The following is a 144,179-nucleotide window of genomic DNA, read 5'->3' as shown; positions in this document are numbered from 1 at the left end:
TGGCTGATTCCAGCTCTCTTGCCAGAATGAATTACTCAACATGTGCTGCAGTTTGTTTCACCATTGTTAGGTTCCATGCACAGTAACAAATTGACTTTTTTGTGTCTCATCACAATAGAAGCCCTTTTTTCCTTCTCCTCCCTTCCCCCCCACACAAATATTTTGATTTCAAAACTAAGACTGGCTGCTGAAGGATGATTTCTGTGAGTCAGATCCAGTTTATTTTTAAGCCAGGGACAGGCGGCAAAAGAAGCCGTTTATAATAAGCAATTACAAAGCCAGCATTCAAAACAGACCTATGAGCCGGTGAATAGTCCCTCAAAGACAGCTGCAAGCTCACTAACATATCCCAGTGTTCAGGGAACATAAAGAAATGAGATTCGGAGTTGTGAGAAAGGGCTGGGCAATCTATTGGAAATCTGTTCCAACAAAGTATCCACTTTCAGCCGTATAGAGAGCCTTTCTGTGCAGCCCTTCTATTTACTCTTTGTCTTCCTCTGGAGAGATCAGTTCCTGGAGGATGGATCCCTTTGGTGTGTCATACAATCTCCCTCTTTCCCTCCCCCACCTCCATTACCCAACCAAAAGCTGTACCCTCCCCCCTTCATAAATGGGCAGACAGAGCGGACAGTGCCTTGAATTTGCACTACTGCTTTTTCCCTTCCCAGCCTGGAACAGGTGGGGAGCTTCCAAGAGAGAAGGGAGAGAAGCACGTGAAATAGCAGGGAAGAGTTTTGCTTCGTTCCTGCTCCTTTCGGCAGGGAGAATGTGGCTTTCCTAGCACTGCTCGGAGGAAGCTGCTTCCCCCCTGTAAAAGGGTTTGTCCTGGGATACCCCCCCATTTCTTCTCTACTTTTGTTTTATACAAACCCATGCAGAAGGGGAGAGGGAATGTGCTGTAAACTGCAGATTAGCTTCTTCCTGCCTGGGGATATGCTGATCTTCCATGCACCAAGAGCCCTGCTGTCTTTTCAGGGTGGCATTTACACCACACCCAGGCCTGCAGGGGGGCGGGAGGGAGTTAGCAGGAAGCTGCATCACACCCGGAGGAGCCCTGGAGGGAGGTGATTGGGGTGGCAGCAACACTCTCTCCACATGCTGCTCTGTGTGCACTCCCCCGCCCCCCCCCCATGCTGACTACAAGCTGAGGTGGCAGGGGGAGGGGTTATGACCATGCTTTCCCACTCCCAGGCCTCCTTTTTGGTGACTCCCTCCCAGGAAGGTGGAGGTGTGTGTGTGTGTGTGGGGGGGGGGGGGGATGGAGATCAAAGCGTCCAGATGCTTCACAGGGTTGCTATTGCAGGAAGCTCCTGCTAGGCCCACAGGGAGCTGCTTGCATAGCTGAGCAAGGCCCATCAGGGATCCCTGCCTCAGCCGGACTGGAGCTTTCATTTCAGATCAAGGGAAAGTCTCTGGGGAGAGCACAGCGTGTGCATCTCTTCAGGCGCACGCTGCATGAGAATGGCAGTAGGCTGGGCTTGGGAATGCTCTGCATTTAAAGATGCTGGGCCACAGAACCGAAGTCTATTCATTAACAGGCCTCTCATCTGTTGTCCTGCTTTTTCCCTTGCTCCCTGCCATGGTACCCCCATTCTTAGGGAGTGTCCCACAGGTACAGGGTGGGTGACTGGAGGAAGAGCTGCTCTCCTAGCCGCTCAGGGTGTCGTGAACTGGCACAGCATGTGCGTCTGGAACTCCTCTGGTGGCCTGAAGGCAACTGGGAGTAGGTGTAGCTCTGTGGCACCCGCACTGAATGCAGTAGAGCCAAAAACGCTGCTGCCCTCCCAAGCTAGTGTATCTCACATGCGCACAGCTGCTCTGGCTGGCACAGAGGGCTGTAAATTCCACGCCCCTCCTCTAGAAGGGGCAAGCCCATACTTATAGCTTGGATAGCATCTTGCAGTCCTGTTGGCTGAAACATACCGAGATGTTTTTGTTCCATTTCATTTTTTAGCGTTAGACTGAGTGTTAAGAAATTCACGTGAACTTAAGATGATCCCCTACCAGGCAAGTTACAGCTGGCAGGGATGTGTGTCTTGGGTAGCACTCCTGTGTTTGTAATTTTTACTTTTCTGTGACTGACTTGTACCAAGCAGACGTGGACTGGGTCCAAGCATGCCCTTGTTATGTTGAAATGACAATAGGTTCCTCACATCATTTTAGAAACCCTGATCCATTCCATGGGGGATAATTGCTGAGGCAAAATATGGAGTAATATATTTTATATGGTTATAAAATTGTATTTTCTATGGTTCCCAAGGAAGATCCATTACTGCGCTAGAAAAGAAGTATAGGGTATTTTTTCTTAGTAATTGGCCTTTTAAGAATACGTTTAATAACAAGCGAATGATAATACAGGTCACAGGAAGTGGGAAAGCAATATATGAGGACTAGGAGGCAACATCCGTTTCATAGGGCAGCCATACTCACGTGCCTTGAAAAGGCAAAAAGATGACACCAGTTGAAAATATCAAATATATAAGCTGCAGAATCATGATGTGGATTCATCAGTTAGGGTATGTCTACTCCTCCTGCAATGAAGTGTAATGGTAGTTCGAATTAGGAGCTTTAATTTGAACTACCTAGCCTGTGCCGCGTGTAGCAGCAGGCAGGTACAGGCAGTCCCCGACTTACGCGGATCCGACTTATGTCGGATCCGCACTTACGAACGGGGCTTTCTCGCCCCGGAGGTCAAGGTGGCAGATTGCTACCTGCGAGCTCCGGGGCGAGAAAGCCCCGTTCGTAAGCTGCTCCGGTGCCCCTGGTCTGCTGGAGACCGTCTCCAGCAGACCAGGGGCACCGGGCGGGTTCCCGCGCTTCTGAGGCTTTGCCAGAGCAAAGCCTCAGAAGCACGGGGAACCGCCGCTGCTGCCGCTTCAGTCCGGGTGTCTGTGGTCTGCTGGGGACCGTCCCCAGCAGACCACAGGCACTGGGACTGAAGCTGCAGCCGCGGCGGGGTCCTGCGCCTCTGAGGCTTTGCCAGAGCAAAGCCTCAGAGGCGCGGCACCCCGCTGCCGCTCTGCTCCCCGTGTCCCTGGTCTGCTGGGGGTGGGCGCAGCTAGTGTGCCCCCCCCCAGCAGACCAGGCTTTTGTTTTGGACCCTGGGGCAGAGCAGCTGGGGCGCTGCCGATTGGTCCTGCAGCGCCGCTCTGGGCACTACTGGACCAACCCGGCAGCACCCCAGCTGCTCTGCCCCAGGTCCTGATTCAGCCGCTGCTGGTCAGTTTCAGCAGCGGCTGAATCAGGACGCCTGGGGCAGAGCAGCTGGGGTGCTGCTGGGTTGGTCCAGTAGCACCGAGGAGCGGCGCTACTGGAGCAATCCAGCAGCACCCCAGCTGCTCTGCCCCAGGTGTCCCCAAGTCAGCTTCTGCTGAAACTGACCAGCGCTGACTACAGGAAGCCCGAGGCAGAGTTGCTCTGCCCCGGGCTTCCTGGAATCAGCTGCTGATCAGTTTCAGCAGCAGCTGACTTGGGGACGCCTGGGGTTCTTAAGTTGATTCTGTATGTAAGTCAGAACTGGCGGTCAGTTTCAGCAGCGGCTGAATCTGGACGCCAGTTCCGACTTACATACAGATTCAACTTAAGAACAAACCTACAGTCCCTATCTTGTATGTAACCCGGGGACTGCCTGTAGTTCAAACTATGGGGCATTTAAAAATGGCGACGCCCGGGAACATGCAAATAAAGCCCGGGATATTTAAATCCTGGGCTTCATTTGCAAGTTCGAATGAATACATTAGCCACCGTAGTTTGAACCTGAACTATTATGAGGTTCTCAGAAGTTCCCTACCTCTCAAACTCCATCTTCCAATCTCTAATAGGGTATGTCTACACTAGCCACCCTAGTGTAGACATACCCTTAGAGATTGGAAGATGGGGTTTAAGAGGTAGGGAACTTCTGAGAACCTCCAAATAGTTCAGAAAGTAGTTTGAGGCCACTGACTTTCCCACCCGTTGTTAAAATCAGTTTTATTTTCCACTGGGGTAGGTGATTCAACTGAGGAGAACAGGTTTTTCAGGTTAATGAGAAACTAGTGTGGTGTTATAGGGATAGACTAAAACAACCGAAAGCAAGGTTGTTGGCACAATGCTGCTATTATGTATTTGATCTGATTGAAATTTTTAGAACAACTTTTTCTCTAAAACAATGGCCTTTTTTGAATAGCACCACAGTGTTTCTTCCACTCTTTCATTAAATTGGAAAATGAAAAGTTCAGTCTTGTTTTAGTAGTCTTTAATTTATTGTTGCTCCTCTTTTGCCTTCTCCCCTCCACCTTTTTAGTGACAAGAAGAAAGGGGAAATAAAATGAAAAGTAAAAGTGAATAGTGTTGCAAAAAATCAAAAACAAAATTATTCTTTTTTTAAACACGTGGAACAAACAATTCCTCAAACTCTTCCATAACATGTCTTTTTTCCTCATATTTTAATCATCTCTGCGTTCATGGTGCTGCTGCATTTTTTTTAGTTGATTCCCCTCCCCCCCCTTATAATGCCAGCAGTTTTCAATCACTTTTTCGTTCCATTCTCTCCTCCGTTTACAGCCTAATTTTTCATGGTATATTTTCCTTTTCTTAGTCAGTTCCCCAAGTGGAATGTGGCCCTTCTCTTTCCCTTTGAATAGTCAAGTCTGAATTAAACCCATTCCATTTGATAGTTTGAAGTTGGCAAAGCAAGCTTATTCATCCTGCGATTGCTCCTTACCATAAAAAAATCAAGACATAAGGGGATGGGGCTGTTATGACTGGTAACACTGAATTATAGCATTGGATACTATTGAAGAATTTGTTGCTCAAAGAGTAGTTCAAGATCAGAGGATAATCAAATATTAGCCAGTTATCTACCAGAAAGGGAAAGACTCATATATAGTAACCATTAGCATTTCATCAAAAATGCCCCACTCAAACATCACATGGCTTTAAACTACTTTTCCCTCTAAATTGACTTGTTCTTTTGTCCTTGTCCAAGATCTACAAAACAAGCCAAGTCTGAGCAAAATTGACTCTGCTAGTTAGGAGTATTGACTCAATGAAACATGAGAAATGGGTTGGAGGATTTTGCTCAAACTTTCAAAAACAATTCTCTACTGGTTTGGTAAAGTGGAAAATATTTCAGCTTCAAATAAATATCTGAGCACTTGAGGGGAAAGGAGGAAGGAAGACTCAGATTGGAAGCTGGTGTCACAACCATGACTTGGTTATCAGATCAGATATCAAGCCAGGGGTTGGAGTCAGATTCTTAGCTCAACTCCCAATTCTGAGTTGACATGAGGCAGGAAGCAAGAAAGCCAGGCAAGAAATCAAAGTCCAATGTGCCATCCAGACAGGAATTCATGTGGTTGCACGGACAATTTTTTGCGCCTCTTTCTTACTTAAATAGCACAGCCCATCCAGCTGGCAGGGTGCTCTTCTGGTGAGGACGCCTATGAGTGGAGATTGGTGGGGGTAGGATTCCATTAGCCACTCCAAAAAACATATCTACGCTATAAAATTGAGTCAACCTAGTTTGTCGCTGTACAACTGCTGCAGTAGTAAGTAGTTACATCTTCTGTGCATGTCTATGCTTTGTGCCCTGCGTTGCTGGTGCGCATCTTCACCAGGAGCACTTCCTCCCATTCAACAGTCTGTGTGGGGCATTGTGGGACAGCCTCTGAAAGCCAGCAGCAGTTCAGGTACGCAATGACATGGTGTCCACCTAACTACATCAACATTGACTTTGCCTCTTCTGAAAGTGGAGTAATTCAGTTGGTGTAGCAGGCGAGTTAAGTAGTGTATTCCTTTTCAGTTGGGTCAAGGTAAGCTTCTGTAGGTCAGCCTAATTCTGTAGTGTAGCAGCCCACTCTTTACTATTGAGACACCTGGTGGCAGCCGGAAGTCAAAGGTTGCCTAGGAATCCATAGAGTAGGGTTAGAGATCCCTGGATCCTCTCAGATAGACTGCTGGGCTATGTCTACACTCGCGGCTTCTTGCGCAAGAAATATGCAAATGAGGCTAAGCATGCAATATCGCCGAGCCTCATTTGCATACCTAATGAGCTGCCATTTTTGCAGAAGAGGCTCTTGCGCCAGAAGGAGCTGTCTACCCGGCCCCTTCTTGCACAAGAAATACCCTCTTGCGCAATGCCATTATTCCTGAAAATAATCAGCATAGCGGCATTGTGCAAAGGGTTTTTCTTGCGCAAGAAGGGGCAGTGAAGACAGCTCCCTCTGGCACAAGAGCCTCTTCTGCAAAAATGGCAGCTCATTAGGTATGCAAATGAGGCTCGGTGACATTCCACGCTTACCTCATTTGCATATTTCTCGCGCAAGAAGCTGCGAGTGTAGACATAGCCTGGAGTTTTGAGGTAATACAAGGATAGCAGCCACCACCTTTAAATACAACGCAACAACAATTCTGGAGTCAAAGTAAAGAATTCAATATCTAATTAAAATTAGAAAGGAATTTTAGGTAGGGAGAATGTAATAATGCACACAAGAATTTGGACAGTCTTTCTAGAGTGGCACTTCTATTGCAAACATGATAAGGGATGTATAATTACTTTGTGGCCTGTTAGGACTTTGGGGTGTAATAGTGTTGTATTGAATCAAGAGGTCCTGAGGCACTTTGTGAAACATCCACAACAACTGAGTAATGTCATGCACAAATGCTGTGCTAGCAGCTGCAATCTTCACTTGGAAATCAGAATTAAAGAGTAGTAGCTCCCCAGATGTTTTATGACACAGGTGCTCCTTGTGATATTGCAAAATGCTTAAAGCAATGGCTAGCCAATGTTTCACCGGCACAAACAGAGGTGACAAGTAAATGAACATCACATTACTGCAGCTGGTGTTTAGGGTTGTAATGGAGTGACCAGATCAGAGAAAGCTCAGATTAAGATTCCAAAGATGTTTATAGGTCTGGAAGTTAATTTGGAATAAAACTGCCAAGGGTGTTCCCCACTTTGGCATTCAGAGTACGGAAGACAGGGGCCCACAAGAGACCTTAAAAACACCTTGCCTCTATAGGCTTCTGCTTAAAAACTCCCCAAGCTCACAGATTCCCTGGCCTGGGAAGATAAGCTGCCACCACCAAGTGAAACCCCTTTCATCTTGAACCGAGGAAGAAAGCACTTGGACTTCTTCCAGAGGGGTACCTCCATGCTCTTTTACCACAAGAGAACTTGGGGTGTGGGGAGAGAAAACAAACTGAAATCTCTGATAGCTGACATCTCAGTCTTACACATGCAGGTACAGACCTCCTATTACCTTCCAGGACACAAGAACCAAATCATTGCCTTAAAGGTGCTTTTATTAACAAAACAAAGCTATGCTTAATAAAGCATACAGGCAGTCCCCGGGTTACGTACAAGATAGGGACTGTAGGTTTGTTCTTAAGTTGAATCTGTATGTAAGTCGGAACTGGCGTCAGCCGCTGCTGAAACTGATCAGTTTCAACAGCGGTTGAATCTGGACGCCAGTTATGACTTACATACGGATTCAACTTAAGAAACCCAGGCGTCCCCAAGTCAGCTGCTGCTGAAACTGATCAGCGGCTGATTCCAGGAAGCCCGGGGCAGAGCAACTCTGCCTCGGGCTTCCTGTAGTCAGCCCCTGGTCAGTTTCAGCAGCGGCTGACTTGGGGACGCCTGGGGCAGAGCAGCAGGGGTGCTGCTGGGTTGCTCCAGTAGTGCCGCTCCTCGGCTCCCCCCCAGCAGACCAGGGAGACGTGGAGCAGCTTTTCTCACCCCGGAGGACGGGGGCGGCGGGACTGCAGCACATCTGGGCGTCCCGCCGCTCCAGTCCTCCAGGGCGAGAAAAGCCCCGTTCGTAACTGCGAATCCGACATAAGTCGGATCCGCGTAACTCGGGGACTGCCTGTACTTGGTTGCTAGGTGTGTTAAAGCAACTAAGAACAGATTAAAACATCAAGAATTATATCCTTGGGATTCAGCTTAATACAGTGTGGCTACGTCTAGACTTGCATGATTTTCCGCAAATGCTTTTAACGAAAAAGTTTTCCATTAAAAGCATTTGCGGAAAAGAGCGTCTAGATTGGCACGGATACTTTTCCGCAAAAGCACTTTTTGCGGAAAAGCGTTTGTGCCAATCTAGATGCGCTTTTCCGCAAAAAAGCCCCGATCGCCATTTTCGTTATCGGGGCTTTTTTGCGCAAAACAAATCTGAGCTGTCTACACTGGCCCTTTTGCACAAAAGGTTTTGCGCAAATGGACTTTTGCCCGAACGGGAGCAGCATAGTATTTCCGCAAGAAGCACTGATTTCTTACATTATATTGTCAGTGTTCTTGCAGAAATTCAAGCGGCCAGTGTAGACGGGTGGCAAGTTTTTCCGCAAAATCAGCTACTTTTGTGGAAAAACTTGTCAGTCTAGACACAGCCTGTATGAGGTGGATGTGGGTGGAGGCACATAGATTTAAGACTATTCACTGTTTTTTACACAGAGAACAACAAAACAAAGAAAATAACCTGATCAGGTCTAAATAGGGAATGAAATGTCTATTAACTTACGGATTCGTGCTGTAATAAGATGAAGACCTAAAACAAAAGTCCATGTAGCACAGACCTGGTTTGAGGCCTAGCTAACAATGGACAACACTTGGCTAATATAAAGCAAAGCTAAGCTGTGAGCAAGAGGCAGGCCCCTGCTCTCAGAACGTGGCAGGAACAGGGCTGAGAGTGTAAAACACTAATTGGTAATTGGCCCAGGTGCAGAACAGTAATTGGTACTAGGTGCCAACCATAAAACAGTAATTGGTATTGGTCGTAAGTTGAAAGCATATGGTACCAGCAGCTCATTAAAAAGACCTTGGTACCCACACTTGCCACAGATACAGACTCAGGTTTAGGAAGGGTCTACAATGACAGCATGATGGATAGAGATGATTTAATCAAACCATGAGGTACAGGGTGACGGATGGTATCTCAGTAGTGTCAAGGCGTGGTAACCTGACAACATCAGAGGGTGGTAAGCTGACCCATCAGGAGCAATGTGTAACTTGTTTGTACCTGTATGTAAAGTGGTGTCTTGACGGGTGGGGGAGGGGGAGGAGGGACAGTCTTTGTCTGACCGAGAAGGCCGTGGGGGTCTCCCGCTGAGTCAGTCCATTGTTCGGGGTACATATGCGCAGAGGTTCAACAGTGTCTACTGACAACTCTTGCTGTACTTTGCTTAACAATAAACCTGGCTGGGTGCCTTCAATCCTTATCTGATTTGTGGTCTTTGGGGGCTCTCTTGGGGGTCTGCTGTGGTGACTAAGTGCGTAAATCAACACAGCACACATCACTGAGCACACATGCAAGCAGCCTTCTGGTTATCATCATCAATGGAGCCGGAGACCTGTCAGGACACCACAACGGTAAAGCCTGACTAACTACATTGCTGACCCTACAACATATGCTTTATTTCCATGCCCAGTAGTCATTGTAGGTATGGTAGTTCTGCCTGGTTCAATTCATTTTGTTCCTCCAACTCCTGGCTTAAAACCTCACACAAAGAGCAGCAGCAGGTTACTGTTCCATTCCATGGAATCTCTTCTATTTCAAATTTCAACGCCTTCTCCCTTTTCCCATTGGGTCTCCTGGCTCCTGGCCAACACCCCCTCGCTACCTGGCTGTGTCTACATTGGCACCCTTTTCCGGAAAAGGGATGCTAATGAGACACTTCGGAATTGCAAATGCCGCGGGGATTTAAATTTTCCCCGTGGCATTTGCATGAACATGGCTGCCGCTTTTTTCCAGCTCGGGGCTTTGCCGGAAAAAAGCGCCAGTCTAGATAGGGATCTTGCGGAAAATAAACCCTTTTCCGGAAGATCCCTTATTCCTGATTTTAAGTAGGAATAAGGGATCTTCCGGAAAAGATCCCTGTCTAGACTGGCGCTTTTTTCCGGCAAAGCCCCGAGCGGGAAAAAAGCGGTAGCCATGTTCATGCAAATGCCACGGGGAAAATTTAAATCCCCTCGGCATTTGCAATTCCGACTGGTCTCATTAGCATCCCTTTTCCAGAAAAGGGTGCCAATGTAGACACAGCCCCTGAGTTTAGCCTTTCGTTACCGAATGGTGGCCAGCACAGTGGAGCCAAAAGTGGCTATGTATTGACATGTGAGATGAGACATCATGGAAACATGATAAATGAGTACATTCTAAATACACCATGGCTACGTCTACACGGGCATGAATTTCCGAAAATGCTTTTAACGGAAAAGTTTTCCGTTAAAAGCATTTTCGGAAAAGCACGTCTAGATTGGCAGGATGCTTTTCCGCAAAAGCACTTTTTGCGGAAAAGCATCCGTGGCCGATCTAGACGCAGGTTTCCGCAAAAAAGCCCCAATCACCATTTTCGCAATCGGGGCATTTTTGCGGAAAACAGTACTAAGCTGTCTACACTGGCCCTTTTGTGCAAAAGTCTTTCGGAAAAAGACTTTTGCCCGAATGGGAGCAGCATAGTTTTTCCGGAAAAGCACTGATGATTTTACATGAGATCGTCAGTGCTTTTCCGGAAATTCAAGTGGCCAGCGTAGACGGCTGGCAAGTTTTTCTGGAAAAGCTGCTGATTTTCTGGAAAAACTGGCCAGTCTAGACACAGCTCATGGCTGATGCTCCTCTCTTGTACAACAAAGTAATTTCTTTGAAGCTAGTAGAGCTTTGAATGAAAGTAGACCTGAATCTGCTCTCATAGTAAGCTCCATTGGGAATGCTGCTACAGGTTGAACCTCTCTAGTCTGGCACCCTCAGGACCTGCTGCTGCTGAACCAGAGAATTTGCCTGACCGCAGGAGGTCAATACGGTCTAGCAGCATTCCCACCACTTCCACTACTTCTTGGGCTCTTAGAAGACATTTAGGGGTAAGTCAGAGCTAACTAGCAGCACAGAACACTCCAACCACCGCCAGTCTGGCTGGTGAGCCTTGCCCACATGCTCAGGGTTTAGCTGATCGCCATATTTGGGGTCGGGAAGGAATTTTCCTCCAGGGTAGATTGGCAGAGGCCCTGGAGGTTTTTCGCCTTCCTCTGTAGTATGGGGCACCGATCACAGCTGGAGGATTCTCTGCAACTTGGGGCCTTCAAAGTATTTGAAGGCTTCAATATCTGAGATATCGGTGAGAGGATTATTCTAAGAGGGGTGGGTGAGATTCTGTGGCCTGCACTGTGCAGGGGGTCAGACTAGATGATCATAATGGTTCCTTCTGACCTTAAAGTCTATGAGTCTATGAGTCAGTCCTGGCTCTCAAACTTTATGGGATTGTGGGAAACATGGCCACACTCATAATAAGAGGACAGCCAGATAACTAAAATCATACTGGACCATCCATGGATGATGCCGGGCCAGGGAGTGCTGGACTAGAGAGATTCAGCCTGTAGTAGCAATTTGTACTAGGCATGGGTGTAGCACTGCTGCAGACCAGTAGTGCTATATGGCAGAAGGAAACACTGAACTCCACATTAGAAAGAAGAAGGAAGGGACCAAGATCTGGCTGGCAGTGCTCTTTAAATGGTAAAGCACAGACTTCATTGCCACAGAGGCAAACAGTTCAAATCCTGAACCGTAATCCAGCTGAACACATTTAACTGGGGGGTAAGAGGCAAGTGATTGTAGTGGCTAAGGAGATGCTGAAGCCTTGATATTGACTGCACAGAGGCAGCAAAAGGAGTATTATGGCTAATTTTAACATAAATCTGTGCCTTTGGCATCTGAATGAAATGTAAAGCCAAAGATCAAATTGCATAGGGAAAGCATGCACAGATTAAAAGCAGAGGACCGAGGACAGAGCCCTGTGAAATACCCAAGACAACTGATTCACAAGCAAAGATGAAGCTGTTGAGACATATGAACTGTTTGTGATAGGCCTGCAAAGGGAAAAAAAAAAGTTCCACTCAAGCTAACAGATGTCATCAGTCATTTGAGGAGAATCAAATGTTCAGATATGTCAAAAGCACCTGTGAAGGATGACAAGAACGACAAATGTGGAAGGCTGCTTGCTAGCAGGAGTTAGAAAGAGGCTGTTGACAATCTGAACTAGGGCACTCCCGGGGATTTTGCAGTGCTCGACCACTAGTCCTGTAACCAGACTGTTAAATGATTGTAGAAAAAAAAATTGTTAGCACTGGTAGGCCCCTGCCAAGATTGGGGTCCCAACATGCTGTGCACACAGAATGAAAGCTAGTGCTTGTCCCAAAGATCTTGCCATCAAAAGAAACATGATTAATAGGTGGGGAAACTGAGGCACAAAGAGGCAAGTGGCTTTTTGCAAGGTTATACAGCACATCCGTGCCACAGGCAGGAACGGAACCCAGCCTCCTGCATACCAGGCAGCCTGCCTCCCAACCAGACGGGGTTAGTCAGAAAGGTGAGATACTAGTCTCATTCATGGCTGTTGTAAGCAGGTAAATCTCTACTGGTTTCAATGGAGCTGTCTCCACTAAAACCAGGTGCAACTGAATTTCCAGCAGGGCAGAAACCTGAAAATACTGTAACTCTCTTCAAAAGTTTCAGCACATTGCAGCCTAAGAAGGATCAGCTAATGGTGAATAAATGTCATGTAACCATCTGCATTTTCAGATAATTCTTTGGTAGCTTGTGTGTTGTCTTTTCACACCTTCATTCGTTTTGGTTTCTTTGAGCATTCTCTTAAGTCAGTGCCCCTCTGGCATGTTTACCATAAAGAGATCAAATTCCAAAGGAATCTGATGGCATCTCTTAAGTAATGAACTCACTGCTCAGGGTGTAAAATGAACTAGCCTCACTTGAGTGAAATGAATCACCTGCATTTCTAATCAGTTTGCAGCCTGACCCTGGACCAGGATTACTCCACAGTAAGATCTTCTTTGTGATTAAAGAATGGGTGAAATCAGGTTGAGCTTCCCTTCTAAAATTTAAGGCCGGGCTCTTAAATTCAATTTACCTTAGGGCCAGTACTCAAATCCTCCTCCAAGGCCAGTGGGCACCATTCCCCCAGAGGGCTGTGGGGTCTCTGTGTAATTTCTCCTCTGCACATCCCTTGGCCCTGCCTGTCACTCCTTCAGGCAATTAAAAACCTGCTAGGAGGAGAAGGGGGCTTCCTTTTGGCAGCTCCATGCAGCTGCCAGCACATCCCAGTGGCCACGGGGCAGTTGAGAGCTCCTGCTGCAGAACACTAAAAGATTATTACAAATCTGCAGCTCCCAAGAAATGTTAGGATGGTCTTTATGCTCCATGTGTTGGTCACTCAGAACTTCATAGCAACAGCAAGCGATAATACGATCCAAATGTTCCTGTTCCAAAAGGTCTCCGGCTGCCCACACAATCTTCCAGGGATTACAGGGAGAGGAGACCTGAATTTCTAATGTAACAAATAAATACACATGATGAGGTAACTTTAGTTTTTGTTTTTATTAAAGGGCCCTCTTTAGCTCCTCCTTGTATCTCTTAAACCCCCCCGACTCTTTCAGGACTTCTTTATACATCACAAAAAGGGGACAATTTTTATTTTAATTTCCTGTTCCCTTCACCTTTAACATACAGGGATTCAAAGGAAGAGCAGGTACCTGACTCTAACCATCAGTGAGGTGCTGACTGCTGCAATGCTAGGTTCCCCACTGGTGTGTTTTTCTGACCAGAAACTGGGTGAACTTTAAAAGAGTCAGCCTCCCTCTCTCTGAATTTAACAGCCATAAAAAGGCAAACAAGGGCTTGCCAGCAGTTGTCTCTACAGTAGTCAGATCAGCTTAATCCATTTCATGCTGGGAGATGGCATTTGCATTAGTGCTAAGGTCCAGCATGCTGCTGCCACATAGCAGGGTGCAAAAAGAGTTAATCAGATGCTGGTTGCAAATTCCTATTTTCATTCAGATCAGAAAAATTAAAATAATCCAGATTAATAGTACATATATAGTCTGAGACCTACTGCTTAAATCTTTCAGATGTACCCAGATGTATGCTATGGATAAACTAAACCTGGATTAAACAGGCCTCCCACTGATGTGAAAACGAGAGTATTGGTGCAAGTTAGGACAGAGCAAATCCCAGAAAACAATATAGTGCTCACGCACACACACACACACACACACACACACAGAGTAATGGCCTGATGAAGGTAAAGAATTGAAAGTAAAGTAAATGGGACTAGTAAAGTTCTTTGTTTTGTCATTCATGCAAACTATAACCCTGAATGCTTTACAGAGCTAAATAAGATAAAGCACACAAATCCTAAATACTACAGTTCACTTGCTTAGTGCCTTTTTAGCAAAGACTTCAAAGTGTTTTACAAACATTTATTAATCAACTCTCAACCCCAAATGGTGGATGTTGTTATCCCTATTTTACAGGTACAAAAATTAAATCATGAAGGTTAAGTGACTTGACCAAGGTTACACAGCAAATCAGTGCTATGGCTGGGAACAGAACATAGGGTCTTCCCTCAACCAGTTATTAGACTTCCTCTTGTGACAGCTGACTTTATACACCTGGGCCCTACAGTCAGCCTTCCTCTCTGCCTTTAGAGCTGGGGGAAAATTGGACTTTCCAGTACTAGGAAATTCTAGTATTTTGACACTTGTTTCCAATCTGAATTGTGATAAAAAACTGTATTTGACTTTATGGACCGGAATGGACCAACAAATTTAGTTTCAGAAACATCAAAATGGTTTGGATTAACATTGAATTGCATTCACCTGAGCCACCCCCTGCCTGATACGTCTTGCAGTTCAGCTGTTTTGTGCCTCCCTTTTTTATTCTGCAATCTGCCCTCTCCGGCTGGACCATCCTTCCCATGGTGGACCATAGTCATGGGACATCTGTGATGCGGATGACAGGGCACAGATGTTGCTGCAGCATGAAGAAGGCTGTTGGCTCAACTATGAGCAATTAAACACTTTCTGTTGGGATATGACGTGCACCTTAGAGCTAATCAATGGGCTATCAATGTAAGGATGTAAGTGGAAGGCCAAGGAACAGGAAGTAATGGCAGCTGACAGGATGAGCTTGATCTGAGGAGTGAAGGCTGCAAGGAAGCCTCCCTTTGCTGTAAGCCTGGTACATTGTAAGAAAAAGAATACATAGGCACCTTGGCAAAAGACACCAGCTGGTGTGGGGTTGTGACCACGAGATGTGAGACTACATGAAATGGCCAGGTAGTGAAATACAAGAGCAAGAGAAATGCTCAGGCAATGCACCACAGTGGTTCAGCTCCTGGAACAGGTAGTCCAGTGAAGGTGTGCAACCCGCAGAGAATAACGGGTGCATGAGGCAACTCATGTAATAAAAGTCTGTTCTACCTCCCATGGTTACAATCTCAGCATATGATGGGGATGGGGGAAACAAAAACCAAACAGGTGGCTATAAATAAAGAATACTTCTATGCAGAGAGCAAGGTAACAGTGAAAGAACTGTTTATGTAACCATCGCTTGGGCAGATTTGAACCTGGGATCTCTGGAGCCTAGTGGCAGAGTCTCTACAGCTGGAGGTATAAGGCCAGCTAGTGCTCAGCTTAGGTCCGTGGTCACCAACCGGTCGCTCGCGAGCGACTGGTCGATCTCGACGCCTCGACCAGTCGCTCGCGAGGCGTCCTGTCAGCCCCGCCCCCATTTCCCTCCCGCCCCCCAGAAGCCCCACTACTTACCTCCAGAGAAGACGGAGGTAGTGTCGGCTTCCGGCGCGCTGGGGTTTGGCGCGGGGAGGGGGTTGGCGCCGGGACAAGCGCCCGCGGGGCTTCCCTGCGCGGTTGGCTCCCTGGGCGGGCACACGCGCGAGGCTTTCCTGCACGGGGGGTGGGGTTTGGCCCCTGGGCAGGCGCCCGCGCGTGCGAGGCTTTCCTGCACGGGGGGTTGGCCCCAGGGCAGGTGAGCGCGCGCGGGGCTTCCCTGCGCGGGTGGGAGGGTCGGCTCCCTGGGCAGGCGCACGCGATGCTTTCCTGCACGGGGGTGGGGTTTGGCCCCTGGGCAGGCGCGCGTGCAGGACTTCCCGGGGGGGGTCGGCCCCGGGGCAGGCACGCGCTGGTTTCCGGGGGGGGGGAAATGCTGGGAGGAGGAAGATGCAGGGGACTCTCTGCCTCCACTGGCACCCCACTCCCCTGTCCCCACTCCCCTGTCCCCTACTACAGAATGCTGTTCTCTGTCCCCACTCCCCAAACTCTGTCCCCAGCTACAGAACTGTCCCCACTCCCCTGTCCCCACTCCCCGAATTCTGTCCCCATTCGCGTCCCCACTCCCCGAATTCTGTCCCCATTCGCGTCCCCACTCCCCAAATTCTGTCCCCATTCGCATCCCCACTCCCCGAATTCTGTCCCCACTGGCACTCTGTCCTGTGCTGCAGAATCCTGTCCTCTGCCCTCCCAGCACCCTGTTCCCTCTCCCCTGCCCCCAGCCACAGTACTCCATCCCCACAAACTGTATAAGGGGATAGCAAGTGATGGACAGGAGGAGAATAGAGAGGGCGGGGCTTCAAGGAAGGGGCGGGGCTTCAAGGAAGGGGAGGGGCTTCAAGGAAGGGGCGGGGCGGTAGATCTTCGCCTGTTCTGAGATTTAAAAAGTGATCTTGGGTGTAAAAAGGTTGGAGACCACTGGCTTAGGTTGTAGAGCTCCCTTGTTCTTATCTCTTGCTGTAAGTGATCTAAGTGCCACTACATGGGACAGTGTACCATACTAGGACTGTGTCTAGACTACACCTCTCTGTCAACAGAGAGATGTAGGTTAGGCATGTTGAAATTGCTAATGAAGCAGGGATTTAAATATCCCACGCTTCATTAGCATAAACATGGCCACCTCTTTTTTTCGAAATGGAGCTTTTTCGAAAAGAAAACAGCAGTCTAGATGCGGATCTGTTGAAAACAAACCCTTTTTCGACAGATCCTGTAAACCTCATTTTTGGAGGAATACAGGATCTGTCAAGAAAGGATTTATTTTCGACAGATCCACATCTAGACTGCTGGGTTTTTTCGAAAAAGCTCTGTTTAGAAAAAAAGCGGCAGCCATGTTTATGCTAATGGAGCACGGGATATTTAAATCCCTGCTTCATTATCAATTTCGACGTGCCTAATCTACATCTCTCTGTCGACAGAGGGATGCAGTCTAGATGTAGCCTCTGTGCGTGGGTTACATTTGCATAATAAGCAACGTTATCAGCCTAATCATTGTCCAGTGGACTTGGGTCAGCAAGCCCTCTGGACGTGGATCTTCGGACCTTGCCGGGGTGTGTGTGTGTGTGTGGTCAGAGACCAAGTCCCACCGTGACTCCATTCCAAGCCTTCTGATCCTGCTGTGTGGACACGGGTCAATCCACAGATCAGTCACAAGGGCTGCATAGTGCAGAACGGATGTTAGCAGAGCGGTGAGACACAGATCCAGGTTTACAGCGTAGCGTGGATGCTCAAACATGGGCTTGGAAGCAACAGAGTCCCCAATCCTGTGTCCCACAGACAGGCCCCAGGGACCAGAGATTCAAGGAGCTTCCGGGTACCACCCAAGCCCCAGGCCCATGTGAGTGCTAGAGTGCTGCTCTGAGGGCCGAAGGAGGGGCATGCCGTGGTCTGGCCGGTGCTAAAGGCTGACTGCCCTCAGCCCTGCCCCTTCCTCCCTTGGTTCCACTTCTTCCGGGGTCACAGAGCCAGCCTCTCCCCGGTGGCTATCGGCCCCACTGCCCACAGACTTAGGTTTACAGTGCAGAATAGATTTATGTCCAAGGATTGTGGGCAAGAAAATGGATAGACAAAATGAGGGAGGAAGGCTGGCAATAGAGCATTTGGATTCACCAGTAGATGCCAGCGCACGGCACAATGGAGCAAAATCTTTTTTTTTTTTTGTACTTACTTAGCAACCAGATGCAGCTGATGACCAGGATCTTTTATTCCTTTGTATCACCATAGAGCCCGGGAGCAGACATGGACCCGAACCCCGTTACAGTAGGTACTGTCCCAAACAGCCTACACACAAACTGTGTCTTTAAGGAAGGGAGGAAAGGAGCAAATGCAAGTAAAGACATGCATGCTCAGGTGGGGGAATCTGCACCACTCTGGGTCATGAAGCGCGATCACATTGTCATTGTCCCCACCCCATCAGAGCCGTTTGCTTGGTTCTTTCTCTCCCTTCGCCTACGCAGCTGAGTGGCCTAGGCAGAGCAACATCCTCTGGTATCCCATTAACTCTGTGTCCCCTCTCCCAGCAGGGTCTGCCTCATGCGGGAACTTCATCCTCCCTTTGTTCTTTTCTCCCTGGAGTCCTGTGGTGTGGCTCCCCATCCACCAGCATTTTGTCTCCCATTCGCATTCCTGAGGCATGTCTGAACTTGTCCCTCCTGGGCCTCCTTTTTCTGGGAGTCTGCCTGTATAAGAAATCTGCCCTTTCCCACTTCAGTGGCGTCCAAGAAGATTTCACGAGGATACAAACACATAGACCATGACAACTCATGTGGTCAGATGTGTTCCCCAGGCACTACTGCAGGCCAGTATAAACAGGAGCAGGGCTACAGCATGACAAATAGAAGGAAGCATTTAGCTGTATAGCTAATAACAAAGGGCTAGAGACAGATCAAGATTAAATTGGAAAAAGAGACAGAGGGGGAAGAATGGAAGAAGGCCGATCCAGATGGTTGGGTCTGCAGAAGAATGATATTCATGCAGCACTAGTGACTGACTTGAGCCTTGTTTACATGGGAAGCTTTTACCAGTTTTACTGTGGTAGTTATGTAGGTAAAACTCTAGTTCTACTAATATAACCCCCTTATGGATGTTGATCCAGGGCAATCGTGACTTTTTTGGCATAGCTTGAACCTCTTCCCAAAAGTCATAAAGCTAAACCAAACTAAAGGCACTCAGCCTTGGTCTGTGTTAAAAACGTAGGTCAGCCTAGCTATAGAGTGGTGGCACGTCATGGTCTCCCGCCTCCTGCACTTCCGTAGTAGCCCGAACAGACTCCACCAGCCAGTAGAACTGAGGGAGTTTATTGCTTCTCCAGGATACAGCACAGCACAGATGTAATCTGGTTACAGGAACTGTGGCTAGGAGGCCTTAGTGCTTCCCCTTGAGATGGGGGGTAGCTGGGCCCTACAATCCCAGCCCCCTCCCTAGCTCCTTCTCCCCTGCTTCCCAGACAGAAACTAAAGACCGTCCCTTCCAGCCCTGGCCCCAGCCAGGGGTGGCATTCCACCTTCCTTTGTTCCTCTCCCTGTCCCATCAGCTACTCAGCTGGGCCATGGTACAGACAGCAGCCAGTGGGGGTCACCCACAGCCTAAGCCTAGCAACCAGCAAGGTACCCACACTATGTCACATAGCACTCAGGGGTATGAAAACTGACCCCTCTTCCCAGCCGTAGTTAAACCTACTTAGCCCGGGTAGAGATATCGCAAGGCCGAAGGAAGCATTCTTCTGTTACCCTAGCTACGGCGCCTTCACCGGCAGGAGAAACCCACCTGTCATCACACACTGACGCCATTGCAGCATTGCAAGTGGGGTCAAGCAAACCCTGATTCTACCCTTCTTCCATGTGTTCCCTCCTCACCACGCACCCTCCCCCATTTGGGGAACAGCAGAGAGCCATCAGAAAGAGGTGGGCTAAACTGGACAATCTGTTCCAGGATAGTGCTTCTGTGCTTTCCCTTGGTGCCTGCTTCCTCCATGAGGAAATAGGGCAAAGCCAGTTTTCATTCTCTTCAACACTTCGGGTGTGTCTAGACTACAGGGTTTTGTCGACAAAAGTCCACTTTTGTCGACAAAACTAAACCTGCGTCTACACTACCGCTGAGTTCTGTCGACATAACGTCGACAGAACTCAGCAGCTTTGTCGATGCTGGTAAACCTCATTTTACGAGGAATAACACCTTTTGTCAACAGAGTTCTGTCGACAGAAGGCATTATTGCATCTACACTGTCCTTTGCGTCCACACTGTTATGTCGACAAAGCAGCTTGCTTTGTCGACAGAACTCAATGTAGTCTAGACGCTCTTTGTCGACAGAAGCTTTGTCGACAGTATCTGTCGACAAAGCTTCTGTTGACAAAACCCTGTAGTCTAGACGTACCCTTCCAGGCCTGGGCAGTGGTTGAAGGTATGGCAGAGGGAGGCACGCCCCAGCCTGGAGCATGTGGAGGAAGGACGATGCACAACCTCACCCTTCCCCACCCGTAGCATGGGGAGGGCGGGTGCTCTGGGGCAGCAACACTCCGCCCCCACTCCGCCTACAGTTCTGGGGGTGGAGTGTGGGCGTGGCCAGGCTGACGGTTTGGGAAAGCAATGCCTTCTCCTGCTTAGCATACCTGCTGCCCATGCTCCCAGGCATCTCTTCAGTGACCAGGTCAGCCTGGAGAGGCAGGATGTGGAAAAGAAGGGAAATAGATTTGGTCATTTGTGCCCATCATAGTTTCTATTCTTACAAACTTCCTGTTTTCTAGAGTAAAAAATGATCTGAGAAAAGGCTGAGTAAACAAGGACAATCTCTGCCTATGAGGTCAAACTGTGTGAAGAGCAGGAATTTGAAAGTTGTAACAATACCAAGCCCCCCAGCAACCCACAATGGTAGTTCGGTTTTTAGGATGATACTTAGGGAGGATTTCCTCTTCTTACCCTCCATTCCATGGCTACTAATTAAATGATAGTCCCCGCTTCTCCTCCCATACCTACTGCTTCCAAACTGCTGGGTCATTATAAATTACTGGGTGCTTCTTCAATGTGTTCTTACTGACATTTCAGGAGGGATCTCTGCTTGGTTTTTTCCCATCTGGGATAGACTGGAACCATTTCAGGTCAACAATGTGCCAATTAATAAGTCCTCAAAGTAAAGAGGACATCAACACAATAGAGCATAATTGTGTATTGTGCTAAGAATTCATGATTTTTTTTAAACCTACACCCTCTTTAGAGTTTGTTCTTGCTCTCACTGAAGTCTGTGACAGTACTCCCATTGTCTTCTACAAGGACAGGATCAGAACCTTTATTTTATATGTTTTCTAGTTATAAAACATCCTAAGCAATTGTCAATGGTAACAGCCTAGACAGTGGGTGTTTTGTTAAAGTTATTACCATTGTGTGGGGGAGACTGATGCTATTTTAAGGGCTGATATACATATAGGCTGCGTCTAGACTGGCAAGTTTTTGCGCAAAAACTTGCCAGCTGTCTACACTGGTCACTTGATTTTGGGCAAAACCACTGACGTTCTACTGTCCGAAATCAGTGCTTCTTACGCAAATGCTTTGACATTCCCGTTCGGGCAAAAGCTCTTTTCCGGAAATGTTTTTGCACAAGAGGGCCAGTGTAGACAGCTAAAAACTGTTTTGCGCAAAAAAGCCCCGATGGCAAAAATGGCGATCGGGACTTTCTTGTGCAAAACCGCGTCTAGATTGGCACGGACGCTCTTTTCGGCAAAAAGTGCTTTTGTGGAAAAGCGTTCATGCCAATCTAGACGCTCTTTTCCACAAATGTTTTTAACGGAAAAACTTTTCCGTTAAAAGCATTTGCGGAAAATCATGCCAGTCTATACGTAGCCATATTGTTGATAGGGGAAAAATTGTGTTTTCCCTTTCCACATATAATATCCTTCAGATGATATAATATGATTTGCATAGGAAATAAACCCATGAGCTCAACCACAAAAAACTATATTTAGGAAAGAATAAAGGTTTTTCCTAAATCAACAACAGAACAGAACTGTAATTCAAAATTAAAGCTGAAAATCCAGATGGACACTTTGGCCTTACGTTGCTGTTGTATTAGTTCCCTCCTCTTCCCAACCTCCTCCATCCCACTCTTCCTCCCTGTGCCAGGGGGCGAATTCAGGACAGAATAGATGCCTAGTTTTTTTTCAGTGCTGAAAGTCTGTGCTTTTGTGTGTTTTAAATGAAAGCTGAAATGCCAATACAGCTTAAATGCTATTTAAAAATACATGTATCATAGTTAAATGGCACATTTGCAGGGATGTTTTTGATGATTCAGGAAGGGATGTTTTGCCTGTGGAAGGCTGGTACAAACCAATCAGATTAGCTCGCCCATTTTTAAAGGTTGGCTTTGATTATGTGAAGGGGCAGAAATATATCCCTTGACATATAAATACATTCAGAATAATGTTGTGCATGTGTAAGTTTTCCTGAGTGTGTATCCACTGAATTCAGTTAATTTTATTAACAAGACAAGCTAGGTGATGTAATACCTTTCATTGGACTGCTTCTATTGATGAAAGAGATAAGTTTTCGAGCTACACAGAGCATTTCAGACCAGAATGTCTCCTGGGACCAATACAGCTAGAATACCATTGCAAAAAACAATGACACATTTTATTGGCACCATAAGGGAAATAAGTGACAGTCAAATTAAATACTATACAGAATCATCAAGTATGTACCATGTTTCTAAACCATGGCCAAAGTTGTCTGGCTAAAGTTAGCTAGCTCCTTATCTCTGGACCCCTAAAGAAGGTCCTGATTCTCCAAGCAAGTCTGTGTGGGTGAGGGCCTGCAGACTGTGGAGCCCCATTGAAATCAGTTAAAGGAAGAAGGATGGTCCCCAGGATTGGGATGCTCATCTAGAACTTGGGAGACACAAGTACAAGTCATTGCAGACTCCCTGTGTGATGGGGGGGTCAAGCCGCTTCCCAGTGCTGCTGCAAAATGCAGATAACACTTCCCTCCAGACAGGAATGTGATGAGGATAACTACCGTAAGGACCTCAGACACTACAGTAATAGCATCCTTGTGTTAGAGATAGAATGGGGCTTCAAGGGGGGGGGGTCAAAAAGTCACTTACAGGTTATTGGCATAACCTCTGAAACATGCGCCCCTCCAATGGAGAGGGGAGCAAAGCTGTGACGGAAATATGACTGGTGCTGTAGGAGGTAGAAAGAGATTTAGATGGGAGTTTGCTCGTCTTTGTGTAGCTACCCTCACCCTCTTTAATTCATCCCTGAAGGTAATAAAAAGTGGGCAAAACACAGTGGAGAAGCAGCGCACATGCAGATTTGTGGCTAAGCACCCAGAAAGTTAATTCTGCTTGAGGGAGCCGTGACTACCGAATGCCTCCCTGTGACTCCCCCTGTAGAGACACAGAGCAGCATGGCTGCTGGGCCCGTCACGCCACCATGACGGGGGGTGGGGGTGGGGGAGTAGAGGAATTGCTCCATTCATCTGGGCAGGAGCCATCCAGTTGGGGGGCAGCTTACTTATGGATCCCAAATCCTCCAATGTCTGTTTTAGCCCCACCCACTTGACACCTTCTAGTCCTGCCAATGGAGCCATGGGTTTCTGCATATTAATATATTTCCTTCTGAGTACTTTTTGCTGGAAGGAAGCATGTGGACTAGTATTACTCAGGCTGGGATTGAAATGACACGCCAGTGAAGAGGCATTTTTTGCATTTATCTAGTAGCTCTCAATTGCTTTTGATGGAAGGAGTATGTGTTGCTGTTAGTGAGGTAAAACCAGGAGCACAATACATGGTTTTAGATATCGATCAGTAGGAGGAACGGAACTGTCCTAGTTTTACTCTCCTCTGCTGTTGGAAATGTCCTTGTGTGTACGTACTACTTGCTTACAGAATTGCTGAAGGGTTTTTTTCCCAGGGTTTTGCTCCATTATATATATTCTTGAATTAGAGGTGATCTTGTTCCAACATAGTGACTAGTTTGACTTGTACGGTCACACAGCATCAATGATAATGGTTTTTGACTCGGTCAAAAATGTCAGTTGGTTTTCACAGATTTTTTTTTAAACGAGGTGTGATTTTTTTTTTGTAGCTGATGCAGTTTTTGCAGAAAAACTGAAACCAAATATGATTTTTTAAAAATGAAAATGTTGGGATGGGGAGGGGGTTGGTTTAAAATGTTCAGTTTTCCAGGAGAGAGGGGGAAAGAGAGAGAGAGAGAGAGAAAGAGAGGGGCATGTTTGTATTTGATTGGGAAAACTGGGAAATGGATTTGTTTGGGTGTAGGTGGAAGGCCCTTTTCAACCAGCTTGAAGTGGCTTGTATTTATCTAGTGGTTTCTTTATATAGTGGGGTCCATAGAAGTTTTTCTGTTTGCTTGTTTTTTGCAGTGCTTATATGTAGCTGATCTGATACTTCATGATGCATTCATTATGAGGTTCAAGAGTGTATAATTTAGGATGGTGTCTATTTTGTATGTTCTTTCCGTGTGTCTTTACATTTCCCAGATTTTACCATTCTATATTGCTACTTTTTGTTCCTTTTCACTGGGATTATGTTCTTTCCAAGTCTCTTCAATTAGTTCCACTAGCATCAGATTTTATGAAGGAAAAAATAACTTTTTTCTGCTATAGCCTCAGTCAAAGTTATGTGCCCTGTTTCTTTAAATTGGTATCAGGAAACCAGACCACAGAAGGACTGGGAAAAAGCTCTAGCTTGAGGCAAAGAGGGAAGAAAAAGGAAACCAAATAGCTTTGGGGGGGCGAATACAGTTGTCCTTATTTTCATAACTTTCCTGGTTCAGTATTAGAAGAAATTAAGAAAGGAACTACATTGTCACATGACCAATAATTTATGCTTCTGTAGTATGTTGTGGTATGCGTAACACAGAATGGCCTCCAAACAGATTTCAGGCAGTATTTTCAAATGGAGATTTCCTTCATTTTCTTGCTGTTTTATGGCAATTCCAAACCATAGTTCTTACCATTTTTGTCTTGTTCAGTAGAATATTATTTTCCTGAGAGCAGAGCTACACAGTGACACACACACACACACACACATGCACATTGTGTGAGTATAGGGTATATGATATGTAGTGTGCATGTTGTGTACCACTGTCTAGATGCAGGCATAGTGTACTTATTTGTGCCCTCTCTGTGTGGGTTCATGCCTGTGTGTGTGCATGCACTTCTGTATATATTTGTGTAGACTATGTATAGACTGTGTTTATGCCTCATTGTGTGTCTTTATATGTACCTGTCTGTGCCTTTATGGAGAATACCTGTAGAATTCAACAGGAATTAAACCAAAAGAGATACTTCATTGGATTTTACAGAAACTACTTTGAAAAGCCACATGATTTAATAAAGTCTCAAAGGGGTAGCAGTGTATAACTTTTAAAACGAGTAGTCCTTTGGCACCTTCAATACTAGCGCTCTCTCTCTCTTTCTCTTTATATATATATAATCATGAGCTTTCATGGACAAAACCCTTCAGATGAGATGATCTTCTGAAGAAGTGGATTTTGCCCACAAAAGCCCATGAAAATATATACATATTTTTGTGAGTCTCTAAGGGTACGTCTATATCTCAGGGCTAAAGCAGAAATAAACTACACAACTTGAGCTATGTCAATTATGAAGCTTAAGTCGAAATAGCTTATTTTGGCTTTGGGCGCTGTCTACACAGCAGGAAGTCCGAGAAAAGGAACTCTTCCTCCAACTTCCCTTATTCCTTGTAAAAATGTTACAGGAATCTGAGTAAGAAGTCCTCCAGCTCAACATTATTTTATTATGTTGAAATAACTGCTTGTAGTGAGATGTGGACTATGTTATTCCCAAATAACTCTGCTGCGTAGGCGTACCCTAAGGTGCTACAGGACTATTTTTAGGATTTAATAAAGACATTTCTGGAGTCTCCAACCATTCTTCAGAGCTCCATAGCACGGTTACCATTCTCTCAGCTTTTATAGGAGTTTTTCATAAGAGTAGTAGTACATGCGTTTGTGTCTGTGTTCATATGTTGGGTGTGTCGTGTCTGTATACTTGTGGATCTCTTGATGTATGCATAGTGTGTGTGTGTGGGCGTGTGCGTGCCTATCAATGTTTGGGGGGAGGGTGTCTTTGTGGACTGTTACATACAAATGCCTGCAAGTGTGTGTCTGTATACAGGCTGCAAGTGTGAGTTTGTATATAGGGGTGGGTGAGCCAGATTTGTAAAGGTATTAAAGTGCCTTGTTGCCTCTTTAGGCACCTAAATACCTCACACAGTCTGGCTCTGCATGCTTACAAAGGCATGTTTCTCTCTGCCTCCTGCACACACCATTTTCTGGGACTCGGCTCTGGAGCGGGTGTGCTTTCTGTTCATCTCTGTGTCTCTGGATCCCCCCATGTGTCTCTGTGGGTGCACACGCCTGCCTCTGTGGTGTAGGGTGTGGTGTCTGGTGTGTGCCTGGCGGGGGTGCGTGTCTCTATGACCGCGGGGGTGAAATCCCAGCCTTCCAGACCCTGGCCCTAATTTGTTTCCATCTCCTTGTTTGGAGGCAGCTTAGCCAGCAGGGCGCAAGGCAGGCTCCAGCCCAGCCCCTGATTGGGTCTCCTCCCTGTCACAGAGACCCAGGCTGGAGATAATAATAATTAAAAAAAAAAAAAAAAAAAAAAAAAAAAAAAAAAAAACCACACACAGCAAGAAAGAACCCACCACCCCCTCCTCCCAGGCCTCCCTCCCATTGGCTGCCCGTCCCTTTGTGTGCCAGGCAGCTGCAGCCCCAGCTCCACATTTGAATGTATATAGGGGATTCGAAGGGACCATTTCCATGGGCCATCTGTCTCCCAGCCAGCAGCAGCCTCGGCCGTCAGCAGCGCCGCTACCCCTGCCACCTCCCGCGAGGAGCCGCACAACAAAGGGAGCGCAGCCGCCGGCAGGATGGTTTTAGTGCACGTCGGCTATCTTGTTCTTCCAGTGTTTGGCTCTGTACGAAACAGAGGTATCGCTTTATCCTTCGGGGCTTATTCTCGGGGCGGCGGGGGCACGATCCTTTGGTTGATCTGCAGGGTAGCGTCCCCTCTCCCCCCCCCCCCCTCCCTGCCCAGCTACCCTTGTCTCTGTTGTTTGCGGATCAGACGGGGCGGGGAGGAACGAAAGCCCGAAAGGATCCGAGCGGTGGGACGATTTCAGATTTTTCTCCCATGGATTCTGAGAGCCTCCTTCCTTTCACTCGGATCCCCTCCCCCACCTGATAAAAATCGAGATCTCCGGGGAAAAGCCAAGCCTGGCTCTGCCTCTGTGCCCAGGTGGGGTCGGGAGCGAAATAATTTTTTTTTTTTAAATTTTGTGCATTCAGGTGGTAGGAGTTTTATGTTGGGTGTGGGGCGTGTGCTCTGTTTAACCACTGATCTGTGCTTCTATTATTATTTATTTACAAGCTGAGGTCTCTTCATAGCTTATCTCTTCCCTCCCCCGCTCTCTTGTGAGCCGAGAGCATGTTCACCCTTTTTTAATCTCCCCCCCCCCTTTTTTTTTGTCCCTTGCTGTTTCTTCTGTAATGGACTAAAATAGCCTTGGAATGAGCGGGCCGTTTTTTAAGGGGCCTTTTATTTATTTTTCTTGTTGGACTTTCACCCTTCCACTCCCCCTTTGCCCCTTTCCTGCAATGTGTCCTCCTCTCTTTTGGGATTCTAATTGTAACCTTGATTATGGAGAGCAGCATATCAATCCACAGCAGACCTCAGCTCCATGGTGCACTTTTTGCTCAGAGATATTTTTTTTCAGAAAAGCAGCATGATTTGGGTTTTTTTAAACAGATATTTTAATATGGGATGTGTATGGCCATCGCATATTTTTTCCACCTTCCCATCCACCCACCCCACATTCTGCTACAGACAATGAACTTAAACCTTTTCCCCACCCCCTTTCTCCTTCATTCCTTCCATTTTCTTTCTATCAAAATCAGGATGCATTAAAAACCATTAATATTTCTAAATCAGCCTTTCTGTCTCCTTGCATTTCTTCCCATGGAAATGTACTCCCAGCCTGACCTCCCAGCCCCTTTTGGCCTATTGTTGGTTTAGACCCTATAGCTTTATTTCCATATAAAATGCATTTCCTCTTAAAGATGATGCACTGCTGTAATTCCCATTGAGATCTTGATCACGGGGGAGGGGGACCCAGTAAAAGATGGGTTAAAATCGAGCACAATTAGACTCCTCGGAGCAGAATCTGATCTGAGTTTACATTGCTCTAAATCCAGAGTAAGTCCACTGACTTCAGTGCACGGATGGCTTCAGATGCATTGATTTATCCTCAGTGTCACTAAGATCAGAATCTGGTCTTTCTTTCCTGCTGTTGCCCAACCGCTTTAAAATTTATTTCCCTTTACAGTATGTGTTCATATAACCCAGGTTGAACATAGTGGCATTGTTAACTGCAGTCTCTATTGTGATGATGGGATGATGACATTTTGCATTTATCAAATCTTTATTTTTTTTCTTCATTGTGTAGCACAGTGAATGGTCAACTTGCTGCTGTGTGCTGTAGCCCTCTGCCTCTGCATTTAGCTGTATTGTGACACCCCTCTCTTAACCATTTCCTGTATCCATCTGAGGAAAGCATTGATATTTAAGCTGCAGTATCCCCTCTCTATGGGCTGTCTGTCAATTTCCAAAAAGGCTTAGATTGATGAGACTCCACTGTAACACTCTCATCTGTGCAATTATTCTTATTTGAGAATGTCTACGATTTTTTTTTACTAGGAATACATTAAAATAATTAAGACTGATGTTAAGCCCCAAAGTATAATTATCCCGATTAAATCATTATCATCATTAATTACACTGATTTTTTTAATACCATTACAGGATGCAATTTAATGTTTTCAATTTCAAATTAGTTTTAGTGAGGGGGAGGGATTTTCTGCTTTTCTCCCCCAAATTTACATTTCATTTTGAGCTCTTTCATTTTACTTAAATCTGAACATATCCACAGAGAAACTGTAAAGGGGCTGATAATACATGAGCCATAAAAAGGAGCCATAAAAGACCCTTGTGATAGAGGATACTAATGCTTAAACCTGAAGTCCTAAACCACAGTTTTCTTGTAAAACTATTAGACAGACTGTAAGCTTAAATCTGCTCTTTTTAATTTCATTGTAGTAGTGTAGAAAATAGGCCATTTCAGAATAGCTGTAGATAATAACAGCCATTTTTGTATCTTCATCTTGTTTAGCTAAGTACATTGCACTGTAAATTCCTGTTAAGTGGATTCATTTTGCTTTAGTTGGTGGATGCAGTATCTTATGAGTTTTTCCCCCCCCCCAGTTATTTAGACAACCATTAGTTTTCCATCTAGAATGTGCTTATGACAAATTACAGTCAATCATAAGTAAAAACAATAATAAAATCTGCAGTTAAATTTGCCTTAATTTTAAAAAAGACTTTGAAAAATAGCTGCAGAATAAGATCTGTGAATAAGTGGGGACACTAAAGCATATGAATGTCTGAATATTCCTCCACCTTGAGTGTTAACAAGGATTATTCGAAGACTTTGTCATACAAAGGGGTACTGCATCTTTGTACATTATATATCACACATACTCTTGGCCAAAATTACACCACTTTCAACAGCTGGCCTCCATCTGTTTCTTTGAAAGCTGAAACATCCAGTATATACAATTGCCTGTTATAGAAATGATCTAAACACTTTATTTAGTGTGTGTAAATTGGACATAAACCTCTGATCAATTAACACTACTCCAAAGAAGCATATTAAATGGCAATTTTAATGAAATTATTTTTTTTTAAAAGAGACTACTGGCAAAATGGTTTTCCATTAAACAGGGATAACATTTTCTGCTGTGCTAAATTACTTCCTGTTCTTATTTTGTGGGTAATTTTCTGTATCAAATATCCTTTGGTTGTGTATCTTCACCTTTTTTCTTGTACTAAAACTAAAGCATGGTCTGTATTTTTTTACATTACCTAGTTTCTGATGTAAATCTCTCTGTAGAGACATACCCTGCTGAAATGTAATGTGCTGTAGCCTATACATCTGCTCATTGTATGCTGCTTTTGTTCTGTTGCCCCTCCATAGCATGGTGGGCCTTGCCTTTTTGTATTGTGTGCATGACATTGTTACACACAATTCCACTAATACTAATATACAATCTCTCAATAAAGAAACTAGTTTTCCTATATTAACCTAGTGTGCTTTTTCTATTGCTGTTTTCCCATTTATTGTTGTATCCTGCTGTTTAGATTTTTTCCTTGCTTTCCCCATTGTAAGATTTGAGTGGATGAATTTTTCAATACTACAGATATGGGAGTCTATAATATTTCTATCCCATATCTATATTCAGCATTAGTCTGTGTATATCTGATGCACAGATACACATCCTATATTATCACTCTACCTATGTATAGTCCTATTTTATTTCAGAAGGGGAAAAAAAATAACTGTATGAACACACCCACACTCATTAATTATCACAAGTGATTATGCTATTTACTGCATTTTTATTACAAGGTTACACACTGGTGATGATATTAGTCCAGTAATGAGAGGTGCAATGCCAAGATGGATGAAGGGAAAAGACATTTTATATGTGGCTGGCTTTATTAGCAAGAAGTAAATGAATTTGAAAAAAAAATCCCCCCTCCTTTTTATAACCCTGCCCTTTTGAATATGACTGTCTTACCCACCATCTGGTAGGAGAGGAGTCTTTAGTGCCTAGATACTGTGATGACTGGCACACTATAAATACCTTAGACAGCTGGAGAACTAAAGTAGTAAATGTGTCCAAGATGCTAAGGTTGTAACTACACTTCCTGCTTTAAGTATAGTGTGAAAACTTGAGGTCCACTCTCTTGAATATCTGATTTGACTAACAAGTTAAATATTTACTTAGAAACTAAAGTAAATAAACATGTGCTTTGCAATATAGGTAAGCTCACAGAAAATTTTGAATTAGCTCACACTTAAGTCAGTAGGGGAGTTTATTGCAGAGGTAATGAAATAATAATACAGATCACCCATCTTTGGTATCTCACCAGAGCCCATTAAGAGAACTATTTTCCAGATGTGCAAGAGAGCATTATTACATAATTTAAAATTGATTACATTGTAGTACTCAGGTGCCCCTACAATGGACAAAATAAAGTCAGGGCTTCCAAAAACATTTTTTTTCACTCACTGCATTTCAAAAGAAGATGGAGAAATGCTGGTTTGAGTTATTTGTCTGTAAAATAGAGCAAAACCTCAGTAGTTGACAGTTACACCCATCATTTCAGAGCAAGACAAGTAATCTTACATTTGCCCCATAGAAAGTCATGTTAGAAACAAATGAAATCAAGGGATTAAAGCAATCCATGTTACCTAAACAGTTGTCATTTGAAGAAACTCATCATTTTGCAAGGCAGTGCCTCTTCACTTTTTCCTAGCTATATCCTGAGTTTTTTTTTCCTTCTCCATGTTCCTTTTCCATGCACCTTAGTAATTGTTTGGCCATCATGTCCCTCCTGTATGACCACACACAATATATTTCTCTGCTTCCCCCTTTTGGATGTACTGTATGCTTTGGCCCTTTGGTCTCTGCTTGAGCCTATTCCAGATTTGAAAGCTTAGCTGTTTGCTGTGACACGTAAATGTACACATATGTAAGTAGGGAAGATGTGCTTTTTTTTTTTCCTTCTAAGCTTGCATGAAGAGAGACATGCATGCCTGTTGGAGCTGGTCATTCTGTTACATGATTTTCCCCCCAGTACAATTACATTTTGTTTATAGTTTCAGATAGTTTAAAAAAAAAACCCCCCACAAAAGCAACCAACCAACAAATCAAACCCATCTCCCCAAATCCTACATTTCCAATCCTTGCTAAACAGAAATATTCAAGCAGCTGTCCCTTTGTTACAGCTAGCGGTTTCATCATTACAAACCACAAGTTCCTATTTTTCAAATTAGGCTAATATAGATCAAAATTGTTTGATCATTACCTTTTGAGAATAGTTTAGTAATCTAATAATACTGAAAGCTGCTGGGTTAATGGGAACTCATGCTAAGCACTTCATCAGCTGCATCATGTTTTGACCTATCTTGTTAGAAACACATTCTTAGGAGAGAGAATATTTCTGCCCTCTTCTCCCAACACTTTGCTAGTAAACAGTCACAAGGCTTCCATAGTTCATAATTCATCTAATGCATCCACTGTTTAATAATTTATACCTTTGACACAATAATTCAGAAGAGACACCTGGACACGAGACAGCCATATTTTTTATTTCAGTAACACGGACTGGGAAAGTTGGAGACAAATAATGGGTCAGGGCTGCTGTGTGTGTGAAGGGACACACAATGGTTCATTAAAAGTGTATTTTTCTCTCAGATGCCACTATGCAGTAATGGGCTGCTTTAAATAACATCTTTCTATAAGAGGGGGAATGATTATCCGGACCATGGACATAACTGGGATGGATTCGTATGCATCATAAGGTGTTTTTACACTGCGCTGGCAGCTTTAAAAGGATCCTAAATAATTTATTCTCACTTTAAGCCCCTTTATGCTGCAAGAGAAGTTTAAAAAAGACTCAGGTCCATCTGACCCCCCTCTCCTGAACCAAGCTGAGGTGCTTGTCTTACTATAATCTGTCTGGGTCGGGTTTTTTCTTTGTGGGGGGAGGGAGCGGGTTGATTTGTTTCAGAAATAAACATACGGGGCCAAAATCTACTCTCCTTTACTGTGGCATAAATCTGGAATCGCTCCTGCAAAGCTTAATGGATTCAAACTGGATTTACTCTAAGAGCAGAATTGGGCCCATGTTAAATGCCATGTTTAAAAACTAATGATCCTACCTCCAAGAGAAACCAGAGAATAAATGAATTTGTGAGAGGCATGTGGTAAAAGCCGATCCCTGGCCTAATGAAGCATGAGTCGAGTGGTTTGGGTTCACTCCTGCCAGGTGCTGCTGAGTCTCTCCTAGAGGCTGCTGAGCTTCCTGTCTCATGTGGATTTCAAAGAGAGCTGTGTATCCTCACAACCTCTGAAAACCAGGACTCTTTGATTTAGGTTCCTAACTGGATGTACCTGCCAAATTGGTTTTAGGCACTGAATTTCATGCTGATAGGCTTAGTGACTATAACATTTAAAACCCCACAGACAGATCCAGATTATATCAGTAAATACAATTGCTTAATAAATACCAGTTTTTGTAATGTTAACAAAGCCCAATGCATTGCACCAGACATGTTTCACTTAGCTGCATCATCTGCATATGTGCCTAAGAATCTCTCAAGGCATGTCTACACAGCAGGGCTAAAGTCGAATTAAGCTATGCAACTTCAGCTACGTTAATTGCATAGCTTAAGTTGAAATAGCTTAATTTGGCTGTTGGAGCTGTCTACACAGCAGGTAGTCGAAGGAGGAACACTCTTCCTTCGACTTCCCTTGCTCCTTGGCTACATCTAGATTGCATCCCTGTTTCGTAAAAGGGATGCAAATTAGACGTATTGCAATTGCTAATGAAGTGGGGATTTAAATCTCCCCTGCTTCATTTGCATAAACATGGCTGCTGCTTTTTTTCAGCTCGGAGCTTTGCCGGAAAAAAGCGCCAGTCTAGACGGGGATCTTTCGGAAAATAAAGCCTTTTCCGAAAGAGCCCTTATCCCTCTTAAAATAAGGGTTAAGGGATCTTTCTGAAAAGGCTTTATTTTCCGAAAGATCTGCGTCTAGACTGGCGCTTTTTTCTGGCAAAGCTCCGTGCCAAAAAAAAGCGTCAGCCATTTTTATGCTAATGAAGCGGGGGAGATTTAAATCCCCGCTTCATTAGCAATTGCAATACGTCTAATTTGCATCCCTTTTACGAAAAAGGGATGCAATCTAGACGTAGCCCTTGTGAAATGAGGGTTACAGGAGTCAGAGTAAGAAGTCCTCCAGCTTGATGTAATTTTGAAATAAAGGCTTGTAGTGTAGACACGCACTATGTTATTTCAAAATAATGTCAGTATCCTCAGTGCCACCTGGCCCCTGTCAGACTGCATGTGATGTTACTCTGGTTAGCTGCATGCTAGCTGCTACAGCAATCATTTATCTCCACAGCAAATGAAGGCCTGAGTCCTCAATCACATGAACAGCATCATCAGATTTTTGTCCATTTCAGCAATTTTTTGGGTGCTGAACATAGGGGAAAACGTAAGACACAAGGAATCAGTGGGAGCATATGGCCCCTTCTCTTAAACTCCCGTGTACCTCACATGAAAACATTCACTGTAATGCCACGAAGAACATGCAAAACATTTAGGGCCAGCTCCTCCCACCTTCCTTGTCATGGAAAGAGTGGAAAGGCCCACTCCTTTAGCTAAACGTTGCAATAGTACGACTTACGACTGTGAGTCAGCCCGCCACAATTGTCCCCCACTTCTGCACCAGCCCCTCCAGGCCAACTCTGTGTGTGTTTAGAGCTCTGTGATTTTGGGGGATGTGGAGAGCTGGAGCGAGAGGATCTGTATCGTGCCACTCTCTCCACAATCAGCTTTTTCCTAAGTCCGCTGTAATGCAGCTTCTGCTACTTTATCTTAAGCAGACTCTCATTCCATGCTGTCAGCACCTCGTCCCCAAGGACTTTTGGCTTAGTCACAGTCAGGGACTCAATGGAACATAGCTCCTGAGGGAGTTTGAAGGGGGCCCAAGGATGGGCAGAGAGGGATGAGGCCTCCGTTTACATGCCCTGTCTCTCTGTGGATGACCTGGATCTCAGATTGTCCATAGGCTGAGGAGGACCACACCTCCTGAACACACTGCCTGAAAGATGCTGAGTTTCCCACCTCATTTTGACTTTCCCAACATTTGTCTGTGTGTGTGTGTGAGGGAAAGAACGAGGTGTAAGTGTAGTGAAGAGATCATACTGCTGTCTGGATGTCTGACAGGCCTCGGTCCATTTACATGTGTACTCCAGGGATGGCCCCCAACCAGGCACATCAGCTGAGTTCATGTTGTATTATTCATACAAACAAGGTAGCCATTTAACAGCATCTGCTCCATGGCCTATAGCAAAAAATAAATGTACCTGATGCTGAGGAGACCTGCCCCAGCAAACTCACCTTACAACTCTAGATCTTCAAACTGCAGTCCATGGCAGGAAGGGCTGCTTAATATCTTCTCAAACCATTCCTGCTAACTAAACGCATCCCAATTCTAGTAAAGTCTTTGCTCTGGTCAGGCCCGGCCCTGGGGCAAGATGAGCAAGGCAAATGCCTTGGGCCCATGCTTTTCGGGGCCCCGCGCTACTAAGTATTCACCATCCACTGGCTGGGCCCAGGGCTTTGCTCCAAGCGTCCTGCCTTGGGCCCCGCAAACCCTTTGGCCAGGCCTGGCTCTGGTTTCAAGTCACCCTGGTTAAAACAACTTCTCCCCAACTCCAGTCACGCAGGACTTCATCTGTCCTCAGCGATGTGTGTCCTAGGGGTAGCTGTGTGTGTCTATCTGAGGGATGAATTAGGTTTATGTAATTTCAGTGTGTGTGGCGGAGAATGGCACCTACGTAACTCAGAGGCAGAAAAAACTTCACTTATGTCCACACTGCAATCGTGTTCTTTTGAAAAAACAAAACAAAAGACCAGAGGGGTTTTTCCGACATTGGTAAACCTCTTTCTACGAGGAAGAAGCCTTTTGGTGAAAGCTCTTTTGGAAAACGGTGTGAGTGGACGGGGAAGAGGGAGTTCTTTCGAAAGAAGAGGAAAGAGGAAAAAGCACAGGTGCCTTGGTGGCCGCTCCATCCATAGTAATCACAGCTGAAATGCGAGATAGTGTCCATTCAGTGTGGACGCTATCTTTCAAAAGAGCAGATCGCTTTTTTGATGTGCTTTTGCAGTGTAGACACTCTCTTTTGAAAGAAGTTTTTTTGGATAAATTCTTCCGGAAAAGCTTCTTCTGAAAGAAGCCTGTATACTACATGTGGCCTGAGAAGGGAGAGCAAAGTCTGCTCTATAGTCTTAGCTAAAAGGCAGCTGGCATTTAGCTTTTGGATAGACGCTCACGCTCTAAGCTCTAGACATCTTAGGCACAATCCCACCTGCCAATGACCTGGGTCTGTTGGGTTTACAAATGGGGGCCCATCCAGGATGAATTGCTTGGAGGTCTTTGAAGCTCAGGACGCTTCCTTAGCCAAGGGAAGTATGTAAGACAGGCACCGAGACCCCTGCAAAGTCTGCTTTACAGCCTTGGGAACAGGCAGCTGGCTTTTAGATCATGCCCTGCCAAAGACTGGAGTTTGTGGGCATTACACCTGCAAAACTGGGATGAGTATCTGACCCAGAGTCTTGCTGTCAGGCAGGAAGAAATAAGCCAAAGCTTGCTTTGTGTGATTGCTAAGAGAATCATCTGCTTTGCCATATCTACAACTAAGGATTGCCGCATTTCCTCCCAAAGGCCAACTGTTTCTGAAATTGCATCAAATGGGGCTCTGCAGGGAAAGTGCCAACCCTGGGGTCTGCAGATGTGTTTCCAAAAAATGGATGAGAAACTAAACTGACCTTTGGATGCCAAGTCTGATGCTGCTGGGTAACTGTCTTGACTCCGGTGAAGTTACTTTGGGAGGAAGAGCAGAATCAGGCCCTATTGGCTGATTCCAGTGGTCTGTACTCAGTCCTCCATAGTTCGGTTAAACCCCTATGATAGCCAATGAACCCAATTCCTCTCTTTGCTGTGCTGCTTTGTGCTGCAGTGTGGGTGTGACAGACCCCTAAAGCGTAGGGGGTTAACTGATGTTAGGATGATCCCCACTATAGGCTGAGCTGGTGACTAGAAGGGAAGAGGTCTGGCTGTTCTTAGCAAGCTTCTGAAACTCACACAGGGCAGCTGCTAAGCCAGCTCTGATTTGGGGGAGTGCAAAGGTAGCTGAAAGGCCCCTCTCCAATCCGCCCAGCTGCCCATGGTGTGCCGCATGCTCCTAGGCGGCTGCTGCAGACCGAGGTCACTGTCAGTGGGAATTTGGCACCTGTACCGATGACAACTTTGGGCTTGATATAATAAACATAATGGAGTGGCAGTAGGTGATGTCTGATGATAAGGATGTTGCTTAATTTAGATTTATCTTATGCTCACTTAGACCATTTGCTGTGACTTTAGTAATCACAATGCAATTACAGGCTGGATCTCCCTTGGGACCTGATCAGTCCTGAAGGAGGGAGTTGGCTGGACGTGGGGAGATCAGCGCCCTGGCAGGACTCCTGGCCACTGGTCCCCCTGCTGCCAGACTCCAGTTGCTGGGGCTTTCCGGTCCAGGAACCTCCATGGTTCTGCCAGACCACGGATGTTGCCAGACCAGAGTCCCAGTTTAGAGAGGTTCAACTTGTCCTGAGATTCTTGACATTTGCAATACTCTCCAAGCATTAGTCCTGCTATTACCAGTCTTCTCGGGGTTGGGCTATGCGGAGGAAGCAGTGCATGAACAAAGGCTACATGGACTAGATTCTGATCTCAGTTATCCCCTGTGACTTCCTACTATGAATGGTGCTACACTGGGCTTAGACTGACTGCCCAGTCCAGCATCCTTCCCTAAGCTATTGGAGTTCTTTTCTTTTCTCCTCATGCCCACCATGAAAGGTGGATCACTGTCTTTAGTTAGCACTCATCTAGACTGTAATGGGCTCCAACTGCTTATCATTCTCATGCCCTTTTTGGCAATATGTCAAGTCTGAGTTAATTGCCATTTCCTGGGGAGATTTTGCTTGCATGCTAAGAGCCAGTTTATTAAGCAAGGTTTTCCAAAACTGCTAAGAATACATTTTATCAAGTCACTGTGCACTGTTTAATAAGGGCCATAATTCAAGGAGCCATCCCATAAACATGTTAAAGGAGAGTGATTGGTGTTCCTAATAACCATCTGGGTTGTTGAAACTGCCCTAGAATTATCCCTTCTCAGCTGCCTAAAGGCTTCCAGGCTGCTTCCTTAATAATATGGCATGTGTATCAATCTAGATATAGTGTTAGTGAAAGGTGCCAAACAAGCAGTTCTGAAGGATGCTGCAGGACATGTACTGCACAGGTTGTTGCAGCAAAGTGGGCTAACCTGTTAATGTGGAGGAATGACCTCTAAAGACCGAAGGTGTAATTTAGGGTATGTCTACACGGGAAAAAAATGACCCTTGGCAGTGCGACTAAGGCCTCATCTACACTACGCTTCCCCCAAGTCGATATAATATACACAACTTCAGCTATGTGAATAGCGTAGCTGAACTCGACATACTGACTGCAGAATCTTCCATGTAGTAAGGTCTGTGGCTGATGCTTTCCTGTCGACTATGCCTACTCTACTTGTCCTGGTGGAGGACTGGAGTCAATGGGAAAGCACTCGCTGGTTGATTTATCGCATCTAAGCAGATGTGATAAACTGACCACGGGTGGATCAATCACTGCAGCATTGATCCATTGTGTAGTGAAGAGGCTGGTACTATGGGGCTCAAAATAACAGTATAGACATTGGGGCTTAGGGAAACTTGGTGAAGGGGGTGGGCTTCAAAATCCACTTGAACATCAAGGGTGCATCTACACTGCACCATAGGCCGAAATAAGATATGCAATTTGAGCTACGCAAATTGTGTATCTTATTTTGATGTTATTTTGAAATAGCTTATTTCGAAATTTGGTGCCGCCTATACAGCACTTATTTCAAAATAAATCACTATTCCAAAACGTCCCTTACTCCTCGTAGAATGAAGTTTATAGGGACGTTGGAATAGTGAGCCTGTTATATTTCGAAATCATGGGCGTGCTCAAAAGACGCAGAATAGCTATTTCGGGATACCTCCTGTCCCCTGAAATAGCACTGTAGTGTAGATGTAGCCCTTCACTGCTATTTTGAGCCCTGTAGCACAAGTCAGAATCAGTTGACCCAGGCTCTGAGCCTAGCTGCCCTGGTAGTTTTGTGTTGTTTTGAAGTCTAGATATTTCTGAGTCCCCATCCCATCTCTGACCTTTGTGCTACGACTGCCATTTGTCAGGGTGGATTTTATGCTGTGGAGGCAAGGAACTGGAATGAAATCAACTAACTCATTTCCCATAGGCCATCAGATGATAGTAACAACTTTTGATTAGTAATGACCTGGGCTAGATTCTAAGTCTCTAACAGGTGACCTGGAGGAGAAAGACTCTGTACCTCATTACCAATTCCATGAGCCATCCGGCTCCCGACAGAGCTGTATTTTCTTTTATTCCAAACAGATCAGTTCAAAGCGTTCCCGAAAGGATTATGAAATTCACTCTGCAGTTCATGCTGTTCAGATCTTAAAGTATTGCCTTCTCAACTGCTGTGTTCAAGCGCTCTCAAGAGAAATCTTGCTATGGATGGGGAGAATGCACAATTCTGCCCTCCGATACTTTTTTCAGACATGTTACCGTGTCATTCTGACTCCCTCTACTCAACCAAGCTATTAGGGAATACTACATTTAAACATTCATCACAGAGCGGCATGCATTTATAGTCAGTCCATCTGGGCTTGTGGGCTTTGGTACTAGGCTTTGACTATTAAAATAATTGCAAGTCGAAGGTTCCTTTTTTTTCCCTGGGGGACTTCTAAAATGAACAGATACTATGCTTTGCCAGCAGAGAAAAATAAATCCCTCTCGCACTTGGAAAGCCTCATTTGGGAAGTCTAAGTAGGAGAATACACTAGAAATATGTGAACAGCACGCCCTGATGCATGAAGTGCTGTAACCTAGTCTGTCTGGGGATCTGCCACAGAATCTCACAGTCTGATCACTCCAGAAACATTAAAGTTCACGGCTTCATTCACCATCACCCTAAACTTTGCTGCTTAAATAAGCAAGCCCCTTTGCAATTAAAAAAATTAATTGTGTGATCAATTGCTCTGATAAACAATAATAGAATACCATTTATTCAAATATTTTTGGATGTATTTTACATTTCAAATATATTGATTTTAATTACCAAACAGAATGCAAAATGTACAATGCTCCCTTTATATTTATGATTGATTACAAATGTTTGTACTGAAAAATATATATTTTCCATTCACCTAATACAAATACTGTACTGCAATCTTTTTACCATGAAAGTTTAACTTACAAATCTAGAATTATGTATAAAACCCCCTGCATTAAAAATAAAACACTGTAAAACTTTGGCGCCTACAAAGTCTACTCAGTCCTATTTCTTGTTCAACCAATTGCTCAAACAAGTTTATTTACATTTGCTGGAGATAATGTTGCCTGTTTCTTGTTCACAGTGTCACCTGAAAGTGAGAACATGCACATGGCACTGTTATATATGGCAACACAAGATATTTACATGCCAGATGCACTAAAGAATTATGTGTCTCATCATGCTTCAACCACCATTCTAGAGGGCATGTGTCCCATACTTATGGAGGATTCTGCTCAAAGCAGTGTGGACCACACATGTTCATTTTCATCATCAGACTCATATGCTACCAGCAGAAGACTGATTTCCTTTTTTTTTTTTTTTGGGGTGGTTCACCTTCTGTAGTTTCCACATCAGAGTGTTGCTCTTTTAAGACTTCTGAAAGCATGTTTCACACTTCATCCCTCTCAGGTTTTGGAAGGCACTCCAGATTCTTAAACCTTGGATTGAGTGCTCTAATTATCTTCAGAAATTTCACACTGGCATGTTGTGTTTTGTCAAATCTGCAGCAAAAATGTTCTTAAAACAAATGTGTCCCAAGTCATAATCCCAGACTCCTTTAACATGTACTATATGGCAGAATGCAGGTGAAACAGAGAGGGAGACATCCAATTCTACCCATGAGGAATTCAGTCACAAATTTAATTATCACAATTTTTTTAATGAGCATCATCAGCATGGAAGGATGTCACCTGGAATGGTGGTGAAAGCAGGAAGGGGTATCTGGCACGTAAATACTTTGCAATGCCAGCTACAGAAGTCCCAGGCGAACGCCTGTTTCCACTTTCTCATGACATTGAATATAAAAAACGAGCAACATTATGTCCTGAAAATGTAAACAAACTTGTTTGTCTTTGTGATTGGTTAAACAAAAAGTAGGACTGAGTGGACTTGTAGGCTCTACATTTTTGCATTGTCTTGCTTTTTAGTGGAGTATGTAACCAAAAAAATCTACATTTGTACGTTGCATTTTCACATTAAAGAGATTGCACTTCAATACTTGTTCGAGATGAAATGAAAAATGAGTTTTTATTTATCATTTCTACAGTGCAAATATTTGTAATTAAAAACAATGTGAAGTGAGCAGTGTACACTTTGTATTCTGTATTCTTTGTATTCTGTGAAATCAGTATATTTGAAAATGTACAAAAAGACCCAAAATATTTAAACAACTTCAATTGAGATTCTCTTGTTTAGAAGTGTGATTAAAACTGTGATTAATCACGATTCATTTTTCTGAGTTAATGGCATGAGTTAACTGTGGTTAATCAACAGCCTGAATAATGTTTGTTGGGTAGCAAAAGTTAGTTCAATGCTGAGATGTATTGATGAGCATGCCTAAGGAAGCCCTCAGTGTAGCCACACAACGGCTACGTCTAGACTACATCCCTTTTTCGGAAAAGGGATGTAAATTAGATGTATCGCAATTGCTAATGAAGAGGGGATTTAAATCTCCCCCGCTTCATTAGCATAAACATGGCTGCCGCTTTAATTCGGCACAGAGCTTTGCTGGAAAAAAGCGCCAGTCTAGATGCGGATCTTGTGGAAAATAAAGCCTTTTCTGAAAGGGATAAGGGATCTTTCAGAAAAGGCTTTATTTTCCGCAAGATCCGCATCTAGACTGGCACTTTTTTCCGGCAAAGCTCAGTGCCGAATAAAAGCGGCAGCCATTTTTATGCTAATGAAGCGGGGGAGATTTAAATCCCCACTTCATTAGCAATTGCGATACGTCTAATTTACATCCCTTTTCCGAAAAAGGGATGTAGTCTAGACGTCGCCAACATGTATAGCACAAGAGTCCCCCTTTTCTACCAATGGACTTTACTCTGATCTGTCAGGGCAAGAGGGGAGTTCTGTTTCAAGATCCGTCCAGTCCTTTGCTTTTCTGCAGAGACTGGCCAACAGAAAGACATATAAAGACGGTGTACAACTGAACCAGAGCCACCTGTTCACTTTCTGGAGGGCACCCAACAGCTATCTAGAGAAATGACTCTCGTGACTGACTTAAGCTGGCTTTAAACCAGCAACCTAGAAGTGAAAAGCTCTGAATGTCTTTGCCAGCCACTCCTGATTGCTTTATTAGTGTTGATCTATGCTTCATTAGTCAGAACTTTCTCTGTATTCTGATGCTTTTCTAATTTAATTTTAAAATAATTTCTTTATCTTCTCTGGAAGGCAAAACATTTCCACTATTTTCTTAGAGGCTTCAGCTTATATGCCAATAACATCGTGTTCTCTCCATAGTACTCCAGTGAGCCTGGGAAGCTGCAGACCATATGGGGTTCCGGAAGTTTACAATATGATTTACTGTCAGTCCCCTCCCCCCTAATTGCAGCCCTCAGAGACTACAAGTCCCAGAATGCCCATCTCCAAATCAATCCCAGTGGAGATTGCTTCTACCAAGATGGAGCACTCTGGAGTTTTGCAGGCATCCAAAACTATGCTGAGAATGAGCGCAGCTGCCACCCAGCTCCATTTCTACAAGTTCAGGGCCATCTGCAGTTTCTTAGCAAGTTGCAAAGGAATCCTTGTGCTGGGTTAGGGTTGGATGTCGCTGATGTAATATTCTTACAAGACATGCTCTTTTGCAGAAGGGCCCTGAGCACCTTCTGTCTGTCTGCTAAATGTCCCCAGCCAAGGCCCCGGTGTGAATCAAGAATATTAAATCAAACATTTGGGCATGTCCTGGGATTTTGCTAATGCTCTCAGTGGAAGTGACCTCCCTTGCCAGCTAGTAGCACCACAAGTAAGAGCCACAGCATTGCCAGCTCTTTTGCTTTTAGTGGAAGTCTCACAATATTTGCTGTTTTCCAGAGTACCCTGCTCCTGGGGCCAGGTGATCTGGTGAGAATCTCAGCTTTTATTTCAATAAAAAGTTATTTCTAGCCTTCAGGGCAGTGGAGACAACCTTGAATCCGTGACCCAACGGTTCCCTAAAGCCTCAAAAACTGGAAGGCAAATAAAAAAAATTACGGTTGATCATTTTATATATATTTTTTAAATCTCAGAATTTGAGCGGGGAGGGAGAAGACTGGCTTATGAATGTGTGTGGTTGGCCATACTGAGGCCAGGTTCAAATGCATGGATAAGGCAGAAGGGTCTAGCAGTGAGTTTTCCCCTCTTCCTGGGACAGCTTGCATGAAACATGGTTCCAAGCAGCCTCTCGCTTTGTGTGTGCTTAATTACTTGCTCTCCGCTCTCTCCTATGCAGGGAGGCCGACAAGTGTGTGGGATGGAGGGGAGGGGCGGCTCCGTGCTTCTGGAAGGGATGGGGTCTTGGGCGGAAGGGGCAGAGCTGGGAACAGCCAGTCCTCAGCACTGCCTACGGTTTTCTGTTGCTGCCTCCCCCCTCCCTGAGCTCCCAGCCAGCCCTGAGAGCTGCCCAGAGCATGCCGTGTGGTGCTCTAGTGGTGATTTAAAGGGCCCAGGGTTCTAGCCATCGCTACTCCAGTGGTGGCCAGAGCTCTGCCCCCTTTGATTGCCCATTGGTGGGTCTGTTCCCATGGAAGACCCCCAGCTTGATTCCTGCTCTCTGTAGTCTGCTCCTAAGAGGGAGGGAGAGCACTTGGGTCCTTCCCCTCCAGAACAAACAGACACACAACAAACTCTTCTGAGCCTGGTCGCCGTTAGCTACAGAGAATCTTTATCACAGACTCCCCTTCCGCTGTAGGTGCGGAGTGTAACCAGCCAGGCTGCACACACAGCCGGAGTTTCCAGAATTGGAGTTACGCTGGTGATAGGTAGAAACAATCCTCACGCCCCAGAAGCATCTAGGCCCAGATCTACCAAGGGACCCAGCCCTCCTCCCCGGGGAATCCACAGACTCTGAGATAGGCACTCACGCTCCCTATACCCCACACGGGGAGAGACAGACAGGTCCTGAAAATGGCATTCACAAAGCCAGCACATTAGGTGAGGCGTTGGCTAAGCTACCTAAGATCAGGGGTGGATCTCCAGCCATCCCCTCTTGCAGAGGTAGGCACTCCTGTCTGGGATCTGCACTCTCTCCCGAAGTCAGGCACCTAAGCTGTTGCTTGCAAGAACAGCATTGGCACACCCCTAATCAGAGCCACCCCTACGGGGTGCAGGGCCTGGGTCAACTCTCCCCCACAGGCCCTGCCCCCGCTCCGTCCCCATCATGCCCCTGTTCCGCCTCTTCGCCCACTGTCCTGCACTACTCAAACTCAGGGATAACTGGGGAGCAGTGCCAGTGGCCAGTGGCCTGGTCTGCTTCACCCTGCCGCCTCTCAGCCCACTGCACCTTGCTTCTCTGTGGTGGCAGGAAGCAGAGCACCCTGGAGCTGGGCTCTCTGCTTCTGGCTGCCATGGAGAAGCCGAGCACAGCAAGCTGGGAGAGGGACGGGGGCGGAGAAGGTTGCCGGGCTGCTCCTGATCCTGCCACTGTAGTGAGTGTGGGGAGAGGCTTGGTGATGCAGCTGCCGCAGGGCACCCCAATGCATGGGATCTGGGGCAGCCTCTTCAAACCATGCCTATAAACGGGACAGCTCTGCCCCTAACTGTCAAGGGAGGCTGGGGAGAAAAAAGGACCTCTAAAATAAGTTAGCTCAGGGCACTCACCCAGAGAGTGAGCAGTATTAGGGCCTGCCTGCAGAGCAGGGCTTTGAACATAGGTTTCCCACTTTTCAGCAGAATACTCTAACCACTGCACTGCACTGCCACTTCCCTGCTGCAAGAGGCAATACCCTTAGGTGCATCTGTCTGATCCTGGGTGAGGTGCTGCAGTGGTCATATGACCTTTTTCCCAGCATGCCTTTCTGGGTGCTAGCCCTTTAAACTTTTCAGACACAGACAGCTGCAGCTCTAGTATGGCCATTTTGTTGCCTGCTAAGGATCTCTCTTGCTTCAGCTGGTAAGCTTCCCTCCTTCCTGTCATGGTCTCCCTTCCTCACATGTTTACTATGTAGGACTTGGTCTTCTCCTGCGGTAATCGTTAATTCTGTAGAGCTAACTGTATTGTGGTAGGGTTCCAATATACCAAGAACGCTTTGCCACCTGCCTAAAAGCACTTTTACTTTGGATTTAAAAAAACCAGGAGCATGAAAATATGAAAGTGAAGACTCTTAAGAGAGAGCACAGTGTGTGTGTCTCTGGTTTTGGGCTGCAGTAATGCTGAGGCCAGGCTGGATTTGAGGGGCAGTGTATGGAAAACAAAGCACAACTGTTTAAAATGGCATTGTTGTGCTTTGGGAAGGGTTTTTGCATTTCGTGCACCATTTCCTAGTTCACTCTGGGCAGTCCCAGTGGCCCGCCCAATTTCTGCAATTTGGGCTTGGCTTTTCCCTGCAAACTTGTGCAGCCATTTGCACCTGTGGCAAATGAGTGCGCTATGCTACTACAGGGGAATGTGAGTAGAGAACTCCCGTTCGGTAATGTTTTATGCCACGTGGCACAGGTGTAAATCAGCACAGAAGCTGAAAGATAATGGAGAATCAAGCCATTTCTGTTCAGAATCATATAATTATAGGCTGTCCTGGGAGGAATAGCTGAGTGGTTTGAGCACTAGCCTGCTAAACCTGGGGATGTGGGCACAATCCTTGAGGGGGCCATTTAGGGATCTGTGGCAAATCTATCAGGGTCAGGGGTGGCCCTAGACTAGCTGCCAGTAACTGGTGCTCTAGGCAAACCATGCAATCGGTGCCCCCACCTCCAAACCCCTCAATGATATTGCGCCACCATTTGGTGCCCCATTTAACTTGGCGCCCTAGGCAACCGCCTAGTTTGCCTATATGGACAGACCGCCCCAGACTCAGGGATGGTACTTGGTCCTGCCGTGAGGGCAGGGGATTGGACTTGATGACCTCTCAAGGTTCCTTCCAGTTCTATGAGATAGGTGTATCTCCGTATATTTAATTAATCCTAGGGCTGGAAGAGACCTCAGGAAGTCATTGAGTCCCGCCCCCTGCCCAAAGCAGGACCAACCCCAACTCAATTATCCCAGCCAGGCCTTTGTCAAGCTGGGACTTAAAAATCTCTAGGGATGGAGAGTCCATCACCACCTCCCATTCCAGTGCTTCACCATCCTCCTAATGAAATAGTTTTTCCTAATATCCAGACTTGATCCTTCTCAAATATTCAAGGGCTGAACCTTCTGGGATTTTTTAGACTGTGTCTACACTGACACAATTTCGTGCAAAAGTGGCCGCTCTTGCGCAAAAACTTGCTGCCTGTCTACACTGGCCGTGTATTCTTGCGCAAGTAAACTGACGTTCTAATGTATAAAATCAGTGCTTCTTGCGCCAGAACTCTGATGCTCCCGCTCAGGAATAGCCCTCTTGCACAAGAGCTCTTCCAGAAGAGGCCAGTGTAGACAGGCAACATGAATTTCTTGCGCAAGAAAGCCCTATGGTTAAAATGGCCATCAGAGCTTTCTTGCGCAAGAGAGCGTCTACACTGGCATGGATGCTCTTGCGCAAAAGCACATCTCTTGCGCAAAAGCACGTGCCAGTGCAGATGCTCTCTTCTGGAAGAGTTTTTGCAGAAGAACTCTTCTGCAAAAGAGTTTTTGCGTGAGAACACACCAGTGTAGACGTAGCCCCAGGGTGTTAAGTGGCTGCATGGATTCCATGCTAGTTTTAAATCTGTCCTGTATGTTATAGAAGGTACAAATTCATACAGACTCAAGTGTGGGTCATGGAATGGACAGCATGGCTTGTGTTGGGCACACAGTCAGGCTACATCTACGCTGCAGGCTTTGGTCTTGCACAAGAGAGCGTCCACACCGCCATGTGCTTTTGCGCAAGAGCACCCATGGCAGTGTGGACGCTTTCTTGCTCAAGAAAGCTCTGATGGCCGTTTTAGCCATAGAGGTTTCTTGTGCAAGAAATCCCTGTTGCCTGTCCACACTGCCTTCTTGTGAAAGAGCTCTTGCGCAAGAGGGCTTATTCCTTGTGGGGAGAAGAATAACTCTTTGCACAAGAAGCCCTGGTTTCCGACACTTTACTGTAAATGTACTTGCGCAAGAACACACATGCAGTGTAGACACTCTGCAAGTTTTTGCGCAAGAAGGACCGTTCTTGTGCAAAAAGCCTGCAGTGTAGACGTAGCCTCAGGGTATGTCTTCTACACGGCCAAGAAAAAACCCAGCACGCTGAATCTCACAGCTCGGGTCAGTTGACTTGGGCTTGCAGGGCGCGGGCTGGGTGGCAAAAATAGCAGTGTGGCTGGTCCCACGCAACCTGGAGCCGAGGCTCTGAAACTGTGCAAAGGGGCTGGAGCCTGTGTTGGGAATGTTTACACTGCTGTTTTGAGCCCTGTGAGCCAGAGTCAAGTGACCTGGGCTCCGAAACTGGGTGCTGCAAGGTTTTCTCTGCAGCATAGGCACAACCCCAGTAACCTGTGCCAGTTCTAGATGAGGTTCCAAATTTCATCAGCATAATGACCGGAAAGGACTAGGCATGTGAATGGTTAAAAGGTTAACCAGTAAGCCTCAGACTTAATGGGTGAGGCTTACTGGTTATGGTTAACTGGTGGGGGCTGGAGTGGCCCCCTGGGGCCCACTGTGGGCGTGGGGCACTCCAGGCCAGGTAAGACAGTACTTATTTATGGGGGGGATGCTCTAGCCTGGCTGTGGTGAGCGGGGGGGGGGGGGGGGGGCTGGACCAGGCCCCCTGTCTGCCCCCATTTAATTGGTTATCTAGTTAAACATAACATTTAACTGGTTAACTAATTAAATGAGATTTTACATCCCTAGAAAGGAGAAGAGTGTGTCTTGTGCATGTATTAGTTAAGCAAAGGCACGGCCAATGGGCCAGCTGTGAAACAGCCCAGAGGTCATGAAAATACAGAGGACAGGAAATGCAAAGTCATGTGGTACAAGTGTCACTGCAGAGGAGGTTTTTGTCAGTCATCTGGGAGAAAACATAAAATCGCTGCCAATAAAGTTTGCAGTTGAGACAAAGGTTGGCCAGCAAGTGAGTAATGAAGAGGACGAGTGGATCAAGCTGTTACACCACTCAAGCTTGCAGTGTGACACTCCTCAACCCCATCTCCAGCCCTGCAGAGTCGCTGCCCAGCCATGCCCCGCAGAGTATGACACCAGTTGAGCTAGATGTAATCAAACAACCTGCGCTTTAATACAAAAGTGAGAGAGCTAGGACCAAGAATGAGGGTTTCACTTCCAGACTGGGAACTGGGGGAGGGGGGAGTGTGTCATGAGAGGCAGGGGCTCTGATGGTGACTCAGGAGTCCAGTAAACATGAGCTCCCAGTGCAATTGTGGTGAAAAGTGACAATGTGATCCTTGGATGTGTAAAGGGGAATATTGAGCAGGATTGGGGACGTGGCGTTCCCTACGGATGTGGCGCTGGTGAGGCAGTTATTGGAATACTGTCTCTAGTTCCAGTCCCATGTTTTAAAACGAACGTTGAAAAAACAGCAGGTTTAGAGAAGGTTACAAGAATTTTTCAGTGGCAGGAAAACACACGTTGTAGTGGGAGGCTTACGGAACTCAATCTGTTCAGCTTATTGAAAAGAAGGTCAAGGGGTGATTTGATCAATGGTCTGTAAGTACCTACTCAGGAGGATGGTTTCTGATACCATCACTCTCTTCAATCTATCAGAGAAAGGCAGAACAAGATCCAGTAGATGAGAGCTGAAGCTAGAAAAATTCCAACTGGAAACAAGGTGCAAAATGTTAACAGTGAGGGTAATTAAGCATTGGGACAGCTTCCCAAGCTGTGGACTTGATTCTTTATCAATTGGAGTCTTTTAATCAATAGCAGATGTCTTTCTAACAGGCGTTCTTTAGTTCCACCACAAATTAACGGCTTGATGCAGGAATTGCTGGAAGAATTCTATGGCCTATGTGATGTGGGAAGTCAGATCAAATGAACATAATGGTTCCTTCTGCCTTAATATGTATGGAAATTGTTTTAGGAAAGAACAACAAAGCTAGTGTACAAGGACATGTATTTGAGAAGCACCCAAATAGGGGAGAAAGAGGAGTTGCTGACAGCATAGATCCACCCTGTGACTAAGCCAGGACATGACCACTGCCAGTTGAACATTAACGATCAGTACTGGTTTGAGGGCAGTGTTCCCTCTAAGCTGTGCACTCATATGGTTGCTCAGGAAAGATTTAGATGCCACACGGCTGATTCACAAAATGCTCACAGCTAGATTTTTTTTGTATCTATTGGTACACATTCACACATGCCTTGGTGCACAAAAGCAATTATTCTGCACATGGGTGGAAAAATCCTCACTTGGATAGAAAAGATTAGTGGGAACATTAGTTGAGGAATCTGAAGGGTACCCTGCTAGTCAGTTAGTATAAAGCAGCACTTAGTGGTCAGCGCATGGGACTGACAGCCAGGAACAACTGATTTTCTGTATTACTTCTGCCGCTGACTTGCTGTGTGACCTTGGGCAAATCACTCGAGCCCAATATTAAAAAAAAAATCTTGGCACTGGAAAAAGTTCAGAAAAGGACAACAAAAATGATTAGGGATACAGAACAGCTGCCATATGAGGAGAGATTAATAAGACTGGGACTTTTCAGCTCAGAAAAGAGGAGACTAAAGGGGAATGATAGATATTTATAAAATCATGACTGGGGTGGTGAAAATGAATGAAGAAAAGTTATTTACTTGTTCACATAACAAAGCACTAGGGATCACCAAATGAAATTAATAGGTAAGCCGGCTTAAAACAAACAAAAGGCAGTATTTATTCACACAACACACAGTCAAGCTGTGGAACTACTTGCCAGAGGATATTGTGTAGGCTGGGACTTTAACAGGGTTCAAAAAAGGTGTATCCAAAAAGATACATTCATGGATGATAGATCTACCAATGGCTATTAGCCAGGATGGACAGGAATGGTGTCCCTAGCCTCTGTTTGTTAGAAGCTGGGAATGGGTGATAGAGGAGGGATCACTTGATGATTACCTGTTCTGTTCATTCCCTCTGTGGCACCTGGCATTGGTCACTGTTGGAAGACAGGATAATGGGCTAGATGGGCCAGCATGGCCATTCTTATGTTCTTATTCAAAATACCAATGCTAAAATTTGCATGGAGCTTTGTGCATGCAGAGGGCTTTGGGTGTGTGTGATTCAGTGTTATATTCACACACCTCAATACCTGTGCATACCAATCTCAGACTTGTGTACTCTTATTGTTCGAAAACTGGACATGCACAAAAGTGTGTGGGGACTTTAACATGGGCACTTTTGAAAATGTTGGGCCTTAACCTCTCTGCCCATTTCTACTTGTGTAAAATGGGGGTGGCTATGGGAATTCCCTAATTCTCATGCAGCACTTGCAAGAGCAGCCAAATGCTGTTGCTGTTTTTGTCATGCTTTCTAGAGTGGTTCACCATGATGAGTGCCAGTCTCAGGGCAGGCTGTGATAAAGTAGGACAGGTACCCCAACTGGGTGGCATGTTCTACCTCTAGATTTCACCAACCCAGTAACAAATGTAAGATCCAGAAGCACACTAACAGTCTTACCATGGAGTCAGAAACAGTCCCCTTGGGCATGTGGCCACAGGGGCAGATGACCGTTTTGCGGGGCCCAGGGCAGCATAATCTTGTGGGGCCCCCCTTTGCCCCGGCGCATGCGTGGGGCTTTTTGAAGCGCAGGGCCCGGGGCGGCCACCCCGCTCACCCTGCCGTATATCCGCCCCTGTGTGGCCAGCCAGGCAAGCTGGACTTAGTGATAGTTGGTTGCCATAAATCAAAGACCACAAAAAATTCAGGTGGCTCCTGGTCCCAAGAAACTAGTCCCTTACCTCAGGTCAATTTGTACCTTAGATCTCATACCAAAGACAGTGCTTGTACCCAGGCCTGTAGTAAAGGGTTTATTAATCAAGGGTACATCTACACTGTGGCGCTATTTCGAGATACTTCCAGTATCCCAAAATGGTGTTTTCCGTGTCTTAACAGCATGCCCATTATTTCGAAATATCTTAAATATCTTTCAAAATAACGGGCTTGCTGTTCTGATGTCCTGGTAAACCTTGTTCCATGAGGATTAAGGATTAATAGACAATTTCAAATTAAGCTTGAAATAAACTACATCATTTGTGTAGCTCAAAGTGTATATGTACCCCAAGAAAAAGCAATAAGAGAGTTATTTAGAGGTTAAAGCAGGTAACATATATACACAAATAAGTTATAGTCTATGATTCTGAAAGGTGAAAGAATTGTAAGCAATGAATGTCTTTTAGGGCTAACCCAGGTTGACCCTAAGGATCTCTGCTTCTGTTTCCTCGCTCCAGCCCTCTGAGAGACCAAATAGCAAAAGAGAGAGAGCAATTTTTCTCATGTTTCTGTTTTATCCCCTTTTTCCAGCATTTAAGCTGATGGGATGGACATTCTTTCACATAACACCAGTGTTCCCTGTAAACTGATTGCTTGGGTGGCCACCCAGGAGAGATTCAAATGCTGCCCAGCTAATTAGCAGAGCGCCCACAGCTGGCAGCGTGTGTTTCTACTGGTAGTTCAGAGTAGGGATGTAAAGGAGTAGTCAACTATACTATTAACCAATAAGCCTAGGTTGACTTCTCTCATTCCCCCCACCCCTTGTTGCCCCTGTAAAAGCCAGTTCCCCTTCTGCTGGCTTGGTGGTGCCCCAGGGACCCCCTGGGGACGGAGGCTGCTCCGTGAGAGACTTGGACCCTCTGTAGACACTCCACACTGCCAGCTCTGTTTCGGAAGCAGCAGCACGGGGCAGCAGACAGCCGGTCCATGAGGGGAGCTGGTTTTTAAACTGGCTCCCCTCGCAGGCTGGCTCCTGCCTGGCACCCCACGCTGCTGCCTCGGATAGAGAGGCAGCAGAACGGGATGGTAGGGGGCTCCCCGGGAGTGGGTTCAGGAGCACACTAGTTGCCAGCACTGCACGCAGGGACTGTAGAATAGTTGACTAACCACTGAGAATTCATGCAGTTACTTGACTATTCTATTACCTGTTATCTAACATTCCTAGTTCAGAGCTGACATTTTTACAGTAATAAAGCAAATCACACATATCCCCTTATAGCACAGGATACAGACATTACAAGCGAAATTAATGCAACTTACTGGCATTCTGTAGAATGGCAATACTAAGCACATTCTTACAGATTTGACTCCTGTCTTGAACAACTCTAACATCAAGGTGAGCTGATCTGGTTTCCAGCTATGAGTTTGTCAGTGTTCATCTGACACCCGCAGTTTTGGCAAGAGCTGTCACAATTGTATTAACCAGTGTCATGGCAACCAACACATGTAAGTGTTGTGCATGACGTGGTCTGTGTAGACCCCTCTGGTGTGCTTTTGAAACAGGGTCTCATCGGACCATTAAGGTCTAGATGGATCAATTAATGCGCAGCATATAAATGCACTTTAGAAGTCCCACCCCAGAAAAGCACATTACCCCATTGCATAGACAAGTCCAAATACTTGATTTTAGACCTGCTGACCTTGTTGTTACCATACAAAAAGAGCTGAACAGACTGCCCATGCTCCAAAACATAGGCAAAGCTGAACTCGGAGAGACAGAGACCTTTGAGACCATAGAGAGATGGATGATCCAGCGGTTAGGATTCTAGCTAGATACTGGGCCCTGTCACGTGGTCTCTCTGTTCCTTGTGTGAAAACTGAGGAGAGTTGTGCTTTACCTCACAGGGATCTTGTGAGAATTATTATACTAAGGATTGTGCAGTGCTTTAGCATTGTGGTAATGGGGCCCATATAAGTCCTATAGATGGGTAGTTTGTATTTATTTAGAAATGGTCCTGACTAGCTTTAAAAATCTGATCTGGATTAAAATTGCAGCTGTTGCCAGGTTTTCTCTAGCCTCACTGAGGTAAGTTCTCCCCAGTGTTATGTCCTGGCCATTCCTGTTGTTTCTGACAAAAGGCTGTATTCTGACTTCTCTTATAGCACCCATCCAGAGCCACTCCACTGAAGTCAAGATCAATGGAGTTATTCTGGATTTCTATCCACGTCACTAGGAACAGAATTTGGGTCTGCCTCATTTCTTCTTCCACCGGCAGTGCTGATTAAGGAGCTATTTTTGGCAGTCAAAACAACAGTCCATTAAAGAACTGGGCCTACCTTGCAAAGCAGAGTCCCAAGCAGACTGGCCGGATTTGCAAAATGACATGTACATCTTGTGCACACACATTGTATAGTGAGGGCCTTATCTGCTCAGGAAGAATTTAAAGTTATTTAGCTGTTCGGAAGGTCCCCCATGAAAGGGAGAGTGGGAGGCAAAATGAGAGCATTTTTGTTGATAAGAACTGGCAGCCCTGGAGGAATCAAGTTCATTAGACTCTCATATGGAGAGGCCATTTGACTATTCACTCAAATGCTTGGCTGATTTGATAAAGCTGAGGCATCTGTTTTGGTTGGGATAGATTTTGATAAACAGCTTCCTTGTGTATCTAATCTAATGCACAAGCGCTTTCTAACAGCTTCCTAAAGGAAATCTAGGGTTCCATTGAGCTCCTCTACGCGAATAGCCTTGACCCTTGCAACTGGGGTTTTCCTGATCTTTGAGAGGCAAAATGCCACCAAGCATGGATTACTATTTTCTAACCAAATCCACCGACAAATTTTGTTGCTGCTCTCGGTGACCTCTTTGTTAGCAGATCATGATTTCCTTTGTGGGCCATTAACTTCAGTAAAGCAGTGAGCAGTTGCTAGTTTCCCTCGGAGGGCCCAGGGGAAACCACCGAGGTGTGTCAATATTAGTTTCAGTGCAAACAGCAAAGTGGTTTAGGTTTTTGGGTTTTTTTTTAATTGTTTTGTTTTCATTTGGGACTGAATGAGAAGGCAAGTAAATAAATTCTGATAGAAAAAAGTTGAGCCATAGACACACCATCTGAGAGTTAGCGTATTCTTTTTATTTTCAAGGGTCCTACATCTGTACTTCCGCCTTTGTACCCACCATTGCTTGCAGGTAAAATTTCGTTCAAACTAGGGATGTGAAATCCCATTTCATTGGTTAACTGGTTAAACATTACATTTGGAGGGAGGGACAGCTTAGTGGTTTGAGCCTGCTAAACCCAGGGTTGTGAGTTCAATCCGTGCTGAGGCCATTTAGGAATTTGGGGCAAATATTTGTCAGGGATGGTACTTGGTCCTGCTGTGAGGGCAGGGGACTGGACTCAATGACCTTTCAAGGTCCCTTCCAGTTCTAGGAGATAGGCAATCTCCATTAATTTAATTTATTTAATCGGTTAACCAATTGAACAGGGGGATGGCCAGGCGCAGAAGCGTCCCCTCCTTCCTGCACAGATGAGGGCAGCTACGAGGCTGGAACAGGCAGGGAGAGGGGCTGCTTTAGCCCCTACCAGTTAACCATAAGTAGTAAACCTAGTTCAAATATGTGAAGGCACGGCTAATGGCATTTAGACCTGTTTTGTGGGTACAGGAAGGTATTTAAGGGATTTTGCCTGAGCTCATCACAAAGGCACAAGGGAAAGGAAAAGGGCAAGGATTTGGGAAAAAATGACAGTTCTTAAGCTCCACAGAACAGAAGGCTTTGCTTTTTGCTGGCACCTGTATTAAAGCCAGGCATTGCAGAAAAGGCAGGGTGACCTAGGCAGGAGGAGGGGTCATGACTTCATGTCTTCACTGCAGAGCTAGCCCAGGTGATATGCTCTGAGGTTTGAGAATTCAGGGGAGCAGCCACATTGCAAGCCCCTCCTCTAGCTAGTGTCTTCATTGGTGCTGTCGCCCCCGGGTGTTGCTAGGACTGTAGGCTCACATCCCATGGTTCTTGGTGCTGCAGTAAAGTGAGCTGCTCTATGAAGTGTGGGAGAAGAACTTGTCTACCCTTCTGGGTACAAGAGGGGAATTGTGGGAAGGTGCCAGAGGACGTTCAGCGCTTGAGTGACTTAGCCTGCATCCTAACGAGCAGGCTACTGGCCCAAGTAAAAGTACAGTGTAGGTGACTGGTGCCTCTCGGGGGATGGGAGAGCAAGGGTTACAGGGAGGGCCACCTAGAGAACAAGGAGGGGGCATGAGGAGGCACCCCATTTAGCAATTAAAATTTTTTGGGGACACAGGTGGGCCATGCACTTCCTGAGTAATACCACGAATCACCTGTGAGTACAGGGGCTGTCACTCACCCCCCTAATAGGCTCAGGTAGCCTGGGATAAAAGCACCACGTAACTCCGGTTAGAGGTTTTGTGTATGGACTGGAGAGGTGTTGGGAGTAGCACCCAAATGGGAGCCCAAGATTATCTTTGCAGTGAAGACAGACCCTGGGAACTCCAGGTAGTGTGAGGCCTGCTTATTTGCACACACTTTTTACATTTATTTGATTGCTAGCTCAAAATGGAGCGAGAGGAGGCTTGTTTTAAAAGGCCTGTCTTGTGGGAAAGCGGAAGATTTACTATCAGCTAAAGAAACAACTATTGGGAAGGGGAGGTGAGAGTGGGAGAAAAGAAAGAGCACTTACAACTGGCATTGCAGCCCAAGGCACGTGCTTCTAGTTAGTACTAAATTTAACTTGCATAAGCTTTAGGCATGTACCGTGAGGCCGCACATCCACTCCCTCCTGTTTCCTTTTCTCCAGCAATGTGAGAGGGCAGTGGAAAAAAGTAAAATGCGAGCCGCCTTCCATGGCTAGAGGGGGAAGATGGTGTTTTGATTGGGTCATTGGACTTGGGAGGATGGAGACCTGCGATTCTGTTCCTGACTCTGCTTGTGGCTTGATGTGTCCCCTTGGGTGAGTCACTTCCTCTTGCTTCAGTTTCCCCGGCTGCAAGATGAAATAACACTTAGCGCAGCTGCCCCGCTGGAAAGGTGGCAGTTGCTTAAAAATTGTTACCTAAGTTTTTCCTCGGCTTCTGCATACCCATGACAGGGACTGCCTAGGATACTGAAAATCCTGAGGTCTCTGAAGTAAGTTATTACAGGCAATCACTGCATGTACTTTCAGGGGTGGCAGGTTTGCAGACATTTTGGTGGATCCCAGCGCTTGGCACTGAGACCTCGCCTCCCCCCCTCGGCCGCAGGACTACACATCCTGGCAGCTGCGGGGAGTGGCTGGAAGCCGCTCTAATCCTATTGCACTGCAGGTGGTGGTGGCAGGACTCCCTGGGGCATTTTAAATCGCTGGGGGTGGCAGGCAGAGCAGGGAGTTATGTTGGGGGAGTACGTGGGGTGGCAGAGGGACCACGAGACCCAGGGAAGAGGGAGCACAGATAGCGAGTTTTGGTGGAGCCCAGTCCTGGGCCAGGAATATTCCTGGTGTCCGGGCACCACGGGCCCATGTAACTTTCACTGCCTATGTATACTTTCTGGGGTTATTGTGAGGGGGAATTCACGAATGCCTCTAAAATGCTTTGAAACCCGCCTTCTCATTCTGTCTATCTCATTTCTAGGCTTGTGAGGGAAAGTAGCATTGGTTTATAGAAAAGAAAGGAACCGAGTGCTTCCCCTCCTGCATAGCTCTTGAGAAGAGGCAAAGCTGCCTCAGTGTTATTCTGGCAGCTTATCATTTCCCTTTGTGTAAGTGTTCTGTAGCAAAATCTTGATCCAAAATAGAGGGGAGTTCAGATCCAGGATTTTGGTGTAACCCACTAAGGAAATAGGGCTGGTTATGACCTATACCTCCCATCAGAACATCCCTAAAGGGATCATGTCAGGGATTTGCAGGTGGCCCATGTCTCATAGGTATATCTTATCCGAGGCTGCACTTTAACCGCACACCTGTCCTGCAACATTTGCCAGGGGTGATCGTTTTCAACAGAAGCTGCCTTTGGAGCCCAAGTTCCTGTGAGAAGTCATGGTGAAAAAGAGCTCTGGCTCCTAAATGAAGCTCTCACAATGCAGTATCCGAAAACAAGACCTCAGATTCTAATCTTGGACATAGCAGCATCGATCCAGAATAAACATCCGCTCTGGATTTATGCTGTTGTAAGTGAGATCAGAATCTGACCCAGGATGTTTTTTAAAAAAATCAGTCTTATCCCAGCTGTAGTCTAGAAGTCCTTCACCATCTCTCTCATCAGCTGTCGTCTAAAAGTGCTTTACAAGAGTTGGGAGATGCCGAATTAGTCTTTAGGAATCCCATCCTATGCTCAACTCTCCCCTGCCATGTGGTGCATTACTGATGGAATGTGCTCCCAAGAGTCCAAGCAAGAACTTCTAAAGCTCGGAGTGATCTTGAAGATAATCAGCCCCCTTCAGAAGGTACGTCTGTCAAAGTCAGTGAGTTACCAACGATTTCCACATTCACCGAGCTGCAAACATTGTGACTCGTTTGCCTGGCAGGAAAAGAGCTGTGAAATCTATGCAGATTCCTCCTCCTCTTGTTGTTCCTGCTAAATCCACATTTTTTTTAGCATGGCCTTTAATAGAAATCACTTAATAACATTTATAAACTCACTTATAATAAGCATTCATTAGTCATCACAGTGATGATCCTAGGCAAGAAATTTGTAATTTGACGTCAGAAGGGAGATTAAGAGACTGCGGGAGCCTTGGGAAATGGCTTCATTCTATAGTAGAATTACAGTGGTTGGTGGATGCGGCTAATATGATGTATAATTCGCTTCAGCTGCTCAGGGAGATGAGTGATTATTTTATATATTTAGCAGAAAATCAGGGCATTTTAAAATCGTGAATGGTTTTATATTCTCTGCACGCTGCAGTATTATGAATCATGAGTCTATAAACAATTTATCTCCCGCATGCTCGGTTTTTCATGCTGAAACCTAAAGGGCTAGATTTTTATTACCTTTGCTACATCTGAGTAGTATCCTACTCTAGGAATAGACTCAGTGAAACCAACAGGGTCATTCATAGGGCCAGGTTCTATACAGTGTGGGTAAAAAACCCCTTGAAAATCAATGAATGGTCCTGCAACACCTTAGGCTAAGTCTACACTGCACAGTTATTTTGGAATAAGCTATTCTGGAATAGTTATTCCAAAATAGCTTATTTTGAAATGGCACTTCTACACTGCAGGGAAGCCTCAAAATTTGTCCGAGGCAGGCTTCCCTATTGTAGATGTGCTATCTTGATTTAGAGTCCCTGGAGGAATAGCCCTGGTGAGGGGCTATTTCAAAATAGCAGAAGTGGAGCATCTACACAGCCCCCATTCCGAAATAACTATTTTGGAACAGGTGTTATTCTTCGTAGAATGAGGTTTACAGAAGTCGGAATAAGTGATCTGTTGTTTCAAAATTATTTCCAAATAACGGAATTGCTGTGTAGACGCTCGCATAGTTATTTCAGAAGAACAGCCATTATTCTGAAATACCTTTGCTGTGTACACACGCCCTTAGTGACTAACAAAAAATATATAGACAGTAACATGAGCTTTTTGTGGGCACAACCCACTTCTTTAGATGACAAATAGCGTGAGTAAAGATAGCAGAATCAGGTTTAGTGTGCATTAGGTTTGACCATGCCTGAAGTTAAGCATTTTTCTCTCCCACTGAGATCCCATAGTTGATGGGTGTTCCAGCATCATGGATTTAGGACCTGAAGTTAATGGGATTTTTACTTCTTCAAAGGGAGCAGGGGTAGACGCTGAGCAGGCAACAACGGACCTGTTTCAGAAACTGGCTGCTTTAGCTCACTTGATGACTGGAGAAAGTACTTTATGTGTCTGTGGTGGCTATGTAGCACATCACGGATGTGCTAAGGCAGAAGCTGTACTGGAAGAAGCCTTATCTTGAACAGATGTTATTTATGACAGCCCACAAATCTCTAGGAATCAAGATAAGGAGAGGGTTTGTTTGCTGTGTAGGGATATTGGGGAAACTGCATGTAATTTACAGGAATCTCTGATGGGTCTACAGCATTGCAGAAGGCAAAGCCTCTGTCTGTCTTTATTTATGAAGCAATGTTGGGTGAGGGGTGGTATTTTGAAAAGACATACAACTCTTTGATTCTGAGGGATTTGTATAGCACCTAGCCTCTTTGCCTGTCGCTTTGTAACAGCAGGAAGGTTTTGTATGAGCTGAAATCATTTAGAAATTATTATTCTTTGGCTATGACATGTGAATTTGAGTGAAGTGCTGACAGCCTTTGGTCAAGTCTACACTAGACCTGGAATGTTGGCTTAAGGTACACAAAGGGAACTGGAGTTGACATACCTGAAGTTGAGCTTGGCGCCATCTTCACAGTGGGAGGCCAATGGGAGCAAATGCTCCTGTTGGGTTCCCTTATACCTCATGACTGCGAAGAGAACCATCACCGACTGGAGGCACCTGCAGTGTTCAATGTAGGGCGTTTTAACTAGACCCAATACATCGAATGACAGAAGATCGATCTCCAATGCGTCAGTATAAACGTAGCCTTGGACATTCTTTTTTTGATCCACAATGGGGAGTAGCATGCAAAGTAACAGTTCCCAGTAATGACCTGATATGACAATCTCTCAGAAAGAGAAAGTAGTTCAGCCGCAATGTCGCATTCAGTCTTTGATCACTTCTGAGCCTGCCAAATATCAGGTAAAGGGAGTCAGATTAGATGATCCTGGTGGGCCCCCTCCTACTTTTATAATCTATACTGAGGTGCTTGGCATGCCTATTGGCTAGTGACACTTATCATAGAATCCTAGAACTAGAAAGGACCTTGAGAGGTCATCGAGTCCAGTCCCCTGTCCTCACACTAGGACCAAGCTCCATCTAGATCATCCCTGACAGATGTCTGTCTAACTTGGTCTTAAATATCTTCAGTGTTAGAGATTCCAACACCCCCCTAAGCAACTTATTCCAGTGTTTAACCATCCTGACCATTAGGAAATTTTTCCTAATGTCCAACCTAAAACTCACTTGCTGCAGTTTAAGCTCATAGCTTCTTGTCCTATTCTTGGAGGCCAAGGAGAACAATTTTTATCCCTTCTCCTTGTAACACCCTTGTAGATACTTGAAAACCGCTATCATGTCCCCTCTCAGTCCTCTCTTTTCTAAACTAAACAAGCCCAAGTCTTTCAGTCTTCCTTCATAGGTCGTGTTTTCTAAACCTTTAATCATTTTTGTTGCTCTTCTCTGGACCTTCTCCAGTTTCACCAAATCTTTCTTGAAATGTTGTGCCCTGAACTGGACACATTACTCCAACTGAGGCCTAATTAGCGCAGACTAGAGCAGAAGAATTACTTCTCATGTCTTGCTCACAACACTCCTGTTAATGCATCCCAGAATCATGTTTGCTTTTTTTTTTTAACAGTGTCTCGCTGTTGACTCATATTTAGCTTGTGATCCTCTATGACCCTTTCTGCACTACTCCTTCCGAGACAATCAATTCCCATTCTGTATGTATGTGTGAAACTCCACTCCTAAGTGGAGTTCTTTGCATTTGTCCTATTTACCTCAGACCATTTCTTCATTTTGTCCAGATCATTTTGAATTATGACACTGTCTTCCAAAGCACTTGTAAGCCCTCCCAGCTTGGTATCATCTGCATACTTAACAAGTGTACTCTCTATGTCATCATCTAAATCGTTGGTGAAGATATCAAACTGAACTGGTCCCAAAACAGACCCCTGTGGAACCTCACTTGTTATGCCCTTCCAACATCACTGTGAACCATTAATAACTACTCTCTGAGAACAGCTAGTTATGCGCCCACCTGATAGTAGCCCCATCTAGGTTATATTTCCCTAATTTATTGATTAGAAGGTTATGTGAGACTGTATCAAATGCTTTACTAAAGTCTAGGTATACCATGTCCACTGCTTCTCCCTTATCCACAAGACTTGTTATCCTATCAAAGAAAGCTATCAGATTGCTTTGACATGATTTGTTCTTTACAAATCCATGCTGGCTATTACCTATCACCTTATTAACATCCAAGTGTTTGCAGATAGATTCCTTAATTACTTGCTCCACTATCTTCCCTGGCACAGATGTTAAACTGACTGGTCTGTAGTTTCCTGGCTTGTTCTTATTTCCCTTTTTATAGATGGGCACTATATTTGCCCTTTTCCAGTCTTCTGGAATATCTTCCGACTTCCATGACTTTTCAAATATCTAAAGGCTCAGATACCTCCTCTAGCAGCTCCTTGGGTATTCTAGAAGCAGTTCATCAGGCCCTGGTGACTTGAAGCCATCTAACTTTTCTAAGTAATTTTTATCTTCTAAATCTACCCCCTTCATACTAACATTCACTATGTTAGGCATCCCGTCACGATAAATCTTCTTGACGAATACCAAAACAAAGACATCATTAAGCACCTCTGCCATTTCCAAGTTTCCTGTTATCATTGCTTCCTCTTCACTGAGCAATACGTTTATCCTGTCCTTGGTCTTCCTCTTGCTTCTAATATATTTGTAGAATGTCTTCTTGTAACCCTTTTTGTCTCTAGTTACATTTAGCTTGCTTTGTGTCTTTGCCTTTCTAACCTTGCCCCTGCATACCTGTGTTGTTTGCTTATATTAATCCTTTGAAATTTGATCTAGTTTCCATTTTTTTATGAGACTCCTTTTTGACTTTTAGATCACGTCCAGATCTCCTTGTTAAGCCAAGGTAGTCTCCTGCCATACTTTCTATCTTTCCTATGCAGTGGAATAGTTTGCTTTTGGACCCGTAATAATGTCCCTTTGGGTATGTCTACACTACAGTGTTATTTTTAAACATCGTATTTCGAAATAGTTATTTTGAAATAGCTTATTTCAAAATAACGCGTCTAGTCACAAAATGCATTTCAAAATAGTGTTTTGCTATTTCAAAATAGTGCATACACACTGATAGGATGCTGAATCGCATTTAAGGCCATCCAGAACCAGTTCTGGCAGGGCATCAGGTCAGGAGTTACCTTGTGTGGCTGCTGCCTGAGGCTATCTGAGACCTGTGCTTAAAGGGACCCCTCCCGGTTCTAAGATTCTAAGATTTCCCTGCTTGCCGGTTCTAAGGTTTCCCTGCTTGCTTGCCTACCTCTCTGAGGGAGAGCAAAGCTTTTTTTTCTCTGTGTGCTCTGGTTGCCCTCACTCAGGACACCACAGCACTCTGCAGCATGGAGCCGGAGCCGCCCCTGGGCACTCTGATGCTTCTCCTGGACTTATTGCTTTGAGCCTGGCAGCATGTTCTGCAGGCAGTAACAGTATCCCTGGTCTGCCCCATTGGGGGCTTGTGTCTCATTCCTCCCTCATGTCCTTCCATTTACCCCTCCCTAATCCCCCTTCCTGCTGTCCAATAAAAGACACGTGTTCATAACAACAAAGCCTCTTTATTGAACAAAATTGGGGTGGGGGGAAGTGAAACTGAGGTGAGACTGGGAAAGAAGGTGAGAGAGGGGAGGAGGGAGGGTGGAAGAGAGGAGGGGGAAACCTGGGAGGAGGGAGCTGGCAGGGGGAAGCAAGAGGAGGAAGGGGAAGGAGAAGCTCAGGAGTCAGGGTTGCGGTTTTTGCCAGCCCAACTGTCTCCCAGCACCGTGGGTGTGGAGGCCTCGGCATCCCTGGAGGTGTGGGGAGTGGGAGGAGGAGCGGCAGCTGGGGAGGCAGCAGAGGCTGGAGGAGCAGGAGGCAGCAAGCTCTGCCCCAGGGTCGATGACCACCTAGGGGGCATGGACTGTCCCGCTCTCCAGGATGCAGTCCACAGCATCAAAATAGGGGCAGGGGTCTGGGTCTGCCCCTGGTTGGGAGCTGCCCCCGTGGCCCTGGCATACGCCTGCCGCAGCTCCTTTGTTTTCATGCAAACCTGCTCCTGGGTTCACATGTGGCCTTTGGTGGCCAGGCTGGCAGCCATCTGCCTGTAGATGGCTGCGTTCCTCCATTTAATGAGGAGATCATGGACATTAGAGGCATCCCCCCTGAATTAGGTCCCTGATCTCCGCACTGGACCAAGCAGGCACCTGCCTTTTCCGGCCTCTGGCAGGCTCCTGGGAGCTGGCAGACTGGTCCTGGGGAGTGGTGGAGGGCTGGCTGGCACTGGCTGCCTGGCTTATGCTGGGGACACTGGGTCAGGGACAGCAACTGCTGGCTCTGGGCTGGCAGGCTTGGAGCTGGCACAGGCCCTGTGGCCAGAGTCTACCCCTTTAAGGGCTCTGGGGAGGGAGAGGAGTTTTCTTGGTTGTGCCCAGAATGGCCACCAGGGCACCCTGGGAAGGGCTGGAGGCCCCCTATTCTGAAATAAGCATCTACACAGCGCTTATTTTGAAATAGCAATTCCTTGTGGAATGAGGTTTACCAATTTTGGAAAAAGCCCTCCGCTATTTCGATTTAATTTCGAAATAGCGGTTTGGCTGTTTAGACGCTGGTAAAGTTATTTTGAAATAACGGCTGTTATTTTGAAATGACTTTGCTGTGTCGACATACCCTTTGAAAAATTGCCAACTGACTTCAGTTGTTTTTACTCTGTCTTGTTTTCCATGGGACCTTACCTACCAGCTCTCTGAGTTTACTGAGTTTTTCCTCAGCTTCTATGAATTTATGATCGGGAGTTCCTTGGATAATGCAAAACTGAGGCTAGCAAAATGCCTCCATCATTCTAGCTACCATCACTCAGAGAGGAGGAGTTCCTACAGGGATAGAAAATGCCCCTTCCATTGCCTTAGTCTTCATCTCCAGTATGGGATTACAACCGCTCAGCTATGCCACTGTAAATAAGCTGCTGTCCTACCTGTGATGTAGGCAGGGCCTGCACCAGGGCGATGTGGCAGGAGGGGAAGCACGAGGGGACACGTGTCCTCAAATGCCAGGGGCAGGAGGAGTAAGGGGATGGCCAGCAGCCAGCGGGGCCAGAGATTCTGGGGCTACGTCTACACTGGCGGGTTATTGTGCAAGAACGGCTATTCTTCCGCAGAGCGTCCACACTGCCCACCCATTCTTGCACAAGAAGATTTACAGTAAAGCGTAGTAGGAGAGGGCTTCTTGCACAAGAGCTACGTTCTTTTCTAACAGGTGTAAGCTCTCTCGTGCAAGAGCTCTTGTGCAAGAGGGCAGTGTGGACGCGCGGCAGGGATTTTTTGTGCAAGAAAGCCCTATGGCTAAAATGGCCATCAGAGCTCTCTTGCGCAAGAGAGCATCCACGCTGTCATGGATGCTCTTGTGCAAAAGCACATCTAGCACATGGCAGTGTGGACGTGTTCTTGTGCAAGACTTCTTGCAGGAGAACCTTTGCGCAAGATGTTCTTGCGCAAGAAGCCGCCAGTGTAGATATAGCCCAGGTGTCCAGAGGGACTAGCAGAGAGGAATCAGGCACCCTCAACAGGGGTCCGGCTCTCCCGCACTCATCAGCAGTGGTGGGGGAAGCAGAGTAACATGGCTGCAGCTTGGTCAGCTTTCCTGGCCCTTTGCCCAGGGGGGACCGTCCCCCCACTTGCTGGCAGGAAGTGGCGAGTCGCAGCTGGGGCAGAGACTGAGCAAGGGCCGCGTTGCCCTGCTTTTGCTGCCACTGGCAGTGAGCACAGGAGGGCCTGGCCCTAGTAGTCTAGGAGTGCATTGCTTGTGGGGAGGCCCTGGAGGAAGCGATGGAGTGGGGGTGGAGCAAGGGCAGGGAAGAGGAGGGCACAGGGGGAAGCGGGGCAGGAAAGGGGCAGGGCAGGGAGAGGCAGGGCTTCGAGTGGAAGAGGATTGTCTCAACCCTTCCCTAGGCTGGGAAGGGCAGTCACATGGCCAGTGTCCCCTCCATGTTTCCCCTCAACCAGTCACCCCTGGCCTATACTGTTGTACCCTGTGGGCTGGTCTACACTAGAAAATTTGATTGACCCAACTACATCACTTAGGAGTGTGAAAAGTCCACACCTTCAGCAACAGAGTTAAGCTGACCTAAGTCCCTGCATAGACAATGAGAGACCGACAGAAGAATTCTTCCATCACTCTAGCTACTGCCTACTGGGGAGGTGGGTTACCTCCGCCCATGGGAGATCTCCTCTTGTTGGTGTAGGCAGGGTGGTTTTGTGAGGACCTATTTGCTAGGAAATGGGTCAAGATCATGTAAGCCACTGACTAGTCACAGCATCATAACTCCCTTGTAGTCTACTAAGCTAAGAATTTCAACTGAGATGCAGAAGGTTCTATAGCCCATTACTCATCCTAGTCTGCGTTTGACTTATGCATTTAATATATTAATGATTGGCCACCTACGCCTCCAAGGTGAAACATTCACTTCTTCGCCTACACTCGCGAGGTGAAACGTGGCAGCTGTTTACCGGCGAACAGGAATATTGCACAGCAGTTGAGATAGGAAGTGACTAACACACTGTAGCCAAATGAAACAGCCAGGGAAACGTTTAGGAAAAGAGCATATAAGAATTTAGAACCTAACCTCCATAACACAGGGCTTCACAGTATCAAGTCAGTTCTGTACAAATACAGAAAGACGAATGCTACCTACTGAACTACTATTTTCTGTATTTCTTAGATGTTCCTTGGAGAACTCTCAGCCTAATCCTGACTAACTACAGGATCACAGCAGAAAATAGCATTTCTGTTATGTATTGATAACAGATGTGGCTTCCCTTAGAACAAACAGTTCCCCTTAACAGTCTGCCTTAAAACTGTAGGCTGCCAACAGCTATCTTACAAGAGTCTATCTGGAAAAAAAAAAAGACAGCTTATTGGTGATGTGCAGCTGATGTTCTTTAAATTACTCCAGAATTCGGAGTGTAACAGTTGCTACAGCTATGTTTCCTTCACTGTGATCTGACTGTAATATCATTTCAGTGGTTGTGTTTGTTTTACAAACAATAAGTCCTTTTGGCTCTCCCAAGACTACACTGAATCTCAGACTGGGGCAAAGAGTGTAAACATTATTATTACCCCCTCTAAAAAACATTCTAAACTCATGTCATCTCCCCGAAATCATGAGACGTTTAAAAATAGCATTTGTTTAGAAGTCATGACAATTTATTTTCTTTCTGGATTTTGAGTCTTTAGAGTTCACTTGCGCCGCGTTTCCATGCATTTCTCTGTGACCTGGAGGGTCAGACACTTACTTTTTTAAAAGCCGAGATTCTTACATAGTCGCATGCATCTGGGAGCTGAAACTTTAGGGAAAATATTGATATGGTGCTGCCCGTACTTGCAGTTTTAATTATCGATGTTTAATTAACACCAGACTCACCTATGTAAACTGCTCAGACTTCTGTCCATGCCACGTATGTGGACATGGGCCTTATTTTGTTATGATGAATAATAACATATTTTGAGACCCAACCACACAGGACTATGTAATTTGGAAATGGAAGTCCCAGAAGGCAATGAAAAAGACCCTAAAACATATTTAAAACCTCACCGTTTTTAAGCCCATCTTGTGGGGTTTTTTTGAGGACCTGACTCATGACAGAATTGGCAAGACTTAGTTCAGTGCCACTGACTTCCAAATTAAAGGTACTCAGAGGTATAGGAATTTGGGGAATGGGTAAGTCTATTCATCTGCCAGCTCCAACTTTGATCTAGCACAGCTCCAGGCCAGGGGAAAGATTTCCGTACAACCCCTCCCTTTTCGGACATGCTCTCTTCTTCACTGAGCTTTCCCCCTTGGTTTCTTCATGGACTGCAGCCATCAGCTACAGCCACCGGGGCTGGAGTTTTACATTTGTTGCTAATAGTTACCAACATCGGGCAGTTTAAAGATCAGCAGCCAAATTCACCCCTGAAGGCAGCTAACTGACATTAGAGATGACTCAGGATTGGGATGCTGGAACCAGAATCCTTTGGCACTTTGGAGAAGTTCAGAGCCAAACTGGGTAGCCGGGGCCCTTTGTAATTTATTATTATGATTTGTATCGTGGTAGCACCTAGGAGACCCAATCATGGACAAATTGTACAAGCAGGGCTGCCGACGGGGAAAGGGGAGGGAGGCAAAGGGGACAAGTTTCCCCTGGGCCCAGAGATTTAAAAGGACCCAAGTTCCAGGTTGCTGCTACCTTGGCTGCAGCAGTAGCTTGAACCTTTTAAAATCACCACTGGAGCCCCTCGTATTGCTGTTCAGGCAGGGCTGGGGGCTGGCTGCTCCTAGCCCCACCCCTTCTGCCCAAGACCCTGCCCCTTCTGGAGGACCCAGACCCAAGCTCCACAGCCCTCATTGCCCAGGGCCCGGTGAAGTCTGTCGCCAGCCCCATGTCCAAGCATCAGCGATTATACAAACATATAACAGAGAGACAGACCCTGTCCCACAGAGCAAGCGCTGGCTTTGTGTGCAAATGATATTGCTCATTGCTGGCTGACACAAAAAGGGGACAAAAGGCCTACGAATGGTACAGCTAACCGGCCTTTATATTAGCTGACGTGATTAGGGTCTCATGCATGTGGGGCTCAAGGATCAGCACTCTCTTCCGCTTAGCACCTGGGAAGCATGTACAGGTGGACCTCCCTGGTCGGGCACCCTTGGGACCTGAGTGGCCCTGGAGGAGGGATTTTGCAGGACCATAGGTCATTTTTGCCTCCCTCCCAGCAGCCCCCCCATCTTGGCTTCGCTCCTCCTGATGTGTGACCATCGCTGGTGCCCTGCTACTGCATCCCACGGCCCCGCTGCTGGGGCTCTCAGCTTTGCCGCGACAAATCACTGACCCGCTGCTTGTGCTCCTGGTTCTTCCAGCTTGCAGTCCCACTGCCAGACCTGCTGCTCAGCCACCGGGGTTCCCAACCCAGCCAGACCTACTGGGGCAGCACCAGCCCCACTGCCAGGGCTCCTGGCCCCGCCAGCCCTCCTGCGGCAACCCCACAGTCCTGCCGTCAAGGCTCCTAGCCCCATAGAAGCAGACCGTTCCACTGGAGCCTGCTGGCGTTCTGGCTACTCTGCCGTGGGCTCAGCCAAACTCCCGTGGCAGGGCTCCTAGCCACTGGCCTTTCTGCAGCCAACCTGGTTGAGTTCCTGCTCCCTGCAGGGCTCCTGCCTCTGATCCTTCTCTCTGTCTCTCTGCTCTAGCAACATTCGTGGTCCGTCCTGAGAGTCCTGGTTCAGAGGTTCAACCTGTATATGAGATATGTAATAATAACATCTGTTCTTGGGAGCACACTGATGTGCTAGACCAGTGGTGTGCAACCTGTGGGTCATTACCCCCAACAGGTCGCGGATATCTTCGCGGGGGGTCACGATGCTTAGATGTTGGCGGACCCTAAGTGTGGTGCTTAGATCCGGCTGGCCAGTGGCTGGGCCCGGCCATGTGGCGCCTAGATCTGGCTAGCCGGGGGATGGGCCCAGCAGTTGGCGGCCCCCGTGGCGCAGGGGTCGCAGATCAAAAAAGGTTGCGCACCACTGTGCTAGACCATCTGTAGTAATAATACTTACCACCTTTCAACCAGAGCTCCAAAGCACTTAATGAGAAAAGGAGCCTCCACAAGTATGTGGTAGAACCTAGTCTCCCCATGTTTACGTTGTGTACCACATCTACTGAATCAATACTCCACCTACCTCTGCCTGGACTTCAGTTGATAATCTAAGGCTTTGTTCTGCAAACGGGTTGAAAAATTTCTGTCAAAACTGTTTTTCGACAGAAAATTGGGGGTTATGACACAAGGCATTTTTTGTAACGCATGTCTGCTTTCCACAGAAAATTATTATTGTTGTTGTTGCTGTCAAAATCTGTCAGCTGAAAACGTGCATATTTTAACTGAAAAAGGGATTGTAATTTGCTCATTATTCCCCATTCTCTTCTGTGGACAGGTTGGACCTCCCTGGTCCTGCACTCTTGGGGCCTCAGTGGTCCTGAAGGAGGGATTTTGCCAGACTGAGGGGTCATTTCTGCCCCCCTCCCACCGGCCCCCCAACCTGGCTCTGTTCCTTGTCCAGCCTCCTGGTGGGCTCCCCACGTCTGGCCTGCCCTGCCATGGCAACCCACAGTCCCACTGCTGGGGCTCTCAGCTTTGCCGTGGCAAACCACTGCCCTGTGGCCCGTGCTCCCATACCGGCTTTGGCAGCACTGGCCCCGCCAGCTCACAGTCCTGCCACTGGGAGTCCTACCCTCCCCTCCGCCGCCAAGGTTTCTAACCCTGTCAGCCCTCCCAGGGCAGCACCAGCTCCACTGCCAGGGCTTCTGGCTTTGCCAGTTCTGCTGTAGCAGCCCCGCGGTCCTGCTTCTGGGGCTCCTGGCCCCACCACAGCAAACCGCTGCCCTGCTGGAGCCTGCTAGCATTCCAGCCACCCTGCCACTGGCTCAGCCGGACTCCCGTGGCAGGGCTTCCAGCCACTGGCCTCCCTGTAGCCAGCCTGTCTGGGTTCCTGGCCCCTGCAGGGCTCCTGCCTCTGGCCCTCCACTGGGTCTCTTTGCCCAGCAACATCCATGGTCCTACTAGACCCTGAGTGTTGCCGGACCAGGAAGTCCCAGTTGAGAGAGATTCAACCTGACCTGGAATTCTCCAGGTGGACTACATTTCCCATAAGGCATCATTGCCAGGAACTTCATTATGTCTGAGCTTCTCATCACCAAGAGGATACGCCTTGGTGCAGTGTGGGAGATATAGTCCAGCTGGACATGAGGCACAAATCTGTAAATCCCATTTTCAGTCAAACTATTTCTGATGTGACTGTGTGAGAATCTCAGCTTTCTGCTTAAATCTTAGGTCTCTCACCCTTGTAGTGCAGAGAAATGCACGAGTATGTCATCTAACTGCATTGAAAAACTCCAAATTGCAGCAGATAAATAAAAAAGAAAACCAAATGTGGTGTTTCTATAAAAATCTCCCAATTTCAAAGCCATACTCATGATTTTGGAGGATCCGATTCATGATTTTTTTAATGCTTGCTGCTGGCAGTAGTCTTTATATTCTTAGCACTATTTTCTCAACTGCTCAGAGCACATGTTCAGTCTCAGCCTGGTAGGGCTATTGCTCCTTTCCCTATGCACACTTGTGCACTCAAAGTGCTTACCTATTCAGAAAGCAAGCCTCTAGGTTCCAAACAGTAATCCCACAACTCTGGAACTAGAGCTGTTGTTCTTGCGCTCAGCCTAGGGTTTTTCGGCCTTTTTTCTGAAACAACTTCACTTACGTCCACACTGCAATTGCGTTCTTTTGAAAAAAAAAATCTAAAGAACAGAGGGTTTTTTCCGACATTGGTAAACTGCTTTCTACGACGAAGAAGCCTTTTGGAAAAAGACATGTGTGGATGGGGACGAGGGAGTTCTTTCAAAAGAAGAGGAAAGAGGAAAAAGCACAGGTGCCCTGTGGTCACTCTGTCCATAGTAATCACAGATTAAATGCGAGATAACATCCACACTGAATGGACACTGTCTTTTGAAAAAGCAGATTGCCTGCAGTCTAGACCTAGCCCCAGTATTAAGAAACAAAACGAGTCCCACTGCGATGCAACCTGGGTGACAGTTAGAATTGTTCCTCATAAGTGTCTTTCCCCTATAAGAAGCTGAATGCATCTTGATGTCTGTTCCTTAACAAATCACAATTGTCTCTGACTGATTAACAGACAGAAACATGTCTTAAACACCTCTTGCTGTGTATTGCTTTCCTTTAGGCACTGCAACAAGAAAGCCCTTCCAGAGGATAAGAATGGCAGCCCACAGGGAATGTCCTGTGGGTCTCTCAAGAACATAGCTCATTGCCAGGAGAGACTGCCAACAGGCCAGAGTTACTTGTTCAGGCTATTCCAAATTCTTAGGTATACCTACGGCCCCCATCACAGTAGCATGTTAGCTCCTCATAATCATGTAATTTATTTATTCTCACCACACGTCTGTGAAATAGGGAAGAGCTATTATCCCCATTTTACAAGAATTGAGACCAAGAGAGGTCTAGCAACATGTCCAAGATCATAGACAACATCTATGGCAGAGTAGATAACCTCCAGAGTCCCACACTAGTGCTCTAACCATTGGGTCAGCCACTCTTTACTGCTGCCTTCTTCATTCAACCTTTTCCATGACAATTTTCAAGGCTTGGAGCCTTAACATACTGATGACAACATCTGATGCTTTAGGCTTGTGATGGTCCACAGAGATGAGATTCAGTGGCAAAATTGCTGTTGGCTTCAATAGGGCTGGAGTTTCACCCACACATTTTAATTTCAGACATTCATGCCGATGACCGCTAATGTCCAGATTTTCAAAAGAATTCAGCTCTTATTTAGGCACCAAAATAAGAGGCCAGAATTTTCAGGCGAGCCGAGCCCATGATGTGTTGAGCTCTTATGACAAGAGTTTCAAAAGGGCCACAGCATGTGAGGGGCTGTATTAACAATTGGCCCACCATTGTGGATGTAGATTACTTCAAAATCTGCCATTAATTCCAAAGGAGATACTCCACTGTGTTTTACAGTGGAGTGTATTTTTGAAAAACACAACATGAGTTGGTATAAACCCTGCACATTACACTTGAAACATTTCTTTATCTTTGTTATGAGACTACTTGATTGATGACCTAAGTTGTTATCTGAAATGCAGACCTCTCCTAGTCTGCTTAGCTGCCTGAAAAGCCCAGGCCACAAACTTAACTGCTTTAAAGAAAGAATTCTTGGAGCTGGATGAAGGAGAATCTTGTGCAACCAAGACGTTCTTCTCATGAGAACCGTTAGGATACGTCTACACAGCAATGTTATTTCGGAATAACTGATGTTATTACATCGTCTGTGTCTATACTACAAACAGCTACTTCGACATAATGTTAAAATAATGGCGAGCTGGAGGACTTCTTACTCCAACTCCTGCAACCCTTATTTTATGAGGAGTAAGGGAAGTCGGAGGAAGAGTGCTCTTTCTCGGACTTCCTGCTCTGTAGACGGGTCCAAAAGCCAAAATAAGCTATTTCGACTTAAGCTATGCAATTGACGTAGCTCAAGTTGTGTAGCTTAATTCAGCTTTACCCTTATGGTGTAGACCTGCCCTCATTGTCTATTGGTGTTTTTTACCTTCTTGTGATGTACACGTTCAGCCTTCCCGGTCTGGCACCCTTGGGACCTGACCAGTCTTTAACCAGGGAATTTGCCAGACCAGAAGAGGCCAATGCTCACTTCCAGCTCTGCTTTTCTACAGCTGCTGAGGATTCTGCTTTGTCCTCACTGCCCTGCTTTCCCCTGGCCATCAGGGACTCTGCACTCTCCCAGCTGCTTTCCCCCAGTTGCTCTGCTACCAGTGGCAACTCCACTGCTGTCAGGGGCTCTGCTTTCCCCCGGCTACCAGGGGCTTCACCTTTTCCTGGCTACCAGAGGCTCTGCTCTCATGGCCCCCTAGTCTGGCAATGGTCTTGGCCAATGTTCCCTCTAATTTTTTTTCCATCCAAGTGCAGAATAAATTTTATCTGCACCAAGGCATATGCAGGCATGCACCACCAGAACAACCCGGCTGTGATCCAGTATATCTGGTCCTATGTTCCTAGGCAGGAATTTTTCCACTTAATATAGCAACCCGAATACTAACTTCTAGTTAAAGACAACTTTTTCCAGAAACCAGCCCCAGCCAACTAACTTGCACATTAATGGAATTAGATATTGGCATGCCACTTGTTAACAACGTTTGTGGAAAACTGCCTCTACTTCAGTGTTTCTTAACTGATGGGCTTGCTAGCGAGTGGAATCTGTGATAATTGTATGGTCACAGTGAAGTGATGTAACGCACTGGTCAGTGTTGTTACAGGTGCCCCTTTTTGCCTGATCCCTAGACGATGTGAGCCTGTGAGAGGCCTCTTTAGACTTCTCTAGCTCAAACTGTAGCAGCTTGTGCTTCGAACTGTGGTGAGCCCTGGTGTCTGTTGACAGCACTGGTGGCTGCAGTGCTGTGACTGAACATAGCTCTATGATTATGCTGGCCAGAAAGAGGGGAAAACAGTTGCCCTAGAGCAGTGGTTCTCAAATGTGGGTCAGGACCCCAAAGTGGGTTGTGACCCCATTTTAATGGGGTTGCCAGAACAGGCTTAGACATGTTGGGGCCCAGGGTCAGAGCTGAAGCCGAAGCCCAAGCCCCACTGTCGAAGGGCTTCGGCCCTGGGTGGTGGGGCTGAGGTTACAGGCATCTTGCTGGGCATTCCCAACTGGACAATGGGAGCAGGGCTTTGAATTAGGTTTCTGTGCTTCCTTCCGGGTCATGTAATTTTTGTTGCCAGAAGGGGGCCATGGTGCAATGAAGTCTGAGAAGCCTGTCCTAGTGTAATCATGCTGCAGAAGGCTAAGGCGTATCTAAGGGAATGTCACTTGTGGCCAGTTCTATGTTAGACCTGGAAGGTGGGCCTAAGGTATGTATTCTACGTAGCTGTAGTCAGCTTATTTTAAGCCAAGCTTGGCGCCATCCCCACCACAGGAGGCCAACAGGAGCAAATGTTTCTGTCGGCTTCCCTTGCTCCTCGCAACTGTCAGGAGTGCAGGTGCTGACTGGAGCGGGCCCTCAGCATTCGATTTATGGGTCTTAACTAGACCCACTAAATCAAATGCCAGAACATTGACCTCCAGTGCCGCGAGTGAAGACATGCCCTAAATGGAGTTACTGTTTCACAGGAGAACTTACAAAGGGTTCACAGAGCGGAGAAGCGAGGCAACTCTTAGGTCAGTACAACATTTACATTGAGTGATAAGACAAAAGTAGGGCAGTAAAAATAAATTCTCAAAACAATAAAAGAATTTGATGCGCATGATTGCTCCTTGCCAGCTCATAATGGTTACAGCCATGCGTGCTAAGTGTCATCTGTCATGTCATTTTTTGTGTCTCGCATTGTACTTAACGATGTCAAACTTGCGAAAAGTTCTGCTCCATCTCAAGGTCGGCAGTAGGCTTGAGAAACACATGAAAATGAAAGATAAAACTCTACATGTAGTACACGCACCAATAAGAGCCACAGTCCAATGATACATCATTTCCATTACCGTTCGCACCATTGATTGATGGGCCTTTCTGTAGGGGATGAGAGCTGTAATTCACCTTCATCCCTATCTTGGTTCTTTGACTGTTCTCTTCTCTATGTCTTGTATGATAAAATGCACCATGATTTCCAAAACAGCTCATACGAAATGATGACTTTGCAGCAAGTTAAGAGTAACAATACCTTTTCATGCATGCAACTCACCTCCCTTCAGTATGTCTTTGCTGCAGCCAGAGGTGTGACAGCAGCATGTGCAGACAGCCCCAAACTAGCTTTGATCTAGCTAACTCAGGTAGCAGTAGTCGTGAAACTCAGTGAGGATTGTGCTGCCCTGTTTAGAACTCGGGTGTGTTCTCTAGTGGCGGCTAGCCCATGCTGCGGTGGTTTCATTACTATTGTTATCTGAGATAGCTACACCAAGCCAGCTCAGATGTGTCTACTGATGTGCAGTCAGACATCTGATTGCAGTGTAGACATGCCCTAAATCAGGGATGCTGGAACAATGTGTATAGCGGGGGGTGCTGAGCAGTGTTCCCTGTAAGCTGAGTGCTTGGGCGGCCACCCAATGGAGATTTGAATGCTGCCCATCTGATTAGCGGAGCACTCAGAGCCAGCAGCACATGTTTCTACTGGTGGTGCACATGTCTGGTGCACACCACCAAATTTATTCCATACGTGGATGAAAAAAATTAGAGGGAACATTGGTGCTGAGGGCCATTGAACCAAACTGTAATCCCTGTATACAATGGAGACCACTTCAAACCAGGAGGTGCGGCATCATTCCCTGGAGCTCTAGTTCCAGCATCCAGGCCCTAAGTCTGATTGTAATAGTGTCTTCTGAGTTTACACACAATATCGTGTGACCTCTGTGGTACTGCCAACCTCAAGTTCAAAACTCATAACTCAGGGCCCCAAAATTATGAGGTTGGCTTAAAAATCATCTGATTTTAGAAAAGGATAGATTTGGAGATGGTCACTGTGTGCCTTCTGGTTTTCGAGGTCCTGAGGGTTCACTTTTTCAAGCTCTTTTCTGCTTTGGAGGATAGAGTCATACTTCAAAATGATCTGGAAAAACAGGAGAAATGGTCTGAGGTCAATAGGATGAAGTTTAATAAGGACAAATGCAAAATACTACACTTGGGAAGGAACAATCAGTTTCACACATACAGAATGGGAAGTGACTGTCTAGGAAGGAGTACAGCAGAAAAGGATCTAGGAGTCATAGTAGACCACAGGCTAAATATGAGTCAACAGTGTGATGCGGTTACAAAGAAAGCCAACATGATTCTGGGATGCATGGTGTGAGCAAGACACGAGAAATCATTCTTCTGCTCTACTCTGCGCTGATTATGCCTCAATTGGAGTATTGTGTCCAGTTCTGGGCACCCCATTTCAAGAAGGATGTGGAGAAGGTCCAGAGAAGAATAACAAGAATAATTAAAAGTCTAGAGAATGTGACCTACGAAAGAAGAATGAAAGAATTGGGCTTGTTTAGTTTGGAAATGAGACTGAGAGGGGACATGCAACCGTTTTTCAGGTATCTAAAAGGGTGTTACAAGGAGGAGGGAGAAAATTGTTCTCTTTGGCCTTTGAGGATAGGACAAGAAGCAATGGGCTTAAACTGCAGCAAGGGCGGTTTAGGTTGGACATTAGGAAAAACTTCCTAACTGTCAGGGTGGTTAAATACTGGAATAAGTTGCCTAGGGACGTTGTGGAATCTCCATCTCTGGAGATATTTAAGAGCAGGTTGGATAGACATCTATCAGGATGGTCTAGACGGTGCTGTGAGGGCAGGGGACTGGATTCGATGACCTCTTGAGGTCTCTTCCAGTTTTAGTGTTCTGTGATTCAATGATTCTGTGAAAACTGCACGACTGACAACCTTACTTCTTGTGGAAGGGATGACTCTCTTAATATATAAATGTGCATCACTGGAAGGAATATTTGTAGTAGCACCCAAGACTAGTTAAAAGTCAGGGACTGGGGAAGAAGGAATGAATTCTCTTTTTCTGATTTCTGTTCATACGTTGCACTCCTTCCATGTGTGAAACTGCCACAGACATCTGTAACGTACCAAGGTCTTGAAATCACACAGCATATGCAAGAGAGACCCACAATTTTAAGAAGAAAATCAGTGTTATGGATTAATTAAGTTTGCCTAAGATGAAGTAATATTATTACATCATAATATCTGGCTTTACTCAGTATCTGCCAAACCAAATAATCCCAGAGCTCTTAATGCTTTACTTACAGCTCCACTGTGATAAAGCCATTTCTGGGTTGACGGGTGGCAGCTAACTAATACAATAAACAACAAAGGGGGAGGGAAACTTTGGCCAAGCGCTTTGAGCAAGCCTCCATGCCTAAGAAAAGAGCCCAAAGGATCTTGAATTGCCATGGGTTTAGTTAGCAGATCTACTCACAGTACAATGCATGGAATTCAGAATGCTTCAAGCTTGCACGGTTTGAATCTATGTTTCCAAGGAGTTTAGGTATTTATAGCTTGAAATTAAGACCACTAAGTTGTTGGCCTTCAGCTGAAGTGTTGATATCAGTTCTGTTAGGCTATGTCTACACAGCAGCGTTAAATGACATAGTCTGCATCTACACACAAGCAGTTATTTTGACATAAATGTTGAAAAAATGCTCAGCAGGAGGACTTCTTTCTGGATAACAGGTACTGGCAGATATAAAGCAGAGATCTGAAATTTTGCAGGGTTGTAGGTACTAAATTTTATCTGTATCCACATCCACACCAACGGATACCAAGCAGATAGCTGCAGATTTGCAGAGCCTGTAGAGCTCTAAACGTAATTCCATAAGTACTTGAGCAGGAAATTGACTGATTTGTCAACAAAATGGAATTTTCTTGTTCATTTTTTTATCGTTGCTAATAGACAAGTAGATTGGGGCCTGATACAAAATGTGGATTTAGGTTTGGATCTGTATTTTAACATGCATACTCCAGGAACTGGAGGTATTCAGTTTTGGGCTACCATTTTGGCCCATTGCAGATAAAAGGCTTAACTGATGTAGGTCAAATGATCTCAAAATCTTCCGTTTTGGAGATATCTGGTCAAACCCATCTTTTAATGAAACAACATCTTCCGGGATTGAATCAGAGTATATCTAGTTATACATTTTCTTGTTCACATTCCATATTCTAATGAAGTCACATTCCAATGGGTCTGACATGCCAGTGCTAGTGATGGCAGGGTGAGGCATTACATCACTTGTAATATTAAATGTCTGCCATTGCAAGGGAAATTTGAGAAACTGACTATACGAGCCAAATTCTGCTCTTGCTTATGTGGGTGTAAATCTGGAGTAACTCCTCTGAAGTCCTGATTCTAGTCTCACACTGGTTTGATTCTATGGTAGCTCCATCGTGTTCCCCTTGCTCTGAACAGGAAGAACAGACTTTCTGCCCTAGAGATGTTGCTTGGAAGTGGATCTAAACCAGAGCTGAAACTTGTAAAATATTTTATGTCTGTACTTGGGTGCGGGGGGCAAGGTAGGGGGATGAAAAGCCCTATAAAGTACTCCTGAAATTGACATGCAATGTAAGTATCCGATATTATTATAGTATTATTTCATCTGGTACAAAATTATCCACTTTGAGCTATGGCATTATTTGCATTGCAAGTGATTTATTACATATATAGTACCTGGTTTTTCCACAAGGAGAGTTTCCTTCTGAAGGGCAGCACAGCTCGTAATTACACAGTTAATTTGAACAGATTTATTTTTGTCTTGCCTTTTTGTATCAGATGCATACTGCTCATGGTGCAAGCGTGCACATGCATGAGCATGCACGCGCACACACACAAACATGCACACACAAAAGCTGCTACTGTTTGAATAAAAGGAAAACCTTTGTAAGTCAGACCTATAATATATGTCGTTCTGATCACCTCCATTAGGCTACGTCTAGACAGCAGCGCTATTTTGGGATACCAGAAGTATCCCGAAATAGCTATTCTGTGTCTTTAAATGCACCTGTTATTTCAAAGTGTATTCTGGTGTCCCTGTAACCCTCATTCCACAAGGATTAACGGACGTTTCAAAATAAGCTATTTCGAAATTACATTGACATAAACTACGCAATTTGCATAGCACAAATTGCGTAGCTTATTTCGAGGTAAGGGTGCAGTGTAGACACACCTTTAGAGGGTAAGGGGCACACATGCAGTGCCAGTTTGCTGTATGGCTACAATATTTTCCACACAAGGATGTAACATGTTGGCAGACGTTAGTTTATTTAGCTTCACAAATCCTCCGTGAGGTAGGTCAGTATTATCAGTCCCTCATCAGAGCTGTCACCGAGAAATAGTCTGTGTCTTTCCCAAAGCAACCCTTTAAACAGAGCCAGGAATTGAACCTTTAGTCTTCTTTTCAGCCACTGCATTCACTCCCACCTCACCTAGACATGCTGTTCCTAAAGTGTTTCCTGATGTTAGCCCCTCTCAGGAGGGAGCGTTGGTCTGGAAGGGCCAGCAAATGTTTGTGCAGTTGGGTGATGTACCTGATGGGTTTACTGCACAGCACACTGTAGTGTAGGGTTGGGATTAGTCAGCGGAGAGTGCTGTGTAGGCCCCTGGGATCACTTAGCACGGACTAAGCCACAAGTAGAATATCTTTCACAATTAGTTTCATGAGCTTTTATTCCCCAAAGCAAGATGAAGATTTTTGTTGACATGAACTCTGCTTTCCTCTCCCAGTCAGACATTTCTTGTGTTTCAGAGGCAAAAAACGTACTTGAGGAGATTCAAGTGACCTGTGTTAAGCACTGCGCTTTCTTCCTTCTTTCTTAGGCTGACTCAAATGGGGCCCAAGCTCAGGGTGAACAATTAGGGTCTTAAAGGGACAGTGTCAAGATCTTTAGCCCAGAATTGCAACAGTCTGTGGTAAAGACATCTAAGTGCTCAGAGGAAATACAGCCTCATTCCAATCCTCTGCGGTGTTGCCTCTCGTTGTCAGTTTTTGTCCTGAACTAACTATGAATGCTGTACATATTTTACATCCTAGGCACAAATAAAAGCATGTGCATGTGTTTGTGGAGGTAGCAGAGTTGGATAATGCATTAGCCTTCTACCTTCAGATCACAAGAGAAAATGGGACAGATTCATCCCTGTTGTAAGACCTTTGACCACCGTGGGATTATACTGAGGAAGAATTAGGCCCCATGAGTTTGGCTTCTGTCTCATCCTTCCCTAATTTATTAACATCATTTTAAAAAATCCAGTGTAAGGACTGATGATTTTGCTGGAATGATGGACTGTCGCTGCTCCAGGCCTGGAGCTCAATTTGGGGCCAGACTGACTGAGGGGCTGTGTCAGTGCTCTGTACAGGCTCACAACAGGAGCGAGGAGTGGGGTTGTTAGTCTGAAGTGATGTATCTGTGCATGGGTGTCTAGGCACTAAGAGGAATACTAAGGGGTGAGAATGGGGGGAGGGGAGGGAGAATTGCAGTCAGACCTAGCAAAACAAATTACACTTAAAAGCCTCCTCACCCCTCAAGAAAAACTTGGTGCAGGGCAAGGAGTGAGCAGGTGCCAGGTTTTATTGGTCTATTGGCCTTTTGGTGCCGAACTATGCATGTAAGATGGCATTTGTAGAAGGTCTTAGGGGTGGTCTGACTCCATTCCCACTGTGAAACTTCAGTTGACTTCACTGAGAGTAAAATCCAGCCATTGCTGAGTGCTTTTGAAACTCTCACTCTTAAGCTACAGCTGCCTTTTTTTTAAATGGCTGCCTACTGTGATTCTTTCAAAAAGAGTTTTCCAGCATTTGTTCCAAGGGGCCTTGCACAGACAGGTTTCAAGGGATGAATTTGTTCAGCCTTGCAAGAAAAAAAAAGTCAGTTGAGAGGTGACTTAATCATGCTTTACAACTTCTTGATGGGTTCACACGAGGATCTAGGATAAGGCTCATTCATACCACAAAGTAAAAGAGTCACATGAGGTCAGGAATTAAAACTGAGGGGGAGCTTTAGGCTGGATTGCAAGCAGGGATTTTTATTTCAAAGGTGGATGATCAATAGGTGAAAAAGCTGCCAGGGAGCTAGGTAGCATAAAGCAATCGAAGCTCATGAGAGCTACTACTCGGAGAGACACACTCTAGAGATCTGCCCAGAGAATGGTAGAGAGCCAAGCTTTGGAGTTCTGTTCTTGGCTCTGACACTGCCATCCTGTGTGACTTTGGACAAGTCATGGCACTTCTGTGCCTCAGTCTTTCCATCTGTAAAATAGAGCTAATAATATCCGCCTCACAGGGATGAATTTATTAATGGCTCTGGAAGATGAAGGTGCTGATTATTATTCTGGAAATGCTTATATCTCTAAGAAGCATGGTAGAAGTGTTGTGTGGTAAGAGCTGAGAAAGGTTGGCGCTCTAGGGCTCTTTATCTTCAGATACTCCCTGCTGCTCTGTATCCTTAAAAACATGAGAGTAAAGGATGTGTAGCAATGTCCGGGCCACTCCTGCTCCTGTTGAAGTAAGTGCAAGGTCTACTATTGACTGCAAGAGTCACTCTGGCCACCTGGGAAAAACATTTTTCATTATCGCATCTCACACATTGCAAATAGGTTTTGTGTTGTTTTATAGGAAATGTATTATGCAGGTGATTAATATGAGAATTTGAAATGAAATTCTTAGTGCAGGACTGAAGTTCTTCATAAAACTTTGTTTCCAGTTCAGTTGTGATCAGAAAAGTTCAGTTAGGATCAAAACCGCACCTTCTTATTCACTGCACCTTATTTTTGTGGATATTGAGGTTTTATCTCATTCCTCCACAGATAAAACCAAGTTTTTGCTCCTATTAGAACTGTGGAGATAAAACTGATCTGGAAAACCCTGCTGGGTTCTACTCTACTTTATGCATGGCCAGCAAAATTGTCCCCTACGTTCTGATTGCAGAATCTCTTTTGACAATGATACTTTGCGTCCACGCAGCCTCTTTCCTCCAAGGATCTCCAAGTACTTTACAAACACCATAGTAGAGAAACATACCTTTTTACTAGATACTGTCAGAAAAAGGGGGTTTCAATTTTTGCAGAAAATTTCAGGTTTTTTGAAAATGTCAGCCAAAAAAGGGAGTTACGGTTTTTCAATGAAAATTTGCAATGCTCTGTGGAAAGCAGACACTTTTCTTTTTGCTTAATTGAAAACTCAATTTTCTGTTCTCCCCCCCCCCTCCCAAAAAAAAAAGGTGTAGACAAAATTTTGACCAGGCCTAGCTATTATACCGATTTTTATCAGTGGCTAGTTTAACACATAAGTCAGGAGGTAGCCCAAGACCAACACTGTATCAATGGCTGATTTAACAATAGAACCCAGTTATTTTGGTACCTCATCAAGTTAGTCTGGCCTTCAGATTAACTTCGTATGTGCAATTTTCCAGTCTTCATCTTCCTGATCCAAGATTTAGTTTGTAATGCTGGCAGGTACAGGACCAATGTCGCTGTGCCGTCTCACAGCAGCAGAGAATTTGGCTCATAATGTTTATTTTAGTGGGCAAATCAGATCTGAAGTAATTGAAAGGGAATGAATATGAGATGCTGTGATGCTATTTTAACAGTCATTTTAATGAACATGACTGCACTTCTAAATTGACTTCGCTATTTTTTTTAATTACAAAAATGAAAGGGCTGCCTTCAGGTTGGAGCTGGTAGCTGAGTGCTTCTATAAGAACATATTTTGTGGAGGGCAAAGGGATAATATTTACAAAGCATGTAGGCAACAACACAATAATTGTGCCGACAGGGTAAGTGGATGATCTTACCATCTGAATTACAGGGTTCTTAGTTGCTTTGATGGATGCTTTAGCGTTTTTGTTTTTTCAAAATGTATGTTTTTAAAAAAAATGTCACTGAAATGGTAGAGTCAAAATCAGGATTTGTTATTCTATGCTAGAATATTCTATGCTAGAATACCTGGAACCTGATTTTGATCACACTGCAGTTGAGAAACTCCTGTTTTACAATGCAATGCAATACAATGCAATGACCCTCTAACTTTTCTTGTTATAGTGGTTAATTTTAAGGAGAATTTCTCCATGCTCCTATATAAAATCACAGCCTGATGCTGTGCTGATCTGATATAAAGCTATGTCCCGTGCTGTATTGATGCACTTTTCAGTTTGAAGTCATCAAGTTAAAGCCACTGTTTCCACTTTGATGCTCCTCTCTGGTGTTATGCACATAAGAGCAGTTCCATTCCTCCATCAACATGTGGCACTAGCTCTTTCTACCTTCTGTATAATAGGGAGTCAAAACCCATTCCCCTCATGCTGGTTAACTAAAGTTCAACCATGCCTTTAGGGTGGCAAAATGCTCAGCTTTTAAAGGGCTATACCAGAATTCCCATCTCTGAACAGTGTGGCTGGGATCATGTAGCTGCAACATCTCTGAAGACCATGTCTCTCTGGCTGCAGAGTTGCAAGTTGCCCCAGGACTTGGGGACAGTTGGGGTTGTAAACAAGGCAAGCAGAGTTAACCCCTTTAGGGTTTAATCACACTTAATCTGCACATGTCAGTTACACCTAGGATGGGAGAGTGAACTGCAGCAACGCTTTGATTGGATGCGAAGGGAGCACATGGCTCTCACAGTCAGTGTTGTGGGCAATCAGCACGCACCTCAGTTCATGTGCTGTTGTTTTATGTCTGTGTCATTCTAGTCATACCGCGAGGAAAAAACCACACGCACGAAAACCAGCGGAATCTGGCAACCCCGCAGCTGGGCAACAGTAAACAAAATGCGTGGCAGACCACACATCAAACCCCTATGGGCAGCAGGTTGCCCAACACTGCTCTACAATCCCTCCTCCATCATCGACTCAGTGGTGATAAGCATCAGCCAGCAGGAATCATATCATCATAGCATACTAGAACTGGAAGAAGCAAAATACAGGACGATGTAGCACTTTAAAGACTAACAAGATGGTTTGTTAGATGATGAGCTTTCGTGGGCCAGACCCACTTCCTCAGATCAAATAGTGGAAGAAAATAGTCACAGCCATATATACCAAAGGATACAATTTAAAAAAATGAACACATATGAAAAGGACATATCACATTTCAGAACAGAAGGGGGATGCGGGGGGAAGGAAGGTAAATGTCTGTGAGTTAATGATATTAGAGGTGGGGAAAGGTAGATGTCTATCACACAGCTACATTTCTATCACTAGAACTGGAAGAGACCTCAAGAGCTCATCAAGTCCAGTCTACTGCCCTCATGGCAGGACCAAGCACTGTCTAGATCAGGGGTGTCCAACCAGTTAGAGATGAAGAGCCAAAATAGTGGGGGATAGAGTGCAAAGAGCCTCGTATTATGTATTTATTTTTATATATCTATATATTGAAAGATAGATAGATAAAGTACACAAAAAGTAGTGATAAAAATAACATTACAGGATGTTTCGGACAAAAACCAATAATAAAGTCTTTAGTCACTTAAAAAATTCACAGCCAGTCCATAGATCTTCAGAGAACTTGACAAGGAACAAACATCAAATTTAAAAAAACCCAACTCTTTAAAAATACAGTAATATTTTCTCACTTAAAAAAAAAAAAAAAAAAAAAGGAAAAAAAAAAAAGCATCCCCACCATGTATTTTAAATTTAACACTACTGCCCTATTATGTCCTGTTAGTTATTTAAAATTAAACTGAACTGAGAAGTAAATTAGCACAATTTGAAGTGCCTGTTTCACTCCAGCTTGTTGATCTCTGGTATGGTTTCCTCATTTTTTTTTTACTTATGAAGATTATGGCTTTTTTATAGTTCTAAAAATCCAGGTCTGTCCCAGACTGCAAATATGACAGGTTCAAAAACAATAAGGGAGCGACTCATATCTCAGAATAATTGCTTCAGCCTAGCAAACTGTAGCCTTTGAAGTTTCTTTAAAGAATCACAGTGTAAACCAGCAAAAGTGATGAGGAGTCCTGTGGCACCTTATAGACTCACAGATTTATTGGAGCTTAAGCTTTCATGGGCAAAGACCCACTTTGTCAGATGCATGTAAACCAGGTATAAGCTGATACTATTTTTTAGCTGGAATTTAAATATGACATCTGTGTTGGCTGCCTTATTCTGCATCCATGAAGACTTTGAGTTTAAGGTACTTCAGCCTCCCCCCACTCTAACCCAGTGCCCCACTCCTCTCCCCCAGAGCCAGGTACCTCCAGCCTCCCGCTCTAACCTAATCCTCTTCCTCTCCCTCAGAACCAGGCATTCCCAGCCCCCCTCTCTAATCCAATGCCTCCCCCCCTCCCCCAGAGCCAGGCATTTCCAGACTCCAAGCTCTAACCCAATGCCCTCCTCCTCTCCAGAACCAGGCCTCCCCACCCCCCCGCTCTAACCCAATCCCCCTTCTCTCCTCTCCCCGACAGCCAGGCAACCCTCTGCTCTAACCCAATCCCGTCCCCTCCCACAGAGCCAAGCACCTCCCCTCCACTCTAACCTAATGCCTGGGTCCCAGAGCCGCCGCTGCTGCCACGCACTTCTCCCTCCAGGCCATGCGCAGAGCGGCCGTCCGTGAGCAGTCTGGGCGCTCGGCTCAGAAGCAGCAGGAGCCGCTTTTCCTTAATCAAAGGGCCACATGCAGCTCGAGAGCCGTGGGTTGGTCACCCCTGGTCTAGATCATACCTGATAATGTCTGTCTAACCTGCTCTTTGATATCTCCAGTGATGGAGATTCCACAACCTCCCTAGGCAATTTATTCCAGTGTTTAACCACCCTGACAGTTAGAAAGTTTTCCTGCTGTCCAACCTGAATCTCCCTTGCTGCAGTTTAAGCCCATTGCTTCTTGTTCTATCCTCAGAGGCCAAGGAGAACAGTTTCCTCCCCTCCTCTTTGTAACATCCTTTTAGATACTTAAAAGTTGCTATCACGTCTCCTCTCCGTCTTCTCTTTTCCAAACTCAACAAGCCCAATTCTTTCACTCTTCCCTCAGAGGTTATGCTTTCTAGACTTTTAACTCATTTTGTTGATCTTATCTGGACCCTCTCCAATTTCTCCACAGCTTTCTTGAAACTTGGTGCCCAGAACTGGACACAGTACTCCAATTGAAGCCTAATTAGCGCAAAGTAGAGCAGAAGAAAGGCTTATCTTGAAAGACTTTCCCTTGGCATCAGCCCAATTCTCTTACTGAGAATTCCCCCCAAAACCATGAGGTGCAGTGGCCTTTGGTGGCGTAGGAAGGTGCCGTTTGAACATCCCTTAGCCAGGGAAGAATTCAACAGAAAATACATGTTTTTTCCCACCTGAGACTGCAGATGCTCAGACGTGAGGCATGTCACTCTGAACCTGCCACTGAACACTCAGAAAATCTAGGGGAGCAGACAGATCTTTTCGGAGTGTGAAGGGCAGCATGGGCGAAAAGCTAGAGATGAGCGGGGGAAGTAGAAAAAATGGACATTTGCAGCTGGCATGACAGTGTGTTGCAAGAAACAGAGCGGGCTGGAAAATGGGACTTTCTTTTAAAAAAATATAGGCTTCCCGCTTTTGCTGCAAAAGTTTTAATTTTGAAATTGACTCAGATCCAGTGATAAATGTTAATAGTAATATTACACTCATGCTGTTTATTATTCATATCATTTCACTGCTTATTTCTGGAATACTAGCCACCGTCAAGATCAAAGCAGTGTTGGATAGATGCTGTGCAAACACATAGTAAGAGACAGTCCTTGCTCATAAGGTCATAAATTCTAAATAGACAAGGGAGATAAATAGAGCTCTGCATGGATTCAGAATGGGTATCTGCATCCGCATTTACAAAAATGATCTGCAGATATCCTCTACGGGTGTGGATACTCATAGATATAAAGCAGATATCTGTACATTTGCAGGATTCTAAATACAAAATTGGTATCTGTTTCCATGGTTGTGGCTATCCGTATCAACCCAAGGATATATAGTGGATATCTGTGGATTTGCAAGGCTCTGGAGACAAAGGATGTGGAGGAGGAGACAAAGGTGCTGCATCACATAGCTGGCTAGTCTTTTTTTTATCTGTCTTTGTACAGCATCTAGTACAATGAGGTTCTAGTCCAGGACTAGGTAATGGTGCAGCTATGGTAATACAAATGATACACTGCAGTAATACAAATAATCATAAGCCAGGAGTAGAATTCAGGTCGCCTGACTCTCAGTCCAGTGATCTAGCTACTAGACCATACAGCCTCTTACACATTGCCTTATTTCTTTTTTCTGTGCAGCAGCCAACCATAGTAGAAAGAAAAAAATCTCTAACCTCCATTACAAAATGAAGTACAGATATATAATAGTATTGCAGGGAGTAAGACTGGAAAGCTGAGACTGAAGGGCCCAGCTGAAATCCATTTCTCTTGTTTTGTCTTTCAATTGATACTCAGACAGATTTGTCACAGGTCGGAATCATTTCAGATGAGATTTCTTGGCAGATGAATGGACTTTTTGAATCAATTCTGCAATCCCCTGTGTCAGCAGGGTGCCAATCATTGAATGCCGGAGCTAACTGAACTGCCCCGTTTTTCTCTCAGGATCATTAGGAGGTTATAGACTGTTCATTATATGGAAGTTGAATCTAGCTGCCTGTTAATGGAATCAAGCTACTTGACCTTAAAGCTGTGATTGATATTTAATTTGAAGTTGCTATGGTCTCCGAACACTGGCAACGGAAAGAGCCATGCAGAAACTGAGCTCCAAAGACACTGAAATTAAACTAAATTAACTAAATTAAAGTAATTGACAAAGTCCTTGGGACAGAGAGGTTACATTCAGAGCTAAAGGCAGTGTATCTTTCTCCTTAAATCCATTGCATATCCTACATGAGGGGCTGTAACTGCTTGCATACCAGAGTGATCAGAGTGATATAATTGGTCAGTCTTTGGGTTTACTGCAAATTGGTCAGTCTTTGGGTTTATTGCAAATTTACTGTAAATTATACAGTAATAGCCCCATGTCTCTCTGTTTGGGGTATTTTACCATGTTATGTAAAGGCCCGCAACCAGTAATCTATTTGTCCTTACAGCACTCTGTGAGGTAGGGAAGTGTTGTTCATGGGTGGCGGGTGAAGGCCCAGCTGGGAAAGAAACCCCAGCCCTGCTCCTTCCGCCCCATCCCTGGAGCCCATCCCTGCCTACCCCCGTCCAATCAGTCCTACTCTGTAATCACCAGGATCTCCTTTAGGGCCTTTTAAAAAAAATCAGTGTTGTATTGACTACCTTCCAGTCACCTGGTACAGAGACCAATTTCAGTGATAGGCATGCTCAAAGCCACCTGACTCCTGATGCTCCACATAGTAACAGGCTACTTCTCCTGGGAGGCCTGGGAGAGGTACCTAGTGCCAGACCTGAAGGCCCAGACCTATGTGAGTTATGCTCTTTAGTACCTTTGTGGCTCTCACTCTAAAACATTACTCCTCTCCTGTGTATTTTACTTCTAGCTAGCTTAGACTGCTTCCCACTGATCATACCAGCTTCTGAGAATCCTTTTCTGAGTCCAGTCTGCACTGAGAAGTTATATCAGCCTAATGTATCAGTCAGTGGCATGGAAAACTCACACCCCTGACGGCTTTAGCTATGCAACATCCACCCCTGGTGCAGAAGCAGCCACATCAACAGAAGAGGGCTTCTGCCAGTAAAGCTAAATTTGGGGAAGATGGCATTCTTTCGCTGACAGAAAAGCCCCTTTCTGCTGATATGGGGTGGTCTGCACTATGGGGCTACTCATCGCAAAAACATACTCTTTGGCATGTCTCTCTCTTCACACAATGCACAAGGTGCCTACCTCAGAATGTCACTAGGTAGCAGGACACCTGGGAGCTGCAACATCAAAGCCCCCTTTGTGAATCAAGGCCTGAGGGACTGAGACACCCAAGCTTGTGGCAGAAGTCTATAGCAGAACAAGGGACTGAAGCTAGCTCTCCAGTGTCCTACACTAGCACCCTAAGCACCCATGCCCTCCTTCCTTCCACCTAGTGGCACCAAGGCCACTTACAGAGAGAATGAGTCTGCTCTACAGCCTTACCTGAGAGCTGGCTGACTTTTAGCTCATGCACTAAGCTCCCAGCTTAGATTCTGCCTGTTGGGGGGGTGGGGAGGTGCACATGCATTTTCATGTGCATGCAGCATGAGTCCTCTTACATCTGAGGCTGCAGAAGCAACAGGTGGTTGGGAAGCAATGCCAGGATGGATGCACCGCTGCACTGGGTGAAACAACTCCTGGCATAAGTTTGTAATATGCTCTGGGATCTTTCAGGCAGAAAGTCTCTAGGGGAGATCCTATGTCTGCAGAAATTGCTTCAGCATTGAAGTGTTCAATACTTGTAGAAAAACATAACTCGGTGTCTCTAACTGCTATCATCGTGGGGAAACCACTAGATGACATGAAGGCACCAGTAGCCTTCCCACGTGACGTGCTGCCCATGAAAGCTCATGATACCATCTGCTTGTTTTGTTAGTCTTTAAAGTGCTACCGGACTATCTGTTGTTTTTTAAGTTTAATATTGTGTATGTTAGCGCTAAGGGTATCCAGACCCTGGCTGTTGGTATGCGCCCCTCTGTCATGAATACTGTGTTGGCATGATCTGGCTGGCGCACCTAGACATTAGTCAGTTCTGTAGATCAGAGTGTGGAGCTATTTATCCATCGTTCAGTCAAAACTTTACCTTCTCCAAGTGACGGATGTTTTCCTTCTTATGTAGGTCAGTCAAGCTAGTTCCTAAATGTATGGAAATTGTTGTCTTCCCACTCATCGCCAAGACTTGGTGTGGTAGCCAACTCAATACCAACAACCTAATGTTTGTTGTGAAACAGAAGGAGACTGAACAGAGTGAGATGGGTCTGGGGCAGAAAGACCATGTCCCTGGCTCTGCCACTATGTTGGGGTATGTCTACACTACCACCCTAGTTCGAACTAGGGTGGTTAATGTAGGCAACCGGAGTTGCAAATGTCCTAAAACAGACTTTTATTGGCCAGCTGCTACTGGTAAAATTCTGAGCATGCTTTTATAACTTATTTAAATACATAAATAATCTCGCTGCCAATAAAATCATGGGACAATATGAGGTCGGAGATGGCAGTGTCGTGAAGCAATCCTGCCAATCTCATACTCCTATGGGACTGGTACTTGAAGTGACATCATGTATAGCGTCCCCCTGAGTGGTAATAGCTGAAGGCTGCCATCTTTTGTTTATGGTCTGGCAACCTCAGTCATGTATTTCACCTAAGTTTCTTCATTTTTAAAAAATGTTGGTGTGTTCTGTCTTTCTTTGAGCTGTACACCCGTACCATTGTGTACTGAGCTTTCTGCTTCATGGGCTATCCATATGTCACATGATTGAGTTTTCAGGTGATTGTTTTTTGGACTTGGGTCGAGTGAATCCTGAGGAGAATAAATTTGTGCTGCCTTCCCCCCGTCAGTTTTGGAAACCTTCAGGCTGTGTCTACACTGGGCCACTTATTCCGGAAAAGCGGCCGCTTTTCCGGAATAAGCTGCAAGCTGTCTACACTGGCCCCTTGAATTTCCGGAAAAGCAGTGACGATTTACTGTAAGAAATCAGCTGCTTTTCCGGAAAAACTATGCTGCTCCCGCTCGGGCAAAAGTCCTTTTTCCGGAAAACTGTTCTGGAAAAGGGCCAGTGTAGACAGCACAGTAGTCTTTTCTGGAAAAAAGCCCCGATCGCAAAAATGATGATCGAGGCTTTTTTCTGGAAAAGCGCGTCTACATTGGCCATGGACGCTTTTCCGGAAAAAGGGCTTTTCTGGAAAAGCATCCTGCCAATGTAGATGCTCTTTTTCCGGAAATACTTATAACGGAAAACTGTTCCGTTTTAAGCATTTCCGGAAAAAGGTGCCAGTGTAGACACAGCCCCTCTGTACTTTTCTAGGATGGCAAAAGACAATTTATAGTGAAAATTTTATAGTGAAAATTAAATTGGAATAAACACTTGTGATTATATTTTATATAGAGTCCAGATAAGCTTTTTATTTCCCTAAAAAAACACAAAACCCACCAACAGTGTTTCATTTATTCATAAGAAAAAAAGGATAATTTTCCTCATTCATAGTGTAAAACAGATCATATATCCTCTTGTTCTCCTATGAGAACATAAAGCTGTCGTGATTAGTTATTCAATATCCTTTCTGAGAAACTAATAATTTCATTTTTTTTATGGTATGAGGCCACTTACACTTGAATAGTTTAGGGCCTCAGAATGTCATAATCCGGCCCTGGCAGAACTCCTGGTTCCAACCTTGGTGCAGGAATCAAAATCTCAAAAATATTAAATAAATTCACAAATGAAACAGAAAGGTCATAACAGTACAAGGCAGGTGGCCATGTACGGCAGCTACAAACCTCTATTAAACATCAACCAAAGATTAACCTATCGACTATAAAAGGCAAAGAGCTATCACAATTGCCAGGCTTTGAATTCCTATGGTCACGTATTCAGACAATCCGCTTCTGAAAACTGACCCTGACTACCTTCCAAAAGGAGGAACTTCAGGAAAAGCCACTTCAAGGGGAAGGGTCACATGGTATGAGAAATGTATCAAGCCATGTCTACACTAGATGGAAAATTGCTGTTGTGATCAATTTCGTGGGTCTTATAAAGCAGGGGTGGGAAACCTTTCTTGGGTCGGGGGGGTGGGGGGGTGCCGACCCACAGAAAAATTAGTGGGGGGCCACACACAAGAGAAAAAAACCCCCCAAAAAACCACAACAAAACCCTTCACTGACATGGCCCCGACTGAGAAGAGAGACACTCCCAAAATCCCCCCCATGCACCAGAGCCTCAGGGGGCCCAGGCTAGTCAATTTTGTGTGTTCCAGCCTTGCGGAGGGTTGGCATGGAGGGACAGGGCGGGTGCACCAGTGTGGACTCCTCAATACTGGGGAGAGAGTTCTAAGCTTTGGGGGCCGGATTCAGGCAAACCAGGGGGCACACCCAACCTGTGGACCTTAGGTTCCCCATCCCTGGAGTAAGGGAAGCCTATGGGAGTGTTTGCTTCCATTGGCCTCCCGCTGTGGAGATGGTGGAGAAACTTGAAACAAGGTACATCGACTCCAGCTACATAATTAACATAGCTCAAGTTGCGTATCTTGATGTGACCTTCTTTAGCATAGACCTGTCCGAGGTAAATTTGGAAGAGCAAGGGATCATGGGTATAGCAATTTCTGGAAGGGCTAGGATTGGTGAAATGAGTTCCACCAGTTTGTCCCGAAAGAATCCTGCCTATTGAAATCCTGGCATGGTGGGCGGAGCTCACCACCACAAAAGACGTACCTCCTGACGTTGAGGGAGGAGCCACAGGATTGGCAGACTAGAACTAAGAGTGTAGCGTAGGCCCTTATCAATGGCAGGTTGAAACTTTCTAATGTTTGTTGGCAGGGGCTCCAGGTAGGTCACACAAGCTGTTGAGATAAGCTAATGACCTGCTTGGATATCTATGGAGTGAGCCATTTGTAGCCTCATGTTTCAATCTGGAATGAATATTTTCCTTTTGTTTTGCTGCCTTGGTTCGCCGCATCCTTGCAAGGAGGGCATAATAACCTCAGGCGCGGAGCTTGCTCTTTCTTTTAAACCAGAACTCAAGGGCTTCCCCTAAACCAGGATGGGATCCAAAACTTGCACTCAGCACAAATGCGCTACACTGGCTCACCTTTCTCCAGTCAGTTGCTTTGGTTCCTTCAGGGCTGCTTGTGTGACTGAGGTGAGTGGGATCAGGCCTTTGGAGTGAATCATAGAGCTGGAAGAGCCCTCAGGAGGTCACTAAGTCCAGCCCCCTGCCCAAAGCAGGACCAATCCCAACCCAAAGCAGGACCATATTGCAACTGGCTTTCCTACTCTGACGAGCAGAGAGTTGGGCTTTAGAGCTGTCTTCAGAAAGCGTCACCTTGTGCTTTCCATTCAAATCCCTGCCTGTTTGCCAGTGAGGGGGAGGGCAGAGGCATTTGGTGCCACATCCTTGGGTCCAGCAGTGATGGCAGAATTTCCTCTAAGCCAGGAAAGATGTTTCACACAGCTGGAGGGGGTGTGGGAGTACAAATGAGCAAGAGAAGGATCTGAACCCGAACCAGGCCTCTCCAAACTTTGAAGCAATTCATACTATTGTTTATTTGTGTTATATCCAGAACAGAATTTCATGGCTGGTCCTTAACTCCATGGCAGAACCCGAACTTTGTCGGCATTTAGATTTGTATCCAACCGTTACCCTATCTCTGCACCTGAATGAGTGATATTGAGCAATCCGGGCATCTCTGTATCATCCCAATGTAATGGATGGGGAAAGAGAGGCAAAGAGACTTTGCCATAGTCACACAGTGAGTCTGAGTCAAGATTAGTGCCTGGCTCAGAAACCAAACTGTCTCTCTAGTTGTTATTGTTTATTGAGTGCGCAAGCCATGCAGCTGTTTCTGTACAAATCTATCGATTGACTCTCTTGCTGTTTCAATTAGAGCACGGTCCAGCAAGCAGTGATGGAATATCCTGAGCAGGTACAAGTGTGAGACAGTGTAGCATCCTAGCAGAAGCCCTCCTTCAGAAAGGGGCTGTATGTAAGAATTCTCCAAAGAAGGATTCTCCAAAGAAAAGAGGTCATTTTGTGCACAAGATCATTTAATTACTACTTTTACCAGTGATGGAAGGAAGTAATAGCATTTGGATCCAGCTGTGGATTTCAAATCCTTGTACCTTGGTGGTGGTTGGATTCAAGGATTAGCTTTGGACCATCACAGACTAGCCACAGAATTCAGAGCGGGATCAAAGGTCAGATTCAGAACGCCCCAAGTTTGGTGTTTTTCATTTCAAGGCTTTGGTTTTGTGCCCACCTCCAGCTTGCACAGAGGTTTGAGTTGGCATGCCTACAGCACTTTCTATCCAAGTACTATTATCACTAATAATAGTGGTAATTAATGTGTGCATGGTTGTAGGAGTGTCATTAAAGGTCTCGTTAGAGCTTCAGCAGTGCCAACTGGCCTTTCAAGCACTGCACAGCAAGCCAAATGTCAGAAAACCATTTATTGAATTCCCCTTCTAAAACAACTGGTAGCAGCTTACTGCTGCTTGTCAAATTCTGAAACATTCACAGGCACAAGTCAGCACATTTTATGTTCCCAGGGGTATGGCAGGGAAAGGACTAAGATCTAATGCTTCCCCTTTGTGTGTGTGCTTCTTCACTTTATTGTGTCATTCTGTGAAGGCAGGTTTGCTAAAAAGTTTCTCTCTCATTCCTGAAACTTTTTCAAGTGTAGGATGAAATCCCTTCCCTTAGTTTATTTTTCTGTAGCTCACTTGGAGAAAGACAATAAGGATAAAGTGGTTGAGACACAGGCCATGTCGACACTAGGAAACTATTTTGAAATAACAAAATTTCACTTAATAATTCCCGATTTCACAAAATCTAAATAGTGTGTCCCCACTATGGGGAAGCCTCGAAATTAATCTGAGGCAGGCTCCGTTAATATGGATACACTACCTCGACTTAGAGCCGCAGGAAGCACTGGGGAGCAATTAGTTTGAATTATTCAGGGAAGTAGTATTTTGAAATAGCAGCCCCGGAGCGTCCACACTCATGCTATTTTGAAATAACTCTTTTGAAATAAGCATTATTCTCTGAGAAAAGCAGGAGTACAGATTTAAAAAATAAGCGGACCTTTATTTTGAAATAACAGATGGTAGTGTGGACTCTTTGCTTATTAATTCAACCTAAGGGAGGTTCTTTCAAAATAACTCCCTAGTGTAGACCAGGGTACAGTAAACTATATCCCATGCTTGAAAATGCACTTAATACCTTTGTGCTCTGTATACCCCAAGATACATTCCTGTGATGTTCACTATCTTTTCTAAGCACATTATTTAAAACAGAACCAAAAGAATGTTCTTGTCACTTAGTTCCGTGGAGGTTTAGCCCAACTAATAATTATTAATAGAAAGAAGAAGAAGAAAAAAAGACAGAAAGATAAACAGGTTGTCCAAAAGGCAGGGTATTGTGATTAATAAACTGAGCAGCCATGAAGAGACACAGGGTATGAGCAGTATTTTACATGGATGGGTCAGAGCATGCTGGTTCCAACCAATCCTCATGCAGTTTTTGTAGCACTTTATATGTTAATTGGAGAAATATGTATGATTGTTGAGAGAACATTTCTGAGCTCTGGAGTTTTGCCTTGCATTCTGCAAAAGCTTTGTTCAATGTTTTCATTCATTGGTTTGTTATTTACAGGCTGATGTCATGCTGCAAATAGGAAACTGTTAGAATGAGTGCATGGAAGAGATTGGCCATACAGGCAGAATGACTGGTCGATAGCCAGATCTTCAAAACTGGCTTGCAAATTGGCGCACTCACATTTATGCACATGTGCTTTGGAGGTGTTCATTTTGGGGCCTATAGAATGTGGGTTGATGTACATAGTTGACATTTGAGTGAGCAAATCATGTCCAACTGTGTGCAAATCTTAGTCTGGGGATGTGCAAAAGGGGCTTGCCCAAAAAATTATGCATGCAAGTTTAGGTGCTGAAAACGGTGTTGTCCTGAGAACACTCCCCTGCAAGCGTTGATGTAAAAGACTGATGAATGCAGTGGGAATGCATGCCACTGGTAGAGAGCAGGAGGGGAAGAAAGTCAAGCCATTCATTTAAAACATCTGTTGTTTAGGGGGCTGGCTAGCTCAGGGATTTAGTAGCGTGATCTGGAATTTCTGAATCTCTCGGTGGCTGCTTTAAATCAGGAGCGGCTGAAAGCTGTTACCTTCTGATGCTAAAATGAATTGAGGTTCTTGTTTCCACAGCAAACAGGTGTCCAAATCAAAAATCTGTAGCCTGACTGGAAGCCATCTCATCAAACACAACCATGACTGAATTGCATGCTGTCTGAACTACCTTTTGGCCTTGGGAGTGGTTGTTAATTTTGGAACTTGGACTCTCAGGGTGAAATGTTGGCTCTGCTGAAGACTCTCCCGTTAATGTCAATAGGGCCAAGTTTTCACCCCTGGATTAACACAAGCTGCTGATCAGCTAGAAATGCTGCTGAGGTGATTTTTCAAAGAGACAGGTATAGTCTCTGTGTACTTTCACGTTGGGGAGTATACAGCCGGTCCCTGAGTTGCGAACGGTCGACTTACGACCGTTTGCAGTTACGACTGAAACTGTCATAAATGGCGGACCCCGAGTTACGAACGCGATTCGCGCTTCCAAACAGTGCAGTCGTGTGTAACTCAATGGGGTCTGATTTACAAACAAACCGAGTTACGACCAATTGCTTGGTCCGTAACCGATTCGTAAGTCGGAGAGAGGCTGTAATTTCCAGCTCATGAACATGTATGCAGTGTTAGCTATGATTGAAGTATGATAGGAGTGTTATGCTGTGGGAAGGGCAGTGACACACAGAATACCGGTAAATAATATAAATCCCTCCAGATTATGATGGAGGTCTGTCAATTGGACTATGTGAATAAGCTTACATGGCTGCCATATCTATTCTGTCAGTAAAGAGATTTCAATCTGTTGGTACCTGTCCGTTCAGTCCACTTTTTAAAACACCCTTCTCTAAACTGCACACTTGGGGGGAAATTTGTTACATCCACAAACTGAAAAATTAGTTAAGAAAGAGTTAATCTTCCTGGTGTGTTTCAAAGGAGTATAATTTCAAGGGCCAGATACTCAGCGAGCATAGATAACATGGTTTCCCTGAATAGAGAACATAGCTCCCCTGAAGTCTATGCAGCAGTGCCAAAGTTTCTCAGCTGAGGTTCTGCCTGATAATACTAGGAAATCTGGAAATGAACAGTTAAAGGATTCACTCCATTCTGTTAAAAGCTGATAAAAAGTGCACTGCAAATAATCCTCTCTGAAGCCCAATTTTTATTGGTCCTTCAAGGCCTATGAATAATGCTGCATGTTCTTGTGTGCCACCTACTGGCAAACTACTGTTCGCTGACTCAATACTCAGTACCGAGTTCTGGTTTGAAACTGGAAATGATGTTTTTGTAGGAAATTCTGACACATACAATTTGGTTCCAAATTAGAATGGAAAAAACAACATTCCAAAATCTCCCCTGGAAGAAAAATTCCAAAATATTTCAATTGAGGAACAGTGAAATGTTTTGATTGATTTGGGGTCAAGTTGAATATTATAATAATATGTATATTAAAATACTATAATAATATAATAATAAATACAGTATTACTATAATATTAACAAGAATAGTTTACTATATAAATAAACAAAATTAATCTAAACATTTTGTCATTGCCAATTCTAAATATTACTGACATTCCCATGGGAAAAGTAGAGAAATCAGCATAGTCTATAGGATTGAAAATGGTCTCATTGAACTTTGTTTAACCATATATACAGACCTCTCCTTTTGTAGAACACTCTTGTAACACGATTCCCAGTGCCAAAGAATCCTTTATCACTTTATCTCATTGTTCCCAATTTACACTGCTCAAAATTAACTTCATGCCTATGCTTGATCTTCAATGGAAACATGCTGTGAGAGTGGACTATCAGTTTTATACATTGTCTATTACATAAATAATAAAGATTTAGAAAGGAATTAAATCCTCCAGACATTTTTAGAATTCTATACATTCTGTGGTCAAGGTAGAATATTGTTACACATGTCAATGAAATGATTGGTCGGTGTTAGGACCTATGTTGACTGTAGAGGACCAGTGTGTTATGAGACTGCCCCATTTACCGCTTTGTATTTTAACTTGTTGTGTAGCTATGAATGTTTAATCCCTATCGTATGTTATGACTTAGCATGTGCTAGTATTTAGCATGTGCTAGTGTTTATAGTACTTGTACTGGTATAGTACTGATTCTTTGCATAGAAAATGGGATTCTAGGATCTTGTAGTCATATGTTGTGAATGTTGCACTGATGTTTATACATTCTAGGACACACGATGATTTTATATTGAGATCTTGGACACAAGCAGGTGCCTGTGAAGTTCTCAGTGGAGGAAATCAACTGAATTCCTAACTGTACATTTCTAGACATGACTGCTAGTCCATGCCCCCCATAAATTGGGTGTACTTGATACAGAAGATACTGAGGGTGATAAACAAGCCAGGGGACCCTTCCCCCAATGCACTCCATCCCTGGGGAAAATAGTGTTGGCTGTCCGGCTGCTCCAAGAGTAGGCAGGACTCAAGCAGTACAGTCACTTTCCTGAGTAGAACCACAGTAGCTATCAGAGGGTCAGTGGACACTGTCCCTGAGCAACCTTCCCATAGCTCAGGTAGGATATAGCGTCACTGTTAGAGGAGGAGCTGGAGACTGACTTGTCCATGACTTTCAGTGACTCAGTTTAGCGATGTGGAGCAGTGTTTGCTTATCTGATACATGGGCATCAGACCTAGTCCCTAGGGTAATCTGAAGTGGAAATAACTGTTTGCATAGCACAATGAGATAATAATTGTGAGGCCAAAGGACTAGATCAGCTAGTCTGAGTTGCTGCATAACACAGGCCAAAGAATTTCACTCATGTACCTAAACATTGAGCCCAATTACAGTAAAACTTCAGTGGTCCGGCATCCAATGGTCCGGCACTCCTGATGGTCCAGCACCATCTGGAACCCGGAAGTGCTCCGGGCAGCCGGACAATTGGAGCTGCTCTGTGCCTGGCTGAAACTGACCAGCGGCTGACTCGGAGAAGCCGGGGGCAGAGCAGCTGGAGTGCTGCCGGGTTGGTCCCATAGCGTTGCCCCTCAGCGCTGCGGGACCAACCTGGCAGCACCCCAGCTGCTCTGCCTCAGGCATCCCCAAGTCAGCCGCTGCTGAAACTGACCAGCGGCTGACTCCAGGAAGCCTGGGGCAGAGCAGCTGGGGTGCTGCCGAGTTGGTCCCGCAGCGCCAAGGGGCGCATCCCCCCCACTCCACCCCAGACCGCTCATAGCCCCCCCTTCCTGTAGTCTGGCATATCTGATAATCCGGGTTACACTAAGCACTTATAACTAATTGCCATTGTGGGTGGTTATGGCTCTGTACTAAGTTTGGTTATTCACAATAGCCTGCTGGATGCTCATCAGACTTTTTTCATGGAGACTGGTTTGGTTTGTGTTTTTGGCACAATTCTCAGAATTTCCTAAATGAAATGGCAATGCTGTTGTAAAAGACACTGAAATCTAGAGAGAATGACTTCCCACCCTGAACCTCACACCTCCATGTGTACTGACTGTTGCAGAATCTCCCCTCTGTACTCAGTTTCCTGTTTTGTAACTTGAAGTAAATGGGCATATCAACGATATAGCATCCATGGGTATGTCTGTTATGGGTACTTTTATGCAATATAATCTCCCATTTCAGATCACTGAATGAATTTGGGCTTTCTTATAAGGATACATTTACAGATAGTTTGCAAAAGATTAAGATGTGATTAATGGATGTTATAAAATAGTATTAATCAGTACTAAAGTTCGACAGATTGCTTGCAACACACTTGCTGATGTATTAAGCCCCATATATAGCCTATATTATTCATATCTGTAATGTACTGCTAACTCTAGTAATCATTATTAATGTATGACATAATCAATATTAATTTATAACTACAGGTTAAAACTCTATAATCTGATACCCTCAGGACCCAGCTGGTACCAACCCAGAGAATTTGCCGGACTATAGGAGGTCAATATAGTTTATATATCACCAACACTTCCACTGCTTATGGGGCTCTTAGAAGATATTTAGGGGTAAATTAGAGCTAAATTACAGCACAGAACACTGAGAGCCTGTAAACAAACTTTATGGGACAACAGGAAACTTGGCCACACACATAAGTGGACATCCAGCTAACTAAAAACATGCTGGACCACAGGTGCAGCCTGACCTGAGGGTACTGGATTAGAAAGATTCAACTTGTATTTCTAAATAGAAGCTTCATATAAAATGTGAGTGTTTCTAGGATAACAAACCCAAACTGGAGTGAAATCACAGTCTCTCATGGTTGCTGACTTCCTAGTGTAACCTGGCAATAGTTTTGTTTAAAGACTTCTGTAACCCCCAAGGAGATTGCTTGGATTCCTGGGGCTTTGTCTGCTGGCAGCTCAGGGAGAGGCACTCTGAGTTTGCCTTGGCTCCCCCTCCCTACCAGGGCCAGAGTCTGCCCGGCAACCCATGGGGAGTGAGATGCCCCTCCCAGGGGGAAGGAGAGACCATTGTTGAGGGGAGTCTGGAGCCAGCCAGGAAAAGGGGAGGACTGAGTGTGTGGGAGCTAGTAAGCCCCAGGCCTGCATGCAGGGTTCCCCCTGAGAGCTAGCCTCTAGGGACCTGAAGGCAGGATCCCTCAGCTGGGTTTATGTCTCCACTGTTGATTCCCAGTTGTGGAGTTTGCTGGGAGGCTTCCCCAGCCAGGCGGAGTTGGCTCTCCAGCTCCCTGGGTGAGGGAGTCACTGCATGGTCAGCTGGGCTCTAGCAGCAAGTTCAGGGCTGCTGCCTGCTGTGTGGGTCTGGAGGCTGGCCTGGGAGGCTATAGTTTTGAATTTTGGTGCAGTTGTGTGGTCTGCATCTTGAGCCCTGCACCCCTTCACGGTGAGGGGAAATTCTGGGACCGAAGCAGCCTGGTTCCTGCTTGAAGAGGACCCCTGTGAGAAGAGAGCAGCCCCTTTGCAGAGACTGAGTCATCTCTCAACCTGAGGCTCATTCATGGAGTGTGTGAGTGCACCAATTTTTAGTTAGTAAGTCAGGGAATTTGTTTGGGGATTTTATTACCTGCAGCCTATTAAACTGTGGAGGGATTTACTGCCTTCTCCCATGTGTGAGTCCTTTGGGCTGTACTGGACCTAGTCAGCCCCACTGCTAAACCTCTGCAGAGAAGGATTGTGTGGTCAACAGTCATCAAGGGCCCCAACAAAGTACGCGTACCAACGGGACACTAACTTCACAGTTGCAGGGCACTGGTGACCCTAAAAATGATGTTTTACCCTGTTCTGTTATAATTGTCTCCTGTTTAATATAATTGTGTTTATTATAGTGTATGTGTTTGTGTTATTTTCTGGGAGTCTCCAACTATCTGGCGAATACGTGGGGATTATCCTGGGCTAGAATTTTCCTCCCAAGCTGCCCTGGCAACCCTGCTAGGAAGGAGTGAGGGGGGTGGAGGCACCGCCAAGTACATCAATCAGAAAGAATAAAATTGAGTAGGTGGCGGGATCCAGAAGAACCCAGACCTATCCATCCGAACCTGAAAGGAGATTGGCTCTAAAAGAAGGTAACCAGGTGGAGAGGGGGCGCTACATTGGAGGCACCGCTGGGATCCCGTCTTTTAAACTCATACCTTATATACACTCCTGCTGTCTTCCTGGGATATTAAGTAAATTCCCAGTATGGATTATCAGAAGAGGCTTATAGCTTGGTGTGAGCTGGAGGGAGCTGACCCTGAACGCCACTTTCTGCTCACTAATGTACCCACTGAATGGGAAATTAGACAAATTGAAGATGAGATTGCTAATGTCAGAGAATGGGGAACCTGTGTGGTTCGGAGTCAGATGAAAGCACAAGGGGAAGCTACTTTATCTCTTCTTGTAGAGAGCAAGATTATACTGTCTACTGTAGTGACTCCCCATGTAATTCTGCCAGATGGAGAGAAGGACGGATGGAAGGTGACCATTCAAACACAATCACGTTTTCCCTCCCCATCTGCCCCACCATCTGAAACTAATGGTTTTCAGTCCAAATTGGGGAACTTCCTTATGCAGGAAGGGAAGACCATGACTGAATTAAGGACTCTTTTGGGAAGTAGTCCTGTGCCTCCTTCCAGTTCTACAGACCAAATAATTTTTGCTATGGGAAAAGCAATAGGGGAGTCCATAAAGACAGCATATGAATCAGGCCCTTACAGAAAACTGACGTTCTTTTCAGGCATTAAACCTGTGCCTGTAGGGGAAGATGACTATGACACTTGGAGGCATCAACTAAATCAGGTGATGCAGGAATGGCAATGTAGCGCCCCCTCTCCACCTGGTTACCTTCTTTTAGAGCCAATCTCCTTTCAGGTTCGGATGGATAGGTCTGGGTTCTTCTGGATCCCGCCACCTACTCAATTTTATTCTTTCTGATTGATGTACTTGGCGGTGCCTCCACCCCCCTCACTCCTTCCTAGCAGGGTTGCCAGGGCAGCTTGGGAGGAAAATTCTAGCCCAGGATAATCCCCACGTATTCGCCAGATAGTTGGAGACTCCCAGAAAATAACACAAACACATACACTATAATAAACACAATTATATTAAACAGGAGACAATTATAACAGAACAGGGTAAAACATCATTTTTAGGGTCACCAGTGCCCTGCAACTGTGAAGTTAGTGTCCCGTTGGTACGCGTACTTTGTTGGGGCCCTTGATGACTGTTGACCACACAATCCTTCTCTGCAGAGGTTTAGCAGTGGGGCTGACTAGGTCCAGTACAGCCCAAAGGACTCACACATGGGAGAAGGCAGTAAATCCCTCCACAGTTTAATAGGCTGCAGGTAATAAAATCCCCAAACAAATTCCCTGACTTACTAACTAAAAATTGGTGCACTCACACACTCCATGAATGAGCCTCAGGTTGAGAGATGACTCAGTCTCTGCAAAGGGGCTGCTCTCTTCTCACAGGGGTCCTCTTCAAGCAGGAACCAGGCTGCTTCGGTCCCAGAATTTCCCCTCACCGTGAAGGGGTGCAGGGCTCAAGATGCAGACCACACAACTGCACCAAAATTCAAAACTACAGCCTCCCAGGCCAGCCTCCAGACCCACACAGCAGGCAGCAGCCCTGAACCTCTTGCTAGAGCCCAGCTGACCATGCAGTGACTCCCTCACCCAGGGAGCTGGAGCCAACTCCGCCTGGCTGGGGAAGCCTCCCAGCAAACTCCACAACTGGGAATCAACAGTGGAGACATAAACCCAGCTGAGGGATCCTGCCTTCAGGTCCCTAGAGGCTAGCTCTCAGGGGGAACCCTGCGTGCAGGCCTGGGGCTTACTAGCTCCCACACACTCAGTCCTCCCCTTTTCCTGGCTGGCTCCAGACTCCCCTCAACAATGGTCTCTCCTTCCCCCTGGGAGGGGCATCTCACTCCCCATGGGTTGCCGGGCAGACTCTGGCCCTGGTAGGGAGGGGGAGCCAAGGCAAACTCAGAGTGCCTCTCCCTGAGCTGCCAGCAGACAAAGCCCCAGGAATCCAAGCAATCTCCTTGGGGGTTACACTTCCAAGCTACATAGCATCTCTGACTCAATCAGCTTTGCCTAGACTGGTGCTTTAAGAAACAACCTTCAGAATATAGCTGTAATGACTGTAGCTGTGTATGCCAGTCTTATCTGGGCTTTTTTATTTATTTACTTGTGGAGTGGGGGAGATTTTGAGTTGGAGTTTAAACAACAGCAAAGGGCCAATATCAAGATATGTAGCAGACTTCTTTGAAGCTGCCAGCTCCCATCGGGTCTGCCTTTCCAATCTGAGCAGATTGTGAGAGACAAATGAAGATCTTTTGCAGCTCCAAAATCTGTCTGTGACTGTGTCCTGTGAGTCAGAACTCACCAGAAGCTGCCATTTCCCCATCCTCTGTGAGTGTGATCTAACAGAGATGTATAAATAGGACTTCAACTCCCTCCACCCTCCCTCACTATGGTCATGCACACTCAGCACTCTCGCTCACCCACAGGCTGCTAATGTCTCCTTACACTGGCCATGGTTCTTTATCCAAGGGGGGAAAATATCACATGCATCATGGGCAGTTTTAACAATATAAAATGGATTTTTGTTTTCCTTTCAAATGCATCCCAGTGGCAGTGTTCCTTGGGCTGCATTTATTATAACTTCTTTGGGATGCTTATTTTCAATTAAAAACTAAGGGCCTGGTCATGAAACTCTTACTCATACGAATAGCCCTTCTCAGAGTAGCGCCATTGCATTCAAAAGAATTGTTCATGTGGACTAACCTGAATTTTGGACTTCATTTCTTTTTGGAAGCTTGAAACACCTATGTCTGTGTTGGGAATATTAGTTATGGATTTTACATCACAAGCACTGATGAATTTTTTTTTAAAATATGCACGTTATGCATCCCATAATTTTATGAACACTGAATAGAATATTGGTGGTTTAAAACAAACAAAAGGAAGTTTTTCATCACTCAGTGCACGGTCAACCTGTGGAACTCCTTGGCAGAGGATGTGGTGAAGGCTAGAACTTTAACAGGGTTCAAAAAAGAGCTAGATAGATCCATGGAAGTTAGGTCCTTCAGTGGCTAATAGTCAGGATGGGTAGGAATGGTATCCCTAGCCTCTGTTTCTCTGGAAGTCGGTGATAGGGGAGGGATCATGTGAGGATAAACTGTTGTGATACCTCCCTCTGGGGCATCTGGTATTGGCCACTGTCGGCAGAAAGGATGGACTTTAGTCTGACCCAGTATGGCCTTTCTTATGTTTTTATGGTGCATGGTAATAAAATGTGCATATTGTTCTTTGCGTGTAAATGTTGGCATATGGAAAAACTTGACACAGTCTCAAGTTTGCATATGCACAATCAGACTGGGCGTGGCTAGCTCACTACAAAAAGTAATTGTCCTCCTTTTGGCATTCTCATCTTCTCATCAGTTGTTGGGAGTGGGCCTCATCCACCCTGCTCAAATTGGCTTTGTTAGCACTGGTCTTCCACATAGTTAGCACTCCCATCTTTTCGTGTGTATATGTCCATGCCAAACTGAAGCTTCCACTCCATGCATCTGATGAAGTGGGCTTCAGCCCAGGGAACCTTATGCCCAAATAAATTCATTAGTCTTCAAGGTACCACAGGACTCCTCCTTGGAATATGGAGGAGTACATGGATTTGAGCCTGCAAAACCTGAGTAATCCCATTGACTTCAGTGAGAGAAGGGTTGTAGAACTGAAGCATGTACTAGCACTATTAATCAAACTGTCTCACGGTGCTTTGTAAACATCCATTAATTAGTCCTCACAAAATCCTCCTTAGTTAAGTATTTCTTCATTTAACAGGTGGGGAAATTGAGGCACAGAGCAGTTACTTGCCTCAGGGGGACACAGTCAATCAGAGTCAGGGCCAGGGATAAAGTCCAGAATTCCTTATTCCTACACCTCTGCTTTAGTCAGCAAACTGTCTTCCCAGGTTGTGTTGCTATGACACTTGCTTTGTACCAAAATGTGTGGCAGGGAAAGTAGTAGAGGCAAATCAGATGCTTCCCAATTAGGGCGTCCTTTGATTCTGCAGCAAAACTAATCCTTAGCACTGTTGCTCCATGACAACTGCAGGTGCTCAGCGGCTGAGCTAGCTGCACTGAGAAAATACAACAGCAACAGAGCAGCATTAGAGAGCATTGTGGTATCCGATCATCAGTGTAGACAGCAATGCCATCAATGGAGTGTGAACGTTTGTGTAGTGGAGCCGGTTGTGCCAAAAGAAGTGGAATAATTAGTTAGCAGTACTCAGATTTTGCACCAATGTAAATTAATGAAATGCTGGGTTCCCCCCAATCTCCTACAAATGCCTTCAGTTAGCCTTGACTTGGAGATTGTTGCTGGGACAAGACCTGATTCATTTGTTGTTGGTATTTCTGTTGCTATCTTACTATTCTGCCCTTCCCTTCCAGGGAGCCCAAAGCATCATTCTAGGATTTGTGAATCCATCTCCCACACCTCAGGGAGAGAAATATCATTATCCCCATTTCACAGGTGAAAAAACAGAGGCACAGAGAGAGTGGCAATCTCACCTACATCTAGAGACTCAGATAGGCCTGTGTGACAAGTGCAAGGCTGATTTTACCCTTCAGACTAGAGATTTAAAATCTACGGATGTTTAGTTTAATCAACTAGTCGATGGATTTTCCATTGACTAGTTGATTTGTTGATAATTGAGGGAGCCACAATAGGGTTAGCTCAGCATAGCATCTGTAACTGGGCGTGAGCCGGGAATCAGGTGATTACCTGATTCCCGGCTCACGCCCGGTTCCCGCTACCATCTTGGCTGTTTTGTTGCAGGGTAGACACACTCTCAGAGCCCCAGTGGGATCCTCACACCACGCGGAGACAGGCCCCTCCATTTCACCTGTGGGGCTCAGTCTGGTCAGTGTTCTTAACACATACCTCGATCCAGGCAAAAAGGTGAGGAGAGGAGCTGCTCTGGTCTATAACCCTTAGGTCAGTGGTTAGGGTACTCACTCCTGAGAACATAAGAATGGTCATACTGGGTCAGACCAAAGGTCCATCCAGCCCAGTATCCTGTCTGCCAACAGTGGCCAATGCCAGGTGCCCCAGAGGGAGTGAACTGAACAGGTACTGATCAAGCGATCTCTCTCCTGCCATCCATCTCCACCCTCTGACAAACAGAGGCTAGGGACACCATTCCTTACCCAGCCTGGCTAATAGTCATTAATGGACTTAACCTCCATGAATTTATCTAGTTCTCTTTTAAATCCCGTTATAGTCCTAGCCTTCACAACCTCCTCAGGCAAGGAGTTCCACAGATTGACTATGTGTTGTGTAAAGAAGAACTTCCTTTTATTTGTTTTAAACCTGCTACCCATTAATTTCATTTGGTGGCTCCTAGTTCTTATATTATGGGAACAAGTAAATAACGTTTCCTTATTCTCTTTCTCCATTCCTGTCATGATTTTATAGACTTCTATCATATCCCCCCTTAGTCTCCTCTTTTCCAAACTGAAAAGTCCCAGTCTCTTTAATCTCTCCTTATATGGGACCCGTTCCAAACCCCTAATCATTTTAGTTGCCCTTCTCTGAACCTTTTCTAATGCCAATATATCTTTTTTGAGATGAGACCATATCTGTACACAGTATTCAAGATGTGGGCGTACCATGGATTTATATAAAGGCAATAAGATATTCTCTGTCTTATTCTCTATCCCTTTTTTAACAAGTCCTAACATCCTGTTTGCTTTTTTGACTGCCGCTGCATACTGCGTGGACGTCTTCAGAGAATAATCCACGATGAATCCAACATCTCTTTCCTGATTAGTTGTTGCTAAATTAGCCCCCGTCATATTGTATGTATAGTTGGGGTTATTTTTTCCAATGTGTATTACTTTACATTTAACCACATTAAATTTCATTTGCCGTTTTGTGAGATCTTTTTGAAGGTCTTCACAGTCTGCTTTAGTCTTAACTACCTTGAGCAGTTTAGTATCATCTGCAAACTTTGCCACCTCGCTGTTTACCCCTTTCTCCAGATCATTTATGAAGAAGTTGAATAGGATTGGTCCTCGGACTGACCCTTGGGGAACACCACTAGTTACCCCTCTCCATTCTGAAAATTTACTCCTACCCTTTGTTTCCTGTCTTTTAACCAGTTCTCAATCCATGAAGGGATCTTCCCTCTTATCCCATGACAACTTTGGTGAGGGACCTTGTCAAAGGCTTTCTGGAAATCTAAGTACATTATATCTACTGGATCCCCCTTGTCCACATGTTTGTTGACCCCTTCAAAGAACTCTAAGGGTATGTCTACACTACCACCCTCATTCGAACTAGGGTGGTAATGCAGGCAACTGGAGTTGCAAATGAAGCCTGGGATTTGAATTTCCCGGACTTCATTTGCATCTCGCCGGGTGCCGCCATTTTTAAATGTCCGCTAGTGCGGACTCCGTGCCGCGCGGCTACACACGGGATGGACTAGGTAGTTCGGACTAGGCTTCCTAGTCCGAACTACCGTTACTCCTCGTTTCACGAGGAAGCCTAGTCCGAACTACCTAGTCCGTGCCGTGTGTAGCCGCGCGGCACGGAGTCCGCACTAGCGGACATTTAAAAATGGCGGCGCCCGTCTTTATGCAAATGAAGCCCGGGAAATTCAAATCCCGGGCTTCATTTGCAACTCCGGTTGCCTACATTACCACCCTAGTTCGAACTAGGGTGGTAATGTAGACATACCCTAATAGATTAGTAAGACATGATTTCCCTTTACAGAAACTCTGACTTTTGCCCAACAAATTACGTCCTTCTATGTGTCTGACAATTTTATTCTTTACTATTGTTTCAGCTAATTTGCCTGGTACTGACGTTAGATTTACTCATCTATAATTGCCAGGATCGCCTCTAGAGCCTTTTTAAATATAGGTGTCATATTAGCTATCTTACAGTCAATGGGTACAGAAGCTGATTTAAAGGATAGGTTACAAATCATACTTAATAGTTACACAATTTCACATTTGAGTTTTCAGAACTCTTGGGTGAATGCCATCTGGTCCCGGTGACTTGTTACTGTTAAGTTTATTAATTATTTCCAAAACCTCCTCTAATGACACTTTAATCTGTGACAATTCCTCGGATTTGTCACCTACAAAGGACGGGTAAGGTTTGGGAATCTCTCTCAAATCCTTAGCCATGAAGACTGGAGCAAAGAATTCATTTAGTTTCTCTGTAATGACTTTATCGTCTTTCAATGCTCTTTTTGTATCTCGATCGTCCAGCGGTCCCACGGGTTGTTTAGCAGGCTTCCTGCTTCTGATGTGCTTAAAAAAACATTTTGTTATTACCTTTTGAGTTTTTGGCTGGCTGTTTGGTTCCATACCCCTCCTACCTAATGAACAAAGGGATTTAAACATCCATCCCCTGCTTCTCAGGTGAGTGCTATGGCTACCGAACAAATGGGTTGCTGCTCTGTTGCACATAAATAATGACATATGTGTTGGGTCAGAGAGTATGAGTGAGGCTCTAGAGTCCCATGGGTGGGGCTTTCTCCTTGTTATCATTAATAAAGCTATTACATAAGCCCATGCCTAACACCTGTGCCATGGGCCAGCCAGCTGTCTGAGGTATCTGGATCAGGTGTTTAAGTAGCGTCTCCATCTGCCTGACTGGCTTTGTCTGGTGACCTGACAAGTCTATTTTGTTTTTCAGATTAAATACAAGGGGAGGACCCAACATCCCACCCCGAGTCCCAAGTGGGCTGGTGCTTCCAGTCCAACTGGTGTGATTTTCCTCCCCCTCCCCTTCCTTTTTGACTGTCTGCCACAAGTTCTCACATGGCCCCCACTATAGTATGTGAGCCCCTCACAGGCTTCAATGTGTGTATTTTCTCAACCCCCCTGTGAGGCAGGGAACTGTGAGTGTCTCCATTGTAGGCTTAGCAGCCTAATGCTTAATTGCTACCCTGCGGCATTCTCAGCCCCGAGCTAGTTGCCCAGGCTCTGTGTCCAGTGCCTGAGGAGAACGAGGCACTTAAGGGAAGGGATCCTGAGAACAAACCCACTGAAGAAGTTGCTGCCTGTGCTAGCCAGCAGTGCAATGCCGTGGAGAAGGGGTATAGCTGAATCTTAGATGATTCACGCAGTGTGTCTGGCTGGCAGGCCAGAGATCAGTGTCTCTGTCTGCTCAGGGGTCTCAGCAGCAAACCCTGTGCAGGAGTGAGGGAGTTAAGCCAGGTCAGCATGTAAGTAGCTCATGCCCCAGTCTCTGTGTCTGTGCCCACGTTTTCTCTACATTCCCTGTTCCCCAGCTGCTGCGCTTCTGCCCCCAACCTAAAGGTAGCCTCTGCCCAACCCTCCTGCTGCAGTGTTTGCCAAAAGTGGCGAGGAGTCCTGTGGCACCTTATAGACTAACTGAGTTAGTGTTTGCCAAGTTTCAGGTGTTCAGCGCACTCCGAGCGGACCTACAGGATCATGCCCCCCTGTGAGCCAGGCATTCCCCTGCCTCTTGGGAATGCCTCTGCGGCTTTGGGGCCTCTGCGGCTTTGGCTTGATCTAGAGGTCTGAGCAGCTGGTTAGCTGTGGGATGGTGTGAGAGCTTAGGTGGTTTTGCAAGTGCCCCCTGGTGGGAACTTGGGTGCCCAGGGGACTTAGGCACTTGCAGTGTTAGGAGGCAGCTGAGCAGCAGTTTTGAAAATGTCCATCAGGCCCCTAATACCTTGTGGGCTCTGGCTTCAAGTGATTTGCCCCAGCTCAGAGAGAAACAGGAGCTTGATCCCAGGCCTCCTAAGTCTTTGCTTGTGTCTGCTCACTAAGCACAGCAGCTAGGGTGCATGATGTAGCCACTTCCTACAGCTGTGGAAGAGGGTTTCCTATTGTAGGTGTAGTTAGGTGGATTTACTGCCGTGACATCCTCACAGGTCTCTGGTTCCGTCGATGATGGTAACCAGAAGGCTGCTTGTGTGTGTGCTCAATGATGTGGGCCCAATGACCACAGCAGACCCTTATAGGGCCCCCAAAGACCACAAACCAGATAAGGCTTGAAGGTGCCAGGCCAGGTTTATTATTAAGCTAAGAACTGTAACAGTTGTCAGTACACTTTACTGAACCACTACACACGTGTACATGCCACAATGAAATGACTCAATCAGTGGGAAATTTCCACTGCCCCCCAGTCATACAAAGACTGACCCCCCCCCCCAAGACACCACCTTATATACAGGTACAAACAAATCACACCTCATTACTGACGTTGTCAGGTTGCCACCCTCTGACACTACTTAGATACCACCCATCACCCTGTACCCTGTGGTTTGATTAGATCATCTCTATCCATCATTCTGTCATTTTAGACCCTTTCTTGAACCTGGGTCTGTATCTGTGAGGAGTGGGTACCAAGATCTTTTTTAATGAGCTAGTGATATTCTGTGCTTTCCACTTATGACTAGTACCAATTAGTGCCCCTCAGTAGTGTGGAGGGATGGCTGTCCCAGCACCTCCCCTTCCACCTGAGGCCCCGCTTTTTCCAGGGGTGCAGAGCTGGCCCTCTCTACACCCTGCCCAGGGGCTCATGGAAGCTGTGGGCTCCCCTGAATAGCTATATTCACCTAACTTTTAAATTCAGACTGAGCCTCAGTTGGCAACAAGGTGGGGTGTCAGTCTACCCTGCACTAGCATGTCCTGCACTAAATGTCTGTCTGAACCCTGCTGCTTTGAAACAAAGCACTTAGTATGTTTGTTAGACAGCCCTGTCGGCTACAGTCCTAACCACTGGACTCACCTTCCTTTCTGCTGAGTATCTGGATAAGCACTTCGATTCAAGGCTGTTTTCCTGAGCCATACCAAATCTTTGCATTGTGTTCGTTCTACATCAGCCTGAGCTAGCTCAGGGCCAAATCGCCACATTTGGCTTCCACACGGTCACACAGCCATAACGTGGTGCAGGATGCAGCCTGCCCTCGGATGTTGGAAAGGGGAAGTTATGAAATGTCGAGGACTTTGTGATGAGCCAATGCACAAGGACAAGGAGACTGAATTTGAGCAATTGCAAAAGGAAAGACAGGAAAGGAAGGGGAGAAGATAGTCAAGCCATTACGCTGACAGGTCGCATGCAGGCAGTGTAATTTATGCAGGCCTAGCCCAGAGATTTCTTATCCTTCTAGTGCTCAGCCTTTATCAGCTAAATGGGACCTGGTGCCTCTGGCTAAGTTGTGATATCTTATCTCCTGCGCTGGCATAGCAGAATGTATTGTTTTCAGTAGACTGCTGATCCAATATCCCTTCAAGGTACTATTTAAATATCATAGTCTGATGAGGAAAATATGGATAAGAGGCAAAAGGGGCAAACGGGGGGGAGAGAAAAAAAAACACAAAGTGCTAATAATCTGGAACCTCCTTTCACGGCTCAGAGACATCAGAGGAGTACTAGGAGTTCCAGTTTAGGGAGGCACATAAATAAACTGGACACAGTGAGGTGGGTTTTGTATCCAGCTGGTAGAGAAATGTGGGGCAAAAGCTGTTTTTCCAGATTTGTATCCGGTCACAAGCAGCAGCAACAGCAGCACATCATCTCTCAGCGAGCTAAGCGTATGTGTTACCATTTTCCCAGTCCGTCTGGAAAATAAGGACCAGATCCAAAGGCCATTGAAGTCAGTGGGAATGGTGCAGTCAATGTCAGTGGGCTTTGGAGCATGCCCTAAGAAAGCAGCTGTTAATGCAGAGACCAGTCCTGTAGGCTAAGAGCTGGCCAGTTTCTCACTGTAAGCTCCCTGCATGCCTATCAGGAGATCAAAATGCATTCATGGAGAATAAAGTCTTTTGTGGTTGGTCCATTCAGGGGCTCAGATCTCCCATTCACCTCAAGATAAATATAAGGCCCTCTGTGACTTGACACAGGTAGTATCTGAATCACCCTCCCCCCCCCCCCCCCTTTAATCCTAGAACTGCATCTCCTTTTTGCAAATTCCTACTGCAGGCAGGTTATGCTGAGCACGGCACATGAAGGATGCAATTAGTGGCTTTTGAGTTTGATTTGCACATTTTCCAGCATCATCTTTGCAGTACAAATGTCCTAGAAGCTCAAGAGCAATGTGTCTGTGGTATGGAGCACTGTCTGTCTCAGGACGTGGGCTGTACGAAGTACATTTAACTAGAGCTCTTTCTGAGGACTTCTGCAAAGAGAGTTTGGTCCAGCAAGACCCATTACTGTATAAATCTGGGGTTTGTTTTATTTGCTTTTTGGGTGCTGAGCCTTTTGGGTGAATTTGATTCACAGTCTGAGGGCTTTAAGCTGAGATTTTCATGAGCTAACTAGGTGCCAGGAACCAGGGCTTGACAAAAAACAGTAGCGTAGTTTTGCAGAAATGAGTTTTTGCCCATGTCTCATTTAGGGAACACGGAGTTCAGTTTATTCATTACCTTTTTTTGATAAAACCGTGAGCATTGGCAACAGGGATAATATCACCTACCTACACACGTGTTGTGAGGCCAGATGCAAGCAATGTTTGATGGAAAGCACCATAGAAAGGCAAAGGATTAGGTTTTTTTGTCTCTGATACTGATATGGCCCCCAATACAGTTGTGTCTGAGCATCACACAATATTTAGTGCACCTATGCTCATGGGACCACGTGTGAGGTAGGGAAATGCTATTATCTCTATTGTACAGATGGGGATTGAGACAAAGAGAAACTTAAAGCTTGTCCTATGTGGGACATTAGTGAATCTACAGTGCAATAGCTTGCCAGGCTGTCATGTGCTATGTGGCAAAGGATGCAAGTGTGTACTACAAGGGGAGTATGGTCAGAATTCACTTTAGATTAACACTCTGGCTGGCAGAGCACCAACATTCCATGTAGACAAGTTCTAGGTGACTTGCTTAAGATGATGTGGGAAGTCGGTTGTAGAGAAGGAAACTGAACACTGGTGTCTGTTGGACAATTACTAGCATTAACTGTGGTCCACATGAGAGAGAAGGACAGGGGTCTGTATCAGGTTGCACCTAGTTTATTGTTAGTTTAGGCAATATCTTGCAGATGTGACTGAAAAGCTATATGAGAACCAGGCCTCCCAAGATGAAACAAACAAGCTGGATGTCATTGGTGTAAGGTTTCACATGGGCCAAACGGGAGAGATGGCCTTAGGCTTCGAGGATAAGAGATTCTATATTTTCGGCTTTCATCTGCACCGGAAGATTTATCCTAATAAACCTCTGAGGTTATTACAAAGATTCATCTTGCCGCATGATACACATTTAAAAAATAAGTCATTTGTGTGATGTCATTGCTGCCTTTTAATTTCCTACATGAAGATGTTTTTTTTCAGTGGGTGTGTAATGTGCAGCCAAGAGGGCAGCTATTATGAAGGCAAAAATGCTAAGGAAATAAGTATTTATGTGCTGGATCAGACCAACAGCCCGGGTAGGCCAAGATCTGATCTCAGATAGCAGCCAATGCAACATGCTTCCAAGAAAAGATGTAAAACTTCCACCGTGGACGTTGATGGCATGTGGAAATGCACCACATTTCTTCTGAACGCCCAGGAGTTTGTGACTGGCCTGTGGTGAAAGGAGGGGGGTTTGTATGCTTTAGAGATTTCACGTCCAGCTTCATGGAGTTATCCAGCTTGGGCACACACAATGCAACTGCTGTCTTTTGTGGAGGCATGTTTGGAAACACTGGTCACAGGTGTGCAGATGACTTTGATCATTAATGCTAAGAGGGGGAAGACATTTATTAGGCTATATGATCGGTTTGCCCCCAGGCCTTGGCCCTGATGGGGTATTCTAGAGCAGTGTTTCTCAACCTTTTTTTATAAAGTACCCCTTAACAATAAGTACCCCCAGTACCTAGAGTTTTCAGACACACAATTTTTTTTTCTACCATTTCAACACATTTGTTTAAACAACTTAATCGTAGCCAGGCGGGCGCTGACATTTTTGGGTGTAAAAAGTACAAAAATAATAAAATGCTGTAAAACTTAAAAATTCAGTTTTCTCCAAGTTTGTTTTGTTGATGCACCCCCCAGACTTCTCTCGAGTATGCCTAAGGGTACTCGTACCCCTGGTTGAGGAATACTGTTCTAGAGGGAGTCCTGTTGCATAGCCTTTGTGGCTGTATGTGCATGCCTCTGTGATAGACTTGCTTTTCTTTTGCAGGTGCTCCTTTTCAAAGGTCTCAGCATCCTCATGCTACCTCCTGCCGGCACTTCCATCTGGGCCCCCAACCTCAGATCTCGGCTGATTTTCCTCTCCCTCACCCTGTCCAGCCACAGCCAGGCCTGAACCCTCACATGGCGACAGCTCACCAGCATAACGGCCCGCTACACCAGCCCCTCCCACCTTTGCCAGCCCTGCCGTTTCAGGATGTGACAGGACCCTCCTTCCTACCTCAAGCGCTACACCAGCAATACCTCCTCCAGCAGCAGCTCCTTGAGGCCCAGCAGCGTAGGCTCATGCCTCATCCCAGGTAAGTGACTTTTCCATCAAGAAATAGGGCAGCCAGCTATAAGCCAAACTAACCCACCCCAGCCAGCCCATGGCTTTCAAAGACGATATCTCTTCTTCTGTACGAGACCTAGCAAGACAAGCTTAGCTCTAGAACAGCTGGGGCTGCCGCTCAGTGCTGTCAGTAAGGCTCACACACATTTAAATCAGGGCTGAATTTGGCTCTCTATCCTGTGCAAGGAGTGCAGGGAAACAAAGAGCTTGAGGTCAAAGTAGACTTGTCCAGTTCGATGTCAAAGGATGTTCTACACGGGTCTGACCTGCTGGAGGGGATATATACAAGGAATGTGAATGGTTAACTGGTTACCCAGTAAGCATCACCCTTAATGGGTGATTCTTGCCAGGTATTAGGGATGTAATACTGCAGTCAATTAACCAATTAACCAATAAGTAAAAACGTATAGGTTAATGCTATAGACTACATGCATTCTCCTCCTAGGGTTGCCAGGTGTCCGGTATTCATCTAGACAGTCCAGTATTTTTGCCTCCTGTCTGGTGGAAAAAAATTCAGAAAATACCGGACGCCTAAGATGTCCGGTATTTTCTGATCCCCCTCCCCCCCCCCCCCCCCCCCCCCCCCCCGGCTAGGAGGCGAAAATGCCAGGCACCTGGTAACCCTACAAACAGCGGCGGATTTAGGGCAGAGCGAGCGGGGCGGCTGCCCCGGGCCCCGCGCTTCCCGAGGTCCTGTGCATGCGCTGTGGCGCCACGGCGCATGCGCCGTGTCAAAGGCGGGGCCCCGCAAAATTTTGCTGCCCAGGGCCCCGCGGTGCTGCCCTGAGCCCCGCGGCACTCTTATCCGCCCCTGCCTACAAACACTCAGAACCCGGCCTCCCCACTCAAGTCACGCCCCGGTCCTCAACACCCCCAGTCCTCCCTACTCTAGACCCTATATTTTCCTGGTTCCGCAAGGCTGCTGCCACAAAATGGCTGCCGGCAAAAAGACCAAGGGGAAGCAATGACTCCCCTGGGTCTTAGTGCTCAATTGTTCCCCTGTTCCTATCTCTGCACTCTTAAAGGGGACTTGCTGTTTTAATTCTGCTTTATTTTATTTATATATATATATAATATTTTGCTCAACAGCTTTGGTCTCCCCCCCCTTTTTTTTCCTGGTGTTTTTTTGGGGGGGTAGCGGCAGCAGCACAGGGTGACAGGCAGCCATTCTGTGAGGGGAGCTGGTTTTTAAACTAACTTCCCTCACAGACCAGCTCCCGCCTGGCACCCCATGGAGTGGCAGAGAGCTCCTCAGGAGTGAGGCTGGAATGCACTGGCTGCTGGATCTGCCCTCAGGTACTGTAGAATAGTTGACTAACCGATAAGAATTCAGGAGGTTACTCAACTATTCAATTAATCGATATTTAACATCCCTACCGGTACTGGTTAATTGGTAACCAGGAGCAGCCCCCACATGTGGCCTGCCATGGGCAGAGGGCTGCTCCAGCCCTGCAGGGGTTGGGAGCTCCCCCCTGTATGGGGAAGTTGTGAGCAGAAGCTGGCCACCCCGCATGCGGAGGGGGGCTGGGAGCAGGAGCCAGCTGCCGTGTGTGTGTGTGTGTGTGTGTGTGTGTGTGTGTGTGTGTGTGTGTGTGTTGGGCGGAGCATAAGATGACCTCCTCTGTGCTTGGCGCTGCCCGCTACTGCTGCCCACCCCCTGCATGGGTTCCTACTTAACCGGTTAACCTTAGTTTTAACCGGTTAACTGATTAACTGGGTTTTTATATCCCTAGTATATACCCATGGCCTGCATTTTAGATGTAGACGTTGATGAAGCATCTCAGATTAGGATGGAAGGATGTCCCTGTCCTCTTAGGTTCTAAAAAGGGGTTTGGACAAAGAGTATCCGGGGGCAACATCTTTCACTAGCTTCCTATGACATTTGGGGTGTGTCTAGACTACATGCCTCCTTCGACGGAGGCATGTAGATTAGCCAGATCGGAAGAGGGAAATGAAGCCGCGATTAAAATAATCGCGGCTTCATTTAAATTTAAATGGCTGCCCCGATCTGCCGATCAGCTGTTTGTCGGCAGATCGGGGCAGTCTGGACGCGATGCGCCGACAAAGAAGCCTTTCTTCATCGGCACAGGTAAACCTGGTTTCACGAGGCTTACCTGTGCCGATGAAGAAAGGCTTCTTTGTCGGCGCGTCGCGTCCAGACTGCCCCGATCTGCCGACAAACAGCTGATCGGCAGATCGGTGCAGCCATTTAAATTTAAATGAAGCCGCGATTATTTTAATCGCGGCTTCATTTCCCTCTTCCGATCTGGCTAATTTACATGCCTCCGTCGAAGGAGGCATGTAGTCTAGACACACCCTTGGTTTCTAACTGCTGGTGCCACAGATTCAGCCAGCACTAAAGCTGTGGTTGCTCAGGGTCGGGTCATCACGAGGGAGAGAGTCTGCAGTCCAGATGTTCAACTTCTGTAGCACCTAGGCCACTGCATGGAGAACCTCAGTGCCAGCACCTAGATCCAATGAGATATGTAGAGGCGCAGCTGTTCTGAAAATCAGCCACGAGAGATTTTTTTTTTCAACTTACAAACAGTAAGAGAGGAGTTCACAGTTTTGATTATGTAGGAAGAAATCACGGAGCGGTTTCTTACAGAAGACACCTGACTGATCTGCCCCCAGTGCTCAGAAAACTCAGACTTGTGAAGGAAACACATTAAGCATATACACTATATCGCCGTGTTTAATAATGATGCCTAAAAGCTTGTGGGATATTGGAGTAGGCGAAAGTTACACGAAGATAATGGGGAAAACATTTGGCTTCTTAATTATAAAACAGTTGGGGACATGAATTTCAAAGTACAAAGACAGAGTCTTCTCTCAGACTAGGGTAACTCAACTGAAGCCACTGGAAGTATGGGTGCAATCAGTAACTATACATAATGTATACTGGGCAACAGAGAAAATGAGTAGTTTGCCTGAGAACTATGAACATTTGTTGAAGATTTCATAACCATGAAAGAGACTGTATCATACATTCTGGATCTGTTCAGTTATACATGCATGTTGTGGGAAGACAGAAGATCATCATTCTGGATTTAGGCTTGATGGTGATAATCTAGTTACAGGCAAAGTAAATGCTTCTGATTTTGAAGAACATTCACTCAAGAAAGGCAACTTGGCTTCAAACTGGACTGATGACTGAAGATAATTTTAACTCAACGGAGATGGAAGTCGATGTCTAGACTGCATGTCTTGAGAGAGTGGTTTGTATAAAATATAGGAAGGGGAGACCTATTTGAAAACGTATGGAAACCATTTGTGGGTTATACCAATGGATCAGGAATTCGAGTATGAAACTTTGCAATGAGGCTGTGTTTGGAAGGATTGATATGGAGTGAAACGTTCCTCCTTTCCATATGTTTTCTTCCTTCAAGAGGTTTTCTTTTACTTTACTTGTGCATATTTTGTTTTGCACAGGTTAGTTCTTTAAGTGTGTTCAAGGCAGTGGTTCTCAAACTTTTTGGCCTGTGGCCCACCTGGCTCAATGCAAACCTTTTCCATGGACCACCAATTGCTAGTGAAAACTCACCATTAATTACATAATTACACCCGTGCCATTTTGCTAGTGCTGCAGCTAGGGAGAGCGGTTTAATTTAATATTTTCTTTCTTACTGGTTAAGTTATCAAACAAATTAAGCACTTTAACTTCTCATGTTAGCTATCAGACTTCATTTTAAATAAAGTAAAATACTAATTTATATCCAACACAAAAGGTTTTAATGTTTTCTTTATTTATGACAGCGGTGGGGAAACTTTTTTGTAACAGGGGCCACAGAAAAATCTGTTTGGGACCACACAAGTGAAAAGCAAGAAAAAAACCCTCCAAAGCTCCCCAACCCTCACTGGTCTGGCCCCCAACTAAGATACCTCATTCCTCTGGCGCTCCCAACCCCCTGGGTCGAGGGAAAGGGACACGGAAGACTGAGGTTCAGGGCTTCCTATGGGCTGGATTTACTCCTCTGAGGTTTTGTGGACCACCCCCCCCCCAGGCTTTGAGGTGGGGACAAAATTAGGGGTTCAGTGTGCAGGACAGGGTTGCCAGTGAGTGGGAGAGGGGTGAGAGTGCAGGATCTGGGCAGGAGGTGGGGTACAGGAGTGGGGTGAGGGTGCGAGGGTTGGGTGGAAGGTGGGGTGCAGGAGTAGGCTGGAAGTAGAGTGTCTGCCCAGGGGCGAGGGTGCAGGAGTGGGCTGGGCGAAGGGTATCTGGCCAGGGGGAGAATGCAGGAGCAGGGTGAGGCTAGGATGTTTGACCAGGGGGAAAGGTGCAGGAGCCTGCTGGGGATGAGATGTCTGGCTGGGGGGGAAGGTACAGAAACAGGCTAGGGTTGTGGGGTCTCAGGGCGGTGCAGGAGCACAGTCGGGGTGTGGGGTCGTCATGAGGAGGCGGGTGGGGGGGCACTTACTTGCTTTTGCACCCCAGGCCTCTCCCAGGCATTGTGTTTTAGCCATAGCCTTCTGCTGCTCCCATTGGCCTGTCAGTGCCACACTCAGCAAGGCGGCCCCAACTCACTCTGCTCTCCCCTGGCGTCTCTCATAGGGAGGGAGCAGGACCATCGCTGCACTCATTGGAGGGAAGCAGAGCGACTCGGCTGGGGAGCAGAGCAAGGGCAGGGAAGAGACTGCCAACGAGTGTGGGGGAGGGTGGGCCCCATTGCTGGCCCCAGAACCCTATACCTGCTAGTCCTCCTAGCCGCATCAGTTGCGGGAAGAGGCAGGCTGGGAGTGGAGCAAGGGCGGGAAAGAGGCGGAGCAAGGGCAAAGTAGGAGCAGGGAGGAGGTGGAGCTTGTAAACTAAGAAATGTGGATAAAGTGCTGGACAGCGACCAAGGAGACCTGGTTTCCTTTACTTCTGGCTTTGCCAGTGACCTTACATGGGATTTTTGGGGAAGTCCCATCACCTCTCTGCCTGTGCTGCCCTTCCCTCTCATCCTGTCCACATCTTGTCTGTTTAGTCTGTAACCCCTTAAAAGGGGTGTCCATTTCCATCACTGCTCTTTTGTCGCCTTATTTACTACTAGCAGAAATACCCGGTGTCACCCGGGGAAAATCTAGTAAAAGGTGTGATGAATGAACTATGTCAATGACATTAACATAACATATTGTATTGGAAATACTTTTCTCATATATATTACTGTAAGAAATTAACATAGCTAGTACTTTTTCTGTTATCATAGGGAAAGGATCTCGTAGTTGCAGTTTGTGTGACATGCTTAAAAGAAGAGTCCAGAAAATGCCTATGATCAGGTGCTACTAAAAGCTAATTAGTGGCCCAATTGCGGCTCTGGGGGCCCAATTGGGGCTCTGGGGGAACTGATTTTGAGATATAACCAATCCAATGATTGAAGTTAGGAAATAGGAGTATCTGTGGAACATTTTGTGTTTCTATGCTCAGGTGCTACTAAAAGCTAATTATCAGTGGGCCCAATTAGGTCTCTGGGGGAACCAGGAGAACCGATTTCAAGATATAACCAATCTAGTAATTTAAGTTAGGAAATCAGTAGTATCTGTGAAAAATTTGGGGTTTCTAGCTCTTACCATTTTGGAGATCTTTTGGGACAAACAAACTTTCAGAAATATTTATAAGATTATGTGCTTAGACTGTGACATAAAAATAAAATTTCATAAAAGAACAAGATCTTTTCCATGTCTAATTTAAAGAAAACATTAGATATTGGCACAGAGAGTACACTGATAAAGTTTGCAGATTATACCAACGCGGGAGGGGTTGCAAGTGTTTTGGAGGACTGGGTCAAAATTCAAAATGATCTGGATAAACTAGAGAAATGGTCCGAGGTAAATAGGATGAAGTTTAATAAGGAAAAATACAAAGTACTCCAGTTAGGAAGGAACAATCTGCTTCACACATACAGAATGGGAAGTCATTGTCTAGGAAGGAGTACTGCAGAAAGGGATCTAGCAACCATAGTGGACCACAAGCTAAATATGGCTACGTCTACACTGAATTGCTTTTCTGGGATACTGTCCAAGGAGTGCATCTGCTTTTTCAAAAATATTTTCAAAAAAAGTGGACGTGCTCTGTCTCCATCCCAGTAAACCTCATTTTATGAGGAAGAAGGAATATGTCGAAAGAAGACTTTTTTCCAAAATTTGGCGCTATGTAGATGCACCAAATTTCGGAAAAGCCTCTTTTGACGGTAAAGAGGAAAAAGAAGCAGAAAAATTGTTTCTTTTTTCGATTTATCTTAGCAGTGTAGACCTAGCCTATGAGTCAATAGTGTGACACTGTTGCAAAAAAAGCAAACATGATTCTGGGATGAATTAATAGGAGTGTTGTGAGAGAGAAACGAAAAGTCATTCTTCAGATCTACTCTACGCTGATTAGGCCTCAATGAGAGTGTTGTGTTCAGTTCTGGGCACCACATTTCAAGAAAGACGTGGTGAAATTGGAGAGGGTCCAGAGAAGAGCAACAAAAATGTTTAAAGGCCTAGAAAACATGAGCTATGAGGGAAGACTGAAAGAATTGGGCTTGTTTAGTTTGGAAAAGAGACGCCAGAGGGGACATGATAGCAGTTTTTAAGTACCTAAAAGGCTATTACAAAGAGGGAGAAAAATTATTCTCCTTATCCTCTGATAGGATAAGAAGCAATGGGCTTAAATTGTAGCAAGGGAGGTTTAAATATGACATTAGGAAAAACTTCCTAAAGAGTGTTTAAACACTGGGATAAATTGCCAAGGGAGGTTGTGGAATTTTTATCATTGGAGATATTTAAGAGCAGGTTAGATAAATATCTATCAGGGATGATTTAGCTAGTGCTTTCCCCCTCTCTGAGGGCGGGAAACTGGACTTGACCTTTTGAATTCTCTTCCAGTTCTAGTGTTCTACGAGTCTATGGAAGGAAGGAAGAGGCATTTGGTGAGGGAGCTCTAGGTGCACAATATTTCAGCTGGCAGTCTGCCGATATTGTACCCCTCTGACAGCATTTGGCCCTGTCCTTCTCACCTCTAAACCCTCTTGCCCTTCTCTACACCCCTGCAGGCGGACTCAGGAGCGCATGTCTGTTCAACCTCATCGGTTACATCCGGGCTTTGACTTCAGCCATCAACTGCAAACTCCTCAACCCATGGGGCCCCAGCCCAGGTATTTAGCTGAAGGCACAGACTGGTAAGTTTTTTTTATTTCCCCTGGTATTTTGGATGATGCATAAAACCAAAGCTATAAGCAGATGTGGTCATGGAAGATCATGGCCCCTGGATACCATGGGGAAATGTTTATACTTTGACTCATTATAGTAAATGAAAGATAACCTTCCCGTTATAACATAATAAAACGTTGCACTTGTATAGCAAGTAGGGGTGTTAACTCCAGAGTCCTATCCAGATCCTAACTCCAGTAAATACATTGCCCCATCTAAATTCTTCCTGCAGGTTTAGTTACATCTAGTGGGTCAAATTTTCTGCTGTATGCTGGGTGCAGCAGATTGTCCTACAGTGCCGTGATTCTCTGCCTTAGCCTCTAGTCAAACTTTCTAAGCTGTCTCTGGTTCCCTCTAGGCCAGGCATTTTCAAACTTCTTTTCTCATGACCCCGTTGAAGAAATCGTTGACGCTCGTGACCCAACATAATGTGACTAGAGTGTGGGGTCCGGGGTGGGGCTGAGGATGAGAGCTTTGGGATGTAGGAAGGGGCTCTAGCTTGGGGGTGTCAGGGCTGGGGCAGGAGGGCTCCCAGTCAGCAATGCAGCAGGGTTGCTATGGCAGCTTCCTGCTTCTCCTGGCACCACAGACCATGCTGCACCCCCAGAAGCAGCCAGCAGCAGGTTCCCAGCCAATGGGAGTGCGGAGCTAGTGCTCAGGGCAGGGGCCGCATACAGAGCCTTCTGTGCTCTCTCCCCAACCCTGTCTAGGAGCCAGGCCTGCTGCAGTCTGCTTCTGGGGTGCAGCACAGTCAGGACAGGCAGGTGGCTGCCTTAGCACCTCCATTGGTCACCCGATGCCCCTGCAGCATCGAGACCCAAGGCCTGATATTCCATGGCCCAGTACTGGCCACAACCCGTAGTTTGAAAACCACTGACTTAGTGCATTGTGTTCTGGCCACGTGGCTGCTTCTCTTCGTGGTCTGCACTGCAGGGCTTGCAGGAGAGGGGATAGAGGCCACCAGGAGTTAAATCACACTGACTTAGAGAAGCTAACTCAGAAAATCTTCACTCCTGCATCTAACTGGTGGTTTAAAGTTGCTGTGTGCTGGTAAAGAGCTGTCCCGTTTCATTTGCAGAAGTGGCTGCAATTCCTGGGTGTCAATATGATAGCGCACAATGGAATTTTTTGTTATTTTCGTTTCATGTTTTCCCCCCCCTTTTTTTTTAAGAAGCAAGGAAATGGCATGCAAATCAATGCGGATCATTATGAGCGTTGCCAAGTCAGGCACCCAAAATTTGGGATATGCCAGGATGAAGGTTGCATAGGTTTGACTCCCTTGTGCGTAGGCATTATGGGTGTGTCTAGACTACAGGGTTTTGTTGACAAAAGTGGACTTTCGTCGACAAAACTATACCTGCATCTACACTACCGCCGAGTTCTGTTGACAGTAAGTCGACAGAATGTGGCAATTTTGTCAACGGCGGTAAACCTTATTCTACGAGGAATAACTCCTTTTTTCGACAGAGTTATGTTGGAAAAAAGGCGCTATTGCATCCACACTGTGCTTTTTCAAAAGAGAGCGTCTACACACTCTGTCGAAAAAGTGGCTTGCTTTGTCAACAGAACTGGCTGTAGTCTAGACACTCTTTTTCGACAGAGGCTTTGTCGACAAAAGTCTATAGTCTAGATGTACCCTATGAGAGGATCTTTAATGAGATGGTCACATTCTATTTTCCCAGTAGGACTCCTGCTTCATTCAGTGTGCAGGAGGGAGCTGCGCTAGGGATGAACCAGTGCTGTGTAGGGAAGGAGGCTGTTGTCTGTAAAACCCCTCATACTTTTGTCGCAGTAGCTGGAAGGTGTGTACCTATCCTCTGCCTAGGAGACTGCAGGCCTAAGCCCGACCACAACTAAAGCCCCTCCCCCCACCTAAGTGGTTGGTCCCAGAGACAAGTTAATGCAGGGGACAGCAAATGAAAAAAACAAACAAACCCAGAACTGGGGGTGCAGATCATAGAGCAAAACTTTGGTGTCCAGAAGGAGACACTGAGCAGAGCACCCCTGACACTGTATCCAGGGAGTCATTGGGTGTTGCCTGGAGAATTCTGCCCAGAGATGTAATCGAATAAGGGACTGGAAATAGAAGAAAAGCCGCCTACAGTACCTGGGATTCCCAGGCAGTCTCTCATCCAAGCGCCCAAGGTTAGTGTAGCTTGCGAGGTCAGCTGAGATCAGGTGCATTCAGTCAGGTGTGGCCTTGGAAGCTGTGTAGTGCATGAGGCAGGGATTGGAGGAAGAGGACGGAGGGTCTCATGGTGAAAGCCGAGGGAGGTTGTGGAATCTCCATCTCTGGAAATATTTAAGAGCAGGTTGGACAGACACCTGCCAGGGATGATTTGGAAGATGCTTCGTCCTGCTGTGAGAGCAGGGGACTGGACTTGACAACCTCTTGAGGTCTCTTCCAGTTCTAGCGTTCCTTGACTCTATGAATGCTGCCCTGGAGAACTGGAGTCGACCTTGCCTCTGTGGCTGACCTATTGTGCTGCACTGGGAGGCAATTCATTTAAGCCCAGCTGTTTGCAGGAGATTATTTGTGTGCTCTCCATCTGCTGGGTGCCTGGGGCAAGGGTGCCAGAGCCTTCCCAAAAGTGGGAGGTGAGGACTTCCACCTCTGAACCCCACCCTCCTCTTCCCCTGACCCCAGCCAAGTGGATAACTGATGTGGAACCAAGAGCTGCCCCCTGCAGGGGGGAGGTGGGAGCTGAAAGCAGCCCCGTACCCATGTCCCTACTCCCTGGGGCTCCTGCCCAGGGCAGGAGGAGGGGCCACAGCTCCTCACAGCTGCTCATGCATCTATTCCTATGACCTGGCCGCAGCTCCAAGGCCCCTCCCCTGGCTAGAGCTGGGCCAGGGACAGCTATGCAGACAGCAGTGGGGAGCTGGTGCAGAGTTGTGGATCTTTTACCTACCCTGGGCTGGGTGGAGAGCTGGGGGTGGGGGGGGGGCAAGGGCACAGGTTTGGGGGCTGCTCTCAGGCCCCCTGCACTGCAGGCAGCTGGAGGGTCCACACAGCTCCCAACCACAACTGCCCGGGCTCCATGGTTGGGCTCCTCTCGGGACTGACGGGGGTGGAGAAGAGAAGGAGAAGAGGACAGGGTGAGGTGCACTGTCCCATCTGAGACCACCTACAGTGAGAATAATCAGTCTGGTCTCCTGCCTTAGCTAATAGCCAGCTGGCATTGAGCTTATGCTGTAGAGGCTCATGCACTAAGCTCCAGAGGTCCCATGTTCGATTCTACCTATCGGCATTACACCAGGCCTGCCTATTTTCAAAAAGTGGGAGGGTACAGCCCCCTGACCTCACCTCCCCGGTTCCGGTGCCAACGGCCTGGTGTCTGATTTGTGGAAATGCTGAGCGCTCACAGCTGAAACTGAAGTCAGTGCAACATGTAAAGTGCTGTGCAGTGCTAAGTATTCTGACACATTAGGCACTAGATGTCTCCAGTTGGGCGCCCAAAACTAGTAGATACATTTGACTTTAATCTCTTTGTATCCCAGGTCTCCTTCTGTAAAATGGGGATAGTAGTACTGCTCATCTCTGAGGGGTGTTCTGAAAATGAAATAATCCCTACTTGTGAAGATACTGTAGCGATGAAAACCACAAAAACCAAATCCCACAAGGAAATGAATAGTTCTGTTTTCAGGAAATGGTTCGAATAGCATGCCGTACAAAAGGCACATGTATTGAATAGCTGCTCAGTAAGTGAGCACCGCCCATTCTACACACTGAATGTGCTGGGAATGCTGCGAAAAATATAATATGTGATCGTGTCATGAAAGACTGGATCATAAATTACATATTCACAGAAGGGATGAATTAAGGTTGCATAGGTTACCTGAAATGCTGGCATTTCCTAGTGTGTGACCTTTGTAACCTTGAAGTTCAATATAAATGTGGTCTGATTCATCTGTCACTTTTTCTCAAGCTTTCCCTTTGAAACTAGTGAGGGCAGAATTTGGCCCACTATGCCCTGATAAGTGCTTTGGATTCTCTCTGAATGGAATCTCTCTCTCTCTTGTGATAATTATGTTCATTATAACGGACCACCTTAACCTCCTAATTTTGCCTTGGTTGTTCAGTAGTTTCATAAAACCGAAGGAGTGGCTGTCAGAAAATCCTATATGTGTGTGTGTATACGTTTGGGTGAATCACATCCCCTCAGGGTGCTTGTACTAGTCTACCCAGTGACAGATATAAAAACATTCCTGTAACCTATTAATACATAAGTGGAGCTTGCGTTCACTTGAAGGTAAGGGAGTGTATTTTTACATGAAAACGGCATGGGTGGAATTGCTGAAAGTGATCAGAGATTTCCAACAGCCATATCTTTATTAAAACCCCTTTGATTCCACAAATTGGCCTGTGAATATGCATTTAGTGAACACAATCTAACCTATTATCCTGGCTCTAATCCTTCAATTATTATTTCCAAGTGAGATGAGTCCTACCAGCATTGCAGGAAGATGTGAATCTGTGATGTCTGAGCATCAAAAGGTTGCACCAATACTGGCTTGTGCTAGAATAGTGTTGCTGGTGATGATTTTTGCTTTCTCCAGCTACTTTGTCATATTTATTCATTTTAAAAAAATGCTAAAAAAAAAATCCAATATGGTCTGTTAATTGGGATCCTCCTGCCTGTGAACCAACATCAGGTAGTAGGCCTGATCTTTTTAAAGTTAGGTGTGCAATTGTATGGTTAATTTGTTGATGCCATTGTAATGCTGCAGTAATGTGGGTAAATTATGTAATTATACAGAGAAGTGATGTGCACTTGAGAGCATGCCTTGTCCTATGAATAGGGTACACATCTCTGAGCCAAAAGACCAGGGCTCTATTTCTGACTCTCTGAGTGGCAGGCTGTATACAGACAGACAATTAATATTACCTTGGTGTGTGTCTGTTTCTTTTGCCCTGTATATAGGCTGTGAGATCTTCAGGGCAGAGAGAGCATCTCAGTGTGTGTTTATACAGCTCCTGGCAGAATCGGGCCATGATCTCATTTAGGGCCTCTAAGCGCTAAAGTGACGTCCGTTATAATAAATGGCGGAGGGAAGGGGATTTGACATGTTTGGGGTGGACCTGTCATGAAACCATTTGTTTGCTGTTCCTCACTTAACTTCAGCTTCCTCACAGCACCATGGTATATGGGCCTAAGGATTTAGGGAAGATTAGGGAAACCATTCTTTGGGATACATGCTTAACTCAGACTACAGTTATGCTATGAGCGAGGATTGTGATTGCCCTGCAGCCTGAGTATAAGAACATCCCAGTCTGAGCCTCTTCCTGCAGTTCCCATTGGCTGGGGATGGCAATCCACAGCCAATGGGAGCTGCAGTCACCAGTACCTGTGGAGGTGCAGGTAAATGTAGTGACAGCAGCCTGCCAGGGGCTAACCCTGGCAAACTGACCCTGTTTTAGTGTCTACCCCGTCTTAGACCCTCCTGCGAAGACATCCGTGCAAATAGCTTCCTGCACTTACTCCAGGTTCCTACGGCTACAGTTAGGCATCGATGCAGCAGTCTGCCAGGGCAGATGTCATTACATGAATGGAGCCTTAGATTATAATAAGCTCCTTGAAAGCAAAGAATCATTACCCTCTCTGTATAGCATCATGAATACCTGTGAAACTATTATGCATATGTAACTAGTATCAGAGTCACGAATAGACCACTGGACTACACTGCTTCTCCCTAAGCAATGAGAAGTCCTGTGGCACCTTATAAACTAAAGCTGTGCCTACACTGGCGTGATCTTCGCAAAATCGGCCGCTCTTGCGCAAAAACTTGCTGCCTGTCTACACTGTCTGTGTGTTCTTGCGCAAGTAAACTGATTTTCTAATGTATGAAATCAGTGCTTCTTGTGCGAGAACTCTGATGCTCCCGCTCAGGGATAAGACCTTTTGCGCAACTGTTCTTGCGCAAGAGGCCAGTGTAGACAGGCAACGTGAATTTCTTGCACAAGAAAGCCCTATGGTTAAATGGCCATCAGAGCTTTCTTGCACAAGAGAGCATCTACACTGGCACAGATGCTCTTGTGCAAAACCACATCTCTTACGCAAAAGCACATGCCAGTGTAGACACTCTCTTCTGGAAGAGTTTTTGCACAAGAACTCTTCCACAAAAGAGTTCTTGTGCAAGAAGCTGCCAGTGTAGACATATAACAGATTTATTGGAGCATAAGCTTTTGTGGGCAAAGACCCACTTGGTCAGATGCATGTAGTGGAAATTCCAGAGGCAGGTATAAATATACAGGCACCGATTAGGTTCAGGTATGTGCCATCTCACGTGTGCTGTGAACCCCTGTGCTCTCCTAAGCAGAGCAGCAGTGGGTGAGATCAGCCCTCCAGTAGGGACTCTCCAGTGACTACACAGGTGTGGCAGAAAGCACTGTAGAAGGGTAGTTTAGTCAGCATTGGACTGTTGCCCTTGCGAGCTGTTGGGCAGCTCTGTTCTGTGAGCTGGGCCAGCTTTTGAATACTGTATAAATTCCAGCTCCATGATTTCATGGTGATGTGAAAGCTCCCATGGTCATAATTGACCAACGCCTAATGATGTTCTGGCTTCCTTCCAGTTTGGGTGATTGATATGCTGCCTACCTAAAATTCTCCTTGTAGTGTCAATTCTTCTCTCCCTGTGCCACTGTTATTAAATAGATACCTGGTTTCACATTCAAAGTGGCTACATTTTAGTGGCAGGTGAGGCATCTCCCATGTCTGTAAGGTGTATAAACAAAGTATGAGTAGTTTTAATAAAAAAAAATACAGTGGAAGGGGCATATTGTGTAGCCAGTAGAATTCAGATTTACATTGGCATGAAAGAGCAAAATCTGGCCTGTTCTGAACCAGTTGATTCACATCCATCATATCCTGGAGGACTAATATGGTTAGACAATTATTCTTCTTCCAGCTATGAAGCCTGTGGGCCTATTTCTCTACTGCCCTGAACATATGAAAATCGGGACTCTTACCACCACTATGCACCCACCTTGACTAGGTGTAAATGACTTGTACAAAGAGCAAGGCAGTGGAGAGTTAGACCTAGTTCTTCTCTCTTACATTGTTATAAATGTGGGGTGACTCCTGCCCTCACTGGCCTCATTCAGGATTTGAGCCATGGCTGTTGAGAACGGGATCTAAGGAACCGCGTGCTCAGAATGGGAGAGCATGCTATGAATTTTACCTGGCTCTGTGTATGGGCTCAGAAATAACGTGTGGCATTTAAAAGGAAGATTGGATTTGCATTTTCTGCATGTATGTATTTTTGGTTTTATTCTTACAGGGACCTTAGTGTTGATGCTGGACTGACGCATGCCCAGTTCCAGGTCAGGCCAGTCCCCCAGCACTATCAACATTACTTAGCTACGTCTAGAATGCACCATTTCCCCAGAAACACATCATCAGCGCAGATGGTAAGTGAAACGCTTTGGCTGGGATACGTTTTATGCATTGTCTGCCAGAAGGCAATCAAAATAGAGGCTGTTGTCTTTCCATCACCTGTCTTCTAAGAGTGGGAGGAAGTCTGCCAGAGAGGCTCAGACTGAATCATTGTACTCATCGGCCAGGAAGAGTAACTAGGATGAATTCTGTTACCTTCAGTGGAGCTACACCAATTTTACACTAGCCAGTCCACAAAATGTAGACATAATGGAAAAGATTTGGAATGAACAGTGGATACTAGGGTAAATTCTGCTACCAGGTAAACCACTGTAAATCCAAAGTAACTTCACTGAAGTCCAGTTATTCCAAATTCATATTAGTTTAGCTGTGAGCAGAATTTGAGTCATTGGTGCTGGGACTCATTAAGACTAAACACTGTTTACATTATTCTGGCAATGGAAAGTGACTTGGAAGTGGATTTAAATGTAATTTAATTTCTTTTTAGTGCCAGAGTAGCTTGAAGGGACTTTAGGAGGTCAGACGAGATGATCATGATGGTCCCTTCTGACCTTGAAAACTGATTTTATGAGAATCATTCCCATTGTATTTCATCGCACTCAAAAGGGTCCTTGACACAAATCTTTAAAACCTATTCCTATTTAAATTTTAAAGGAGACCAGCAGCACAATGAGTACAGAGTTTCTGTTTGTTTTTTTTGAGGTATTACTAATATAACACTTATAAAAATGTAAAAAACAACGAATAGTCTAGTAGCACCTTAAAGACTGACAAAACATGTAGATGGGATCATGAGATTTTGTGGGCAAAACCCATTTCCTGGATTTTGCCCACAGAAGCTCATGATCCCATCTACATGTTTTGTCAGGCTTTAAGGTGCTATTAGACTGTTCGTTGATTTAAAAAAAATGTCCAGTTACAGACTAACTCAGCTCCCCCTCTGAAGCTTTTTAACACTTAGGCTATGTCTACACTAGGTTGTTTTTGTTTTGTTTTGTTCAGAAAAGGCAATGCACATGAAGTGCTCATTATGCAAATGAAGTGCGGGAAAATGCTAATGTCTTCCAATGCTTTTTGTACAAAAGCTAGCAGTGTAGACGGATCCATTTTGCGCAAACCCCCCCTTTTGCACAAGATCCTTATGCCTCAAAAAAGGAGGTATACAGATCTTGCGCAAAAGGTTTTTTTGGTGCAAAATGGATCCATTTACACTGCTAGTTTTTGCGCAAAAAACCTCTTGTGCAAAAAGCATTGGAAGAGATTATGCCAACTAAGCGTGAAAAAATGCTAATGAGCGTTTCATTTGCATTGCTTTTTCCACAAAATAACCCCTAGTGTAGACATAGCCTTATAGTATGCTAAAACTAAATGCATTACAAGAATCTAATTTAGTTTTCATCATTTATGGTCTTAATGGTATGAGTTCAAAATTGATCAGTCCGATCCTCTCCCACCCCCCAATCATGTTCTTAAAAACAAATGTTCTTCTGGGTCCATCTCCTGATTCATGACTCTTTAAGAAGTCCCTCCTCCCCTGTTTGTGTGTGATGGTTTCAAGATGGAAATTCAAGATGAAATTTTAATAACTGGGAATCTGTTATCCTTTATGGGTGGTTTGTAAATCTCAACATCAACACTATGCTGTTTGTAATTCTCTGCTCTTTACTTGACGTGGATGATGACCAGTTTCACGTGGGTTATGTCTACACTAGAGACTACTGCAGCATATCTGTCTCACTGCAGCTGTAAGATTCCACATGTAGCCACTCTATGCCGACAGGAGAGCACTCTCTCGTTGGCATAATTAAATCACCCCCAATGAACGGAGGCAGCTACATCTGTGGGAGAGCGACTCCCACTGACACAGAGCTGTTCACACCAGTGCTTCTGTTGGTTTAACTTATGTTGACCAGGGATGTGTTTTTTCACAGCCCTGACCGATAAAGATTTTATCAACTAGTGCTAGTGTAGCTATAGCCTTAGCAACAGTCAACAAATCCTGTGTGTAAGGGGGAAGTGGTAGATGTGGTATATCTAGACTTTAGTAAGGCATTTGATACAGTCTTGCATGACCGTCACATTAAAAAACTAGGGAAATATAACCTAAATCAGGTGGAGGTAGGATACAGCTGGAGCCGGATCCACCAGGACCCTCAGGCACAGAGCAGCCCCAAACTGCTTGGTTTCTGGCCAGTAGGCACAGAGGGTACATCTACGCTAGCCCCCTTGTTCGAACTAGGGAGACTAATGAGGGCGACCGAAATTGCAAATGAAGCGCAGGATTTAAATATCCTGCACTTCATTAACATGTTCCCGAGCGGTCGCCGTTTTGGAAACTGAATAGCCCGGAATAACTGCCCACATCTACACGCGGCAGAGAAATGGGAGTTCGAAGTAAACCCCTTAACTCGAATTAGCTGTTTAAACCTCATTCCACAAGGAATAACAGCTAATTCAAGTTAGAAGTTTACTCACCCCCTCCCACAGCCCAATTCCCTGCTCCCAGCTACCACCCCAGGTCACCTCCCAAGCCCTCTGTACCTCTTTCCCCATCTTTAGGTCACAACTCCCTCCTAGACCCTGCACCCACTCTTACATCCCTCCCCAGACCAAAATCCTCTCCTGCACACCAAGCCCCTACCCCTGATCACAGACATTCTGCCCTCCTTCACCCAAGTTCCCTCTCGGACCCCACACCATCTCCTGCACCCCAGTTCCCTACCCTGAGCTGCCTTCTGCACCCCCTCCATAGAAAAATGTGGCCACTGCCCACTTACTAAAATCTAGGAGTGGTCCCCCACATCAAAAATTATTGCCCAATCCTGACCTAGATGAATCTGGTATAAGGTGGGTGCACAATGTGTCAGGTAACCATTCCCCAACAGTAGTTATCAGTGGTTCACACTCATATTAGAAGGGCATAATGCGCGAAGTTCTACAGGGGTCAGTTCTGTTCAATAACTTCATTAATTATTTAGATAATGGTGTTTGGAATACACTTGTACAGTTTGCAGATAATTCCAAATTGGGAGGGGTTGCAAATGTTTTGGAGAATAGTTCAAAATGATCAGGAGAAATGGGAGAAATAGTCTGAAGTAAATAGGATGAAGTTCAAAGTACTCCACTTAGGGAGGAACAATTAGTTTCAAACATATACAAAATGGGAAGCGACTGTCTAGGAAGGAGTACTGCAGAAAGGGATCTATGGGTTACAGCAAACCACAACTAAAGGTAACAGTGTGACACTGTTGCAAAAAAAGCTAGCATCATTTTAGGATGTATTAACAGGAGTGTTGCAAACAAGACACGAGAAATAATTCTTCCACTCTACTCTGTGCTGATTGGTTCAGTTGTGGGCACCACATTTCAGGAAGGATGTGGAGAAATTGTTAAAAAGTCCAGAAAAGAGCAACAAAAATGTTTAAAGGTCTAAAAAACATGACCTATGAAGAAGATTAAAAGAATTTGGTTTGTTTAGTCTGGAAAATAGAAGACTGAGAGGGGACATAATAACAGCTTTCAAGTACCTAAAAGGGGGAGGAAGAAAAATTGTTCTCCTTGTCCTCTGATGATAGGTCAAGAGGCAATGGGTTTAAATTGCAGCAAGGGAGGTTTAGGTTGGACATTAGAAAAAAAACTTCCTAGCTGTCAGAGTGGTTAAGCTCTGAAATCTATTGCTAGTGGGTTGTAGAATCTCCATCACTGGAGATCTTTAAGAGCCGATTTAGAGAAACACCTGTCAGGGATGGTCTTGGTGTTGGTCGTGTCATGAATGCAGGGGACTGGACTTGATGACTTCTTGAGGTTCCTTCCAGTTCTATGATTCTCTCTTGCTAGCAGGATGTTGTGTTTTGGATGTTGACCCAGTTTTCCGTATCGTGTGCATCTTGTGATGCATCTGATGAGGTTTTTGTTTGTTTTTTTTTCCTTTAAAGGTCCCAGCTCCTAGAATCAAGTCACTAGATAAGAACCCAAGCTCTCCTCTTTAAAACTCTCGGTTTCTAGTTCTCCTAGTTTAAAAAAAAAAAATTCAAGGTGACCCGAAGGCTACCTGAATGGCTAAAAACCAGAGGACAAATAAAGAGAACCCCAAATGTATTGTTGGATTAATTTTAAACTGATAAATGATTTTGAATGTCTAGGCAATACTGTGTCCAGTATTGTAAATGTGCTCTGAGTAAATATGATTACTAAAACCCCTATGATTTCTTTGTTTAAAAAATCTTCATTTTGGGCTTAAAACTAGTAGTCACTCTGCTTTGAGGTTTTTCCCCTATAAAAAAATGTGATTTGAAGAAGGCAGGCACCTAAAGGATGTGTAAATTATGTGTTAATACAGGTGATTTGTCTCTCTCCCTACCCACCCCTCACAGGTTGTTCATGAAATCAGAAACTACCCTTACCCTCAGCTTCAGTTACTTGCTCTTCAGGGACTGAATCCAAACAGGCACACATCTGCTGTAAGGGAAAGTTATGAGGTAGGTACCTTCTGGTTTAAAAGATTGTTTAACCCACTTTTGCGTCCCCTGGAACCTGTGTAAGTCCTGTCATAAACTTTTTAACATTGTTGTCTCTAGAACAGCTGTTCCAAACTGAAGCCTACGTGGCTTGTTAAATAGATGCTGTTAAGTTCCCATTGAAAGCTCCTTGAAGTTGATGGAATGACGGGGGAGGGGAGAGGGAACGTTGGATCAGGCTCTTCGTTATTAGCACACACATCCAGGTGTGGTGCACACAACAGCTGAGTACACAGAATTTACAGATGCACTTACAGGCCAACAGTTATTTAAAACTTTGACCCAGCTTATACCCTGTCTGAAAAACAGATGGTGACATTAACTCTTATTTGGCAAAATATTGCTGTCCAGATTATTTTAAAACATGTGATTTTAATATCAATTCGGGTGGCGATGAAGTCTAGCAATTACAGTAAGAGACGATTGGTTTCCGGACTCCTGGGTGCTATTTTTGACGCTGGTTCAGTGCAAGGCCATAAACACATCACTTAATTTCTGTTTTCTTTTTCCTGTCTGGAGACAAGACTCCATCTACTCCACAGGGGTGAACTGAGAATTAACTAATGTTTTATAAATCACTAATTGGTAGAGAATAGCCTGACAGAAAACTGTTGTTTCAAACACCCTGAACTTGTGAGTGTCGGAAATCCACATCTGGATTCTCGGGTCCATGTCTGTTAATTGGAGATTCTTTGATAAAAGACCTCATGAAAGCACAACACAGTATTAACATGAGCGTGCATTTTCTGTGAATAAATGGTAAGAAAAGAACCTTACATTCCATGTTCATTGCAAAGCAGAATGAACCGGCAGGGATTGTCTTGGGAGATTGTCATATGCCTTGTGGATGTTTTCTGCTTAAGGAACTGCTGCAGCTGGAAGACAGATTAGGCAGCGTGAACCAGGGAGCTGTGCAGAACACCATCGAGAGATTCACTTTCCCACACAAATATAAAAAGGTGAGAAATCAGCCAGGGTTAAGTCTATAGGCAACTCTCCCAGAAGGCCTGACTTGTGCTTCCTAGAGAAATGAGTGTAGCTGCTAAAAAACACATGTAACAATGCTTGTCTCAGGATTACTCATGGATAGGAAATGGGAAGAAATTCGATGGAGGCCCAAACCAAAGCCTCAAAACCAGGTGGGAGGAATTTGAAATCCAGAGTCGCCTTGGTCCATCCCATGTATTGTGTGGACCGTAGGCTGACGTGCCAGTGTAGTTCAGTCGGATGGGCCTCAACATTCTCCCATTCAACAGCCCTAGTTTTCCTTCACTGACTTGTAGACACTTGCTAAGAAAGTGTCTTACATGTGTGCAAGTGCATGTAAACTCTTGTCATTTCTGCACGCACATGATAGTGCCTGTGTAACACCGGCAGACCCTTGTCCTCTGTGGGTGGATTTGAACCTGGGACCTTTGTGCATGAGCCTCTATCACATGAGCTAAAAGACAACTGGCTCTTAGTTAGGCTGTGGAGCAGACTCATCATTCTCTCTGTAAATGGCCTCGGTACTACTATAGGGTTCAGTGCCCCATACCCAGTAGGTGTGCAGGTTACACCTGCAGCTTACACACATGTAGGCAAAGCTGTGGGTGTATGTTTTTGTCCCTTTTGAGTCCAAGTCCCTCACCAGCAAGACTCTCACCGTGAAAAGAGACTCTGTGCTCTCCTTTTGGCGGAAGTAACATCTCCAGATTTTATGCTCAAAACGCCAGGAGGTCACTTTACTTTTGATCTATGAGGGAGGAAGAAGGAAAGTGGGGCCTGAGACTTTGACTCTGTTTTCCTTTTTGGGCTGGGTTCAGGCCTGCTGATGGGGAGAGGGAAGAGGCAACTGCCCCAGGGCCTGGCAATACAAAAGGGCCTGGAGCGTCCCTGTAAATCGCTGCCAGAGCGCCATAAGGCTGTCACCTCAGCCCTGCCCCTTCCATGTGAGGCCCCACCCCTTCCAAGGGTACAGAGCAGGCCCTACCCCCCCACCTTGCCCAGGGGCCCACTGAGGCTCAGGGAGGCCGTCTGCCCCATTGGCTGGGTTCCTCTCTCAAGGAAAGGGAATGTGAGTAGAACTGGAAAACAATGGGAAAAGCTCATGGGCTGAATTCTACTTTCACTTAGGGTGCATCTATAGGGCACCCTTACCTCTAAATACACTTATTTTGATGTTATTTTTAAATAGCTTTTTTTGAAATTTGGCACTGTCTATGCAGTGCCCAATTTCGAAATGAGGCACTATTCCGAAACGTCCCTTGTTCCTCGTTACAGGGATGTCAGAATAATGAGCCCATTATATTTTGATATAACGGGCTTGCTCTTAAGACGCAGAGTAGCTATTTCAGGATACCGTCTTTGAAACGCGCCCGTTATTTCGAAATATTTTTCAAAATAACGGGCGCGCTCTTCTGGCATCCTTGTAGCCCTTGTTCCATGAGGCTTACGGGATGTTTTGAAATAACACGTTATTTTGAAATTTGGCACTGTGTAGACACGCTAAATTTCTAAATAAACTATTTTGAAATACAATCGAAATAAGATATGCAATTTCCATAGGGCAAATTGCATATCTTATTTCGCGTTTAGGGCACTATGTAGACACTCCATTAAAGGCACTTTTCTATCTGTACAGTGCCTAGTACAATGGGGCTGGGGTTGTTGACATTAGCCCAAGACAAATAACAGTTGCCACTCCAGAGTGATTGTGGTACCAACGTATTTTCATTAGTATGGAAGTTACTGCAGTGAATGCTATTGTGTAGAAAGTCACGCTTCTAAAGTCTACAGGAAACCACTATAGCTGGGGCAAGTATGTGCGTGTGGATATCTCCTGGGATATCCAGGTGCAGCATCTGTGGAAATTCTGTTGATATATCAGAGGGTTGATCTGACATTGTTACTGTTCACTGGAAAGGCTTCAGCACCTACGAATTAATCGTGATGTTAATCATGACGTTAATGTCTGTGACTTTAGTCATGGAACTCATGAGGAAGTGGCTTCTGGGCTCCTTTGAGACACCGACATTATTCCGACTGCCTCTCCTCTCCTGGTACGATTTGACAGTTGGCGCATGAGTAGGAACTGGCCTCCATCTTGCTGTCGATTTTGGGCGAGGTGGGTGGTGGGTCCATGCATTGACTATTCAGATTCGCTGGCTGCAGAGGCTTTCCGGAACATTAGAGAACAGAGTCTCTGCTTTTGTTCATTATGTTACATCTTTACCTTTGTCACAGAGAAGACCGCAGGAAGGCAAAGCTGAGAAGGAGGATGGGGAGGAGTCCGACACGGATGAGAAATGCACAATCTGCCTGTCTATGCTTGAAGACGGAGAAGACGTGAGGTATAATCTTCCCCACCGAGATTTCTGGCTCGTAGATGCCTCCTTCCTTACTCCCATTCATTTCCTGCTTGGTTTGGATTTTATTTTATTGGAAATCATTCACTGCTGCGTGTGTCTGTTTTTAAGACCAGGCCATCAGCGTTATTCTGACTACTCAGAGCTCCCTCTGAGTATTCAGAGCGCAGGGTCTATAGTTATCAGCACACAAATCCAGGTGTGGGGCATTAGGATTCTCTCAAAGTCCATTTTATAAACAGTGGCTAAAGGGTGCTATGCTGCAACACTAAGGCAAAGCTGTCAGCAGTGCCCTCTGCTTTTGGTCACCTCCTTCTGGGTCCCTGTGTTTTTAGGCCCATGGCACTGCAGATTTTAGTGCCACTCAGTATTGGTGTGGCAGCAGGTGCCACCTTGTTAGGTTGCTAACTCAGCGGCCAGTCATCCAGTTTTGGTCTGTATGCAAATCTCCATAGTTGCAGGGTGTTTACATCTGCATTTTGGACTCAACCCATTCTGGTGGGAGGGGCTATTGGCAAATCTAGATTTCCAGTCCAGGGACGCTTGGATCTGGGTTTTGTTTCTAGTTCTGCTTTAGTCCAGCTGCGCAGGACATGAGTATTTGTGAGGCTTGAGGAGACTGGCAACCAGAGTTTTAGGAACCCTAAATCGAGTGCCCAAAATTAGAAGCTGGGTCGTGGCCACTTAACAAATTTGGGGGTTGTTGGTATAAAGTTCCAGCTGCTATGAGCCAGAATGGCAACACAACCTGCTGCAGACAGCACGGAATGGCTGTGACCTTCCGTTGTGCCCTGAAGTCACCAACCTGCAATAAGCTTTACTTTGGCTGTGCTTGTCATTGAGGTCCTGTCTTGTGTCCCAGCACAACTTTCATACAGCACCGATGAGACTGAATATTCAGGGCCTGCTTCTGTTCTCCCAGCAAGATGGCTGCAGAACCCTCACTTCAGCGGCATAAAGGCTGTGGAAACCTGGGTCCAATCACGGCCAACGTGTCAGCACAGCCCTTTGCTGGGGAGCGGTGCAGAGCTGCGCTGAATGCAGAAGGGAAGAGATTGCAACTCCTAAGTCGGGGGTGGGAAACGTTTTCTCGTTTGGGGACCACTGGCCCACAGAAAAATCAGTCAAGCAAAAACCCCCCCAAACAAACCCTCACTGACGTGCCCCTGACTGAGAAGGAGAAAGACCCTCCCCGCATTCCCCTCACACACCAGAGCCTGGGGGGCTCAGATTTTGTGTATTTCAGCCCCCCTGGGATGTACAAGGGGGCTGGAGAGCCAGCACAGGCTCCCCAATGCTGGGGGAGGGGACCCTGAGCCTTGAGGGCCAGATCCAGGCAAGCCGGGGTCTGAACCTGGCCCCTGGGTCTTCGCTTTCCCCACCCCTGTCCTAAGTAATGAGCTTGATGGACTCAAGAAAGGGGTAGCCTGCATCTGTAGGTAATCCCAGTCCAAGCTGCAGGAAGCCATGGCGCTCTGGCTTCTCCCTCTCCCCACCACATACTTTTTCTGGGGTGCTGTGCACCTTCAATGATCCCATGGAGGGAGCAGTCGCTGCCATCCTCCATACACCAGGGTCATACAAGGCCACATGCGCAGGAGTTAAAGGTATTGGCCCTTTGCTTTTTTTTTTAACCCTAATTTTCTTATCTATAAGATGAACAGATGTGTGTGGGACACTTTGAAAATCTTAGAATTCAGGTGCTGGGTGCAGCCGGTGGCTGTTGGTGCTAGGGCTGTGTGTGCAAGGCAGTGTAGTGTGGCCATGCTTAAACAATACTGAACTGCAACCAACAGGCCAGAAATGTGACCAGCGCAGGCTGTTAACCATTGGAACAACTTGCCCAGAGATGGGGTGAATTTTTCTATCCCTCATCCCATCCAGCCTGGGCTAGCTTTCTGAAAGAGTGGCCATAGCTTGAACAAAAGATGTGGGCTTGATGCAGAAATTCCCGGGTGAGGTTCTTTGTTTTGGGTTATGCAGGAGATCAGACTAGATGCTTGTAACGGCCCCACCAGGCCTTGAAATCTGTGAATGTACAAAACCTACTAAGTGCAGAATGCTGGACACTGTCCCTCACTGTGTCCTATATTGTGTTTGTGCCTTTTCCACCCGCCTCACGCACATCACGGCCCCCGCTGTAACAGGCATGTAATTCTCTCTTGCAGGCGTTTACCCTGTATGCATCTATTTCACCAAGTGTGTGTGGATCAGTGGCTAGCAACCAGCAAGAAGTGCCCGATTTGCAGAGTGGACATTGAAACACAACTTGGCTCGGACAGCTGAAAGAACCAATGTGACGCACCATTTTCCTTACCAGGTCATATGGCCATAAGCCCTTGCAGCAAAATTTTGCCTTCTGAGCCATTTGATTTAGAGGAAAAAGTCTGCAAGCACATTAGCGAAAAGGAGGAAAAGGTGGTTCAATATCTAGTGGTAGGAGAGGTCCTCACAGCCATATTGGTCTAATGCATGGGAGCTGGTATTCCCACAGCTAGAAGGCCCTGTGCTGCAGAAGATTTAGTATCGAACATGAAGGAACTAGTGTGTGGTTAGTCTGGCCTGTCAATCCTGAGTGTCACAAGGATTGTATATATACCTCTCGAATAAGTAGACACATGTTAGGGGGTCTTTAGCTATTTCTGTGGACAGCAACTGGAGCATGTTAGCTTAAGAAATGTTGTGTTTGGTGCCCTAGTCATCTTGTGGTGGACATGTCGCTGTTAACCTAATTTGCACCAAATATTTTTTTCATAGATTCCTTATTTTGGTGCCTGACTGAAATGTGGTGGAGGGGGACACAAAAGTTCAATCTTCCCACCTTTAGGGGAAAAAAATAGAGGTGAAAAAAGCAAATCCCTGTTTGCAGTTAGAAGGATCGTGCTCTTTGCCTCGTCTGTGTTGGTTTCTTTGATTATGTTTACAGTGTGTTACCGATTGGAGATGCCTAAAAATAATAATTGGAATGAAATGAACAAAATGGTAGAGAGACGTTTTGTTCTTGCTTATCTGCTGGTGCTGGACATTTTATATAGGGCAGGATCCTAGGATTATATCTGCCACTATAGTTTAATGAGGAATCTTGGGGTGCAGTAGCGACGGAGGGCCACTCGGCATTTTAGTATTGTGATTTTTTTCCTATCACCATCTCATCTTCTAGGGCAATTGCAAAGCCACTGTAATCTGTTGGGCCCTGATGCCCATGGGAACTGCAGGTTGTTCCGCATTTCTCCAAGACCAGGCCCAGACCCCCACCTCCAGAGGAGGATGGATCAGATGCTAACCTTACACCACACCTGTGGTGAAAGATCCATTGTCTGCCTGCTGGAGAAAGAGAACCTATTGAACGGGTCAGAGTCATTAGACCCTGCAGGTGTTCTTTGGAGGACTAATTGGCCTAGCAATACGCTTGCAATGTGATGAAAAATGCATTCTTCCATCTCTCCAAAACAAAAGCACCAACCATATTCTCTGCTAAATCAGGCATCCGCTCCGGGGAAAATTGAACATGCCTTTCTTACAATTAAATTCCTAATCGCATGGTCTTCTTTGGCCAGCAGGCTAAAAAACTTCAAGTGACCTAATTAAACACCCCGGAGCTGTGCTGCCATCTAACCTCCTTTTCAGGCTCCCAGAGGGAAGGGAGAAAAAAGATTGATTCAAGGTGCATCCTGCGCTAAATTCCTTTCTCCTGTTCTTTCCTTTATGATTACACGAAATAGCAACTTTTCGCAGTAAGAATGAGAGGAGATTACAGCTCCGGGGGCATGCTGAAGGTTTTTTATAAAATCCACCTTTTTTTCTTCATCCCTAGCTGTGGAAAATCGCAGATCGTTGTTCTGATGACAAGAGGCAGGGGAGAATAACAGGCTAGTTTAGTCGTATTGCACATAAAAATTGCTGACAACATGAAAGTGTCAGTACAGGAAGGGAATTTAGATATATGGGATAATTTACTACTTGGCCTGAATTTTAAAATATAGAAGTGTACGTATATACAAGCACACAGCCATACCGATATATATATATGGTATGATCGCTAAAATGAAACAGATGCTCATTTGGCAGGCTCAGTTATAATTATGAGAAAAATAAAGGTTAAAAGTAATCAGTGACGTGCCAAAATAATGGAGCTTTCTGAGCCACATTCCTTTTGTAATAAATATTTCAGATTATTTGCCATGAGAGACATTGAATTAAGTGCATGTTGACTCTTTACTCAGTCTTCTTTATCTGACAGCCCCCTGGAGGTTTGGAATCAACAGCCAATATTCTCCAGGCTTTTAATACATTTTTCATGTACTAGGAGAGCAAAAAAGTGGCTAGAGGATTTTTAATCAGACACAGGTATTTAAAATGCTTATATGGAGGAGGATTTCTCATTCCCACGAGTGCCCATTTCATAGGCGTTAAGTAATGGTCTGTAAGTGAAGAGGAACATAAATTACACTTCCTAGGAGAGATCATAGAATTCCTGCGAGCTGTAATTGGAAAGTGCTGACCTCCCAGATGCCCATGATATATTTTCTTCCAGTCTGGAGTATAAAGTTAATGATAGGGCCAAGAGTGACTGCATCAGCATTCACATGGGAGATGCTCTCCAATTCACTGCAGTAATTTCTCCCAGTGTCGCCATCTCTTCAGCAGATCTGTCGTGCTAGGCACAGGTAAGTGGTGTGGGGAGGAGGGAAAGCTAATAACTTACAGTGGCAGGTGAAGAAGACGGGCCCTGTAAATATTTATTCAGAATCCCTGTTCTCGTCCAGTGTGCGTGTGATGAGAGCAGTGTTTGGGAGAGGTGTATGTGTGTGTTGGGGGGGGTGAGGGAGGAGAGAGAAAGGATTGGGGCAGGTAACCACCTTGCTAAACTCTGCTCTGAAAAATTCTAGCGTGGTTTAACTTTGCCTCAGGATGACAGTAGGCACACGTGGTTGTTTCTCTTCTATTGGGTTGAACTGGATGGTGTGAGCCCTTAGACTAGAAGGACTGAGTACATAGGGCAATAAACTGCCTGGGCCTCTCTCCAGCAGCAGCAGATTCGTATGTCATTAAAAAATAATATGAAGGAGCAAAACAAGATGTTGCTCTTTAGATGCACTGTAACCCACGCTGTCCATCATGCGTTCTAGCCTGGTCCTGCCAGAGCTCAGCATGTCCAGGGAGGGGCTGAGGATCCTCTAATGGAGTGAATGGGAATTGTGGCTATTCAGCACCTTGCAGAAGGTGCTCAGAACCTTCCAAGACTAGGGTCTTGCTTGGAATGAACCATTCAGTGAGAAGGAAAAGGAGCCATTCAGGCCCATGCTTGGAATGAACTGTTCAGCGGGGAGGAAATGAGCTCTTCCAACCCGTGTTTTACGTCTATGCGAAAGTATTATTATTTGCCTAATGAACAAGCACAGTTTTTAAAAAGGTGAAGAAAGCACCAAACTTCCATGGTCCGTGTGAGTGAGTGATACAGTGGCACGCGAGCGCTTGTAACGTCTGAAATTTGCATTTGGTGTGTCCGGCTCCCTCGTCTTTAAATAGCTTGTATGAGTAGAATGAGCTACTAGAGTGATTTTTTCAAAACAAAACAAATCTCTAGAAACAAAACATAGTTTACAGGGTTTTGTGAGTTTAAATGCCTTATATTTAACAATCATAATTTATGACTAACTTGTAGATATTGTGGGTTCTTATTTAATTATTTTTATAGTTGTTTTTGCATTTTTAATTATAATTTATTTATTTAGAAATTAATACTAATTTTTTTTATTACTCCTATTACCTCATTTTTGCATTGTTTCTGGGAATGGAATGCTTTGCATGCATCGGTACTTAAAAAGATATTAAACCTGGGGGGGGGAGGGGGAGGGAGGGAAAGCTTATCATGTCAAAAGAAAAATCAGGGTGTGTGATTACAAACTGTATTACTGTGGTGCTGTTTGTTACCTTGGATACATTCCATAAAAATGCAAACCTTTGATTCTGTATGCTGTGACCTAGTGGAAAACTGCAATATAGTGATTGTGTTTAGCACATATATATAAATATTATTTGCACTCATAATCAAACTATGGTGATCCTTTCACTCATGCCCGTCAGCACTGGAGGAAAACAGCACTCCTCAGAGCCAAAGAATTCACAAGCCCCATGGAGGGTCTTCAATGGGAGTTCTTTGCTCAGAGAGCTGGCAGGACAAGGACCATTGTAACACAATATAGACACAGAAGGTGAAAGCAAATTAGCTCAGTGCAGGTGATTCCCTTTAGCCAATGAGCCCCGACAGGCCGTATTCCTCTTGGTTATGCCGTGGTCACCGGCGATTGCCAACTGTAGCTCCACAGGTGGCAGCGCAGATTCCAATGTTTCCTCCTGTACATAGAAGAGGCAGTCGGTCCTACAGCCCTTACGCAGCTGTTTGCATGAGAGAGGCGGCAGGGCAGAGGTGTGGCTGCTAGGTCTCGGATGCCACGGTGCAGGAGCTGCTATGTTCTTATTTGTGTTACGGTACCGCCTGAAGTCCCCTGCATTGAAACGGGTCTTGTGCTAGGCATTGTACATGCACATAGTGAAAGGGAGACCCTGCTCCAAATTTCTTACCATCTAAATGGACACGACCAGCGGCGCTGACAGCCTCCGTGGCCCTTGGGCAAGGTGGGGGGAAGCCAGGCTCTGCACTCCCAGAAGGGGTGGGGCCTTGGGTGGAAGGAGAGGAGCCAGGGGCAGCCAGCCTGGAGCATTTCCCAGCTTGGAGCAAGGCACCCTTTCCAGGCCCTTAGCGCTGCCCAGAGCGCATGGTGTGGTGCTCCAGTTCTGATTTAAAGGAGCCAGGGCTTGCTGCAGTAGCAGCGGTGGTGGCAGCAGCAAGACCTGGGCCTCTTTGAATTGCTGGACCTCAGGGCTACTGCCCCCCCTCCCCCATTGGCAACTGTCCCCCTCCATCGGCAAGCCTGGACACGACCAACAAAGGGAAACAGGCTCACAGATCTATTTTTTCCTCTGTCCTCGATCACAGGCTGGCCTTCCATGTTCCCCTTTAATCGATATTTTCATGGGCTTTCTCCTTCCCACGGTGTCTCTTGTCTGGCGTCCATTTGCACGTGTGAAGAGGTTGTCCATTTGAAGAGGTTGTTTGTTCAGTATACGACCTATCTGGCCAACTAAGCATTTCAATGAGGCTGGGTTAAAACATAGGGCCTGCCCTTTGTGCTGGTCAAACTGTGCTTTTAAGTGTACAGCCCGACCTGGCGACTGGTCCCATGTGTGGAAGGCCCTTGAAGACCGGAAGCTCGTCAGGGAAGTGGAAAGCGATTGGGCCCTAGAACCGCACAGCGACACAGGCAGACCCCCTCCGCATTTCCATTATGGAGGTGCTGAGTCCAAGTCTGGGTGGAATTTGAATGCTGGTTAATGAAGGGCACTTTTTGGACAGATCACTCCATTGTTGTGCTGCCAGTGGGGGGGAAGTTGCTGTTGCTCTGAAGCCCCGTAGTGGAAGGTGCAAGTGCACACATCACAGACACTGGCCTCATAAACAACCGTGCGTCCAGCGAAGGATATGCACTAAGTAACTCTCCCTCCCCCGTAATTTTATTGTCTCCCCTTTTTCAATTCCAGAGGGGTAGCCGTGTTAGTCTGTAACTAAAAAAAACCTCAAAAAACCCAACAATGGTCCTGTAGCACCTTAGAGACTAACCAAAAAAATATAGATAGTATCACGAGCTTTTATGGGCACAACCCACTTCTTCAGTCATCTCTGTATTTTTTGGTTGGTCTCTAAGGTGCTACAGGTGTTTTTTAAGAGAAGTGGTTGAGACTTTGACCGCTTAGGCCAGACTCTAGGGTGTAACTTTTCACAAGGCTGAGGACACCTGCACAATTTGCATCCTCATTTGCATACACAGTAAAATAGCCGGGTGCAAGGCCTCCGCATAGTATTCAAGAGGTCATTGCAACCATGCAAGTACAAATTTTTCAGGTGTAGATGGAAAATCTCCATCTAGAAAACATGGCCCCAGATGTTTGATTTAATTGGTGCACTCAGAGTAGAGTGGAAGCTACTTAAAAATTGCCAATTATTTCACTAGCTGTCTCCTGTTGTATGTAGAGCTATGGCAACTGCTGGCAAATGTTGCTGTTTTAACGACAACCACTGTATAACCTACCCCGGTTTGCTAGCTGCATTACAGAAATAATGGTCTGGCATCATTCCACTTGAAATCTTTACTCCTTAGGAGTAACTCAGTGTAATCAATGCAAATGATGTTTGGTTGAAATTTGTCATGCAGGCATTTCGCTAAGCAGGGGGACACACGTAGGTGTCTTGTGAATTAGAGAAGTCAGTCGATATACATAAAGATGATAATTCTGGCTGACTGTTGGTTTTCTGTGCAACTGATGAGTTTAATTTTTTTTTAATCGTAGAATCCTGCCGGGGACTTACATAGACCGGTTCATCACCAGTACAATTTCCAAATAAAAAGACCACCTTGCACCCCAAAACTTCACTGCAGTTAGAAAAAAGGGGATTCATGAACCTGAACCACTGAGTTGTTTAGCATCATTTGTATTTTGCGTGCATGCAGACACACTGTGTGACAGACCCATCACCATGCACTATCATGGCCCTGAGGGCTCTGTTGAGCAAGATGTTTCTACCCTTGAGCTGCTGTTCCACTCCCTAAACTGCAGGTTAGCAAAAAATTTCATCCCGTTCCTAGCTGCCATTCGCAGGTGTCAAATCAAACAGTGTAGCCCCCTCACCCCCAACC

The 144,179-nt window shown here is 45.6% G+C and overlaps 1 protein-coding gene across 1 annotated transcript; it reads left to right on the top strand.

The window, feature by feature from the left end:
* The first annotated feature begins 26,289 nt into the window (after positions 1-26,289).
* On the top strand, positions 26,290-143,271 carry ARK2C (arkadia (RNF111) C-terminal like ring finger ubiquitin ligase 2C). Its single transcript, XM_006136768.5, has 8 exons — positions 26,290-26,568; positions 112,651-112,960; positions 120,006-120,131; positions 127,444-127,573; positions 131,933-132,037; positions 132,940-133,035; positions 135,302-135,408; positions 137,592-143,271. Exons 1-8 carry the CDS (start codon positions 26,508-26,510, stop codon positions 137,707-137,709), a joined length of 1,053 nt encoding a protein of 350 aa, XP_006136830.2. The 5' UTR covers positions 26,290-26,507; the 3' UTR covers positions 137,710-143,271.
* Positions 143,272-144,179: the final 908 nt, after the last annotated feature.

The sequence above is a fragment of the Pelodiscus sinensis genome, chromosome 6, assembly GCF_052426305.1.
Source record: "Pelodiscus sinensis isolate ZL-2025 chromosome 6, ASM5242630v1, whole genome shotgun sequence".
NCBI classification, from domain to species: domain Eukaryota; kingdom Metazoa; phylum Chordata; order Testudines; family Trionychidae; genus Pelodiscus; species Pelodiscus sinensis.
This window is presented reverse-complemented; position numbering and strand designations above follow the sequence as displayed.

Excerpts from the sequence above, each read along its gene's own strand:
- ARK2C (XM_006136768.5), top strand. The coding sequence starts at position 26,508 with ATGGTTTTAGTGCACGTCGGCTATCTTGTTCTTCCAGTGTTTGGCTCT. Across the intron at positions 120,132-127,443 it reads TTAGCTGAAGGCACAGACTG|GGACCTTAGTGTTGATGCTG; the intron begins GTAAGTTTTTTT and ends TTATTCTTACAG. Across the intron at positions 127,574-131,932 it reads ACACATCATCAGCGCAGATG|GTTGTTCATGAAATCAGAAA; the intron begins GTAAGTGAAACG and ends CACCCCTCACAG.